Below are 144,179 nucleotides of genomic sequence, written 5' to 3'. Positions count from 1 at the left end.
TGGACCCACAGGAAGAGGCTTGGGCGAGGATTCTATTTATTATCTGGCCCTCCTGTACCCTCACTGTAATAGGGAGTGTTATGGACTGAATGTTTCCCCAAAAAACTTGTAATGTTGAAGCTTTAACCCCAGTATGGCTATATTTGGAGATGGGTCCTGGAGGAAATAATTAAGGTTAAATGAGGTCATCCTGGTCTTGTAGTCTTTAACATGTCTGAATAGTCCCCTTTCCTAAATGAACAGTCACCTGACTAAATGGCCCTATGTCCCTTAGGGCAAGGACTGAGGCTATTATCAGAGGATATACTTGCTGTGGTGTTTCACGGTCTTTTCTCTTGCAATCTGACCACTTTTTCAGTCAGTAGATCCTTGACCCAAAAACTGACTCGTCTGGACAAGAGATCATCTCTTTTTTTTTTATTTAAATAAAATTCAAGTAGCATAAATTGTTTAAACCACTTCAGAATGTACAATTAAGTGATTTTTAAGCATATTCACGATGTTGTACAACTATCACCACTAATTCCAAAACATTTTAAAACCTCTAAAAAGAAAACCTATACCCATTAAGCAGTAGTGACCATTCTTCACCCCTACCCCCGACTCTACTAGGTCTGACAGCCACTAATCTAATTTCTATCTCTATGGATCTGCCTATTGTAGACATTTTATATAAATGGAATCATATAATATGTCACCTTTGATCATTATTTTTTTAATGGGAATAACTCAGCCTCCTGCTCATTCATTGCCATTCTCTTTTGATTGCACGTATTAAACAACATCCTCATTGTGTGCTCATATATTTTGTCCCAAGGGATACCACACTCTATTAACCATCTCCTCATAGTAGCTCAAGCCTGCTACTATGAATTTAATGTGTCCCCCTAAAAGCTATATATTGAAAGCCTTAAAACCCAAAGTGATGGTATTTGGTAGTTTTTGAGAGGTAACTAAGTTTAGATGAAGTCATAAGACAAAGCCTTATGAGGGATTAGTGTCCCTGTAAGAAGAAGAGGAGACCAGAGCTTCCTCTCTCTACCACATGAGGATACAGCAAGAAAAAGACTGTCCGCAAACCAGAAAAAAGGCCCTCACCAGAAACCACCACCCATACTGACACCCTGATTGCTGAATTCTAGCCCAGAACTGTGAGAAATAAATTTCTGTTATTTAAGCCAGCCAGTGTATGGTATTTGTTATAATAACCCAAACTGAATGAGAGAGCTGCCATTCCAACCTCTCTGGACATTACAATAATTGGAACTCTATAGCTTTAAGTCTCCATTGTCCCCATTGCTACCATGAGCCAAGCTATGTGACAACCTCTCCTACCATTAATCATAGACTGTAAAGGAGAACCACCACTGACCTAATTAGTGATGTGCCTCTCACTTATGCATTCATGACAACCTTGGTAAATAGTGTGTCTTCTGGGTCTTGGACCATAATCCCCTGGTGGGTTTTTCTGGCAGCATGTAATATGAACATTTTGGCACACCTCGTCTCTAAGCCTTTTACTTTTACCATTAGCCACGGTAATTCAGGCATTTCAATTTCATCAGAATGGGCCCTTGTCTTCTTCAGAAGAGTGGTCCCAAGTCAATACCTCTCCCCTATCCAGTCTTAAATTTTAGCCATTTTTATCAAGAACTTTTCCTTGGTCCTGCTAGCACATGCTAATTTTTGCAACTCCTTTGTGGTGTGGTCTTTCTTCCCCCTTTTAGTCAAGTCTAGTATGTCACTAAACACACTATACGTGTTTTAATCTTAGTTATTGGCCTGAAAGTCAAGAGAGTAAGAAAGGGCAGATCTTGAGGGAGCCTCTGCTGCTTTGCATGGGAGAGGCCATGAGAATAGGTGATGGGAACGCTAGCTTTTAATAGGGAGGGTGACCTGTGCTGGCTCTGAGAGTTCAGAGGAATCTGGGGATTCAAAATCTATGGGGTTAAAAAAAACAAAACACAAAATCTATGGGGTTACCCACAAAAATGGCCCCATCCCATGTGTCAGGGATCCAAGGTTCCCAATCATAGCCACGACCTTAACATAGTAGTCTGCCTTAGCTGAGTAGTCAAGTGTCTTTGTAGCTTGGTGACCCTAACTGTTAAGTCCCCAGTATGATTTTCAGCAATCTCTGCTCTCTAAGTTCAGGAAATAAATGACTTTAGGAATCAGTAGAAGGGGAGGGGGGCAGGGGGTGGGGGTGAATGGGTGACGGGCACTGAGGGGGGCACTTGACGGGATGAGCACTGGGTGTTGTTCTGTATGTTGGTAAATTGAACACCAATAAAAATTAATTTATTTTAAAAAAATAAAGAAGAAATCATACCTATTCTACTAAAGCTGTTTGGAAAGATAGAAAGATGGGTGGTTTTATGCCGTCAGAATTTATCCCTGTAAGTCATATTTGGTCAAGCTATTTTGTATCTCCATAATAATAAGACTCATGCTTAAAGATGCATCCATGAGAGAGACATATACTGCTCACCAAATATACATGTGCTCCTCCACATTTCCTGATATACTTGCAGTTAGTTAAGTCTGTGTGACTAGTTTTGGGCTGGGATCAAGGGAGAAATAGCCATTGTATTGCTAAGCCCCTAAGATTTGAGTTTATTTGCTACCACACATAATCTTACATCTGAGTATATTCTACATTTTTTTTTTTATTAACTGCTGCTTCTTACTGCTGCTGACTCACTACTATGATTGGAGTAATGCTAACTCTTTTGTTCTGCTAAGAGGGAGTCTTTAAGGAAAATGCCACTTTCTCACAAGCTTGATCACTTTCATTACTTTCTTTGAGTATGAACAGTTTACATATTCATAGGTTTTAAGCATAATCATCAAAATTTTCATTTGCCACCACCAGTGGGTGGCCCTAATTGAAAATACAGTTTTAGATATTACATCTTTAGAAAGACAAAGAGGCGTTACAGTCATTTTAAAGCATATATATTTTTTAAGATTTTATTTATTTATTCATGAGAGACACAGAGAGAGAGGGGGGCAGAGACACAGGCAGAGGGAGAAGCAGGCTCCATGCGGGAAGCCTGATGCGAGACTTGATCCCGGGCAAGACTTGATCCCGGGTCCCCAGTATCACGTCCTGGGCTGAAGGCGGTGCTAAACCACTGAGCCCCCTGGGCTGCCCTTTAAAGCAGAATTTCAGATATATTTGTATTCCAAGGAAATTCACTGCCATGGGAAGTAACATTAAGTGGAATTTTATATTTATAAACCAAAGACTTGATTATGGGAAATTGTGTTAGGAAGTTGAGCTGATTTGTGAGAAAACTATTTTCTGTAACTAAAATCATAAATAAATGCACAAATACATGTAGGCATATGAAAAAAGGCCACCTTTTCTTCAAAATACTTAATGCATGGGAACCCTGGATGTTTCAGTCTGTTAAGCATCCAACTCTTGATTTTGGCTCAGGTAATGATCTCAGGGTGATGGGACTGAGCCCTGCATCAGTCTCCAGGTTTGGCATGGAGTCTGCTTCTCCCTCTCCCTCTGCTCCTCCATGTGCTCTGCTCTCTCTCTCTCTCTCTCAAATAAATAAATAAGATATTTTTTAAAAAACTTAACGTGGAAAGCTGACATGGTCCAATCCTAACCACTGTTTTGGAGGCAAGTCAGAGGGTGGATAACAGGGAGGAGGTGGGTTTACAGCCATAATGCACCCAACTAGAAGAAGGGGAGGACCAAATTAACCAGACTTCTTCAATGACACAAAAGTCCAAAATTTCAGTAATTCCTGTTATATAAAAATATTAAAATGTACAAAAATTGAACACATGCAAAACAAAATTGGTAAAACACACACACGTAAAAACATAAAACAAGACAACTGCTGATTTTTCTTATAGATTTATGAGCCAAAATGTTTTAATAAAAAACATTTACAGGGATCCCTGGGTGGCGCAGCAGTTTGGCGCCTGCCTTTGGCCCAGGGCGCGATCCTGGAGACCCGGGATTGAGTCCCACGTCGGGCTCCCGGTGCATGGAGCCTGCTTCTCCCTCTGCCTGTGTCTCTGCCTCTCTCTCTCTCTCTCTGTGACTATCATAAATAAATAAAAAAATTTTAAATAAAATAAAATAAAATAAAAAACATTTACAATTTCTCTCTATAAAACTTATGTAAATTTAATGCTTATGCTTCAGAAAGACAGAACATATTATTTGGTTTCAAGTAACTCCAACACACTGATATATATAATTTTAAGGATAAATTACCCCAGTCTGAGAAGCATCACTCCAGTTTCCCTAAAGATTATCTTTGTTATTATGCACTTGAAAACTTTGAGTCTTGACTGATTGTATAGATTTCTCATAACGATACTTTCACTTAGTGATATTTTGTTTTTATGCCATTAATTTACACTAAGGGCTGTCTTAGTTCTGGCTGTTTTAACAGAATACCATAGATTGGGTGACTTAAACAACAGAAATTGATTTCTCAGTTCTAGAGGCTGAGAAATCCAAGATTCAGGTTCCAGCAAACTCAGTGTGTAGTGAGAATCCTTTTCCCAGTTGGCAGATAGCCATCTTCTTGCTGTATCCTCACTTGGCTGATAGAGTTCTCTGGTCTCTTCTTATGAGGGCACAATTCACGTTGTGAGGAGCCTACCCCTATGATCTCATCTCAATTACCTCCACAAAGCCTCACCTCCTAATATCATCAACATATGAATTTGGGGAGGATACAACCATTCATTTTATGTTACAAGAGGTAACATAAAAACCTTAATATGTAACTTTTATGTATGAGTTACATATGAGCTCTTTTAGATTGAGGCCATCTTTTATAATTTCATATAATGTCCCCTTTATGTAGTTCCATGAAATAATTTTTTTTATATCTCAGCTGGGAGGTGCACGTAACAGCTTTTCCCCACAAACCTGCTTTGTTTCTTAAATTAATAACATTGAAGCTTTTAATTTGATCATTGGGGAGCCATCTGCCAAGATAACCCAAATGATCTCCATCTCCTAATACATTCTTATGTAGTTGCATCCCACAATGCACTAGGATTTGTCTGTGTTACCAAAAGAATACCATAGAAGTAATAGTATGTCATTTCCAAGACTAAATCATTAAAGGCAATATGGTTCCTGCCTTCTTTCTTAAATCACCCACTCTGGAAAATCCAGTGCCACGTTGTAAGGGCACCTAGGCAGCCCTACAGAGAGAGATGTGGTGAAGAATTAATGGCTTCTGCCAACAGCCATTAAGGAGCTAAGGCCATCAGTCTCAGCCAACACCCAAGTGATGACCTATCTTGGAAATAGATCTTGTAACCGCAGTCAAGCCTTCAAACAATTGCAGCCCAATCTGTCATCTCAACTTCAACCTCATGAAAAATCCTGAGTCAGACCCTCCAACTATACTACTCCTGAATTTCTGACCCGCAGAGATAACAAAATTCTTTTTAAGGAGATAAGTTTTGGGGCACCTGGGTGGCTCAGTGGTTGAGCATCTGTCTTCAGCACAGGGTCCTGGGATCAAGTCCCACATCAGGCTCCCTGCAGGCAACCTGCTTCTCCCTCTGCCTGTGTCTCTGCCTCTCTCTGTGTGTCTCTCATGAATAAATAACATCCTTTTTTTTTTTTTAAAGCAGGTAAGGGTTGAGGTAATGTGTTATACAATAATAGTTTATCAATCTGCTTCTCTTTTTATTTTGACTCTTAGGAAAATATGAGGCTCACGTCTAAAATTTCTACAGGACTCTCAACATATATTTTTTCATTCTAATATTATTTCCTTATTTTCATTTTTCACTTATTTCAATTTCTTCTCCTATTTATTTAATTGTAATACAATGTATGCTATAAGCCACTTTACATAAGTTTTTTAGGAATTAGCCAGAGTATTTTTATTTTATTTATTTATTTATTTTTAAATATTTTATTTACTTATTCATGAGAGACACAAAGAAAGTGGCAGAGACATAGACAGAGGGAGAAGCAGATTCCCTGCGGGGAGTCTTATGTGGGACTTGATCCCAGGACCTCAGGATCATGACCTGAGCCAAAGGCAGATGCTCAACCAGTCAGCCACCCAGGCGCCCCAGGGCAGACTATTTTAAATGACAAAATGAAGAATTATAACCAGAGGAAGGTAACAGAATAAGGCAAAAAAGTAAATAAAATAAAATAAAATAAAATAACATAAACATTGTAGCTAGACCCAAGCTTGAAGCTTTTTCAACATGGAAGCAACAACGTTATTATCTGAGTCTTCCTTAAAGGATTTGAACATAAGTTCTAGGAAAAAAAAATAAAAATATTTAACAAAATTATGTTATTTGAAATTAAGATTATACTTTTATCCTCTTTATAATGATTCTAAATAACTAGTCTATAATACCTTTATAGGTATTTATTATAGGTATTTTCACCAGTCTGCTAAAAAAAAAAAGAAAGAAAAATGAGAGCAATGCAGCCAATTTTCCATTAAATTAAATTTATTTAATTTAAATTTGCTTATGTTGATGACAAGACATACAAAGGGCTAACAGGCACATAAAAAGATGCTCAACATCACTCATCATCAGTTAAAGACAAATCAAAACTACAGCGAGATATTACCTTACACATATCAGAATGGCTAAAATTAACAACACATGAAACAGGTGTTGATGAGGATTCAGAGAAAGAGGAACCCTCTTACACTGTTGGTAGGAATGCAAACTGACACAGCCACTCTGGGAAACAGTGTGGAGGTTCTTCAAAAAGTTAAAAATGGAACTACTCTACAATCCAGCAATTGCATTGCTAGGTATTTACCCAAAGAATACAAAAATCCTATTCAAAGGGGGACATGCACTCCAATGTTTATAGCAGCACCACCAACAATAACCAAATTACGGAAAGAGCCCAAATGTCTATCGACTGATGAGTGATAAAGAAGAAGGGGTTTGTACATATATACAATGCAACAGTACTTGGCTATAAACACACAATGAAATCTTGCCATTTACAGTCGTGGATAGAGCTAGAGAGTATTATGCTAAGCGAAATAAGTCAGCTAGAGAAAGAAAAATACCATATGATTTCACTCATATGTGGAATTTAAGAAACAAAATAGTAAACATAGGGAAAAAGAGAGAGAGCGCAAACCAGAAAACAGACTCTTAACTGATGGTTACTAGAGGGTAGGTGGGTAGGAGGATGGGTTAAATGGGTGATTGGGATTAAGGAAGGCACTTGTGATGATTACTGAGTGTTGCATGTAAATGATAAATCACTAAGTTTTGTGTGTGTGTGTGTGTGTGTGTGTGTGTGTGTGTGTGTGTGTTTTGGAATTTATTTATTTATTCATGAGAGATGCAGGGAGAGAGAGGCAGAGATGCAGGCAGAGGGAGCGGCATGCTCCCTGCAGGGAGCCGGCTGCGTGACTCTGATCCCAGGTCTCCAACATCAGGCCCCAGGCAGAAGGCAGCGCTAAACCGCTGAGCCACCCAGGCTGCCCAATAAATCACTAAGTTCTACACACGAAACTAGTATTACACTGTTGGTTAACGAAGCGGAATTTATGTAAAAACTTTGGGGAAAATAAATAAATGTGCTTATGTTGAGATTATGTTCTTTCTAATCTTGATGCATCTTCTTGTAAAATATAATAATGATAGCGTATTGTGGTGTGGGTTTTTTTTTAAGGTTCTTAATTGTACAATTTTCTTATTTCTCTTAGCATTTATATGTTTTTGTTTGGTTTTGTCGTATTAAATGTTCCCAGTGCATGAAACCACTCTGCTGGAGCCTGGGTTCCTAGAGAAGTGTTGAGGACTGGTGAGGGAGTAGGCAAAGCAGTGTAGAAATCTCAAGGCTGGGCAGCCCTGGTGGCCCACTGGTTTGGCACCGCCTTCAGCCCAGGGTGTGATCCTGGAGACCGAGGATCGAGTCCCACGTCGGGCTCCCTGCATGGAGCCTGCTTCTCCCTCTGCCTCTCTCTCTGTGTGCCTCTCTGAATAAATAAAATAAAATCTTACAAAAAGAAAGGAAATCTCAAGGCTGGGGAATGTCTGAGGGGGAAGAACATACCTACTTTCAATACATCCTTCGTATTCATAATACTAACAACAGAAGCCAAAGCTCAACCAACTTGCATCTCAGGGCTTCTCCTCCCCAACCTGGTTGAGTTTTAGCGTTCCAAAGCAGTAGACAGGTTCCTATCTTTGGACCCTGGAGACAATAGAAGAGATTATCCAATCCTTTTGCTCACTTAACATGATCTATAGTCTGAAGAGGATCTCCAGATAATATATATACTATGTTTTAAATGTGTAGAGTTATAATAGATGGAGAGAGGCATAATTAATCAAATTTCATTAAAAGTGGCAGGTTTTACTTATTGCGTCATCTTTTAATTACTAGATACAAAAATATCATTACTATGAGAGGAACATCTCATAACTGTTTTAATGTTTTTAAAAAGGGGCCCTTGAAATACTTGGAAACCACTGGTGCTAAATAAATGGTTTTGGATAGATTATAGGAGGCATCAAGAAGAAAATAGAAAAGAGAGAGTGAAGGGTTTGAATCTTCATTCCCATAATATAAGCTCCTGGGAAAGGTTCTTAATGGTGATAGACTCTCAATCTGACACATAATTCTTTATTTTCTTTATAAGGTCAAGTGGTTCCATGCTGCTATCTCTAAATGAAGTAAAATTGCCTCACTTAAAGGTGAAATTCTTTCTGTTCTCAGATAATCTGAAGAATGTGTTCATTAAGTCTAATATCCTATTTATGAGCTGATAATAAGACCAATTTTCATAAACCACTCCAGAAAATCAGTAATTACTTCATAAAAAAGAGCTCCAGTTTCCACAAGTAATGCAAGTAGATGGGTACAGTCTGCAACTTTTTGGTGAGGAGTCAGGATAGTCTGCATCTCCTGGGGTGTTTTGAATGTTTCAACATGCCTCCAGGACTGTCCTGTGCCTTCCATCTCATTTCATCTCACTGGGGCATTAGTCTCTCTGTGACAAACTGCAAGTGTGAACTCACATCTTTCCCAATACTGCATATTGTACCCCTTTACTAACAGAAACACATGTTCAAACTTAATCCAACCAGCTTGTTAAATCATGAGAGGATGTCTGAAACTCTTCTGCTACCTTTTAGTGGATGGACCTAAGAGGGGAATGGCAACCAGTTAATGTTCCTTATTTCCCCAAGAGCTCTTCCACTTTAAGAATTGTTTTCTAATCAAGGTTTGCACTCATTTTGAATCTGGAAAATAAATAAAGCTCAGTAAATTGTAGGAAAAATCACTCCATCTTAAAGATGGAAAGGACCAAAAAAAAAAAAAAAGTCTAAACTAATTGCTTGAATTTCTAAAAGAGAAATGTGGGGCCCAGAGTAGCCGATGTATCTTAACTAATGTCATACTACCACTCACAACACTTAAAATTCCAGATCTCCTGGCCCCAACTTAAGAGTTTCTCCTGTGTAGGAATCAATGATGTTAATGGTACAACTGAAGAGAGAATTGGGAAAAAGAAGGAAGATGAAATATTCTAATAAAGCATTGCCATTCAAATTTGGTAGCTCTCAGAGGAAATTCTGAAAGGCCCTAAGCCTGGAAGGGCAGGAAGTCCTCCTTCTGGAGTCTCTTCCATCACAGCAAGTGCTGGATTCAAAAACAACTTAATTTTACACTTGCCTTGAAAGTCTAGTAATGATGTCACAGCAGACCTACCCAGCCAACATTTCCTTCAGTGCCACAAGTTTTCTAAAAGTGAAATAGAAACCAAAACAGTGTTTTCCTTTGCACAGAATGAAACAAGAAAGGAGAAGGGATGGAGAGAGAAATAGAAAACGACAGTCCAAGACTGAAGAAAGAGAAATTAAGGAGTCAATCCCATTTACAATTGCACCCAAAAGCGTAAGATACCTAGGAATAAACCTAACCAAAGAGGTAAAAGATCTATACCCTAAAAACTATAGAACACTTCTGAAAGAAATTGAGGAAGACACAAAGAGATGGAAAAATATTCCATGCTCATGGATTGGCAGAATTAATATTGTAAAAATGTCAATGTTACCCAGGGCAATTTACACGTTTAATGCAATCCCTATCAAAATACCATGGACTTTCTTCAGAGAGCTAGAACAAATTATTTTAAGATTTGTGTGGAATCAGAAAAGACCCCGAATAGCCAGGGGAATTTTAAAAAGGAAAACCATATCTGGGGGCATCACAATGCCAGATTTCAGGTTGTACTACTAAGCTGTGGTCATCAAGACAGTGTGGTACTGGCACAAAAACAGACACATAGATCAATGGAACAGAATAGAGAACCCAGAAGTGGACCCTGAACTTTATGGTCAACTAATATTCGATAAAGGAGGAGAGACTATCCATTGGAAGAAAGACAGTCTCTTCAATAAATGGTGCTGGGAAAATTGGACATCCACATGCAGAAGAATGAAACTGGACCACTCTCTTTCACCATACACAAAGATAAACTCAAAATGGATGAGAGATCTAAATGTGAGACAAGAGTCCATCAAAATCATAGAAGAGAACACAGGCAACACCCTTTTTGAGCTCGGCCACAGTAACTTCTTGCAAGATACATCCACAAAGGCAAAAGAAACAAAAGCAAAAATGAACTATTGGGACTTCATCAAGATAAGAAGCTTTTGCACAGCAAAGGATACAGTCAACAAAACTAAAAGACAACCTACTGAATGGGAGAAGATATTTGCAAATGACATATCAGATAAAGGGCTAGTTTCCAAAATCTATAAAGAACTTATTAAACTCAACACCAAAGAAGCAAACAATCCAATCATGAAATGGGCAAAAGACATGAAGAGAAATCTCACAGAGGAAGACATAGACATGGCCAACATGCACATGAGAAAATGCACCACATCACTTGCCATCAGGGAAATACAAATCAAAACCACAATGAGATACCACCTCACACCAGTGAGAATGGGGAAAATTAACAAGGCAGGAAACAACAAATGTTGGAGAGGATGTGGAGAAAAGGGAACCCTCTTGCACTGTTGGTGGGAATGTGAACTGGTGCAGCCACTCTGGAAAACCGTGTGGAGGTTCCTCAAAGAGTTAAAAATAGACCTGCCCTACGACCCAGCAATTGCACTGTTGGGGATTTACCCCAAAGATTCAGATGCAATGAAACGCCGGGACACCTGCACCCCGATGTTTCTAGCAGCAATGTCCACAATAGCCAAACTGTGGAAGGAGCCTCGGTGTCCATCGAAAGATGAATGGATAAAGAAGATGTGGTTTATGTATACAATGGAATATTACTCAGCAATTAGAAACGACAAATACCCACCATTTGCTTCGACGTGGATGGAACTGGAGGGTATTATGCTGAGTGAAATAAGTCAATCGGAGAAGGACAAACAGTGTATGTTCTCATTCATTTGGGGAATATAAATAATAGTGAAAGGGAATATAAAGGAAGGGAAAAGAAATGTTGGGAAATATCAGGAAGGGAGACAGAACATAAAGACTCCTAACTCAGGGAAACGAACTAAGGGTGGTGGAAGGGGAGGAGGGCGGGTGTTGGAGGGGAATGGGTGACGGGCTCTGAGGTGGACACTTGACGGTATGAGCACTGGGTGTTTTTCTGTATGTTGGTAAATTGAACACCAATAAAAATTAATTAAAAAAAAAAAAGAAAGAAAACGACAGTCCCATAGGTGTATGACAACTAAAGTCAGGGAATAAATTAAATGGTATTTTCTGATCTTAATTTACTTAAGATTTTTTTAAATTACCAAAAAATTATATGATGTACCCAATTTTTAAACAATTAGAATGATCAGGGCACATAGGTGGCTCAGTCAGTTCAGCATCAGACTCTCAATATCTGCTCAGGTTATGATCTCACGGTTGTGAGATTGAGCCCTGCTTGGGCTCTGCACTGAGCATGGACCCTACCTGGGATTATCTCTCCTCCCTCTGCCCCTTCCAGCTCATTCTTTCTCTCTCTCTTTCTCTCCAAACAAGCAAAAACATTAAAAATGATCATTAGGAAAACATTAACAAACTTTGAGCAAAGTACAGGAACCCAGGGGACAGCAACACAGGACAACAGACAGTTACTCCATATTGCATCAAATTCCATTATATTACTTTAGAATGTTCTTAATTTTTAAAACTATATTAGTTTTTTCCATACCTACCTTGAATTTTATATTGAGTTCTTTCACTGACTTAGCTTTATTTTTTTTTAAGATTTTATTTATTTAATCATGAGGGACAGAGAGAGAGAGAGAGAGAGAGGCAGAGACACAGGCAGAGGGAGAACCAGGCTCCATACAGGGAGCCCAATGTGGGACTCCGGGATCATGCCCTGCAGCAAAGGCAGACATTTAACCGCTGAGCCACCCAAGCATCCTCTGACTTAGCTTTAATACATAGACTCTCATCTGAAAAATCTTCATCACACACTATTAAATAACACTATCACTTATGACACTTTCCTACTTTTAGGAAATTTTATTTATGGCTTAAATTTTTAAATGAATGAAATAACACTATCACTTATGACACTTTCCTACTTTTAGGAAATTTTAATTATGGCTTAAATTTTTAAATGAATTATGAAGGGCGATACTTCTCAAAAACCAACAGGGAATCATTGATTAAAAATAACATTACAAACAAGATATACAAAGGCCAACATGAAAAGATGTTCAACATCACTAGTCTTTAGAGAAATGCAAATTAAAACCACAATGAGATATCACCTCACATCTGTTAGAATGACCATCATCAAAAAGACAAGAAACAACAAGTGTTGGTGTGGATATGGAGAAAAGGGAACCCTTGTGCACTCTTGGTGGGATTGTAATTGGTGCAGCCACAATGGAAAACAGTATAGAGGATATTAAAAAAAATTAAAAGTAGACTACCATATAAGCCAGCTGTTCCACTTCTGGGAATATATCCACAGAAAACAGAAACACTAACTCAAAGAGATAGCTGCACCCTCATGTTCATAGCAATATCATTTACAATAGCCAAGACTGGAAATAACCTAAGTGTTCACTGATGGATTAGTGAAAAGTTGTACACACACACACACACACACACACACAGTGGAATACTATTCAGCCATAAAAAAATAATGAGGAAATCCTACTATTGGGGACATGGATGGAACTTGAAGGCATCATTCTAAGTGAAATAGATTAGAGAAAGATAAATACTATATAATCTCAATTATTTGTGGAATCTTAAAAAAAAAAGAAATAAAAAAAAATCAGTCTTATGATTCCCAGAGGCAGAGTAGGGGATGGGGAATGAAATACAGTGTTCAAAAGGTACACACTTGCGGTTATATGATAAGTAAATACCAGGGATATAACATACAACACAATGAGTATAGCTAATGCTAATGTACAATATGTAGAAGTTGTTAGAAGAGTAATCCTAATAGTTCTCACCAAAAGGAAAATATTTCTCCTTTTTTTCTTTTGCTTTTATTGCATCTATATGGGAAGATGGATGTTAGCTGAACCAACGGTAATAATTCCACAATATATGTAAATCAAACCATCTTGTTGTATGCCTTAAACTTATACAATGATATATGTCAATTATTTTTCAACAAAACTAGAAAAAATTACATCAATTTTATTACACTAGGTGGCAGCAAATAATTAGCAGGTCCAAACAAAACATTTGAGTATCACATAAATATTGAAGCACTGAAGTAAATAAATGGTAATATTTGAGAAAGAAAAATAAAACTTCTACCTGACTCCTGAACAATCTTTAAGATTTACCATTTATTCCTTTACTCAATGAATATTTTGGGGCAGCCCGGATGGCTCAGCGGTTTAGCGCCGTCTTCAGCACAGGGTGGGATCCTGGAGACCAGGGATCGAGTCCTGGGTTGGGCTCCCTGCATGGAGTCTGCTTCCCCCTCTGCCTGTGTCTCTGCCTCTCTCTCTCTCTCTCTCTCTCTCTCTCTCTCTCTCTCTCTGTGTGTGTGTGTGTGTGTGTCTCATGAATAAATAAATAAAATCTTTAAAACACACACACACAAATATTTTGACTATTACAAAGATCAATAAGAATACTTTATGCTGATTTTATAATCTTCAAAAAGCACATGAGGACTTAATTTGTCACTCTTGTACAGGCAAAAACAATGTTTTGGTCTTTGAATACTCCCTATTTACTATATAACTGATATATAGTAGGTCCTCAGATCACACATTCAGTTACTTGTTAATTTGCAAGCACAACACAAGAGTTCGTACTTCTGTAGTTTGCATATGATGTTCTATATCTGGAATTATTTCTAACTCCCCACACACATACCCCTCTATCACTTCTTTCAAGTGCTTTCTCTTTGCCAAGTTTCCATGACCATCATAAGCAAAGCAGACCTCCGTCTTCTATGTTGTCACAGAATTCTGAGAATGCTTGTAATAGTGGAGACTTCTGTGTTATTTATATCTGACTGTCCCCTCCACTAGCATATGAACAATGCTTTTATATAGCCATGATCCAGCAGAGTTTCATTCATAGAGTACATCTTCTATAAAGTTTTGTTAAGAGATTTAGGTGTGTTAAAGGAAATCAAGCTTCTAGTAAGAGATTATAACTTACAAATGTAGGTACCAATATTTTATAATGTGATGTGGCAACATATGGATAAGACTTGTGAAATTGGCCAGTAAGCCAGAAGTACCTCCAAGACAGATTCAAGGTTCATAATAACAAATTGTTTTATGATATTATATCAAAGAGAAATATGAGGTTAAGGAGGAGAAGCAGAAATGGAGAAGAAGGATGAGAATAAGAGGAAAAGAAAGAAGAGAATAAGGGTAAGCAAAAGGAGAAGAAGAGGGAAACAGGCACAGAACACTGTGTCTGACACTATTCTAATGATCTAATTTGATTAAATCTTTGTAATACCCCTAAGATAGATAATATTAATATTCTCATTTTACAAAAGAGGCTCTTAAAATTTGGGAATCTTGATCAAACTCATTGATGGTAAGTGATGGGGTCTCCAATGATTCCACTGACCTTTAGCTTTGTCTGGAAACCACTGTTCTATTAATTCAACATGATCTACTATGCAAATAATAGGTAGGTTTTCTTAACACAACCATATAACTTCTTGGTTTTTCCATAATACAGCTTTAGGAAGAGGGGAATTGAAACAAAACTGTGTAATATTACCATTGAGTACTTCCAATTTACACTATAATAAAAATTTTTGCCAAAGATGGTGTGGATTATGGAATTTGAGTGCAGTGATAGTTGACAAAATCATGAGCAAAACAGACCAAAAAATTCTAGAATATATTCATATATCACTTTCTCTTATAGGATATTCAATCTTTTCCTCCAACTTTACTTTTCTTGATTCCTGTAGAAGATATTTGCCATTCTTTTGCTTCCTCTCCCCCTCACTTCACTCCCAGAGCCCATACCCTTTCCATTTCTTTAGCTTTTTGTTAATTATCCTGAATCCAAAAAAAAGAAAGAAAGAAAGAAAGAAAGAAAGAAAGAAAGAAAGAAAGAAACTCAAAGGAATTAGAGACAATGTAGTTTTCCAAACACCAAATAGAAAGCAGCAGAAAGAGAAATCAAGGAATTGATCCCCTTTACAATGGCACCAAAAAACATAAGATCCCTGGGAATAAACCTAGCCAAAGAGGTAAAAGATCTGTATTCTGAAAACTATAAAACACTAATGAAAGAAATTGAAGGGATCCCTGGGTGGCGCAGCGGTTTGGCGCCTGCCTTTGGCCCAGGGCGCTATCCTGGAGGCCCGGGATCGAATCCCACGTCGGGCTCCCGGTGCATGGAGCCTGCTTCTCCCTCTGCCTGTGTCTCTGCTTCTCTTTCTATCTCTCTGTGACTATCATAAATAAATAAAAATTAAAAAAAATTAAAATAAATTAAATTAAATTAAAAATAAAAATAAAAAGAAAGAAATTGAAGAGGACAGAAAGAAATAGAAAAGCATTCCGTGCTCATGGATTGGAAGAACAAATATTGTTCAAATGTCTATACTACCTGAAGCAATCTACACATTTAGTGCAATCCCTATCAAAATACCGCCAGCATTTTTTCACAGAGCTAGAACAAACGATCCTAAAATTTGTATGGAACCACAAAGGTCTGTGAATAGCCAAAGTAATCTTGAAAAAGAAAAGCAAAGCTGGGGGCATCACAATCACAGACTTTAAGCTATATTACAAAGCTGCAGTGACCAAGGCAGTATGATACTGCCACAAAAACAGACACATAGATCAATGGAATAGAGCAGAAAACCCAGAAATGGACTGATAGCTATATAGTCAACTAATCTTTACAAAGCAAGAAAGAATATCCAAGAGAAAAAAAGACAGTCTCTTCAACAAATGGTGTTGGGAAGGCTGGACAGCAACATGCAGAAGAATGAAACTGGACCACTTTCTTACACCGTACACAAAAATATATTCAAAATAGATTAAAGACCTCTATGTGAGACAGAAAACCATTAAAATCCTAGAGGAGAACACATACAAGTAAACTCTTTGATACCAGCTGTAGAAACTTCTTACTAGATAGATCTCCTGAGGCAAGGATAAACTATTGGTACTTCATCCAGATAAAATGCTTCCATTCAGCAAAGGAAAACAATCAACAAAACTAAAAGGCAATCTGTGGAAGGGGAGAAGACATACTTGCAAATGACATATCCAATAAAGGGTTAGGTATCCAAAATCCATAAAGAATTTATCAAACTCAACACCCAAAAACCAAATTATCCAATTCAAAAATGGGCAGAGACATGAATAGACATTTTTCCAAAGAAGACATCGAGATGGCCTACAGATACATGAAAAGATGCCCAACATCACTCATCATCAGGGAAATACAAATCAAGACTACAATGAGATATCACCTCACACTTGTAAGAATGGCTAAAATGAACAACACAGGAGGGCTGCCTGGGTGGATCAATAAGTTGAGCCCCAGACTCCTGATTTCAGCTCAGGTCCTGGGATTGAGCCCTGCCTAGCGGTCCATGGTCAGTGTGGAATCTGCTTGAGATTCTCTCTTTCCCCCTTCCTTTGTCCCACTCCCTTTCCCTCTCAAATGAATAAATAAAATATTCTAAATAAATAAATAAAATTAACAACACAGGAAACAACAGGTATTGGCAGGGATGCAGAGAAAGGGGGAACCCTGTTGCACTCTTCAGTGGGAATGCAAACTGGAGCAACCACTCTGAAAAACAGTATGGAGATTCCTCAAAAAGTTAAAAATAGTATTACCCTACAACCCAGCAATTGCACTGCTAGGTATTTACTCAAAGGGTACAAAAATACTAATTTGAACAGATACATGCACCTCAATATTTATAGCAGCATTATCAACATCAACAATAGCCAAATTATGGAAATAGTCCAAATGTCCATCAACCGATGAATAGCCACACACACACACACACACACACACACACACACACACACACACACAATGGAATATTACTCAGATATAAAAAAGAACAAAACCTTGGCATTTGTAATGACATGGATGGAGCTAGAGAGTATTATGCTAAGTGAAATAAGTCAGTCAGAGAAAACTGAGTACCATTTGTGTGGAATTTAAGAGACAAAACAAATGAGCAAAAGGAGAAAAAGAGAAAGAGAAAAACCAAGAAACAGACTCTTATTTATAGAGAACAAACTGATGGTTACCAGAGGGGAGGTGGGTAGGGGGGTGGGCTAAATGGGTGATCCACTTGCCATGATGAGCACTGGGTGATATATGTAAGTGTTGAATAGGTAAATTCTACACCTGAAACTAATATTACACTGCATGTTACTAGTTGGAATTTAAACAGAAACTTGGGGGACAGAAGAGACCCTGAAGTGAGGAAAAGAAATTTAAAATAAACAAATTAAAATTACTTATGTGTTGTGAAATTATAGAAGATAAGCATTCATGAAACAAGAACAAGATGCTATAAAAGAACATTTAGAGGCAAGATATGTTACTTACTATTGCTAAATGACAAATTACTCCAAAACTTAGTAACTTGCAACAAACATTTACTATCTCACACAATTTCTGTGGGTCAAAAATCTGGGAGCAATTTAGCTGGATGGTTCTGGTTCAGGGTCTCTCATGAGATTGCAGTCAAGCTGTCAGCTGGGACTGCAATTCTCTGAGAACTTGACAGGGATAAGAGGATCCTCCTTAAGATGGTTCACTATACTACTGCTATTGGTAGGAGACCTCAGTTCCTCACTACATGGAACTTTCCATAACATCATGTGTGCTCTTACAACGTGGCAACTGGATTCTCCCAGAGCAAGGAATCCAGAGAAAGAACAATAAGAAAGCTATAGTGTCCTTATGACCTGGTATCCAAAAGTCACACAGTATAACTTGCACTTTTTTTCTATTCATTAAAAGGAAGCCACCAAGTCCAGCCATACTCACAGGTAGTGTTATTTGGTTCTACTTTCTAATGGAAGCATCAAGAATTTGTGGACATACTTTAAATCACCACAAAAGAATAGCTGAAGAATAGCTCCAGGATATTAAATAAGTATGACCATCAAAATAAAAGTTCCATAGAAGCACTAAAAAGTAAAGTTGAGAAAAGTTGACAAAAATCAGAGATGATTATTATATGAAAAATGGTAAGAAAAATAGACCTTTAATCCAGAAGCTCAAATTCCCAAGTAGGTGGAATTTTAGAAAGAGAAAACAAAAGGGAAAATAATTAAAGACAAATTTTTCTCAGGCTCAAAGGATACAAATCTCCAACTTTGTAAAAGAAACTCCCTACTGCCTAGTGCAAAGTATAAAAAATGGCCCAAACCAAAACATGACAATACTAGAAATAAAGAGGAGTTCCTAAAAGCTTCTAGAGCAGGTATTTTTTTTAATTACATGTTTCCAAGCACCACCCATCTGGTACTCAAATTCAATATGATTGCAGTGGAGAGTAAAAAATCTTTATTAAGTTTCCCAGGAATTTTTAAAGATTACCGAAGCTTAGAAATCATTGGTTTAAAGAGTTCTGAGGAGAATGAGATAAACATCTTCGTATTTAAGTATTTCCTTTCTCTAAAATTGTTGGACACATTTTTCTATATTCTGCTATAAATGAATCCACTTTTTAAAATGTGTAGCAAATTTTTTCCTAATTTTATAGAATCATGGTGGAGGGAGGAGAAAATAATTTTTAAAGCACACCTTAAACTAAATTTTAGTTCCACGTAACATTCTTCTGAGATTTATATACAAGAAATGGTAACCTGTTCTCTAAAAGCACTAAAGGAAGAATAAAAGGAAATGACTTAAACTACAGCAAAATAGCCTTAGGGTAAGGAAGCTTCCTGACATTGAAGTTTGTTAAACACTAACGTAGGGTCTAGGGATGTTATAAAATTTTCACCTTGGAGAGTTTTTAGAAAACATTCCCCATCTGTCTGAGTTTAGAGAATAAGCCTGAGGGAAAGATAGTTAGAAAGACTGAATATACTCATTCATACAATAAGTTCTTATTGAGCTATTGCTAAGTGCCTGGCACTGTGCTAGATGTTGAGTATTTCAAGACAGCATTTTTCAAACTTGATTCTACAGTATTTCTCAAATGAAGGTGTGTGGATATATCTCCATCAAGAGAAACTTCCAACATATAATGCTTATTTTCATAAAAAGGAAATAGAAAAAAAGTTTCACAGATTAATTGCTCCAAGAAAACACAGAAATAATATTTATTAACAAAATTTATCAAGCTTAATATAGTAGCTCTCACCTCAAATTTGTTATAAAACAAAATACACATTTACAAATTAGGCTTATACATATTTAAATAAAACAACTATATTTTTTAGAACTTGTAGTAGTTTGTCAAGGTGATCAGATAAAAATAAATATACAAATCTTTTCTATAATCAATTAAAAAATGTAATGGGAGGTTTCAGTAGGAGTCTATCCCCTAGAGCAATAAAAAAAGATGAAATATCTATCAATAAGAATACAAGAAATATACAAGTGCTACATGAAGAACCTGGTGGTAATTTACTGAAATATATCAACATTAAAATAAATAAATAATTCCAGAACAGAAGACTCAGTATTATAAAGATATCAGTTCCTCTCATATTAATCTATAGATTTAATGCAATTCTAAATAAATTCCCATGTGTGTGAATGGGAAAGTGAATTAGAGTAACATAGAAAACTGATGATAAATTCCTATCAAGTAACAGAATATATTGAAATAGAAGCAGATGTTGCAGTGATTATAGAAGTTTAATTCCTCTCCCTCCAAATTCTCGAAAAGTACATTAAATGGGAGTACCTGGATGGTTCATTTGGTTAAGTGGCTGCCTTTGGCTCGAGTCATGATCCTGGAATGGAGCCCCTGCCATACTGTTGGGCACCCTGCTCAGCGGGGAGCCTGCTTCTCTCTCTGCCCCTCCCCCTGCTCATGCTCTCTCCACCTCATTCCCTCTCTCTCATATAAATAAATAAAATCTTTTTTTAAAACGGTTTAAAAACTTAAAATGGCATTCAATGGATTCTTGAAAAATATAAATAAACTCCTTCTCTTGAAAGACTCACCTAATCAGGTAGACTCAACCAGGATAATCTCTTTGATTAACTCAAAGTGAACTGATTAGAACTTATTCGTGGAATAATATCCCATTATGTGTACTAGTATTACCCACAATCAATAGAAGGGTACTATGTGAGTCATGTACATCACGGAGAAAAAGTCGTGAGGGTCATCTCAGAATCCTGTCTACCACATCCAACCAAGTTTTCAAGTGTGAAGCAATCTGCTTTTTAACTCTGGTATCACAGTGGACTCTTCTGGGAAACTATTAAATGCTAATATCAGACTCTTCATTTAGTTGGTCTGAGGCAGAGCCTGAGAAGGTGTTTTTGTTTTTGTTTTTAAGGCTCTACCTTGTAATTCCAATATTCCACCAGGATTAAAAACCACTGCAATTGAGTAAAAAACTTTTTAGATATCCAAGATCTTGAAGAATTTACTTCTCATTTATCCTTTCTCAAAAAGCTACTAAAGAAATACTCCTCTGAAACGAGGAAGTAGAGAGAAAGAGGAAAACACAGGATTCAGGAAACAAGAACAGTAAAATAGGAAATAGCAAAGGGCAGTCCCAGATGACAGCAGGAGCTTAGAAAGTAACTAGTCCATATTGGAGCAGGAGGAGGAAGGGCTCCAGGAAGAAGTCTCAGAAAAAACAAGTGGAATTAATGGATTATCTGATATATCTGAGCAATGAGGAAGAGAACTAATATTAGATATATGGCATAATTGTGTAAATGGGGAAAAAAGTAAGAATCACTATACAGAAAGTTATATATACTATAAATGATGCAGTTATGTCCTTCAAGAAAATTAAAAGCTTATCACAACAGAAAAACATGTACTACTTAGCTATGAAGTTAATAATAATATAATCATAGTATAAATATTAATTCTTAACTGAAAATTATCATTATACTGAGAGTAGAGGATAAAGGGAAGAGTATATTTGTGTCTATTTAAAGGAACTGAAACAAGAAGCTGCAAAATAGTTCTATAGTACAAATTTCTGGAATAACAGAAGAGTTTGATGTGTGTCTTCAAAAATAAAATAGAAGGTATGGGGAACTACTTTTTTATATAATCTTTTTAGTACTGCATCAAGTACTGCATCAAAAGTGATTTTTTTTTAAGACAAGGAAAACTCAACAGCAATAATGTTAAAAGAAAACAAATTGGTGATGAGATGTCAGTTTTTACTTGATAATTAACAAAAGCTTAAAACTCTAACATTATCCACAGTTAGGAAGGAAAGATAAAAGGAAATTCACAACTGATAGAATAGTAAATTTATGTAATGACTGTGGAAAGCAATTTAGCAATCTAGCAAAATTGAAAATGTGCACACATTGCTACCTAGAAATTTACATTCATACATGAGACATAGGATAGCTAAGACAGCATTGCTTGTAATATGGAAATTGAAAATAATTTGTCTATTGATTGGCATATCACTAAAATTCATTTGTTCATTCAACAAATATTTATGGAATGGCTGCTATGAATCAAGCACTGTTCTGGAAACTGGAAACATAGCAGTTAATGATACAAACAAAAATCCTTGTAGTTGGGGTGAGGAGATAAGTGTACCATACTTTTAAAATAGGTAAACTAGATCAACATATATCAATATGGATAAATGTGAAAAAGATAATGTTGAATAAAAAAGGCTGTAACAGTAAACATACCACATGACACTATTTAAAAAAGTAATTTAAAAATAATAATACTATTTCTTGTTCATAAATATAGGTAGGTAAAAGTATGAAAAACACAGGCAAAACTACGAAAGAAAAAATACCAAGTTAAAAAGTGTTTGGTTCTGTGGAAGAGAAATTGGAATGGAACTTGGTTAAGGGGTTAAATGGTACTTCAACTTTATTGCAATGTTTTATTTCTTTGATGTAAAATAAGCATAACAGACTATTAAATAATTGTTAATTCTGGGTAGCAGGAAAATGAATGTTATATTATTTTTTGTACTTTCCTAAACTTAAAATTTCTCAAACAGCTTAGCCAATACATTTTTGAAGAGAATAGTGAGAAGAATCGACCTATCAGATATCAAAATGAATAATAAAGCTACCATACCTCAAATACTGCCATGCTAGCATAGACAGAGATTAATGGAACAAAGTAAAGCCCAGAAACAGATTCAGATGCATATAGGAATTTGTTACATGAAAAATATGGTACTTCAAATAAAAATATGAAAAATAGTAAAGAGGCACAATAAATCATTTGCAAAAGATGAATCTCTGGAGATTCATCCAAGTTTTGCATGTATCAGTAGTTTGTTCCTTTTTATTGCTGATTACTATTTCATGGCATGGATGTTCCAGTTTGTTTAACTATTCACTTATTGAAGATCATCTAAGTTTGTTGTAATTTTTGGTTACTTACTTTGTAAAACAATTTTTGTGTATATACATTGGGGAAAAAAGACTAGGAAGATGTACATCAAAGTAAAATTAACCATCTTTTATCTTTTAGGAAGACTTTCTTTTTTCCCTTTAAACATTTCTTTATGGTTTTGCATTACTTTTAAAGGAAAAAAAATAACACTTGAGTGAGGAAGTTCTTATAAAATTACATTTGTCAAAACCCAAAATTTTATTTATTTTTTTTAAATTTTTTTTATTTATTTATGATAGTCACACACAGAGAGAGAGGCAGAGACACAGGCAGAGGGAGAAGCAGGCTCCATGCACTGGGAGCCCGACGTGGGATTCGATCCCGGGTCTCAGGATCGCACCCTGGGCCAAAGGCAGGCGCCAAACCGCTGCGCCACCCAGGGATCCCAAAACCCAACATTTTAATAACAGAAATTTCTGCCTTATTATCATGTAACAACCACTAACTGCCAGGGATGATGTTTGGTGAAATGGACACTCTTACTCACTGCAAACTGAAGTCTATTTCCACAGTTTGGTTTTGTTGTCACATAATATAAAAATTTTGTTTTACATGAGAATGTTTCACCAAAGGGAAGAAGAAAATAAACTGCTGGTTTTTCAATATTCATGAGTTAGGGAACACCAAAAATAAATTAAAGTGGTTAAATTAAAAGATTTGTTTGAACTGATATTGAGATAACCCTTCCATCAGAATCTTATGAACCTACCTTCTCAGGAAACTGGTTTGACTAACTACAAGGGTAGCACAAATACAGTAATCTTGTTTCCTAGGTAGAAATATTTTAACAGAGTAGTGTGCAAATCCTTAGACTATACAACAGCATTGCAGATATCTTTAGCATCTACAGAATTAATTTTAACCATAGCTATTAAGAAAATTGTTCTCTGTTGTGGTCAAGGTGCAAAATTTGTTTTCTCAGCAAAGCTAGATTTTTTTTTTGAGGCAATAAAATTGGCTGTTTTTCCCTTAAGAACTGTTTCTCCCACTGAAATTCATAAAAATATCTGCAAAGCGTATTACTAACTGTGCTCCCTGAGGTAAGGACAAACAGATTTGAAATGAATGGGAAAATACAGTTTCTTAGCAGAGATACAGAAACCATTTTTAAAAAGCCAGTTAGAAAATTAAGAATGAAAAATACAATATCAGAAATTTTTAAATTTCCTTGGGGGCTCAATAGCAGAAATGGATATAAAAGAGACAAAAGTAAGTTAACTAGAAGACAGACCAATAGAAATTATCCAATATGAGAGAGAAATAATATAGAAAACAATGGGCAGAGCCTTAAATACAGGTAGGACAATATCAAAATGTCTGACATTGTCACTGGATTCCCAGAAGAGGAGAAAGAAATTGGGGCAGGAAAATATTTGAAGAAATAATTCCTGAAAACGTCCCAAATTTAGCAAATTTATAAATTTTCAAATTCAAGAGCTCAGCAAACCCAGGTGGAACAAACTCAAAGAAAAAAAACACCTAAACACATCATAAGTCATTGAAAGAAAAAATGTTAAATATGAAGTAATCTAGAGAAAATGAAAAATTACATATGGGGAAATTATTTTAATGACTACAGGTGGAGCCTAAAGTGAGTAGAAAAGCATCTCTAAAATCATAACTCTGTTAGCCCAAATTTCTATAACCAGCTAACATATCCCTTAGGAACAAAAACAAAATAAAAATATCCTCAATGAAGGGAAGCTAAGAGAATTTGTCATGAGACAGAAAACAAATAATAAAATGGTAGGCCAAAATGTAACTATATCAACAATTACATTAAATGTAAATCATCTAAACATAGAAATTGAAAAAAGGGATTGTCAGATTGGAATAAATTTTAAGAAGGAAAAAAATTCCCCAATTATGTGTTGCCTACAAGTAACCCATTTTAAATATAACAACATAGATGAATAAAAAGAGAGACAAACATATATCATAGGAAAGTAATCAAAGGAAAGCTGGAATGACTATATTAATATCAGAAAAAATAGACTTCATAACAAGGCTATTATGAGTGACACAGAAATATAGTACATGTTAAAAAGAATCAATCCATCAAAAACACATTAATTCTGTGTGTGCACCTAACAGCAAAGCTTCAAAATATACAATTTATGCAGAAATACATAGAAGTGAAAGGAGAAATAGACAAATCCACAATTATGGCTGGAGACATCAATGTTCCTCTCCCAGAAATTGATAGAACTTGTAGAGAAAGCCAGTAAGGATATAGAAGACCTAACAGCATTATAAACCAATCTGATATAATTGACATTTATAGAACATTCCACCCAACAATGAACATAAAATGATGTTTTATAAGTGCAAGTGGCATATTCCGTAAGATATTCTGGGGCAAAATAAACTTGACAAATTGAAAAGAACTGAAATTTTATGTCTTCTGACTATAACTGAATCAAAAAGTGCTATACAGTACCACTTGTTATCCCTTGGTGTGTTTTCACTGTTGAACTTGGCAATTTTATACCTCCAGAGTACACCACTACATAACTAAACTGATTTTTGTTTTCAACGATTTCAAAGCTCAGCAATGACTTACATGCTGTTAGAGAATGTTTTGGTGGACAATGCACATCTGAGTATCAGTTATCTTTATTTTGGGTAGAAAGAAATCCAAAAGGCAAATAGCTGTTATCATATTTTCAATGTGTTAGAATAGAATAATAGTTTCATCTCAGACGGTTCACCTTCTAACTTTGAAAAACTTAGAATGCAATTCTTAAATTCTGAAGTATTACATTTTTTTGTCTCACTGACAGTCTGAGAACTGCTATTTCAACTTTTCCTTTAAAATATTCTTCCTACATGGGACGCCCGGGTGGCTCAACTGTTCAGAGTCTGCCTTTGGCTCAGAGTGTGATCCCAGAGTCCTGGATCCAGTCCCAGATGAGTCCCGCATCAGGCTCCCCATGGGAGCCTGTGTCTGTGTCTCCCTGTGTCTGCCTGTGTCTCCCAGACTCTCTCTCTCTCTCATGAATATATGAATAAAAATCTTAAAATTTTATATATTCTTCCTACAGGGGCATGTGGGTGCCTCAGGGGTTGAGCATCTGCTTTTGGCTCAGGTCTTGATCCCTGGGGCCTGGGATATAATCCCACCTCAGGCTCCGTGCAGGGAGCCTGCTTCTCCCTCTGCCTGTGTCTCTGCATCTCTCTTTGTCTCTTATGAATAAGTACATAAAATCTTTTAAAAAATAAAATATTCTTCCTACAGCCACAGGACACTTGAGAAGTTTTGTCATATAGATATCTAACATACTGTATACACTGAATAATAAAACACCTTTGAAAAAAGCACGATAAAACACAGGACAAATGCTCACCAAATAAACCAAATGCACCAACTGAAAATTGGGCAATAAATGCTACTCCTGCACAGTGAATAATCATGCATTCGATTACCAGGTATGGCATTTTCTGCTACGATACATGTTTTCTTAAATGTCTATCATCACGTAACAAAAAATATACAATGTAATTAGCTTTTTCTTATTTAAAAATAAATTTTAGAAGGAAAAATACACCTAGCAAAGACGACCTACTAATACTTCACAAAACTCTGTGCCTGGAAACATCGTTTTGGAAATGCTGCCTTAGGGTTTACTTTGACTCGTGATTCAATGTTATTTGCTCCCTTTCACCCCCCCACCAAATCCCCTGCTCTGAAGTAAGTTAAGTTACATAAGTGTTCTGAGACTGCTGGGGCGGGGGGGTTGGACGGGACAAAACAAAACCTGGTTTAAGAAAAATATTTAGAAACATAGACCCCTGGAATGTGAGATGAAAACCAGAGCTTAAGAAAGAAAACAAGAAATATGGTCAAATGAAACTATGACAACATAAAGGAAGGAATCTCATTTACAATTGCGTACGGCCCCTTGGTATTCAAGAAAAAAAAATTGGTTATTGGTCGGGTTTTTGCTCTTGGATGACAAATAAGACTGCAGCATTCTAGGGTGGGTCACTCCCAAGTCTCCCTAAAAATTCGAGAGCGGATGTTTGAGGACTTGCGTTGCAGACTTGAATCACGGTCCCGCGCGGTACACGGTATTCATTCAATACAATGAAAGACCACCAGGGGGAGAAACAGGGGAACTCGGGACCCTTACAAGCAGCGACCTCAGAAGGCAACAGATTCCACTACTCTCAAAGGGGTGGGAAGCGGGCTTCTCTGGCTCGCAGCAGCAAGGCTGGACTCCTAAGTCGATAGATAAGATGGCTTTCCTGAAGTCTCCGTGGGCACTGCGCGAAAGGAGCTCTTCTGCTCCAGTCGGAATTGGATCCTACAAGCTGATTCACTCTGAATTAAAAGAGCATTGCAGAAGGTCCCCCCGGAGTGAGTGGAAGGATTGCGGAGGGCACTGGCAGTGTATTCCTCTTCCGATCTGGCTATAACTTAACTTTACGTTGGCAGAAGGACGCGCAGCAACGCTTCCTAAAACGCCTTCTTTGTAGCCACTTGGGGCTAGCCACGGGGCCCCCTTCTCTCGCCTCCAGGAAATGAGATTTCCTCTACGAGCGTAAAAGCAAAGGAACTCACTCGATCCCAATACGCGCCTATGTCTACCCTGGCCTGCTTAGTGCCCGCCGAAGCAGACACCTAAACACACAGGCAGTCCTAGGATGACACAACAGTCTCACTGCTGCAAAAGCAGGAGCACAAACACACGCGATCCTCCACCGCCCGGACTTCGGGCGGAAAAGCGAGGCGCAGGCGCACTGGCGCACTGTTACCCGAGTGCCCACTTGCCCCTCCCGCTCTCGGCAATTTCACTTCCTGTCCTCTGCGCGTCTGCTTCCGGGGTATTGTAGGCTCGGCCCCTCCTCAGCTCTTACCCTCCTCTGCCGGAGGAGGGGGGGAGTCGAGGGGGTGGGGAAGAGTTCGTTGTTTGTTTACACGATGTGAGCGGAAAAAGAGACCAATAAAGTTTATTCTGGAAACAAAAGGAAAAAAAAACAGGGTGACAGAGAAAGGAGACGGGGGCGGGGGCGTGTGGCGGGGGCTAGAAAGGAGAGGGAGCTAGAAGGAGAAAGCGGCAGTTCCGGTGCCGCCGCTGCGGCCGCGGAGGTCTTGGGCTGCTGCTGCCGCGGCCGCCGGGGCTGGGGCCGCCGGCGAGGCAGGGCTCGGGCCCGGCCGGGCAGCTCCGGAGCGGCGGGGGAGAGGGGCCGGGAGGCGGGGGCCGCGCCGCCCGCTCTCCTCTCCCTCGGCGCCGCCGCCGCCGCCGCCGCCGCCGCCGCCGCCGCCCGCGGGGCTGGGACCCGATGTGGTTAGAGCCGCGGAGCCTGGAGCAGCCCCGAGCGTGAGTAAAGCGCCGAGCGGCCCGGAGCGGGCGCGGCGGGGATGCGGACCGGGTGGGTGTGGGGGCCTCCCCGGCGCGCCCGCGGTGTTGGGCGGGGGCACCCTCGGGTCGTCTCCCGGCGTCGGCCCGCCGCGGAGTTCGCCTGCGATCGCCGCTCCCTCTCCCCCGCCTGCCGCTGGCCTCACCCAGATGCAGAGGCGAGGGCTCGCCGCTTACTCTCCTTTCCCCCCTGGCCGCCGCCACGCTTCGGGTTTCCTTCCTTTTCTCATTTTTTTGGGGATGGGGCGGTCTGGAATCCGAGGAAGTGCACCCAGGGCCGCCGCCCCGGTCGCGGTATCTCGGCCCCCCGCGCCCTTGCACGCCCCCCGGGCCGGCGGGGAGCAGGGCTGCGGCGGGCGGCGCGGCACGAGGGACCCCGGGGGAGCCGCGAGCTGCTCCGGAGGGGCTGTCATGCCCCGGGACTGGGCCCCGCCAGCCGGGCGACCCTACCCTGCCTTTGCCTCACGCTGAGTTTAAATCGCCCGGCTGGGGCAGGGAAGGAAAACCGCTCCCCCCACCCCGCGGTTCTCCTCCCACCCTTCCTCCTCTCGAGCTTGTTTTTTTTTTTTTTTTTTTTTGCTTTTAACCGAGACAATCGGACGTATTGGGTCTTTCATTCATAGACCTGAGACGTTGTCTGGTGATTTGTGTCTTTACTAAGTCTATTATGCGATGCCTTTTCCCTCGCTCCTAAGTGGTTCAGAAAGGTAGGGTACGCCCAGGGTCGGGCTGTGTAAACACCAGCCGTTCAGCCTGTGTTTTGACCGCGGCTTGAGGGGGTTTATTTTAGGATGCTAAAGGAAGAGCGGTGGTGGTGGCTAGTTCCCAGGCTCGGGAATCGAAAGCGGTTTTCTTAGATGTCGGTAACTGGGGGACTGTTTACGTAGTTCCACGGAGGGGTAAGGGAGCGCAACCAGAGGGGGCTTCGTAGAAGACAGCCCGTGTAGTCTTTGATGGATTAGAGTTGTGATTTCGTTTTGGAAAAGCTTCCTCATCCCAGTGCCTTTGTGCACGCGTGGGACAGGGGTTTGCGAGATGATATTTTGAATCCAGTTTGTGAGGTCTGGGATAACCCCTCGAAAACTTGGGTAGATAGACGAGTAAGCCAAGCCGGGTGATTTCAGTGGCCACATTTGAACCACTGCGGACAGTATTGGTCGCATGTTTTCCTCCTTAGAAAATAGATTCTCAAGGGTATTTGCTTGCAAATTTGCTTTTATACAGGCTTGTGTGATGGGGTTGAGAAAAGACCTGAAAAATACTTAAGATACCATGTTGCTAGTTTAGTTTGGATAAATCAGAATACTCTATGTCTCTATTAAGAGGCCCTCAAAGCAACTGCAGTGTAAGAGTTTGTTCCTATGTGTATTCAAGTTTTAGGATTTTTTTTTTTTACTAAAGTGTTGAATTCTGGTTGACAGCATAGATTTTTAGCTAAACATCACATATTATGGAAAATTTTGATTATCAGATGAACTGTTCTGCAGTGTCATCAACCAAAATTATCTGAAGAGGGCCCAGTGTGTGTGTGTGTGTGTGTGTGTGTGTGTGCGCGCTTGTTTTGTTTTTTAAGTTTTCTCATGTGGTGTTTTGGGATAAAATTAAATAAAATGTCATCCATAACTTTTTTTCAAAAGTTTCTTGTGCATTTTCCATCTCTGTAAAATAGAGTGCTTTTCTTTGCAAAATAAGTAATTGAAAGAAATGATAGCACATCATAATAGTAATGCCTCCATGGACAAAATAGAAAGTAAATGAATATTAATATTCTGTCGACTGTGAATATAAAGTTTGAAGGCATTTCTGTCAGTTTTAGTTGGAGAATTAAAAATGAGCCACATGTAAATGCAGAACAGTGTTTTTATATAATTAAAGTTTTTAAATTTTAAGTAAATTGGATTTAGTATGAAAGAGATGTCGCTCCATACAGCACTGTACTTGAACTGAAAGATTACTGCATCAATGTGTGTATTCTCATGGGGCTGGACATATGTAAAAGGGAGACTAAAAGAACAGTGACTCTGCCAGGCTCTGTGTATGGAACAGTCCTTCTGGAGGCAGAGCTTCCTTCCTCTCAGGATAAGATCCTCTCCATCTCAAATAAGTATTCCCTAAAAAACAACAACAACAAAAACCAACCACCTACATTTATAAATGAAATACTTGTATAAGATGGTAGATCATAATAATGTTTTTCCTAAAACAGTTTACTTTGTGTGTAGCTTTCTTGTTTGGAGGCCTTTACTGAACAGAGTTTTAACATTTGTTGTTACCATTAAAGGGCATTTGCTCTGTTGATCTGTTTATTTGAAAAGAGCTAACTTAATCCCAGTTGATCTCTTTAGCAACTGGAGTAGCATTAAAAGGATCAGTTCTCTATTTTATTATTTTAATATCTTGAATTCTAGGGTAGGTGTGATTCTTTAAGTAAAATGTGTTCCTTAAGCATCATAAAGATTTCATCTTTGATAAAAATATGTATGATCTTTAAAATTGCACAGTTTTAGCTGCATAAATCGTGGAATATTGTGGTTTATATTCATTAGCACAGTTATCAAGCTGTTTTCTTAAGTGCGGTCTTGAATTACAGCAATCCTGGAGCCAGGCAGTATTACTATCTCCGAGAAATGACATTTTAATCTGAGGTCATACAGGCATCAGGTGACAGACTCATTGACAAAACCAGTGTTTTCTGATTCCTTTCAGTATATCAAGCTACCTCTAACCTGCTTCATCCTGCTTTTTAATAGATAAAGAAACTAAGGCCCGGAGAAGTTAATTACTTAAGATCACCTTTTCCTTTATTTCCAGTAATAAGTATATGTTTTTAATTCCCTATATAGCTTGAACAGTAGTTTTCAATACAGGCTACGTATTAGAATCATCTAGTTATCTTTTCAAAAGTACCAGGACCAGGACACATGGGTGGTTCAGTGGTTGAGTGTCTGCCTTTGGCTCAGGTCATGATCCCGGGGTCCTGGAATCGAGTCTCGCCTCAGGTTCCCCACAGAGAGCCTGCTTCTCCCTCTGCCTATGTCTCTGCTTCTTTCTGTGTGTCTCTCATGAATAAATACATAAAAATCTTAAAAAAAAAAAAAAAGAAGTAGTAGTACCAGGACCAGGAGATTGTGATTTAATTGGTCTGAGAGATGGGGCCCAGACATCTGTGATTTCTTCATTTGTTTTAAAGTTCCTCAGGTAATAGTAATAGACAAGATTATAAAGCCCTTTCTTTTAAGGACATGCGTGGTTTGGTCCTTGCTTGTCTCTCTAGGTTCATTTCTCCTCCCACAGCTTCTTTGGCCTTTCCCTGATCTCTTGTGCAAATGCTCTTCCTGAAATATTTGCACTCTCTATACCTCTTCCTTAACTCACTGACTCCTACTCGTCTTTCACATCACCTCCTTCAAAAAGTCTAGTCTGGGTAGGTATCACTATTTCCTGTTCCCATAGCATCTTGTATTCCCACTGTTGTAGCATTGACTCACTGCATTATAATTGCCTATTTGTCTATATCCTCCACCAGGATATAAATTCCATGAGAAGGATAGGGAATCTTTCTATTTTATATATAGTTGTATTCTTCTTATTGGCAAGAACAGTTGCCAGTACATAATAGGCCTTATTAACTGAATAAATAAGTATATTGGCAAAAGATTTCTTTGCAACATGTAATAATTTACAAACACCAATCAAGTTTTTATTTCTGCCAAATACATTTAATATCTTTGGTCACTAAAAAATGTATATCCCTGAAGTTGCCACACATATAATTTCATTTGGAGACAGTCAAGACATTATAAATTATGTATAAATTATACCAAGCATGACTCAACCCCAGAGACACACACACAAGCAAAAATAAGGATTATTATGCACAGAACTGCACTGGAAATCAGGAGACTTGAATTCAAATATCAGTTTCACCACAAACATTGCATCCTTGGGCAAGTCTCAGTCTTTTCTGGGCCTCTGTTTCCTCATCTGTAACACAGAGAGATTGTACCAGGTGTTCTGCATGGTACCCATGTAGCCTTAAATCTTATGAGTAATAACAATACAGCTTTGGAGTCTGAAGCGCCTTGGTTGAGTACTTGGCTCTTGCAGTTACTGACAGGATTACTTTGGATTGATTTCCTAATCTGCATAATGGGAGTAATTACTATTCAATAGACTCTTGTTGAAATTTTGAATGAAATCTAGATCTAAGAGAGTTTTTGTCCCTGTATCAGGCACTTAATAAATGTTCATTTCCTTTCTCCCTAGGAGGTGTTAGATCTCATGAGTGGACTTAGATAACAAAAAGACATAGTTTATATAATCCTATTTTCCACTTTGCTAACTGCTAGCACTACAGATGTGACTAGGGACCAAAATCACTGTGACTTTTAGTTTCATTTTCTTAGAATCCCATTGCACTGTCAAACACCCAGGTGTTAGCCTGTTTGGGAAGTAATTGTGCCTAGGAGTTTCAACCATGACACGATATCGATATACCTATAATACATAATATGAAGGAGGAAAGAATCTGGTGACCTTACAGCATCTCCAAAGACAAGTGATATCAGACTTGACCATTCCAAAAGAAGAGGACAAATTAAAACTATAGGTGATTTATACAAGAAAACTCAAAATTTTGATAAAACCTCAGTTCACCAAAGCTTAAAATTCAGGGATCATTATTTAGTAATTTCTGGGAGATACAGAAAATATACCTCCGGTGAGGACCAAATTCATGTTCTTGATGTCAGATTAGCAATTTCAGATATCAACAGACTGAAATTGTTGATATTTTTCTTTATTTGGGAGCCATGTGTTTAAATATATAGTTAGCCTTTATTTGGTAGTAGAGAGTAACCTTATGTGTAGTGTAAATAGTACCTCTTGGCTAGAGTTCCTTGATACCAATCTTATTTTTATATAAACCAAATTGGTGTGCCTGAGTTTTCCTTTAAGTTTGTATTTAAAGTGAATTTTACTACCAGTCATTTTGGAAAAAAAAAAAATACTATAATAAAACTTAAAAACTGTGAGGAGGAGAAACTGAAATATTAGGGCATAAAAAAGAAATGTGAAGCAACACATAGTAAAATCTGAGAATTCAACTTGAAGGCTTGTGATTTCCATCACTGAAAAAGGTTATTAAATTTTAAATATATCAATAGTGTTTTATAGCTATATGTGTCTTATTCACATTTAATCCTTTATTCTGTGAACTGATTGATCTTGGTTAAGGAACTTTTAAGTGTTCTTTCTCCCTCTTCCCAAATACATAGTTTAGGGAGTTTAAAGTTAAAATCTTCCAATAAAGAGTTTACAAGTTTGTAATAAATGTGGTAACTTAGAGCTTTTTCAAGTTTAATATTAAGTTGAAGCTGTTTTTAAGTGTGGATTATAGAGCTCTGATCTAGAGGGCTAAGGGACTAAACTCCAGTCCCAAAATGTTACTTTGTATTTGTGTATGGGGAAGAAGACGAAGATTATATCAAATTTTTGCCTCTTTTCCTGCATTGATAGGAATTGTATTATGTTGCTTGCTAAGTAAATCATATAATGAGATAATTTAAGTGATCTCAAATTATATAAAATTATTAAGGAAGAATATACATACTAATCATTATTCTAAGTTTATATCTAATATAAGAATTTCATATTTAGCTCAATAACTAAGTACTCATTTCTTCTGTATTACTTAGTAGTTACCTTGATAATTTATCAAAATTGTTGTCATGTAGTAGAAATTAAGTTTTAATGACATTTGGCATATAATTGCAATTGTTATGGAGTCTTTGTATCAAAACCAGCATTAGGATTTAAAATAAAGGTGAGATTAAAAAATAGTAAGAATCCTTACAGATCATACCTATCTGGTATATTTCAGATTTTAAATATTTGTATAGTGGAAGCCAAAAAAGTCAATGTTGTGATTTGAAAAAAAGCTGCAACAGAATAGAACATCTATTCTGATCATAATTCTCTTGCCAACCTCAATACCTACTCAAGCGTTAGTAAGACAGAGTGGAGATATGCATCTTACAAAGTACTATAGAAAGTTAAAACAATATTATGAAGATAATTTTAAGCATAAAATTTTTAACAGGAAGAAATCATGTTCATTCTTGTTATCTTCAGCACTTAGCGTAGTGCCTAAAAGTAAGTGGCCAATAAGCATTGATATTTTTGCAGCAAAATCATAATTAAGAATCAAAATATTTTTCTTATCTTTTATCAGTTTGTAGCTATATACTTCAAACTATCTGAAGAGTAGGTAAGTTGCTCTGTGCCAGTCTTAGTTGATCATTTATTGAATATAAACTTGAAGTATAGCAGAAACACTTTTCTGTAAGTTGTTAACAAGTTGCATATTTCTCTTGCTTTGGGGGATATTTTTAAGAGAGGAGGTTAAGGAGAGACTGTGTGCTATGGTGAAAAGAACACTGAATTAGGAATCTAAAACCTGGGTTCTTTTTTTTTTTTTTTTTTTTAAGATTTTATTTATTTATTCATGAGAGACACACAGAGAGAAAGAGAGGTAGAGACACAGGCAGAGGGAGAAGCGCAGGCCCCATGCAGGGAGCCTGACATGGGACTCCATCCTGGGTCTCCAGGATCACGCCCTTGGCTGAAGGCGGCGCTAAACTGCTGAGCCACCCAGGCTGCCCTAAAATCTGGGTTCTACGTTGAACTATTAACCAACTGTTTAGTTTTAAATCTTAATCTTTTGCTGCTTGTTCCTTTTACCTACACAATTTCTTTTTTTTTTCCTACACAATTTCTAATGTTCTTTACAATTCCAAAATTCTGTGAGATTCCTAGTATTTTCAAGTCTATATCTGATTTCAAGAAAAAGTAAGCCACTCCCTAAAAAGGGAAGACAGTCTATGCCAGTTTGTTTTGTTTTCAGAAGCTAAAATCTTCTTATCTGCTTGTTTATAAATGTGCACATATTTGAAGGCCCTTGTATGAAAATCTGTGGCATAGACAAACTGGCATCAGAAAAGAATGGGCTGGAAAAGATTCTTTTCTTTCTGACCATCAGTGACTTTGGAAATCAAACTAACTTCAGGCATGGCCATTTTAGTTACTGGCACTCAGGCAGTTGAATGACAGGCATGGAGAGTAGGTCATCCATTGCACACCAGTTGCCAGGGTTATGAAGGCCAGCAAACCTGTCACAGCACCCTTAATAGCCACTGGTCACCATCCTTCCTTGTTAAAGACTTCTAGGAAAGTATGTTCCACAGTTTCCTTTGGTGACCCACCCCATGAGATGGTTTTCAGAAACTGTGTTCTAATTTTAGGAATATAATTCCAGAGACACAGTAAGCCTTTTTTTTTTTTTTTTTCCAGATACGTCTTTTTTGCGCAGATATAAGGAAAGATAACAAAAATCATCGTTCTTGATTAGAAAGCATTGGTATTTATGCCACTGATTTGTTGTTTCTATAAGTGTTCAAATTACTTACCTATGTGGTTTGAATATTTTTTAATCAGGAAACTGTCCAAAAATTTAGAGGTTTTTTTTTTTTTTTTGAGATTTTTTTTTATTTTTATTTGACAGAGAGAAAGAGAGAGAGCAGGAGCAGTGGGAGGAGGGGCAGAGGGAGAAGCAGACTATCGGCTGAGAAGGGAGTCGGACGTGGGGCTCGATCTTGGGACCTCAAGATCATGACCTGAGTCCAGGGCAGATGTTTAACCGACTGAGCCATCCAGGTGCCCCTATTTAGAGTTATTTTGAGTATATACTCCTTTTTAAACAAACTAAGCATATTTCTGTGGCTTATTTTTCTTTGGGAGGTCATTCTTTTGCAAGTACTTCTCTGATGGACTTATTGCAGGCCTAGACCTAAAAGTACTATTGCATTTAGAAACAATTGACTGCCTCTAGCATAAAAGTGAGTGGAGTGTGTGTGTGTGTTTTCCTTAGGAGATTAACTTTTTGGAAAGAGCAAAAATCTTGAAGTTTTTTTGTTAAATAAGCTACTATTCTATGAATATGAATTTATAGAGTACATCATCAAGTATAAAGCATCACTAATGGGAAAAATTGTGAGGGGGGAGTTTGAAATTAGGACTGCTAACGTCCAATCTGAAATCAAACCATACTTGACAGTAGGGAAAGGAAAAACTGTGTTTTATACTTCACTTTTTAAATTTATAAATATTAATAGTAATATCACTTTGAAGTTGTTGTCCATTTGAATTATTTCCTTAAAATCTAATGGCTATTATTATTTGCATTTGAGACTCCCATAGGCAGCATCTTAATGTATTTATGAAAGAGATATTCTTATTCTTTTTCTCTATATGGGAGTTGTAAAGGTTGAACATGACTTTTTCAAAGCAGCTTCTGTACTTGTCTTTATAATAATAAGTACTCAAAGTACTTTGGAATACTAGTAATTTTATAGTGTGGAGACTGTTTTCTCTTCACTAGAAATGGCCAACTTTCAATTCTCTTAGTGATATTATGGGGCTCCAGATTTCTTCAAAATCACTTTGAATAATTTTGACTAATTCTGTACAATAAAAAGCAACCTTTTTTATAGCCATGTTATATTCACGGCACTACTAATGTATAGCTAAATGTATCTGCTAATGTACAACTACTAAAGAGCATTGCTAAATATATCATGCTATGGTCTTTTTTGTTGAGTATAAATATCATGCATATAAATTAGTATATTTCTCCTACAAATATTTTTTTTAGCAACTAAAATGAAGGTAAGTTATTTGACAATAGGACAGAATATTTGAAGTTAGTACAGTCTTAAAATAAGCCAAGAAGTGTGCTTAGCTTGTTGAAAAATACAGTCAGTGTACTTAGGCTTCTTTAATTTTCTTTCTCCAAAATATACGTCATAATGGCTAAGAGCATGTGCTCTGGAGCCAGACTATTGAGATTAGTAGTTTTGTAGCTTAGGGCAAGTTATTTAACCTGTCTGGGTTAAACACTCTCCGGGTTAATAGACATTTCCTTGTTTGTAAAAGAAGGATGATAACAGTACCTACATCATAATATTGTAATGAGGATTAAATGCTTAATACATTAAAGCATTTAGAACAGTGCCTAGCATGTAGTAAGCACTCAACTCCAGGACACCTGGGTGGCTCAGTGGTTTGAGTGTCTACCTTCGACTCAGGGCGTGATCCCAGAGTCCCAGGATCCAGTTTGCATCAGGCTCCCCACAGGGAGCCTGCTTCTCCTTCTGCCTATGTTTCTGCCTCTCTCTGTGTGTCTTTCATGAATAAGTAAATGAAATCTTAAAAAAAAAAATTAGGCTCCTTGAGAGCACAAACTGCGTCATATTCATCAATTTATTTGGGGGCTTTAACATTATGTAGTGAATTGAATTTTGTCCATTCTGAGGATTTACTAATGGATCCAGTCTCTGGAGAGTGAACAGTAAGATTGCCTTCTAACAAGTTTCTTGATTACTGCTTGCTTTTTGTTCTGTTATAACTTTTAAAATTTCTTTCTAGCTCTAGGAACCTGAATTCTGTTTCATACCTTCTCCTAAGAGAGGTTAGCATATGGAGATTTAGCTTGATAGAAATGAGAGATTGATGGATGGAAGATACTAGGTAAATGGATGTACATTTTTCATGTCTAATCTGATCTTCCTTGGATCGATTTTTCTCTGTCAATTCCTGGAATCTCAAAATCCCTGGCAGATACCTTAATATCACTCGGCCATTGAAGCAATACTTGTTTCAAGCTACTAGGCGTTTCTTTTCCCTGTCCTCCATGTGCTAAAGACTATGGTTGTGTCATATTGTTGCATAATCCCTGTATTACATGGCTTCTATAGAATTCTCATGTCATGTTTTAAAGCGGCTTATATCTCACACATTATACTTGTTATGAAGCCTTTATTAAATACCATATTTACTCTTTTGTATATCATTTTGTTGCCCAATTTACACTCATTGGACGTTGTGTAAAACTTATAAGTCATTTATGTGAAAATAAGGAAAGCAACCGTGCATTCTGATTTTTCAATGAGTTGTCCCTAATTCTTTGCTTTTTTTTTTTTTTTTAAGATTTTATTTATTTATTCATGAGAGACAGAGAGAGGCAGAGATATAGGCAGAGAGAGTAGCAGGCTCCATGCAGGGAGCCCGATGTGGAACTCAATCCCTGGTCTCTAGGATGACACCCTGAGCCAAAGGCAGATGCCCAACCACTGAGCCTTTAATTACTAACTTACCTACATAGCATCATTGATACAAATGTTTGTGGTATCATCTTGTTGGCACCTTACATAAATGAGACTGTTAGTTCATATTTAAGTGTTCATATTAAGTGATCCCATCACCTGTATCTCTCATATACCAATTGATAGTAACAATAAAATCTATATACTTTTAAAAGCTATATCATTATTATTAATTTATATGGATATTTCTTTAGAAAGGATCTATAATTTTAGGACAGTTATGCAAAATTTTCATTATTACTTTTAAAGAATTGAGCATACTTCTAAACATTTTTTTTTATCCATGTGAAACTATATAGAATTTCATTTCTTTTGGGGGGTGGCATGTGCAGTGAAAAAAAACAAAAACTAAACAAAACATGACAATGGACTGTTCTATTACTGACCAAGAGTTTATTGCCTTAGTATCTGGTTGCGATTAATCTAGGCATTGAATTTAAGAATTAACTACTTATTTTAAAATGGCATCATGGAGAGTTATAGCTAACAACCTGTGTGAGAAAATTTCCTTGATTTTTCTAAATGTACACATAAGTATGTATCCTTTGAGTTACCTCAAACCCAAACTCTAATATCATGAATCTGGGAAAGAGGAATATTATGGACTTTGTAAATGTTATCTCCCTTAGTCCTCACAGTAGCAGTTCACACATTAGGAAACTAAAGTTCCACGTCTAATCAGTACAGTGGAGTCTCATCACAATTTACGTGAATTCAACTATATATACCCAGCCAAAAGTAAAATCATGACAAAAGTAATCATTTAAATACTGTGGTCACATCCCACTACTGAGCTTTTGTTTCAAAATAGACATGAGATTAAAGATGTGACTCTCTATCACCTCAATTGATCTCATTGTGTAGGCATGAACAACTCACAGTGTTGAGTGTGATTCTGTTAGTCAGTCATATGTAATGTTCATAAAGCATAGCTTCTAATGCCAAACCTGTAGTGCTTAACCGAAGAAACAACAATTTTTTCCAGTGCTGGAAGAGAACTGGTGTTTCAGACTAGCTGAGCAATTGTGTTGATTTTCAAAGTGGCCTGCAGATATGGCCACAAGAAACCACCGTCTCTACATGTGCATCCTCTCTGAAACATACATGTACATGCATAAACCCACACCCTTTTAAATATATATTTCATGTATTGCACATAAAATTTTATTGTGTGTTCTAGATTGCTGTAAGTGTATCTTTATGCAAAATGTTTCTATACAAGGTGTTATACAAAAAATGTGTACATTGTGTTGTTTATGGATGATCTAAGAGATTTTTCAAGGAAAATGTGTACACACCCACAGACTGTGTGTTGTTTGCCACTATATACCCAGGGTCTCGCACATTGCTAAGCACAAAGTTTATTGCATCACAGGGGAAAAAATGTTTAATACTTAACTACTTATTTTTAAAATATAAATATACATGCAGTGATCATATTTTCGCAGCTCAGATTTTGAAGCCTTTCAAAAATTTGCTTCATACCCCAGATGAATTAGTTTTAAGTCATTTTAGAACAGTATGGAAATAGAATATTGGAAATTACAGCTATCTCACAACATCTGGTCCTGATATAATTACTGGACTTAGCATTACTTATGTTTCTTTCCTTTGTCCCATCTCTTCTTTTATATGTATATGGATGGATTTGCTAAAGGGAACTCAACCATACTATGCAGAATTTATTTTATGAAAATTTGGATTAGATTCGCTAACTCTTCCAACTAGAGAAATGAAAAAACTAGGATAGGACATTTAAATAAGGTGACAGATCTACATATTACTCTTACCTCCCTATGTAATATTCATTCCCTTTGTACAAACACCCACTTTTTAAATATCCTATCTAATCTGTGCAGGGAGGTAGAACTTCCCCCTAGAGTTTCCCTGTGCCAGTCTTTCTAGCCTGCCAGAAGGTAAGACTACTGGGCCAAGAAGACATGATCTCTCTCACACTGGGAGAGAAGAAAGAATTGGCTCAGTGAAATGGGACATTTGGTTATAATTCCAGATCAGAATAAAAATATCTAACCTGCCTGCTAACCACGTGACACTGAAGAAGCCACTGAGGTTTTATGAGCCCGAAAAGATCACTAGATGGCTAGTAACTGAAAGAGATATTTCCAGGATGCTGTGTTCCAGAAATGAGCTTGTGCAAACTTTAAGAATGTAGAACTCAAATAGCAGCTATGAATAAAATAGAAATAAAAATAATTCAGTAGTACATTAAGTCTGCTTTATGATTATCAAGTATCTAAGAATGCAAAGATGGCTAAATATGAAATTTTATAATGCATAGGTCAATGCATCTGATAAGGAAAATAAACATATCAGCAAACATGGAAAAGAAATTAATAATTTCCTTTTATCAATTTAAAAGCCAGGAATGAAGAAAAATTTCCTTAACAAAGCATATCAAACTAAAAGCTAAAATAATAATTGATGGTGAAATGCTAGAGAAACAATGACTATTAGAAACTCAGAAACCCATTATCACTACATTATTATATAACATTCTTCAGGAAGTTCTGACCAATATAGTTAAGACATGAATTAGAACCAAGAGGAATAAATACGAAAAAAACTGCATAATCCCATTTTTGGTATGGTATGATTGCATTCCTGGGAAAACCAAGAATCAACTGAGAAGTTTATTAGAACTAGTAAGAATGTAGAGTAGGTAGATTTAAGACAAATACTTTAAATTCAGTAGTTTGGGGATGCCTGGGTGGCTCAGTGGTTGAGCGCCTGCTTTCAGCTCAGGGCATGATCCCGGGGTCCTGCAACAGGCTTCCTGCATGGAGCCTGCTTCTCCCTCTGTCTATGTCTCTGCCTCTCCCTCTGTATCTCCTACTAATAAATAAATCTTTAAAAATAAAATAAATTTAGTAGTTTGCCTTTATAACAGAAGTAGTTATTTAGAAAATATGATAGAAAAATCATAACAATGATGACGGAAAATAAAAAATTAGTTTAATAAGAAATGTGGGAGTCATTTCCATGTAAGGAAACCTGAAAACTGAAAAATTCTGGGATAAAGGCAGGGTGGGGTAGGGAGGGTGGTACAGGGGGAAGAATATCATGTGCCTGAGTGGAAAGTCCCAGCTATTACAAATATCCATTTTTCTCAAGTTAACTTACAGGTTTATCATAATTCTGATTTTTAAAAAATGTGTTTGAGGAATTAACAAGATAATTCTTAGTTTTGTCCAAGAGGCTAAACAGGTAAAGAGAAAAAAGTGAAAAACCAAGAAGAGTGACAAAGAGCTAACCACTATAGCCCTATTAGATATCAAAACATACTATAAAATCATAATAAATGAAAGAGTTGGATACTGGCATAGCATTGATAGTAAAATTGATAAAAGGGAATCGAGATCCCAAAAATAGATATTCTAAATATAATGAAGGAATCCTTGGAAACCAGTAGAAAAGGGAAGATAGTGCGTTTTTTTTTTTTTTTGAGAGTATTAAATAGTATTCAAAATAAATTTGAATCTTTATTTAATCTTATATACCAAAATAAATTCCAGGTAAACTGAGGAGTTAAATGAAATAGAGTAAATATCCTTATGCTAGTCTCATTTAAGAAAGATATTTATGTGGATGGGGAAATACCATCCAAACTTTAAAGAACTGGAAGGACTCATGAAGGACTCATACATTTGACTCAGAACATTGACATTTATTCTGTCCTTTTCTCCCACCCCCAATCTCCCCAGTTCTAATGAACAAATTAAAGATATGGAGAGCAGGATTAGAAATGTGCAAATATGTAACAGACAGATGTTTATCTCTATTTGGATCAAACCATTTTATTGGTGGGCTTCATGGAAGGGTTAAAGGGCTGGGAGTCCATTGAGATTCAACGCCCTTGGCCCAGCCAGGATCTCCCCAACTTCACAGTTACAGAAAGTCAAATGTTTATCTTTAAATTTTGAAGTATTTCTGCAAATGCTTTCAAAAGTACCAAATTCAATGAATGAGTAAAGAACTTGAGAAAACAGGTTTATTTTCTAAAGTGAAAATAAAAGCAAATGGGAAAATGTTTCTCCCTGACAGATCATCAAAAAAGTGAAACTTTAAGATGCAGTGATATATTTTTACTTTTTGAGTTAGCAAGAAATGGTTTTGCTGCTGATGAAAGTGCCATGAAATGGGCTGTTCATATATTTCTATTGGCAGTCTAAACTGATTGAACTGATTGCTGAATTAGGTCAGCAGTTTTTGTGCCTTTAAAATTAACATTTTGATGCCATAATTTCATTTGCTGTATTATATATGGAAATTTTAAAACAGCTTAAGTATTCTGTAAGTAAACCACTATATATATCTCCCATAGAAATAGGTGGTCATACAACAAACACTGTTGTTTATGAAGAATTTACAATAATTTGAGGAAATGTTTTTGAAGTGAAAAAGCAACATAAAAATCATTATACTGTATGAGCACAACTATATAAACCAAAGAAATAAACTAAAATATTCATAGAAAAAAAAAAAGCCGTAAGAGAGAACATCTCAAAAAATGGTAATAATGGTTATGTCAGATGCGTTTTTCACTGGTTTGTTTTCTTTATTCATCTGTACACCATTGCATTTTAAGTAGTTACAGAGCACAGTCTAATTAGATCTTAATAGACACTTCAGTCAATATTTAAGTGAATGAATTTCTACAGTAAGCATGAATTACTTTTACATTGAAAGAAATATGAATACAATCCACTTCTAAGTTAAGAAAAGGAGAAGTGTGGGAAGTGCCCTAGAAAGGAACGTGATTAATAATATCTTACACTTAGATTTCCAGTTTTCATAGTTCTATTTTATAAGATCCTTTTCTGTTAATAATATCATTACTTGCTAAGTTAGGAATTTCTGTAACCTTTACTATATCCTACTTGACCTACCAAATTCAACCAATCACTAAGTCTTGGGTATTTCTTTTTGGAAATGTCTTTTGATTTCATTTTCACCTTTTCTCATAGTCACTGCCTTATTTTAGTTCTTTCCTACCCTGACTAGTCTCTCCACTTTTCTCTCTTTTACTTTCCATGCTGCTGCCAACATTACCAGACATGTAAATAACTAGCAGAATTTCATGAATGTGCTATAATAAATAGATTCTGTGGAAGAGAACAGGGGAGAGATTGACACTGCTTCCACACTGTTGCCAAAATATCACTCATCCTAAAATACAAAATTGATCTGCTTAAAGCTCAGTAACTCTTTGTGGCCTACATTTTGCTTCTCAAGCTTTGAGTATGTAAGAATCATCAGGGGAAATTTGTTACAATGTAAATTATCCCCCCAAATGTAAATTACTCATACTCTAGAAAATCATATTCAGTGCATCTACAGGCCTGGGAACATGCATTTTTAACAAGGCTTCCTACTCTTGGTCCTGTACATATGATCCCAGGATGAGATTTTAAGGAACGGTAACCTTGGAATATCATTAATTTACTATCATTCTCATAATTTGGCACCAGCCTACTTTTCTGCATGGAGTTTCTGTACTTTCCCTCACTGAACACCTTGTAATCTAGCCATTGTGAACTCCCTCAAACTCACCTAGATCTTTCTGGACCTCTGTGCTCATCATGCGTGTTCTGTTTCTGCTGCTCCTACCCAATAACTTGACCTGGCACGCTATCTTGAGCTTCTGTATTAAGTATTCCTGGAGTCACTCTTCAAGACCAAAGTCAGTCCCTCCCTCCTCTGTTTTCTGTAGCCTCTGCTTATTACAGCACATACATACTGCGCTAATTTTGTTTACTTCTTTACACGTCTGTCTTCCTCATTAGGTTATAAGCCTTTTGAGGTCAGGGATGTGCTTTTATTTATCTTGTACCTCTAGCATAAGCCTGGCCCATAATAATTGCTTAACAAATGTGTGTCATATAATTAACAGTGCAATAAAGAAGACTGGAAATGAGTGATTAGTCCCATTTTTCAGTAAGGAAAAGAAGGTCTTAAGTTACGTATTTGCTTACAGTTACCCCACTTTTGAGTATAGACTTGAGATTCACACCCCAAGATTCACACACGTGGCTTCTTTTCTGGTTTTGGTCCTCACAGGTAGACTGTCACAGTAAAATTACACACAAACACACTTTTTTAAGCATCTCCGTCCTCTCACTTATCAGTTGATCATGTTTGCGGCGGAAGGTGTTTCAATAAACTTTCTCATCACATTCAGTCTTTGTAAAATAAAACCTATTCCTCCAGAGCAAGAACGGATTATTAGATATTAAACTGTTTGTCTCTCAGTTTCACATCCAACCTCCTGTGCTCTACTTTGTGATGCTTATTTGTATCCCTTACAGAAACGTGTTCTGCATATTATAAAAAAAACAAAAAACAAAACCATATTATAGTACCTAATGGGTTTCCACAAATGCTGGTTTAGTTAAATTCAGCTGACATTTACATATGTAACATTTTATCCTGCAACAACTAAGACAAAAGGCTATGTATGTATTAAATATTCAAGTAGGTTTCCATCATATTTTTTAAAGCTCCATTTTCATAGTTTAAATGTGTTTAGCCTGACTATAGACTTCAGTCTTAAGGTGTTGATGGAAATCAACCACCAGCTGCAAAGTTCAGATCCAGTATGCCATAGAATACATGTAGCTATGGCTTGAACCAAATGTTAGCAATGAAATATTTAGTAGCAACTGTTCTTTTAAAAGAAACATTTTAGATAATTAGAGTCATCTTGTAATACCCTTATACCCAGCTGTCAGCTTTTTACTTTTTCTGCCAATATTTCTGGAACTGAAATCAAGAAAATGGAAATTAGGGTACCATACTTTGAAATACATTAAACACTCGAAAAACTGTTATATCTTATAAAGATTTCCAAATAGAGTTCCTCAGTTAGTGTCGCAAAGATATTTATAAAAAGCAAATATCTATAATAACACCAATATTAAGCTGAAATATATGCATTGGTAAATAAGAGGAGCATTTGAGAATTTGAAGAATTTGCCTCTTTGAACAGCCAGTGAACTTGAAGACTATTAAAGTAAATTTGAGAATTTTAATTTCATTTTGAAATATTGTTTCTTAATTTTGTTACCATGTTTAATTAGCATCTCACTATCCTTCCATTCTCCCTTTTTAGCTTTTGTCATCTTTCTACTTTCAACATACTCAAATCTCCATTTTCTGTCACATCAACTTTCAGTAATAGTCCTGATTCCCCACGATGTTAGACAATGATAATATTACTCCTGTTTTCCTTTCAAGTCTTCTACCCTTTCACCATAAATTATGTGATTTTTACATTGTCAAGTAATGGTAATGCTGATATTTGATACTGTAACCATACTGAAACCTGCTTATGTTTTGACTATAGGTAGATTTTAATAGTTGAAACTGATACTATTTACATTAATATGATTATGTAAAATGTTTCATTCCACAACTAAATAGAACCATAGGATTAGATTTCTTTGTGTTCAACATCATGAACCATGCAAAGAATATTTTTAGCATTTCAGTCACATGGCTCCTCTTTTCATACACTGTAAAATTGCTCAAATTGTGCTGTTTCATATTTTGAGCATGATTTTTTTTGTATATTTTGAGGTTGTTGTTTTTTTTTTCCTAAAGTCCTCAATTCATTTTATCTGTTGCTCAGAGCCAGTTGTGTTCTTTGTCCTGAATATTTTTTACTTGGGCTGTACAGAGTTCATCTACTAGCTTGGGTTTATTACTTCTTACACTTGATAAAACTTTACTCTAGGATTGCTTTTTCTTGTTATTTATGTTGTTTGGCCACTGGGTCAGTTCCACCATGTCTAGTGTAGTAATCTTCCTCCTTCTTGACCTCCATCTTTGGTTGGGTAGAGTAATAAATCAGGTGCCTCAGATTTGGTTCATGGAAGTAAAACCCATGGAAATATCTTTATTTTTTCTTTACACATGATAACTTGCTGAGTATAGAAATCCTGGTCAAATTGTTTTACAACATATTTTAATTGCTGCATAATTTTTCACTACTAATTATTTTTTAGTTTAATTCCAGTGTAGTTAACATACAGTATTTTATAGTTTCAGGTATGCAACATTCACTACTGTTATTATTGAGGAGAAGACTGTTGCCAGTCAGTTAATTGTTCCTTTACATATTACTGATTCTTCCCCCTGTGAAAGCTTTTAGGCTTTTATCTTTTATTGTCTAGTATGGAGGGGTTTTTAAATATTTATTCTGCTCAGTTGTCTCTTTTAGTATAAACATGTAAGCCTCTCCAGCTCAGATGCTTTTTATTTCTTTAATTTCTTTCTCCATTTTCCTCTTATTTCTTCTGGATTAACAAATATTTGGTTGTTGGACCTCATTGATTCATCTTCTATATCTGTTTACCCCTTATTTTCAATATGCTACTTTTTACTCTGTGTTTTAGCAGGTTTTTTTTTTATTTTGAAAATCCAATAGGTGAAATATATCATTTACTTTGCTTTTTATTATAAATAAAGATGAGTATCATATGTTTTTTTGGTCACTTACATTTCTTTTTCTATGAACTCTGAGTTCACTTCTTTTTTTATCCATTTTTTACTGGGTCATCCTGTATATACCATAGGGATTTCTCCCATTTTCAGTTATATGAGGAGCAAGTAATTTTTACTAGTTTATCTTTTGAATTTGCCCAAGGTTTTCTCCTACATAAAGGAATTTTTTATTTTTCTGTATTTGGATTTATTAATCTATTTATGGCATCTTGATTTCGCTTAGAAAAGACTTCCTCACATATATGAGGAAAGATCATCTCGTGTTTTTTTATAGTACTGCTATGTTTCTTTTTTACATTGTGTTTGTTATTCTAAATAGAATTTATTTGAATGTAAGGTGTAAATAGGAACCCGCTGTTTTTTTTTTTTTTTCAAGCGTCCAGCCTGTTGTTCCAAATGGTCTTTTCCGTATTGATTGGAAATGACATCCTTTTTATATAATACATTGTGTCTATTTTAAATTTTCTGTTTTATTTATCTGACATCATGAGCTATATCTTACCATTGTAATTATTGTGCTTTTTTAATATATTTTAATATCTGGTAGGACTAGGCCCTTTCTCTCCCTTCTTTTCCCCCCTCTCCTAACTTCTCCTGGGATTTCTGCTTTTCTTTCTATTTTTCTTTTTGAACATAAGAAATATGTTCTTGAACATAAGAAATATGTGTGCATAAATTCTGCACACACAAATCATGCTAGTATTAATTTTTGTTATGTTAAATGTATAGATTATTTCAAGGAGAATTGACATCTTTATGAACTTGAGTCTTCCTATCCAAGAATATGATGTTTTTCTATTCCTTCAAGTCATTTATGTTACGCAATGACATTTTAAAATTAATCAGTAAAAATTAAACTTTTCTTCCCCTCCAAGTGGCTAGTCACTTCTACTAGGATTGTCTATTAAATAATACATATTATTACCTGACATAGAGATTCTGATTTTTTTTTTCCTATACAAACCTGCAGCAACTACTTGGTTTCATTTCTTTACCCAGTTCTGTTCCCTAGATCTGCATCTTTACCCAGTTCTGTTCCCTAGATCTGCATCAGCCAATACTATATATATAATTTTTTTAATTGAAGCTTTAATGTCGGTTAAGGCTTGTGTCCCCTCATTATTCTTTTTTCAAACATTCAATAAACTAAAAACTATTATAAAACTTCTTACACTGTATAAAAACTTTCTCTCACACAGACCTGCCTCACTTCAGGTGTTAGTTATCTTAAATAAAGTATTAGCTAAGGGCGCCAATAGTTTGTGAAAACATACACATGCACACTCCACAGTCACATGGCATTAATGCTAGACCATTGGTCATTTTAACTTTAGGATATCTGTAACACACATATATAAATTCAATCACTCACACAAAAACATACCACTTTAGTAAAATATGAATAGAAAGCTATTCCTTGACATATTTTTTAAAAGATTTTATTTATTTATTCATAGAGACACAGAGAGAGAGAGAGAGAGAGAGAGAGAGAAGGGGGGGGCAGAAGCACAGGCAGAGGGAGAAGCAGGCTCCATGCAGGGAGCCTGATGTGGGACTCAATCCAGGGTCCCCAGGATCAAACCCCGGGCTGCAGGCAGCGCTAAACCACTGCGCCACCGGGGCTGCCCACCTTGACATATTAAATAATAACCAGAAGCTTTAGTCAGGCTTAATAATGAAAGATTCATGCTCTATTCATGTTATGAATAATAAGGAACAATCAATAGCTTCTCATTTGTGTTGGTGTACAATACTAATACAGTTAGACAAGGGAAGGAAAATGAGTATAATACAGGAGGAGACAAAGTATTTTATTTGCAAATTTTGGTTTCCATTTTTATCTCCTAACTTCCCAATCATATCCTGCCCTTCAAAAGTGTAGCCAGTGTTATTAGCATGTGATTAATTCTAGAGGGAAAAATAGAAGAGGATAAAGGAATGTATATTTACATATATTTTTAATCCATATTTTTATTTTCTTAGTATAGAATTACAATCATTTTCAAGTCTATCATTATATTCCCCTTTTAAATTTATATTTAATATTCATCATTAAAATAATTGCATCTTCTAGTAATGACAGCATGATAAAGTTGGGTGATTTTCCTCCATAGAAAACAGGTACAAGAATGTTAGAGTAACTATAATAATATCAGTGAAGATATATTGTAAAATAAAGAGTGATACTAGAGACACAGAAAGACATTTAATAATTATAAAAGAATGAGTGCAGCAGGAAAGTATAAAATTCTAAGTATATATGGACGTAACAGAGATGCAAAATATATGAACAAAAGGTAGTAAAACTGGAAGGAGAAATAGTCTGTTCCACATTTAGAGTTGGAGATTTTAGTACCCTTCTCTCAACAGTTGATAGAATAAGTAGGCAGAAAACAAGATAAAGAAGACTTGAGTAAGGCAAGTTGACCTAATTGACATCTACAATAAACTACACTAAACAACACATTCAAAGTGGACTTAAAATATTTATCAAGATGAGCCATATATTGACCTATAAACTAAATATGAGAAAATTGAAATTATGCAGAAATTATTCTGCAACCACAAGAATTAAATATCAATGCCAAAAATATCAATACAGAAAGAAATAGGGCAGCTTGGGTGTCTTGGTGGTTTAGCACTGCCTTCAGCCCAGGGCGTGATCCTGGAGACCCAGGATCGAGTCCCATGTCAGGCTCCCTGCATGGGGCCTGCTTCTCCCTATGCCTGTGTCTCTGCCTCTCTCTCTCTCTCTGTCTCTGCCTCTCTGTCTCTCTCCGTGTCTCTCATGAATAAATAAATAAAATCTTAAAAAAATACAGAAAGAAATAAGGAAAATCCTCAAATAGTAGAAAATAATGTATTTCTAAAGTAAGCCATAGGTGAAAGAATCCACAGGAGAAATTAAAAAATACTTTAACTGAATGAAAAGAATACAACATATGAAAATGTTCAGCATATAGGTAAAGCAGTTTAAGGAAGAAATTTATAGCTTTAAAGACATACTAGAAAAGAAGAAAGGCCTAAAATCAATATATAAGCTGCTGGTTTAAGAAGCTAGAAAAGAAAAAGTAAATTAAACCCAAAGTATATAAAAGAAATAATAAAGATCAGAGTAGAAATCAAGGAAATCGAACATAGAAGGAAAATCAGTGAAATGAAAAGCTGGTTCTTGGGCAGCTCCGATGGCCCAGCAGTTTGGCGCTGCCTTTGGCCCCGGGGTGCAATCCTGGGGACCCAGGATTGAGTCTCGCGTCAGGCTCCCAGCATGAAGCCTGCTTCTCCCTCTGCCTGTGTCTCTGAGGCCTCTCTCTCTCTCTGTCTGTCTGTCGTGAATGAATAAATAAAATCTTTAAAAAAAAAGAAAGAAAACCTGGTTCCTTAAAAAAGTTCAATAAAATTGATAACCACTTTAAATAATGATCAAGGAAAAGGGAGATGCAAATTAATAAGAATGGAAAGTATCAAAGATACTATAGATACATAAAAATGTAATAAAGGAATGTCATGAACAACTTTAACCAATTTGACAACTTAGATGAAGTGGGGGAATTCCTTGAAAAATACAAATGACCAAAATGGACTCAAGAAGAACTAGAAAAGCTGGGGTGCCTGGGTGGCACAGTTGATTAAGCATACAGCTCTTGGTTTTGGCTCAGGTCGTGATTTGGGGGTTCTGGGATACAGCCCAGCATTGGACTCCTTGCTCAACATGGAGTCTGCTTGGGATTCTCTTCTATCTCTGTCCTTCCCCTTCATGCTCGTTAATGCTCTCTCTCTAAAATTAATAGGTCTTTTTAGAAAGGAAGAAAAAACAGAAAATCTAAACAGACTTATATAAAGAAATTCAATTATTAATTTAAAACCTTCCAAAAACAACAAAAATCCAGACTCCAAAAGCATAGCTGGTAATTCTGGCAGACAGTGAAGGAATTAAAAATATGAGTCTTACCCAGATTTTCAGAAAATACAGGAGTAGAAAATGTCACCGCTCATTTTATGAGGCTAGTATTACCCAGATATCACAGCCAAATAAGGACATTTCAAGACAAAAAAACTAGTAGCCGGGAATCCCTGGGTGGCTCAGCGGTTTGGCACCTGCCTTTGGCCCAGGGCGTGATCCTGGAGTCCCGGGATCGAGTCCCGCATCGGGCTCCCGGCATGGAGCCTGCTTCTCCCTCTGCCTGTGTCTCTGCCTCTCTCTCTGTGTGTGTCTATCATAAAATAAATGAATAAAATCTTTAAAAAAAAAAAAAAACCTAGTAGCCAATATTCCTCATGAAATAGATACCAAAAAAATCCTTAACAAAATATTAACATATTAAATCTAGCAATATGTAAAGAGGATGATACATCCAGCCACGTGGGATTTATCCTAGCAATGCAAGGCTGGTTTAACTTCCAAAGTCAATTCAATGTACTATACCGCACTACTAAGATAAAGTTGAAAAAGCATATGACCATCTAAAGTAGATGGGAGGAAAGTATTTGACAAAATTCAGTACAAACTCAAAAACTCTTGGGGAAATAGGAATGAAGGCAACTTCCTTAACCTGATAAAGGATGTTTATGAAAAAAAAAAAAAACAATATACTGGGGTGCTTGGGTGGCTCAGTCAGTTAAGTGTCTGACTGTTCATTTCATCCCACATCATGATCGTGGGGTTGTGAGATCAAGTCCCAAGTAGGACTCTGTGCCCAGTGGGCAGTCTGCTTGAGATTCTCTTTCCCCCTCTCTTTTTGCCCCTCCCTGACTCATGCATGTGCTCACTTGCTCTCTTTCCCTCTAAAATAAGTAAATTAAAAAAAAAAAAAATCTCCCCCTCTGCCTACCTCCCCACTGGCTCACACACTCTCTCTCTCTGTCTCTCTCTCTCTCTTTTTTCCCTCTCTCTCTTAAAATAAATAAATACTTCATGGTGAATGATTTTATGCATTTTAGCTTAAGCTCAAGACCAAGGCAAGGGTGTTTACTCTCACCACCACCAATTGATTTATTCACCATTACACTGGACGTCCTAGCTAGAGCTTTAAGATAAGAAAAAGAAATGAAAACAAAACTTACAGAATAGAAAGGATGAAGTAAAACTATTATTCGCAGATAGCATGTATATAGAAAGTTGTAAGGAATCTGAAAAAAAAAAAAAAAAACCCTAACAGAACTGAAGATGTGAATTTATTAGCAAGGCTGTAAATACAAGATAATAAATAAGAATTAATTGCATTTCTGTATACTATAGTGCAATGAACTATCCAGAAATGAAATTTATAAAAAGCACAATAGCATTGTATAATTACTTAGAAATGAATTCAACAAAAGATATGCAAAACCTGTACACTGATAACTATTGCTGACAGAAATTAAAGAAGACCTATATTAATTGAGCGATACACTATATTTTAGTCTACACATTGGAAGACTAAATGCTTTTGGGATGGCAGTTCTCATAAAATTTGATCTATAGAGCCAGTACAATCCCAATAAGAATTTTGTCAGTCTTTTTTTTTTTTTTAAGATTTTATTCATTTATTCAAGAAAGACACAGTGAGAGAGAGAGGGGCAGAGACACAGGCAGAGAGAGAAGCAGGCTCCATGCAGGGAGCCCGGCATGTGGGACTCGATCCCAGATCTCCAGGATCAGGCCCTGGGCTGAAGGCCACCCTAAACCGCTGAGCCACCCAGGCTGCCCGAATCTTGTCAGTCTTCATAGAAATGTTTATAGCAGCAATGTCCATAATAGCCAAACTGTGGAAGGAGCCTCGGTGTCCATCAAAAGATGAATGGATAAAGAAGATGTGGTATATGTATACAATGGAATATTACTCAGCCATTAGAAATGACAAATACCCACTATTTGCTTCGACATGAATGGACCTGGAGGGTGTTATGCTGAGTGAAATAAGTCAATCGGAAGAGGACAAACATTATATGGTCTTATTCATTTGGGGAATATAAAAATTAGTGAAAGGAAATAAAGACAAAGGAGAGAAAATGAGTGAAAATATCAGTGAGGGTGACAAAACATGAGAGACACCTAACTCTGGGAAATGAACAAGGGGTAGCGGAAGGGGAAGTTGGTGGGGGGTTGGGGTGACTGGGTGATGGGCACTTGAGAGGGGTACTTGGCGGAATGAGCACTGGGTGTTATGCAATATGTTGGCAAATTGAACTCCTAATAAAAAAAAATTTAAAAAAATGAATTGCAAAAAAAAAGAGAAATTGACAATATGATTCTAAAATGTATATGGAAATGCAGAGATATAAAGTAACAAAAATTTAACCACAAAAAAAATTTAACCACAAAATCTGAAGACTTACAATATCTGATTTTTAGACTTGCTATGAAGCTACAGTAGTCAAAATGGTTCCGTTATTAGCATAAGGATAAACATATAGATGAATGGAAGAAATTTGGAGTCTAGAAATAGAACCATACTTAATAGGATAATGATTTTTTATGAAGGTGCTAATGTAATTCAAGGGGGAAAGGAAAATCTTTTCAAAAAATGGTTCTAAAATAAACTAGATGTCTATTTGGAGGAACTTTTAAAAAGATCCTTAATATGGTCTTCACACCAAACCCCAAAATTGATTCAAAATGGATCCTAGACCTAAACGTAAATGCTAAAAATAGCAGGCTAAGTGAAAGAAGCTAGACACAAAAGATTAAGTACTGAATGATTTCAGTTATACGAAACTCCAGAATTAGAAAAACATAGAGTGACAGAAACCAGATTAATAAGTTACCTAAAATCTGGGGTAAGAGTAGAAATTGAGGACTGACTACAAAGGAAGAACATTTTAGGAGTAGGTAATTGGATTGTTTTGAACTTGATTATGGTGGTAATTTTCACAACTGTTACGCATTTACCAAGACACATTGACCTGAATTTTAAATTACCTCAGATAAACTGAAATAAAAATACAATCATGTGATTTTAAATTATTACTGAAAGATAAATTAAAAAGTTTACTACTCTGGGCAGCCTGGGTGGCTCAGCAGTTTAGCCCAGGGCCTGATCCTGAGGACGTGAGATCAAGTCCCAGGGCTCCCTGCATGGAGCCTGCTTCTCCCCCTGCCTGGGTCTCTGCCTCTCTCTATCTGTGTCTCTCTGAATAAATAAATTAAATCTTAAAAAAAAAAAAGTTTACTACTCTTCCTTCCTCCCATCCTCTCCCCTGAACTTGTCTTACCTTTATGTAATTTTTTAGGAAAGCTACTTTCAACTATTTCAGCTACCCATATTTTCCAGCTTACAATAATGGGGTATAGTGCTATCTCTTGGTCCACCAATATTTGACATCCATTTATTTCCTCTTATAACATGACTTTAACTCTTTTTATGCCTTACTTTGCCTTATAGCACATCCTAATATATTTATTACTGATTAAATATATACTTAGTGTTTTCATTATTATGACTGTATAAATATTGTTCAGTAATGGAGCAAATAGCGCATGTGGTTATATCTTTACTGGTAGAAAATTTTTATTGTTTTAATTAAATAATTACCTCATTTAAAACTTTTGCTTAGTTACCATTGTTATCTGAGTTTCCACACACTTTTCAATCCATCTTTGTAATATCTTTCACCTATGAGATAATTAGCTTTCCTAAGATATCTTTCCTAGAGCCTTCAGTTTTTCTGATTTAATCTTGACTGCTCCCTAGTTCTGTTTCACAGCTGTTGTCATAAGACCTCTCTTTGCTCTCATCCTGGAAATTCCCTACACCTGCTTCCTTTGTCGGTGCCTTGATTTCCTGTGCTCCATACCTTCATGGTTTATTCCCTCATTTACGGGAACATATCCTCTGTGGCTTCTTGAAAAGGGGTAACTGAGAGAGAGAGGTAAATTTTTTGAGATTTTACATGCCTGAATGTGTCATTTTCTACTCCTACAATTATGTGATATTTTAGGTGAGTGTAGAATTCTAGATTGAAAGTCATTTTTACTCAGAATTTTTGTAGCATTGCTCTACTGTCTTCTAGCTTCCAGCTGTGCTATATAGTGGCCCAGTCCCATTCTGGTTCCTGATCTTTTAGTTACTGATTTTTCTCTTTGGAAGGACCTTGTTGGCCCTTGCTTTCTGCAGACTTAACATCCTTCAATTCTTGGAAATTTTCTTGCCTTTTTAAATATTTTCTCACCTCTGTTTTCATTGTTCTTTCTGGAATTCCTGCAAATCAGGTATTAAACTTCCTGGATTTCTTTTTCTATTGTCTAATTATTCTTTTCTAATTGGTTCTTCATCTAGTTAATGATATACAGTATTTTCTCTTAGAATATTTTAATTAGTTTCCTTGATTTTTTTTTCTGTTCCATCATTCTGTTTCTTAGCACTCCCATAATGTTTTAGTCTCTGTCCTTAATATTGGAGACTTTCCTGAAATACATAAAAATCTTTCACTATCATTTATATTTAAATGTCCTTAAAAGCCGGTGGAAAGTGGAATTTTAGGGCAGAACTCTTGTGTGCTGGTTATTTTTTGAAATCAGAAGTCTGTTCCCTCCCTTTTTTTAAATGCACTGTTCTACGACTCTTCCTTGACCTTCTTACTGTATTTTGGTGATATTTTCATATCAGTACATACAGTTCTTTATCATTCATCTTAATAGCTGTGTAATATTTCATAAGATGCACTACTATAATTTAATAATCATTCCCCTGTTGATATGAGATTGTTTCTAGTTTTTGCTTTCATGAACATTGCCTCATAAATATTCTTTAACCTACTTTTTGGTGAATTTTTTCAAATATACCCATATAATGAATTACTAGTGGTGGGATTGCCTAGTCTAAGAATATGTACATATAAAATTTTGAATCATATTGTCCGAATTGTCTTCTACAAAGCTTATATTTCCACTACCTTTCTAAGAGTGCTGTCTTTGTTGTAATGGGTTTCATCAAGCTCAGATGTTTTTCTTTTCTTTTTTTTTTAATATTTTATTTATTTATTTGAGAGAATGAGAGAGAAAGAGAGCATGAGCAGGGCAGGAGGGGCTGAGGGGAAGGATAAAGCAGGCTCCTCACTGAGCAGAGAGCCTGATACAGGATTCCCTTCCAGGACCCTGGAATCATGATCTGAGCCAAAGGTGGACACTTAACCAAGCTACCCAGGCATCCCATGCTTAAATGTTTTCCTATTTGATAGGTAAAATATGGAAATATATCATTGTTTTATTTGCATTTTAAATTATTTTCTTAAGCTTATCCTGTAGAAGTTTCCTTTTCTGCAAACTGTGTTTGTAATGTACTCTTATTCATCTTTTTCTTACTGACTTGTCTGAGTTATTTGTAAATTACCAAAAAAAAAAAAAAAAGCCTCTTATATATTACAAATATATCCTTGCCAGTTTGCCAATGGTCTTTCCATTTGGCTTGTGGTACTTTTGCCAAACCAAATTTTTGACTTTTACTTAGTCATATTTATCTACCTTTTTCTGTATGTCTTCTTGGTATTGTAACATTAATATATAAATAAACCATAGTTTTCCTTTATATTAGCAATAAGAAATTATATAATGGAAGAGAAGAGCTCATTTATAAAATTAACAAAAAGTTCAGTTATCTAGAAATAAACTTAGTAAGCCATAGCAGAATTTACATGAAGAAATCTTTTAAGACTACTAAGAAGGCAAAGATTTCTTGGACAAGACACAAGAAATGCTGATCATAAAGGAAAATGAAATAAATAAGACCTTATCAAAATAAAAAATTTTTGCTCACCAAAAGACAACATTAAAATGAATAGGTATGCCACAGAATGGAAAGAAATAGTCTCAGTACTTATAAGTCACACAAAATACACTTAATTTCCCCAGTTAGAAGTTGAGACAACCTGTATGAAATGTAGACAACCAGGAAAGCTTATTAAATTCAGTACACAAATATTTTGAGGCTGATCCATCTGCCCAGCACATACCCAAATTCCAGAAAGTGCAGGTATTCAACATAATACATGTTGTTTTCATAAACAATTTAGGTACAGTGAACCACTTTTATCACTTAATGGAAACTCTTTCAAAATCCCTGATCCAAGTTCCCAAACACCAATCAAGGGTCAACTTTGCAAGCAGGCCTTCTTAAGGATAAGTCGTTGGTCTGCCTACCCTATAATCCAGCATTTTACTCCTAGGTACCAAGAGTACTCCTTCCTTACCAAAAGAAATAAAAGTATATGTCCACTAGAACAACGGAAAAAACGAAAAAATTAACATAAGGATGTTCATGGTCAAAGCCGAAACAGCCCATATATTCAACAACTGGAGAATGGCTAAACAAGTTGAAATATATTTTGGACTGCTACTTGGCAATTTAAAAGAATTAATTACTGATACATTAACAACATGGATAAATCTCAAATACAATATGTTAAGCAAAAGAAGCCAAACACAAAAGAGTAAATATACTGTATGATTTAATTTATATGAAGTCAAGAACCTGCAAAAGTAACCTATGATTATAGAAATCAAAATGTGATCATCTAGGGGCAGAGAGAGAAATGAATTAGAAAAGAGCGTGAGGTAATGTTTTAGGTTAATAGATGTTCTTTATCTTGTTTTGTATGGTGGTTACATGGATACAGAAATTGTTAAAAGTCATCAAACTTAACTCTTAAGATATGTGCAGTTCACTGTATGTTAATTATAGTACAATTAAAAAGTAACTGCTAAGGAACATTGAAAAACAGATAAGTGTGTAAGTACACCCTTGGATAGGAAGGATATCTTGTAAAAACATCAGTTCTCCCTAAATTATTATGAATCAAGGTTAATCAAAATACAAGTTTTGCTTTGATCTTTGTTTTTGAATTTCACAAAATGATTCTAAAGTTAATCTGGAATTATAAATCAAATTTAATGAGACTGTGAAGGGACAGAAGGGAAAGCATTAGGCTGAATGTCAAGGAAAAGCATGATTGAAATGGCAATGAACAAGGACAGAGGTAGAAGAAAGATCATGGACTCTTTTTACAAAAGCAAAGAAAACTGTAAAGGAAAAAAATTGATCTAGAAAGATTAGAGCTTGGAGTGTGGGGGAAAAAAGAACGAAGTTGCAGAGCATAGTTGTAATGATTTTGAGACTTTGAGTTTGAAGTGTATTCTGTAGATAACAGAATTTCACCACATTATTTTAATTGAGTAGCCATGTGATTAGATATGTGTTTTAGGTAGCCAGTTTTAGTGACACTGGATAACAAATTCCGGGGGGGGGGGGGGGGGATGGGAATTGAATACTGTGCTTTTGGGGCTTTTTGCCTTAGTTCATACTGAACACTTAACCTACTCCTCACTTGGTATCTATCAGAAATTCTACAATTCATTAAGCACCTTTCCCTTAAACAAGCACATATATACACTTTTTGCTATAATTACTAAATTCTGCCTTATAGATTGTAAGGTAATAAAGGTTAGAACTCTGTCCTTTTCACCTTCACTTATATACACATATGAATGATTTCCCCCCTTCACTTTAATTGCCAGTGTCCTGTAGATAGCAATGGCTTTATGAATGCTTGTTGAATTAGACACCTGTCACTGTTCCATATGAGAACTCTTTAGGGTTTAGTACTGATAGAGAATATGCTCTCCCAAAAAAGTGATGAATTTGTAGGTGATTTAATGAATGGAAGTGATATCATGCAAGAGGAGTTGAGAACTCCAAATGATCCAACCTTCGGGATTGAGAGAGTGGTGAGATCATGAATAAACACAGTAAGAGGTACCAACAAAAGGAATAATTAAAGGAGGCTAGAAAAATATCCTAGAAAGATTATGACTTGTTACTGGGAAAATTTGGGGGAAAACTTTTTAATCATTTAAAACATCATTAGTCTCTTATCTTTTTTGAATAAGACTTTATTTGAGAGACAGAAAGCGGGGGGAAGGGGCACAGAGAGAGGGAGAAGCAAACTCCCTCCTGAGCATGGCAGTCCAACTGGGGGCTCAATCCCAGGACGGAGGGATCATGACCTGAGCCACCCAGGCGCCCCAATAGTTCCTTATTTTTGTAACTTTTACCTTTTAATTATGAAGATGTTTTAAGATGAGATATAAAATATGAACCTAAGAACTGTCTAATATTTAACATTATGGAAATAAATATCCACTTTTTAGAATGTTCTCTACATATTTTACAGTGACTTTGTAATAGCTTACCCAAATAGGAAGAGGGGTGTGTGCATGTGTGCGTGTGTGTGTGTGTGTCTCTTTGTCTGTCTCTCTGTCTGTATTTTGTCCTGGGGAGATGACATTCTGACAGGACAGAACAAAAGAGCAGTACTGAAAATAGTTAGACTAAAGGTTGTTTTTCTGTCACCACACACCAGATATGTAGAGTAGTAAAAGCAGACAGATGGACAGTTCTGCTAGTTTTGGAGTGTTCGAATAGAGAAAAGAAACATTCTGTTCCATTTATTCAGAAAAGGAATTTCTAGGCTAAATTACTGGTTTCAGTAATAAGTTTCATATTCTGACCAAAGAAACATTATTTTTTTACCCTGGGGATAATGACTCATGCTCTTCTCAGAATTTTGCTTTTGTGTAAACTAAAGTGCAGTCATAAATACAGCACTGTTATTTGGATCTTAGTGCTAATGATACCATTGTGAGTAGACTAGTGATGGGTAAGAACACTAGTATTGTAAAGCCAATTGGAACAAAGGAACCAAGCACAGGTTTTAATTAGCTGATTCCTAGAGATGTGAAAGTAGATTTTTTTTAGACTAATAAACTAATTATTGTGGTTTTGTTAATTATGTTATAAAAATAGAACCCATACTTTTATCTTTGAAGAAAGCTTTATCATTTTGGGGGCTTTGTGACAAAAGGTGAATTTCTGACTTGCAGTATTGACAGTGAGACTACTTTAAAGAATTTTTTCTGTGCCTTTTTTTCTTATGCCCCACCAAATTGATGAGGCTATCAAACTGTGATCACTTAGACCATTAGGCAACTATCAAATAATGGAAATTATTAGTATTGACTAGATGAAGTTAAAAGTTTATGGTCTAGTTTTAGTTTAACCTTAATCTTCCAATTTAAGAAATAAACGTTTGAATGTGCTCTTTATGTACTGTACCATAATAGATGGCTTTCCAGATTTTCACATCAGCATTCTCCATCATGTATCCATCTCTGTAATAACCATTACTGAGCACAGACTCAAAGATCGCTGTTATCATCCCCTACAATATTTCTCTCCAACCCTGGAATGTTTTTTTCTCTCTTCACTTTAATCTTTGCATTCATTCCCTTTCTTGACTTGTTACTCCCTAGTGAAGGTTTATAATTTTAGTTCCTTTAAGTTCTCTGTTTCAAGCTTTCTTACAACTCACTCTGTGCCTTGATTTTAATTTCAGCAAGATTACCTAATAAATTGTAATGTGTGAAGCAGTTGTTGGGATAATAGACAATTTAATAACTTAGGTTAAATAACTGATTTACAAGTTCTTGTCAGTTGTTACATTTTCTAAGGAAGCACTTTAACTTAATTATTACAAGGTAATTTATGGTTTATAATAAATGTGGTCAACAGATGACATTGAACATCAATAAATAAAATAGAAATATTCTATCTATTGAACACTTATGTTACTATTTTTACACAATTACACCCATTTCAGTTTGTCATTCTCATTGCTCTCATTTTAAGGTCTAGTAACTATAGCATCCCAGATAAAGGCACATTATACCGTATTAAGTAAGTGAACAGTAAATGTTTAAAAAGGCAAAGTAAAGACCATCTACTAATATTTCTCTCTCATCATTAAGTGGATTCTGAAGTACCATGCCCATATTGTACTGGCTTTTAAAAAATTGATTTATAAATTATTTGTACTTACATGCCTCTACATTGTTGTTGCTATCACTCATAGAACTCTCCTGTTCACATCTTGGCTAGGTGATGCTAATGCTGAAATTAAGCTCCTCTCTCTCTGATTGCACTTCTGAGAGATGTGTGTTCCTTTGCTTTCCAAACAGCTATTGGACATTACTTCAAATTTCACTTTAATGAAATAGCCCTTTTATCAGAGATCAAATATTGAATGATGATAAATCACTATTAAAGTTGGTCATAATTACTTGCAGTGGAGTTTTTTCACCGTTACTATTGAATACTAAACTATTCTGTTATTGCCAGAAAATGGAGCAGATGGCAGATTTTGAATTTAGAATGTTGAGTTGGTCAAAAATGAAAATAATACTCCAAAGCAAGGAGACCTTCTATGAAATATGTCTGGATTCAATTAGGTGAATATACTGTGTCTGCTAGTACCTCCAGTCAAAGGTAGCTCTCCCTGTTGGACTGGACTAGACTGAACATTGACTATTTGATAAAATAGGGGATTTGGGGATTGTTTTTTCATTCTGGACACAAACTACCTGTTCTGTACAAGGAAGAGAGAACAATTGAATCTACTGAGAAATCTATAGCTAACTCTAGTTTCACTTTATAATGGCAGTATAAGACTCATCTTTTCATCATTGTCAAGAAAGACCACACGGTTAATCAGTGGAGTGCAAACAAGTTTTAATGCATCTAGAAACTAGAGAGCTACCAGCAGAAGGAATAGTACTTGATTAGAAGTTCCCATAGTAATTAAACTGTGTCTTCATCCCATTATATAAGGAAATAATGTAGCTGTTCATTCTTGCTGAATAGAATGGAATAGTATGAAACAGGTGTTATCCAGAAGTTCATCCACCCTCACCCATAGTGGCAGGCAGACTGGAAGGAGATTGTTAAGGTATTCAAAGACAAAGAAAGGCTTATAAAGGCATTACACTGTACCAGAAAAAAATCTTACCTTTCTCTAGATATTCTTATTTAAGATGTCTAATCTAGATATTCTTAAACTTTTCAATGAATTTATCTAGCTAGGACCTAGATGATCTACTCTTTTTTTTTTTTCTTCTTTCTCCATGAATCACTAGCAGCCAGAAAATAACAATTTTACAAATCAACCAAGTCCAGGATGGTTGATTTTTAGCTTCTTTAAGTCAAGAAAGAATGAAGTTATTTTTGGTGAAGCCCACCGGCTTTTGAAAGAAAAACAGGGGAAAGTTAGTTTTCATCCTGATTTTAAAATGAAAGTGGAACCCTTTTATACTTTGTTCCTTAACCTGTCAATCAAGAAAGAAACCGTGTGGTTGACAAGATCTATGCAATACCATATAATAAATTGCTTTTGTTCCTAAAGTATATGGGATGTGAGTCTCATTTGTAAAGGGAAATTACAAAGGACTATGAGCCCCATATTTTGGTTATCATCAGTAATAAGTTTGATTATAAACTTAAGTAAGCTTATAACCTTATTTGTAAAAGTTTAAGCTTTCAGCACCTCTTCTCTTTATGTTCCCTGGGAGCTAAAATGTTTGCTTAGGAGAAAATTGGAGTAACACTTCAAGAACTCCTCTGTATTTTGCATTTCCTTTCTTCCATGCTGAGTTTGCCTATCCCTTCATTGGTCTCATATTGGTTAAATTTTCATGGAAGCAACCAGGTGTATAACTGGGGTTCTGTTTTCCCTGTCTTGTTGAAGTATTTTCTTGGCCCTCCAAGATGTAGATACAGCTATAAAATTTAAAGACCTTAGGGTCATTTCTCTCTTTACATAAAAGATACTAGTTTGTAACAATTTACAAGGGAAGTTTTTTTTTTCTCATTAAAAAGTTACTCTCCATATTATACCAAATTTCCTTTCTTTAAGTATTGCTTCAGTGAACCAAATATTATATTACTTAATGTAGAAGATGAGCTGTGTTGTTGGTTTTTAGCCCAAAAAAGACCATTTCTTCTTATCTGCAATCAAACCAAATATTTAAAAACTTTTTTTTTTTAATGAAGAGAAAAATCAGTGGTATGGTCTATGTAATACCCTTTCACTTCTCTCTTTAACTAACTGATCATTATTTTTTTCAGTTCAAGGGCCAAAATATTTGTTACTATGACTTTGCATTTTTATTTCTTTCACTCATTGCATTTCCTTTTTCTTTAGATAAGAAAGCCAGTATAATCTTATGTATACATAAAAAGAAGTAGATTTTACAAATAATGAATAGCATAATTCTAGCATAAGAATTTTTGTACATATTTCTGCCATTTTCTTATGTCTTGTTGACTTATATTTGATTATTTTAATGTTTTATCATTATTGAAATATATCAGATGTCCATTTGATGCTTATGCTCTGTTGAGAATGTAAACTGAGTTAAACAGATACAGACCTCAGGGGCACTGGGGTGGCTCAGTCAGTTAAACATCTGACTTGGGCTCTGGTCATGGTCTCAGGGTCCTAGGATCAAGCCCCATAGGGCTCCACACTCAGCAGGCAGTCTGCTTCTCCTCTCCCTCTACCTCTCTCCCTGCTCATGTGCCTGCTCTCTTAAATAAATTAATAAAATCTTTAAAAAAAAAAAAAAACAGATACAGGCCTCATCCTTTAGGGATTTTGCAGTTCAGTAAGAATACAGAGACAAATCTAAAGATGAGGACAAAGACATTTATACAGATTTCAAATACATAAGTAAAGTATTCTGCATAAAAAAATTTTTTAATAATTATAAAATAAGCCTGATGGGATGCCTGGGTAGCTCAGTGGTTGAGTGTCTGCCTTCGACTCAGGGTGTGATCCTGGAGTTTCGGGATCGAGTCCCGTATCAGGCTCCCTGAATGGAGCCTAGTCTTCCCTCTGCCTGTGTCTCTGCCTCTCTCTCTGTGTCTCTCATGAATAAATAAATAAAATCTTTAAAATAAAATAAGCCTGCGGGATCCCTGGGTGGCGCAGCGGTTTGGCGCCTGCCTTTGGCCCAGGGTGCGATCCTGGAGACCCGGGATCGAATCCCACGTCAGGCTCCCGGTGCGTGGAGCCTGCTTCTCCCTCCGCCTGTGTCTCTGCCTCTCTCTCTCTCTCTGTGACTATCATTAAATAAATAAAAAATTAAAAAAATAAAATAAAATAAAATAAGCCTGAAACAATAAAGTTCTGGCTCCTTTCTGGACCCATGGATCTAGATAGCATGGGTCCCATAGATGAGAGGGAACCTTTATTGAATTTCCATGCTCCAGGCATTATGCTAGGATTTAACATGTATTATTTCATTTAACTCATCAATCACTGTGAGGTAGTAACTGTTTTTATTCACTTTGTGCAAATAACGTAACTCCTGGAGAAGTCTAAAGAATTGCAGAGTTCGGGGATCCCTGGGTGGCTCAGCGGTTAAGCGCCTGCCTTCGGCCCAGGGCGTGATTCTCGGGTCCCAGGATAGAGTCCCACGTCAGGCTCCCTGAGTGGAGCCTGTGTCTCCCTCTACCTGTGTCTCTGTCTCTGTCTCTGTCTCTCTCTCTCTCTCTGTGTCGCTCTTGAATAAATAAAATCTTTAAAAAGAAAAAAATAAAGAATTGCAGAGTTCTCTTGGGACACCTCAGTGGGTGCAGTTGGTTAGGCAATGGACTCTTGGTTTCGGCCTAGGACATGATTTCAGGGTTGTGAGATCGAGCCCTGTGTCAAGCTCCACACTCAGTGCAAAGTCTGCTTAGGACTCTTTCTCACTATCCCTCCCTCCACTCCTACCACCCCACTCTCTCTCAAATAAGTAAAATCTTTAAAAAAGAGAGAGAGAGAATTGCATTGTTCTCCATAGAGTTGGTAGAGCTGAGGATGATGGAGTAGTGATCTGAACCAAAGCAGAAACACTGGTTAGATCATTTCTGCTCTACCCATAGAACTAGATTGGGCTCATATGTTGTTTTCTTTGCTGCTAAACACTGAATAATACCATAGTTGAAAAAATGTCGAGGTTTCCAAAATGTTTTCAGGTCCATTGATTATTTGTTCCAGGTATTAAGATGTTAAAGCTCAAGTCACTCGTTAGATTCTCTTTATGGAATCATTAGCTTTGTCCCTTTTTTGGGACAGAAGAAGGTACCCTTAATTCTATCCACCTGTCTTATCAATATATGCCATCAGTCATAAGGTGGGCTGATTAATAAGGAGGAATCAAGGAAGTAGAGCAAAAGTATTCTACTGAATAAAGCAAAATATTAATGTATTTTTCATTTGAAGTACTAGTCGTTCTTTCAGTTCTATATTTTGAAATCATGACTTACCAAATACTGCCATCTTGATCTAAATGGAGTTTCTAGAATTGCCTAATTTACCATTGACTTTTGTTTGACTGCCTGCTCCTTATTTTATGTGAAGCTATGATACCCTGCCTTGACTCTCTCACAAAGAGAAAAGAAGTATTTCCTGGAAAACTCTACATTACTGTGGAGTCATTTGTCTTATTAAATTGTATGATATTGTGAAATATCTTTTGTTGTATTTTCTACCTTAACTACGTTTACTCTTCCTCATAATCCTCTCTAACCATCACCTCTATCTTAATATTTAGTCTCCTTTTGAGTTTAAATTTTAAGAAATTTTATCACACTAAAATTTGAATTTTTAAAGTTCAAATTGAGAAAATTAGTGACTGTGTATTTTGAGATTTGGTAATGTTTCTTTACCTATCTATATAAAATATTAAATTTAAATTCATTATTTAATAATCTAAGATCAAGTATATTTTAATCTATACTTCAGTAATGCATCTTATGCTTGTTTACCCTATTTGATTCTGCTAGTCACACTGGATTGTTTTAACCCACCTTATTAATAAAGTACTTGTTCACATTTATTGATAATCAAAAGTCTACCAGGGCACCTGGGTGGTTCAGTGAGTTAAGTAAGTGTCTGCCTTTGGCTCAGGTCATGATCTCAGAGTCCTGGGATGGAGCCCTGCATTGGACTCCCTACCCAGTGAGGAGTCTGGCTTGCTCCACCCCGCCCCCAGCTAATGCGAGCACGTGCGCATGCTCCCTCTCTCTCTCTCTCTCTTTCTCTCTCAGAATAAAGAAATAAAATATTTTCTAAAATAGTCTGCGCTGATGTAGATGTTACTAACTTAGACCTTAATTGTTTGTCATTTTAAAAAAAATCCATTAGGGGATCCCTGGGTGGCGCAGCGGTTTAGCACCTGCCTTTGGCCCAGGGCACGATCCTGGAGACCCTGGATCGAGTCCCACGTCGGGCTCCCGGTGCATGGAGCCTGCTTCTCCCTCTGCCTGTGTCTCTGTCTCTCTGTCTCTCTGTCTCTCTGTCTCTCTGTCTCTCTGTCTCTCTCTCTCTCTCTCTCTCTGTGACTATCATAAAATTAAAAAAAAAAATCCATTAGCACAGGCCCTTTCTAAGCCCATCAATGAATCTCATATTTGGGAACGTTTATTTTAAATAAATGATTAAATCTCTAAAATGTATTTTTAAATCTCTGAAGTGTATTTCACAGCACTATGAATTTAGTAGTGAAAACGAATTCTATCTCCTTCTAAAGGAATTTGAATTTTCTACATACCGGTCATGAGAACTCTATTTTTCCACCCTAAACTTGTTAAGGTCTCTCTCTGAATAACTAAGAGAATGAGTTAAATCTGTTTTTTCATGGTCGGCTTGTAAAGGTCAGTGAAGGACAGCATTTTGAAAGAAAGTGGATAAAATGCATCCTTCCAGCATTAGTGTATATTACAGCTGTCCCTTTGGACTCACTCCAACAACAGCTCAGTGACTCTTGGAAGAAGAGAATTTTAGAGGCCCAAACTGGGGCTCATGAAAAATTGTACAAAAAACGCTTGCCTTCCAATGCATTTCCACTGCAGTGGAATATTTTAAAATTATGCTTCTTATCCTTCAAATCCAGTTAGTCTCTCAGTGCTTTTGATTTCCATTTATAAAGTGTCTTCTTCCATCTCTTTCTTCTATTACTTGTTTCAGGCCCTGGGTTTTTCCCTGGGATAACTTCAACAATTTAGTTTTCCTACTTACTTCTTATGCTCTAGGACTGTAAGTGTGCCAAAGGAGACTCCATCCTGGAAAAGTTAGTAGTAAGTCAAACAAGGATAATAGATAATAGATAGTACATAATAGATATTAAGAATGTATTAAGGTACAATCATATATATGTAAGAGGCTAGTAACATTAAGAAAGGGAGTAATTAACTGGAAGGATTTAAAATAACTTTTAAGGAGAGTAATCAGATCATAGAATTATTTTTTTTAGAGATTTTATTTGTATTTATTCATGAGAGACACAGGGGGAGAGAGGCGGAGACATAGAGAAAAGGAGCAGGACCCCGGTATCACGCCCTGAGCCTAAGGCAGACACTCAACCATTGAGCCACCCAGGTGCCCCAGATCATAGAATTATTAATCAAGATTTTAATCATGTTATTTCTGTAGCAAGTACAGAGGCAAGTTTTTTATTTTGTTCTAAATCAGACTAAAGTAAGGATTCATTTGGTAATTTAAAAATAACCAGGAAAGCATATTTTCTAGTTAATGAGCAAACAGATACAACTGAGTTATCAACAAACTAAATGTTAATGTTTTCCAGTTGACCTCTCAGAGAAAGAGGGTGGAAAATATCTTGTCAACATATATCTAAATATACTCATTTGTAAATATGTCCATTAAATCAAATAACTTTGGTTAAATGTATCAGTTAAATAATAAATAAGCATTTGTAAGACTTTTGTTCATTCAGTAAATACTTATAAAAGCCTCTGTATTTGTGGTATATAGATATCTAAAAAACACAAGCTGCTTATTTTAACAAATTTTGGCTTATTAAGCCATGTGCACTTAGAAAATTCTCCAGTTGAGGTTGCCTGGGTGGCTCAATCATTAAGCATCAGACTCTTGGTTTCAGCTCAGATCGTGATCTTAGGGTCCTGAGATTGACCCCCATGTAGGGCTCTGTGCTCAGCAGAGAGTCTGCTTGAGATTCTCCCTTTCCCTCTCCCTCTGCCCCTCCTCCTGCTCACGCTCATGTATACTCTTTCCCAAATAAATCTTTAAAAAAAAAAGTAAGGGGATCCCTGGGTGGCTCAGCGGCTTAGTGCCTGCCTTTGGCCCAGGGCACAATCCTGGAATCCCGGGATCGAGTCCCACGTCGGGCTCCCAGCATGGAGCCTGCTTCTCCCTCCTCCTGTGTCTCTGCCTCTCTCTCTCTCTCTCTCTCTCTCTCTCTCTGTCTATCATGAATAAATAAATAAATAAATCTTAAAAAAAAAAAAAGAAAATTCGCAGGTTGATATATTGGGTAATTCTGATACCTTACCAAAAGCCAATAAACTTTTTCTGTAAAAGACCAGATATTAAATGTTCTAAGCCACATGGTGTCTCTAGCATCTGCTCAACTCTACTGTTGTAGTGAGAAAGCATCATTGACAATATGTGAACACAATTTATTGGCTGGGTTCCCATTTAAATATATTTACAAAAACAGGTGGTGAGCTGGATTTGGCATGTGGGCCATAGTTTGCCAATTTTTGCCCTAAATAGTGAAATCTGAAAATACTGTTCTATTATCATAAGCGGGGAAAGACTTTGAATTTAGGACTTAACAAATTATTAAAATGTCATCTTGAACTGAAAGAGTACACATTAGATGTTTAAGTTAAATTGTCCAGTGAATTAAGAAACCCTCAACTTGTAAAAGTCAAGTGACAATGAAGATTCTGAGACTATTTTTTTACTGTTCATTTCTGCTGCTTATTTTGCTTAAAGTTGTCTTTACTCCAGCTGACCAGTACTATTGCCCTCACTAGGACTGCTAATGCAGACCTACCCCTAAAGAGGAAATGAATGTGGGTTCAGGCCTTCTAAGAACCAAAGACTTTCAGTGCCTTCTGCCCAAACACAGTAATTTTTAACAGTCATGTTAACACCAGAACAAGGAAGTAAACAAAATCTGTGACCAGCAAGGTATCTGTTACATATGTTGTGCTCCTAAGTTTGTACAGCAGAGGCTTTGATATCATAATTTGGTCTGTTGTTCTCTAGTCTTGAGACTGTTATAAAATGGTAGTCGGTGTTGATGCTGACTAGAAATGAGTAACTGAAGAAAAGGAGGCCGACTGGCCACAGCAGAGAAGTGACCGTTGACTACTGGAAAACAAGGAGATAGGGACATTTTACTTTATTCTTTTTAAAGATTTTATTTATTTATTTATTTATTTATTTATTTATTTATTTATGAAATCAGCACAAGTTGGGGGAGGGGCAGAGGGAGAAGCAGACTCCCTGCTGAGCAAGGAGCCTGCTGCAGGACTCCATCCCAGAACCCTGGGATCTTGACCTGAGCCGAAGGCAGATGCTTAACTGATTGAGCCACCCAGGCACTCCCCAATGGGAACATTTTAAAAAGCACTATCTCTGTCCTGGGGTCATTGAGGATAGGGCCAAAAATACACTCAGACTCTTCAATAATACTGAAGTGCTTTGCTGTATTGTGTTTCAGAATAGCACAGTAATTGGTTTAATAATGAGGACTGTTAACTCATCAAGAAAAGGGTAAATTGTGAGTTATATATACTCTTTTAAGAAAGCAGGACCACCCCAGTTGAAATAGTTTATGTTTAGATATATAAAAAATTAGAATAAGCAAAACCAATTTATTTCCTAAGAGTCCTGCCTGAATAGTTGTAATTTTTCAGTATATGAATATTTCTGGCATTCTGAACTCCAAAGCCCAGGAGTGTCAAGTTTGGGACCTCATATGCAGCAGAGCCGCTCATCCCAGGAAATGGGGCATGGTCAGAAAGGGGGCTGCCCCTCACAGGTTACTCAGTACACATTTATGGGGAATCTAGTGCTAAACCATTGGTAGACGCTGCTTCTGAGTCAGGGTTTTCCATGTAGCAGAGCAGCTTCCTCGCTGCAATTTATGGAAAGTCAGCCCTCAACACAAGGGTTTGTAAAGAAAAGAAAAGAAAAAAAGCCAATAGAGTAGTACTTAATCCTAAAGTATTTTATTTTTAGTAAATACATTTTTGTGACTTCAAACTGTCAATGGCAGAGATTATTTTAAATATTAATCTTATAGATTAATATTTAAGGAGAGTAATCAGATCATAGAATTATTTTTTTAGAGATTTTATTTGTTTATTTTATTTAGAGATTTTAAGGATTTTATTAAGAGATTTTAATATTTAAGGAGAGTAATCAGATCATAGAATTATTTTTTTTAGAGATTTTATTTGTTGATTTTATTTAGAGATTTTATTTATTTATTTATTTTATTAATCTTATAGATTTATTCCCCTCTATTGCTTTTCAAATAAATTCCTTCTCTTTGTAAATAAATTATGCACTTACATTTGGATAATTCCACCTTCTTTATCAGCATTTAATTTCTTCTATCGTGTAAAGGTCCTTTTATTTAAAATGTTACATATGTATATTTGCTGACTTAGGGATTTTTTTTTTTCCAAATTAGGGGAATTGGGAAGATACCATTTTAACACCTTGGTTTAATGCTAACTTAACTATATCCTGTATTTGAAGAGAAATACTTTTTAAAAATCTGAAATTTAAAATCACGAAAAAAATGTTGTCATTCTTTTCCTCAAAATACTTCAGAAGATTCTCTTTCCTTACACATACTACGTAAAATTCATACTCCTTAACAAGGAATCCACCTATCTTTCTGGCCCCTACCTACTTCTCCCCTCTCCCTCCTTGCCACACACTTTACCTATTCCCATGCACTTCCTCAAGTAATGAAAAACAACTTCTATTGCTGGTAACAGGCTGTGTTCTTTCATGGTCTGTGACTTTGCACGTATACTCTTGTAGCAATCTAAGACGCTTTCCTCATCTAGTTCCCCCATGTCCAAGCTACCCCTAACCTTCCCCGCAAGATCCCTACTAATCTATAATATTCTACTTAAATATTCCCTCTCTGTGCCTTCCCTAACCTCAAGCAGTTGGAGATTTCCTGTGGCTTTTCAAAGTACATTCTGTCGTATAATGATTTTCCACTGTCAAAGTTCTTGTCTTTCATTCCCCCAATAAACTAGATTTTACCTCTTTACCTTAGTTTTCATAGCATTTTTAGCTTAGAGCCCAGCACAAGTAGATGTTTCTCCAAAAAAAGCAGAGGGGTTAGCAAAGGATTCCTTATGTAAGGTGTACACGGATGTACCATTTAGATAGGAATATTAGGAGTCCAGGGAACTAGACACAGCTGCAAAAGTACCAGCCTCTGAGCCACTCAGTCCAATATTCCAGACTTGGAAGTGAGCCTTGCATTTCCAGTACTACCTTCAAAGTTCAGTTCTTGAAACTAGCACAGCTTTATAAGGCTCCTTATTTACTTGCCTCCCTCTGTAAAAGAACTCAAACCTCTTTTTCCCATCCCTGTCTGGTACTAGCCCAGGATAATTTGTAATAACTTGAAAAGGTAGTGAGGGTCTACTAATAATATTTAACATTTATTGAATCCAAAAAAAAAAAAAAAAAAACATTTATTGAATCCTTACCGTATGCCAATCTCTTTGCTATGTACATGTTTTTCGTATATTATCTCATCTAATACAACAGTCTGAAGAATTTTCTGCCATTATCCCAACTTAACAAAACCGGTAGGGAGAATGAAGTTCAGTGAGATGAATTAAACTGCACAAGACAGCTGTTTACTAAGGCAGCAAGAATTTTAATCCAGTCTAACCTTAGAGCCCATTTCCTTATTCACCACCAGTGAGTATTACCTGGCCATAACTGAAGCCCAAATAGCCCCATGGTTATAGTATATTTATACTTTGAAATCATCTAGACCTGGATTCAAAATCTGTATCTAGCATTTACTGATGGCAAATAACTTCACTTCTCTGACCTTCAGTTTCTTCATATGTGAAATGATCATACCTACCCTGAAAGGATTATTGCCACCTGAGTGCATGATTTATACTGACTAGTAACATTAGCTCCATTCGCCTCTTCTATGCTTCTGTTCATGTGAGCTCTAACTAATGGTTTGTACAGAATAAAGCCTGACATAAGGAGATAAGTTAAAAAGTTAGCATCCTCTGTCTTCTATTTAGTACTACCACGGTGCCAACTGGTGCCTGCCTTCCAGGATCTCCAAATGTTTTATGGCTATGATCAGATTTATTATCTTAATAAATGAGAAGGGTGTGTCTCGAGTATTTAATACTTGTTTGTTAACCATAAATACACTATAGTAGGATGAAGATTAGAAGCTGTAATCTCTCTGCTGTACTATACTTCTCTTTTGCTAATTCTTAGGGAGCATATGAGACTCTGAGATGTTACTTATTATATAAAATAGTTGCCCCTATGGTTCCATAACATGGACCTGTTAGGGCCATTCAACAAAGAAAACTATAAACACAGCTGCTGTTTTGGTGTGCCTTGTGGTTTGGTTTTGTTTTTATTTGAACTTTTTTATGCAGTCAGATCATCATTTAAAAGTAGTCATTTGGCATTTCCCTTGCATTCTTCAAATTTTTTGGTATGTTTTTAAAAGCTTAGCTTAAGTCACTTCTATAATTATGCACACAGATTGATCCATCTGGTCCTTTTACTAACCAATGAATTTTCATTTAGAAGTGTTGGAAAAAGAATAATTATATTTTAAATCCTATAACTTCAGTGGGCCTCTTTTATAAATTTGAAGAAACATTTTCAACTATTAAAAATAGTTTTACATTCTCTATTGTCTTCCAACTGATTTCTGTACTTCTACAGATGGGGGAAGGCTTGAAATTTTTGCTATTTCTATTTTTCACCTCCTTCATATATTAAAACTCTGAAGCCTATTGTCAGTACTTGTTTGCAACTGAGACAGTAAAAATGTCTGCTCAAAGTAGACCCTATTGCCCTGTCTAGCTCACACTGACTGTAAGGTGAAAGATGGATTCTAGGGGGCAAACCTAGATCCACGGAGACCATGTAGGCTGTAGCACTGGTCCAGACACGAAATAATAGGGGCCTGGCTCAAGGTACTAAGAGTGGTAGTGAAGTATACAGATTCAAGACATAGAATTGATGGATTAGATGTTAATAGATTAGATGTTAATAGATATGACAAACAGGAGTCAGAGAAGATGGGTTTCTGGATTTAATTACCTGTGAATTTAATTATCCTGTACCAAACAAACCCATAATCTTCACACTCTTGACTTTGCCTTATAAGGGCAAGGGCCATGTCTGTCGTCTTCATTATCATATACCCAGGACCTAACATGGTCCTGAAGAACAGCCCCAGTGCATTTTTAGTTAATAAACAGTGCCATTTATGACCGTTGTCCACAATGCCTAATAAAATAATCGAATATAATAAGTTATCTGGGCCTTTTTGATTCATTTCTCTAGCTTAACTTTCATTTCTTATTTTTTCAGTGTCCCTCATTTTCCTTTTTTAATGCCTTTACAGTGTAGCTTGCTGAATAGAAGAAAATATAAACATAAGCAGCAAAAAATAAATTTGTGGCTCCATGGGTTTTGCAGTATCTTCTAAAGAATCCCCAAGATAATAAGTACTGGGTGTTCTACTATATGTTGGCAAATCAAACTTCAGTTTTTTTTTTTTAAGATTTTATTTATTTGTTCATGAGAGACACACACAGAAAGAGGCAGAGACACAGGCAGAGGGAGAAGCAGGCTCCATACAGGGAGCCCAACGTGGAACTCGATCCTGGGTCTCCAGGATCACACCCTGGGCTGAAGGCCAATGCTAAACTGCTGAGCCACCCAGGCTGCCCTCGAACTTCAATTAAAAAAAAAAAGAATCCCCAAGATTGTTGACATCTTTAAAAAATGAGGGGTTCAAATCATAATACTTTGTTTTATAAAAATATTACAAGTAACACTGTTGGAACATTGTACTAACATGTACTAACAGAGTCAGTGAGTCTCATTTGTGTAGATCAATTCATTTCAGTCAGAATAATTAGACCTGGGTTATTTGATAAACTAGTTGGATCATTTAAATTCATCATCATGGGATGCCTGGGTGGCTCAGTGGTTGAGTTGAATATATATATGTAAATTATACTTTAAAAGCAGAATGGTCTAAGATGCCACTTAGACAATAATCAGTAGGAAGAAGGAAATCACAAAGATTAATTTAAGAAAAAAGACAAAGCCATGCAATTTCTCATTACCACAGGGTAGAGGTAGGGAGTGAAAAGGAAGATTTGACTTCTCTCACCTTTATTCATCTTTAAAATGAGATAAATGGACCAATGATCTAAAAGATCTTTTCCAGTCCAAATTCTGTTGCTCCATAAAATAGAAGAGAATGATAGAGGTGATATGTGATGGGAATTTTAGCTTCAATTACAACTTAAACTGTCCATTCTTCCCTGTAGCCTTGGCTCTGTCTTGATAAGACCTGACTTTAAAAAATCTATTAAAATAAAATGTTTTTAATTAAATCATTTTATTAGACATAATTAAATACAAGTGTTTTTTCTAATTCCTGCTTTGGAATCAATTATTTCAGCCTAATTTGAAGCAGGAGTCTTCATCAAAATATTTAAGATAAATTATTAATACCCTAATCAATTCAAACTACAGGAAATGAACTTTTACATTTAGTAATGCCATAAATATATTCTTCTATAGTTTTTCTTTTAACATCTGTTTTTTTTTCCCTTTGGTTTAGATTTCTGCTTTGGGACAGCCACGCATATAATTCTTTAAAATAGTTTTATATGTAAAACTTGTAAAGGATCAGAACAATGCCTCCAAGACCATCATCAGGTGAACTGTGGGGCATCCACTTGATGCCCCCAAGAATCCTAGTAGAATGTTTACTACCAAATGGAATGATAGTGACGTTAGAATGCCTCCGTGAGGCTACATTAATAACTATAAAGCATGAATTATTTAAAGAAGCAAGAAAGTACCCTCTCCATCAACTTCTTCAAGATGAATCTTCTTACATTTTCGTAAGTGTTACCCAAGAAGCAGAAAGGGAAGAATTTTTTGATGAAACAAGACGACTTTGTGACCTTCGGCTTTTTCAACCCTTTTTAAAAGTAATTGAGCCAGTAGGCAACCGAGAAGAAAAGATCCTCAATCGAGAAATTGGTATGACACAGTTTTTTACTAAATGGCATTGTCCTTTTCTAAAAGCAAATAACTCTGAAACTTAACTATTTTCTCATTACTAAAATATTTCTGTCTGAATCAGTTAATTCCTTTGTAACCTTAAATAGATTTTGAGATTAAAAACCATTACAAATCGAAAGTACTTTTTGCCTACTTGGCTAAGGAACTATTTTTAACACGTTGGTAGTGTCCTATAAATTTTTCTTTAGGAAGTATCTTGTAAGGTCGACTTAGATTTGTTATATCCCAGTTTTGTTTTGTTACTCTTTTAAAAATATTACACGGATGCTTGCTGCCTTTGCTCCAAATTGCTGAATATATCATATATTATATATTAAAAATATTTGAGTTTTTGTCAATTCTTGCTTTACTATATGTATTCATCAAAATTTCCTTAAACCTAGAGAGACCTCTTTGTTGTGATCTTCCAAATCTATCAAGTTCCCCATTTGTAAGAAACATGTTTGTACTATATGTTTAATAGAATGTTATATTCTTTATATAATTTTTTTAAGGTTTTGCTATTGGCATGCCAGTGTGTGAATTTGATATGGTTAAAGATCCAGAAGTACAGGACTTCCGAAGAAATATTCTGAATGTTTGTAAAGAAGCTGTGGATCTTCGGGATCTTAATTCACCTCATAGTAGAGCAATGTATGTCTATCCTCCAAATGTAGAATCTTCACCAGAACTGCCAAAGCACATATATAATAAATTAGATAAAGGTAAGAAAATAGTCTACCGTGTTTACTACATAGTAAAAATTTCTATCTGTGGCTATATTTTTTGTACAGTCTTTTTATCCCAGCTAGATGATAAGCTTCTTGATGACAGGGAGTACTTACACTGACAAGATATAGCTGAGTGCCAAATGTATGTGTGTAATAAATATTTATTGATTGAATGAATTGTGCACATATGGTACTGATCCCTTGGTGAGCTGTGTATCTTAAAATAAAACTGAAGAAAATCGAGTTTGAAATTTATTATTAATACAGTTATAGTCAGTTATCTTTTTACAAATAAAAAGGTATAAGTAGAAATACTTCATGAAATTTTGGGAAAACTTTGCACCTTCTTGTTATTATTATCATAAATACAAAGAACAATAGATTTCTTAATGTTAAATGCAATAATTAAATCTGATCATGAGTGATAATATAGGTTGACTTTTGACACTTAACATATCAATTTCTAGAATTAAGTGAACATGGAAATTTATACACGTTTGGGAAATGAAAATATTGTATCAGATAGATATCTATTTTTTAAAATAACAAGGTGAAGGTTTCATTTTGAAGTTATAGATAGAATAAGTTAGTTCTTACATATTATTAAATATAAAATTCTGTTGGTAGACAAGTTGAGACCTGTTATTGCTATTTCACTTATATTGTTTAAAGTAGTTTAATGCAGTATAACATAATATCTTCATTTGAAATTCTTTTCTACTCGAGCATACCTTTTAAAATGAAGGTCTCTTAATTTTCCCTCAACATTCTTTATAAAAATTATGCTACAGATAAGTTGAAAGAATTGTACTGTGAACACCTGGACCACTCTACCATAGTTTTAATCTTTTCATTTTCATCATCTTACCCCCTCCTCCCAGCTTAATTGATCTTAAAAGAAAAGCATTTAAAAATTCCTATTCTTTCCTTTCTTCCACCATCTTTTCTCTCCTTCTGATTCAGCATTTTCTTTAGGTCTCCATGATTCTTTCCCATAGTTACCAGAAACTCTTCTACTTTAGGTACTGTTGATCCTTTGATACGATCAAGAGTCATTCTTCACAGGGGTCATACTCATGAAGTATTCATGCAGTTTAGAATGAAAATTAGCTTGGCCTCAGGTACTTGTGACCCACTAGTAACAGTTTTGTGTGCTTGCCATAAAACATAAGATTTGGGCATGGCCTGGCAGCTGTATCATATTTGAAGATTTGTGATTTCTACCTGATACCTGTATTTAATTAGTTTGTTTATAAGTCATTTCTGATTATAGTTAGAAAAAAATGGTATAGTATATGCTTTTTGAAATTTGTCTCTTGAAAAATGAAATATATATGGTGATTGCATCTAATAATGTTTTCCTGTTATAGGGCAAATAATAGTGGTGATTTGGGTAATAGTTTCTCCAAATAATGACAAGCAGAAGTATACTCTGAAAATCAACCATGACTGTGTTCCAGAACAAGTAATTGCTGAAGCAATCAGAAAAAAAACTAGAAGTATGTTGCTATCATCTGAACAACTAAAACTCTGTGTTTTAGAATATCAGGGCAAGTATATTTTAAAAGTATGTGGATGTGATGAATACTTCCTTGAAAAATATCCTCTAAGTCAGTATAAGGTGAGTAACAAGCTTCAAAAATATTAATATGAAATTTAAAACTTGAGACAAGTATCTATTTTTAGGACATACTCTTTGAAAGTTCAGTGGTTAATATTGGTGAATAGCGTTCATAAGTTTATTTTTAATACTACCAATTTTTAATCTGAGAAATTGATGGATTGAACTAGAGCGAACAGATTTTTTTTTCCTTTAGATTTATATATTTAATATTTGGGGTCTGATTCTAGATATGGATAAGCTGGTTAACATTGTTGTTCAGATATAAACAGTGTTTTCATGATGAGTATCCTCTAATCGTTGTTTTTAATTCCTTTTTTCTTTTTTTTTTTTTTTGCTTATGTGTTGCTTTTAAAATAAAACACCTTATAAGAAATGGCTTTTCCCCTCCCTTCTTAATCTTTTACAGTACATAAGAAGCTGTATAATGCTTGGAAGGATGCCCAATTTGATGTTGATGGCTAAAGAAAGCCTTTACTCCCAATTGCCAATGGACTGTTTCACAATGCCATCTTATTCCAGACGCATCTCCACAGCTACACCATATATGAATGGAGAAACATCTACAAAATCTCTCTGGGTTATAAATAGCGCACTCAGAATAAAAATCCTTTGTGCAACCTATGTAAATGTAAATATTCGAGACATTGACAAGGTAAAGTCAAGTATTGATGCTTACTATTTTATATAAACTTTTTAATTGAACTATGTATAATAATCTGTTGACCTGCACTGTTTTCAGATATCTAGAAAGCCACTTCTCCCTCAGCTGTTGCATAGTTTACAGTTCTTTGTCTATAATGCTAATATCCATAATTCTAATAATTCTAACTTCCATAAATCTAAGTTCTTAAAACCATGCGTTTTACAGAATTCATTCAGCAGCAAAACCTGACCTAACTGAAGCAAGACTTTTTATAGTCTTTATATATCCCATTTAGTGTAAATATTCATGTGTTTTGTTGCAGAAATATTAATGTCTTTATGGAGTGTTGTTCGAACTGCTAAGAATATGAAGTAATATTTAATATATATACCAATTTATCTTTCTAAAATATGAAAAAGTCGGAATTACATACCTGGCCTAAAGGGATTGTGAGTCTATGTTGATTTTTTTTATGGTCTGATGTCACCTTAGAGGCAACAACACATTTTGTTTGGTGAAGAATCTGCATCAGTATTAACTTAGTATATATGTGAAGAAAGGGAGAAGAGAAAAGCAACATTTTAATAGAAACTCTTAATAGATTTTCTCTCATTCATATCAGTTACAATATTTTAATATCATTTAACATTGGTTCTGTAGTCTGTGTGCCTTTGTGTATTGTTTGTGTATATTTATATGCACATACTTTTTTTTCTCTTTTTAAGATTTATGTTCGAACAGGTATCTATCATGGAGGAGAACCCTTATGTGATAATGTTAACACTCAAAGAGTACCTTGTTCTAATCCCAGGTAAGGAAGTGTATGGATTTATTTTCTAAAAGCCATGTTAATATTTAGCAATATAATCAATAAAAGTAGTAAATTTTTTTGGCATCTTTAGTTTTATACAAGTCATATAAATTCACCAGGCATTTACATATAGAACATAAGGACTTTCAGTCAAATGAGTATCAATCACAGGATCATTTTGTCGACTCTCTGTAAAATTTTATCCAGAGGGTTTTTCTGATTCTCTCTTTCCATTATATCAGGTAGAGAGCAGAATATGGTTACATTTTGTGCTGATGATCCCCCACATTAGATCCATAAACCTAGTGTTTTATTCTTACCTCCATTTCCATTTCCATTAAAAAGAAATGAGAGTTGGTGAACAACCTCAGAGCCAGACTACTCTGAGGCACTCACATGACTCACAAGAGTAGATATTTATACATTCAAATAAAGAGTCTTGGGAACAAATCAGATTCATAGATGGAGGGAGAATTTGGGGGAGCATTTTAAATGATTACTGCCTAGAAATAAATTGAAGAAATAAAAGGTAGTATAATCCAACAGTTTGTCTTCCTGCTATTTCTTTGGCTCTTTATAGAATCATTTGGGAATTAGGAGTCTACCCTGAATATAATAGAAATATTTTAAGAGCACTCAGATTGTTATTGAAGATTAAAGATGGATTTTGTAGACTAGCAATAGAGAAAACTAGTAAAACCTCCAGAAGTAAATTTTGTAATGAATTTAGACTGCATTCTAGGAGAGTCAAGAAAAAGTTCTGGTCTTATAATTAAGTTGCTAGATGTGGCCACCATTCTAGAGCCTAAATTCAAAAAGGTGATAGCCTTCTCTACCAGAAGGAAGTGAAATAGTTCCTCACTCTACCTGAACTATTGTCAGTCAGAAGGTACATATTTAAATTAGAAGTTACCCTGTGAATGAAACAACAACTACAGGATCTTTTTAAATTTTTGTTGTACAGCAAAAGTTTATTTCCTGCCCATACTACATGTCTGTCACAGGTTGGGTGGAGTGGTTGTGTGAGGAATAGAGAAACAATATTTGAGGAAATACTGGCCAAAAAGTTTTCCAAATTTATTGAAAACTATAAACATTCTAGAAAGTTCAACAAGCCCCAATCGAATACCCTAAAATAATATTGGGTAGATATATCATGTACCTAAAGTAAACTAGTTTTATAAAAGTAAAAGGTAAATTTGTTTAATAATAAAACATTAAAAGCTCAAATTTTTAGTAAATGAGCTATCTAGTTAGAACTTACATTTGATTTCTTTTCTTCAAGAATTCTCTAGAACTACAGGCCAGTGTCTCTGATGAACATGGATGCAAAAGTCCCCAACAAAATATTGGCAAACCAAATCTAACAATACATTAAAAAAATCATTCAGCACAATCAAAATTTATTCTTGAGATGCATGAGTGGTTCAATAATTGCACATTAATCAACATGGTACCTCACATCAGTAAGAGAAAGGATAAAAACCATATGATCATTTCAATAGATGCAGAAAAATCATTTGACAAAGTACAACATCCATTCATGCTAAAAACTCTCAACAAAGTAGGTTTTTAGAGGGAATGTACCTCAACATAATAAAGGCTGTCTATGAAAAACCCACAGCTAATATCATAGTCGATGGTAAAAAATTAAGGTCTTTCCCCCTTAAGATCAGGAACAAGACAAGTATGTCTACTCTCACCACTTTTATTCAACGTGGTACTGCAAGTCCTAGCCACAGAAGTCAAGAAAAAGGAATAAAAGGCATCTAGATTGGTAAGGAAGAAGTAAAACTTCCACTGTTTGCAGATGACATGTTACTCTATATAGAAAATCCTAAAGATTCAATGTTGAAAAAGAAAACCAAAGCTGGAGGCATCACAATCCAGATCTTAGGCTGTATTACAAAGCTGTAATCATCAAAACAGTATGATAATGGTACAAAAACAAACACATAGATCAGTGGAACAGAATAGAGAACCCAGAAATGGACCCTTAACACTATGGTCAAATAATTTTTGACAAAGCAGGAAAAAATAGCCAGTGGAAAAAAATCTCCTCAACAAATGAAACTGGACCACTTTCTTACACCATACACAAAAATAAATTCAAAATGGATGGAAGACCTAAATAGGAGATAAGAGTCCATCAAAATCCTAGAAAAGAACACAAGCAGCAACCTCTTTGACCTCAACTGTAGCATCTTGCTAGTCACATCTTCAAAGGCAAGGGAAACTAAAGCAAATATGAACTATTGGGACTTCATCAAGATAAAAAGCTTTTACACAACAAAGGAAACAGTCAACAAAACTAAAAGATAGCCTATGGAATAGAAGATATTTGCAAATGTTTTATCAGATAAAGAACTAGTATCCAAAATCTATAAAAAAATTATCAAACTCAATACCCAAAAAACAAAAAATACAGTCAAGAAATGGGCAGAAGACATAAACGGACATTTCTCCAAAGAAGACATACAAATGGCCATCAGACACATGAAAAACTGCACATCACTCGACATTGGAGAAATACAAATCAAAACCACAGTGAGATACCACCTTACACCAGTCAGAATGGCTAAAATTAACAAGCCAGGAAACAACAGATGTTGGCAAGGATGCAGAAAAAGAGAACCCTTGTACACTCTTTGTAGGAATGCAAGGGTGCGGCCATTCTGGAAAATAGTATGGAGGTTCCTCAAAAAGCTAAAAGTAGAGCTACCCTACAACCCAACAATTATACTGATTCAAAGGGACATATGTACCCCTATGTTTGTAGCAGCAATGTCCATAATAGCCAAATTATGGAAAGAGCCCAGATACCCATCGACAGGTGAATGAATAAAGAAGAGTGCGTATGTGTGTGTGTGTGTGTGTGTGTGTGTGTGTGTACAGTGGAGTATTACTCAGCCATCAAAAAGAATGAAACCTTGCCATTTGCAATGACATGGGTGGAACTAGAGGGTATTATGCTAAGCGAAATAAGTCAGTCAGAAAAAGACAAATACCATCTGATTTCACTCATATGGAATTTAAGAAATAGATGAACAGGGGAAGGGAAAGAAAAGTAAAATAAGACAAAAAGAGGGAGACAAACCATAAGAGACTCTTAACTCTAGGAAACAATTGAGAATTGCTGAGGGGAAGTGGGTGGGGGAATGGGATAACTGGGTGATAGGCATTAAGAAGGGCACTTGATGTAAATGAGCATTGGGTGTTATATGCAACTGATGAATCACTAAATTCTACCTCTGAGATTAATAATACACTATATGTTAATTACATTGAAATTAAATAAATTTTTAAAAAGAAAAGCCTAAAGACTCTTTATCAAAAAACTGCTAAAACTGATAAACAGTAAGGTCACAAAACACAAAACCAACTTAAAAAATCTGTTGTATTTCTGTTTTGCTGTGGGGTTTTTTTATTTATTTATTTTTTTAAGATCTTATTTATTTATTCATGAGAGACAGAGAGAGACAGAGACACAGGCAGAGGGAGAAGCAGGCTCCATGCAGGGAGCCTGATGTGGGACTCGATCCCGGGACTCCAGGATCACACCCTGGGCCGAAGGCAGGGGCTAAACTGCTGAGCCACCCGGGGATCCCCCAAAAAATCTGTTGTATTTCTGTACACCAATAATGAAACAACAGAAAGGGAAAAAAAAATCCGATTTACAGTTGCACAAAATAATAAAATACTGAAGAATAAACTTAACCAAAGAGGTGAAAGACCTGTACTCTGAAAACTACAAAGCATTATTGAAAGAAATTGAAGATGATACAAACAAATGGAAAGATATTCCATATGCTCTTGGATTAGAAGACAAGTATTATTAAAATCTGATACTAGCCAAAGCAACCTACAGATTTAATGCAATCCTTGTCAAATGCCAACAGCATTCTTCTCACAGAATTAGAACAAATAATCCTGAAATCTGTATGGAACCACAAAAGACCCTGAATAGTCCAAACAAACTTGAAAAACACAAAGCGGGGGGCGGGGGGGTGTATCATAATTTCAGACTTTTAAGTTATGTTACAAAGCTGCAGTCATCCACCTAACTCTGGGAAATGAACAGGGGTAGTGGAAAGGGAGGTGGGGGGGTGGGTTGGGATGACTGGGTGATGGGCACTGGGTGTTATGCTATATGTTGGCAAATTGAACTCCAATAAAAAAATTAAAAAATTTTAAAAATTAAACAAAGCTGCAGTTATCAAAACAGTATGGTACTGGCACAAAAATAGACACATAAATCAATGGAAGAAGATAGAAAACCCAGAAACCCACAATTATATGGTTAATTAATTTTCAACAAGAAGCAAAAATATGTAATGGGGAAAAAAACAATCTCTTCAACAAATGATGTTGAGAAAACTGGACAGCTACATGCAAAAGAATGAAACTGGACCACTTTTTTACAGAATACACAAAAATAAACTTAAAATGGGTTAAAGTCCTGAATGAGAGACCTGAAATTAAAGAAATCCTGGAAGAGAGCACAGGCAGTAATTTCTCTGATGTCAGCTGTAGCAACATTTTTCTAGGTATGTTTCCTGATGTAAGGTAAACAAATGCAAAAATAAGCCATTGGGACTACATCAAAATAAAAAACTTCTATACAGAAAGGAAATAATCAACAAAACTAAAAGACAACCTACTGAATGAGAGAAGATATTTGCAAATGACATATCCGATAAAGGGTTAGTATCCAAAATATATAAAGAACTCATAAAACTCAACACCCCAAAATCAAATAACCCATTTAAAGCATGGGCAGAAAACATAAACAGACATCTCCAAAGAAGACAGACATATAGATTGCCAACAAACTCATGAAAATATGCTCAGCATCACTCATCAGGGAAGTGCAAATCAAAACTACAAAAAACAAGTGTTGGTGAAGATATGGAGAAAAAGGAACCCTCGTGCATTGTTGCTGGGAATGTAAACTGGTGCAGCCACTCTGGAAAACAGTAAGGAGTTTCCTCAAAAAGTTATAAAGAGAACTACCCTATGATCCGGCAATCCCACTACTAGGTATTTATCCAAAGAATATGAAAACACTAATTTGAAAAGATATATTATGCACTCCTAGGTTTATAGCAGCATTATTTACAGTAGCCAAATTATGGAAGCAGCCCAAGTGTCCATTGATAGATGAATGGCTAAAGAAGAGGGGATTTATTTATATATATGTATGTAATTATATGTAATGGACTATTATTATTCCATTATATGTAATGGAATATTATTCAGTCATAAAAATAATCTTGCCATTTGTAGCAACATGGATGGAGCTAGAGAGTATAGTTAAGTGAAATGACTCAGAGAAACACAAATACCATGTGATTTCAGTCATGTGGAATTTAAGAAACAAATGAACAAAGGGGGAAAAGAAGAGACCAACCAAGAAACGGACTCTTAACTACAGAGAACAGAGAATTACCAGAGGGGAGGTTATGGGGGGATGGGAAAAATAAGTGATGGGGATTAAGAGTACACTTAACCATGATGAGTTCTGTATAGAATTGTTGAATCACTATGTTGTGCACCTGAAACTAATATAACAATATATATTTAACTATATTGAAATTAAAATTAAAATCCTTAATAATAAAGAATTCTCTAGTTAAAGGGTAAAATCCTTATGATGGTAGTATGAGGATTTAAGTAGATCTTTTAACTTTTCTGTATTCACAAAGTTAAAATCAAGAATAAAAGAATATGAAATTATTAAATAGAAAAGAAGTTTTTAAAAAACTTACTGAGATTAAGTGATCATTCCAAATTTGGGCTTCCCATATGCTAAATAAAATAGATACTTAATGATTTCTTCATAGACGTTACCAGTTCTCTCCCAAAATCAAAATCAAAATTAATTTGGAATATATATATATATTCCAAAATATTCCAAAATTTTGGAATATATCTTCATATATATATATATATATATATATATATATATATACCCTAAAAATAAAGAACTTGGGCACCTGGGTGGCTCACTTGGTTAAGCATCTGCCTTCAGGTCAGGTCATGACCTCAGGGTCCTGGGATTACCCGCATTGGGCTCCCTGCTCAGTGGGGAGCCTGCTTCTCCCTCTCCCTCTGCTACTCCTCCTGCTTGTGTGCGTATGCTCTCTCTCTCTCTCTGTCAAATAAATAAATGAAATCTTTTTAAAAACATTAAAAAAAATGAAGAACTTAATTGGTGTGTGTGCACTCACGTGTCTGTATGAACTTTAGAGGAAGAGAGAAACATGTTTTAGTCAATTAACATGGTATTGAACAACTACATTCATAGGACATAGCTCTCAGAAAGTGTGTAGAGTATTTTTCATTAATTATGAGCAATTCTAAAGATTCAGAAGTAATAAAAACTCCTAGGTACATTTAAGTACATGTATCTTTAATTTTCTTAAATTACTGTGGACTTACCAAATCCCTACTACCTGCATTTCTTCTATCTGTATTTATTGTTTCTTTTCCCTTTAGAATTCCTTTTACTAAGTTCTCCCATTTAACTGTAAGCCTTCTCTGCATCAGAGAACCATATTTTTTTAAATCTTTGTCCATAAAACTTTAGTAATAAAGTTTATATCTTAGTTTGGCTAATTAAAAATAGAATTTTTATACCATTTTATTGTTAAGTCTTATTTTATTTATAATAAAAAATAGAATTAGGAAAAACCCTTTTGAAAAATTTTCTAGATTAATGTCTAGCACTTGAGCTTTTATCGTGGACCAGTTACTATTCCAATCACTTTACTTGTGTTATCTGACCGTTCCAGACAGAAACTCCTTTACTAGTGTTAACTCACAACAACCTTATGGAGTAAGTACTATTCTTAGTCCTTCACAAATGAGAAACAGGCAAAAGCAAGGGTCACACATTTAATAAAATGTTGGAATAGGATTCTACTCTCCGTAGTCTGACTTCTGAGTTTATACTGGTAACTGTTGCTATAATATTTGAAAGCAAAACAAAACAGTGTGCTGTTACTTGGCTATTTACAAAATGTCCACCCATTATAGACATAATTTCACATGTAAAATCCAGTAAATTGAAGTGAATTTATCATTAATATTTGAAGAATTTTTGTCATCACTTTCTATAGCCACTTTTTATTATTTTCTTATTATGAATGTTAACTGTTGCTTCTTGTGAAGTAGTTATACTCATCCTCAAATATGTTACTGCTTACATATCCTTCATTTTATTTATGTACTGACTTATTTAATGAGTTTTTCTGAATAAAACTACACCATATGTAAAAGTAAATATATTGTAATTTTAATAGGAAATTTCACTCTTCTTTGAGTTTCCCTCTTCCATGTGCTTTTTATATAAGCTATTTTGTTTTTAATTATTTTTTTTACTGAAGTATAGTAAAAGTGCATAAAAGTATACAAATCATAAAGTTCAATGAATTATCACACTCAATACCCATATAACCACTATACTGGCCAAGAAATAGAACAATAGCAGTGTATGAGATTTCCTGTTACTGCTACACTCCTAATTCTGGGAAACGAACTAGGGGTGGTGGAAGGGGAGGAGGGCGGGGGCTGGGGGTGACTGGGTGGGGGGCACTGAGGTGGGCACTTGACAGGATGAGCACTGGGTGTTATTCTGTATGTTGGCAATTGAACACCAATAAAAAATAAATTTATTATTAAAGAATAAATAAATAAAAACCCTAAAAAAAAAAGAGAGAGAGATTTCCTGTTACTGCACATCCTTACCCTCCCTTGGTATCATCGGTATCATCAGCCTTTATAGTTTTAGCCAATCTCTTGTATACTGGTATCTCCATGAGATTTATTTTGTGTTTTCTGGATGACAAATAATATTCACTATTTTCTTATGTTTATTGGCCATTTGGGTATGATCTTGTGAAGTATGTTCATTCCACTTGATCTTTGGCCTATTTTTCACTTGATTTCTTGTTTTCTTGATGATTTGTAGTTGTTTATATACTATGGATGAAGCCCTTTTTTGGTAAATTATTTTTTTCTTTAAAACTTTACATAGGTGGAATGAATGGCTAAATTACGATATATACATTCCTGATCTTCCTCGTGCTGCTCGACTTTGCCTTTCCATTTGTTCTGTTAAAGGCCGAAAGGGTGCTAAAGAGGTAAAGTACTTCAAAAGGAATAATATTTACCTCTAAAAAACTCCTAGTTATACTACTGATTTGAATTTTTATCAAGAAACTGATTTTTTTTTTCAGGATTCCTATGTGGCTCAATGGTTGAGCATCTGCTTTGGCTCAGGTCATGATCCCAGGGTCATGGGATCGAGTTCCACATCAGGCTCACCACAGGGAGCCTGCTTCTCCCTCTGCCTATGTCTCTGCCTGCCTCTCTCTGTCTCATGAATAAATAAATGAAATCTTAAAAAAAAAAAAAAAAGGATTTTTTTTCTTTATCTAAAAAAATTAGATATTTGTAAAATTTTAATAAATGTGTCATAGAAGACAACCTTAGGAGAGCTTCCTGAGTTTATTTATGATGAATATGTCCTGAATTCACCTTGATACAATTTTTTAAGCATGCAACTGTCTGTTAGGTGACTAGATGTCAGTCTCTGCCTGTCTTACAGAGATAGGTTCATATCTCCTATTTATAATTAAAGAAAAATTTATGTAATTTCAAATAGGAAAACAGAAAGCACTTGTATTTTTAAAAAATTGATGTGGCTTATTATAGATATCATTGTAGCAATAGTTATTGAATTCTTTCTGGGGAAGAAAAGTGTTTGAAATGTATTTTGTAATTTAATCCACGGAGTAGTGAATATTTTTGTTTGTTTTTGAAGGAACACTGTCCATTGGCCTGGGGAAATATAAACTTGTTTGATTACACAGATACTCTAGTATCTGGAAAAATGGCTCTGAATCTTTGGCCAGTACCTCATGGATTAGAAGATTTGCTGAACCCTATTGGTGTTACTGGGTCAAATCCAAATAAAGTAAGCTTTTTATTATCAAATTAGAATTTTTTCTTTTTTTTTTTTTATACAGTCAAGCACAACTTGATATATTATAACCTTTATTCCATCTCTTAGGAAACTCCATGCTTAGAGTTGGAGTTTGACTGGTTCAGCAGTGTGGTAAAGTTCCCAGATATGTCAGTGATTGAAGAGCATGCCAACTGGTCAGTGTCTCGGGAAGCAGGATTTAGTTATTCCCATGCAGGACTGGTAAGAAAGATCACTGAGTTTTCTTAAATATCAGTCATAATCAGTGGATTTGGGTTTATCCTCTTTGTGTAGAGAAGGATTCGTGTGTTTTAATTACACTGGCATAGCTCCTCTGAGCTCTTGGACAGTATAATGATATAATTACATTCTCCATATGCTAATATCGTTACTGCAGCTCTGCCTCTTCTTTATTCAGAGCCCTAGCCTGCCTTCAGTTAACAAATAGATATTGAATGCTAACTGTATGTTTAAATTTATTGTATGAGAGGTACTGGGTAATAAAGTTGTGACCTAAAGAGATCTCCATTGCAGATACAGTCTAATGGTGAAAATAGACATTAAGGTGGTAAAAAATAAAATAAAATAACGTTATTAATCATGGTAAGTGCTATGATGGAATAACCAGTAGTGTGCCAAAAATGACTACAGAGGGCTGGGTTGAAAAGCTAATATATATTGGGTTCAAGAAAGAACTTTTTACTACTCTAAGATGGTAACATTAAAGTTAAAATGAAAATGTATGTTGTTAGTTGAGCTTGGAAGCAGAGGAGGGCTTTTCATCGTCCACTGGGCTTCAGGCTCACAGGTCTTCCTGTTCCTCCTTCACATCAAACTCATTCTCTCCTTCGGTCACTGTCACTGTTTCCTCCATCTACAGTGGTCTTTTCCCTGATCTTAGTGTGGGTGGTTTTTTCTTGTCATTTGGAACACAAATTAAATACTCCCTTCTCAGAGGCTGTATCCAAACACCCAGTGTAAAGTAGCCACTTGGTCATTCTCCATTATGTCACCCAAAGTATTTATTTATATTACCTTTTCATTTTTTTATTCATTTAATTTTTGACTATAATGAGGACCCTGTTAGTGCAGGTTCTTTTCCTATTTAAGATCCCCAGCAGTAAGAAAAAAAAACAAGGCACAGGGCGTCTTAGTAAGTATTTGTTGATGGCCATGTGCCAGTAATATTCCTTTATGCTATTGGATAAATTAATAATATTTAAATGTTAATAAAATGTTAATATAAATCAAGTGGCATGGATACCTGCTTTCATTTTTAGCCATTGGGAATATGTGTAACCCATTCCAAGGGATGTATACTTGTTTTCATAGTATATTAAGATACATTCATAATTACTCATTGTGCAGTCAATATATATCTGTATTTCAAGGGAATAAATACATTACTTGCAATCTTGGAATTTTACCAAAAGTTATAGTATTTTCACTTTAGTTTCCAATCATTTAATGTCCAGTGTTTTAAAGAGGGTGTTTCTTTTCCTTTTTTCTCTTATTTATTTTTACTTTTTAAATTTGAAAGCCTTGCAGTGATTATTCAGATATATTCGGGCAAAGATTATGAAAGAATTTACATTTTTATTTTATTATTTTACTATTTCTTATTATTCCAGAAACATGAACAGATTAGTTAATAGAATTCTAGGAAGGATCCTCATCAGGAAGAGAAGTAAATTATTCGCTTCTACCCCCTAATATCTCAGTCTGAGATACTTTGGTCCCTGACTCACTTTGGTCGAGACCGTTCTGAGGCTCGTGGTAATGTTAACTAAGATTACTAGATTTGTTCCACAAATACTACCTTAAGTTGATTCTCCTCTATCCCTGAAAATAAAGGCTTGTGATGAGAAGAAACTTTCACAACAGTTAATATGCAACATAAAGTTATTCGCCATTTTCTCTTCTTGTAGATCACTCGTGAATCCAGGGAAAAATGTGGCAAAGGAGATCATATAAGATATTCCTTTATTTTACAGAGTAACAGACTGGCTAGAGACAACGAATTAAGAGAAAATGATAAAGAACAGCTCCGAGCAATTTGTACCCGAGATCCTCTCTCTGAAATCACTGAGCAAGAGAAAGATTTTCTGTGGAGCCACAGGTAAATGTTAAGATGGAGATTCCCTGTTTCTTCTGTTACATATGAAAGTACTGATTTTGACTTATCTTGCAGGTTTTACCATACCTGTTAAAGTGTATAAAGCATAATTTACATGACTTTTTAATTGTAAACATTGTTCTTTTTCAGACTGTGATAAAGATCAGTATTTCTAGAAAGTCATGCTGCATTGGTACTAACCTTCCACCTTCAAGTGCTGAAGGCTTTTTTAAAATTCTAAATCCCTGTTACGACTTTCTTTAGGATTTGATTTTGGGGGATTCTTTTAAATGAAATTCAAGATATAAATAATTAAATAACCCTGTAGATTTAGATCAATTTAGTTATAGTTGGTCTAGATATTTCAATTTTTAGATGTTCTTTCCATTTTCCTTCTTACACTTCCTCAAAGTAATAGTGCAGTACTTTATTTTTCACTTATGAAGAAACTATCCCACCACTTGGGAAGTATACGCTGGTTTATTTAAATAAAGCAGTTATAGTGCATTTCTGCAGAAAGTCCACTGAACCATAAATTTTGTACAGTGACTACAGTAGAAGTGATGACTCTTCTCATGGTTTCCATTGCATAAGTAGGTTAATAAAAGGAGCTGTATAGTGTTATGAAATAAATTCATAACTTTTTTGAAATATCTGTCTTCCATTTGGATTTTTCTTATGTCTTCCTTGCCATTATAACTGTGTCTAAGTATATATATATATATACACACACACATATATATATATACACACACATATATATATATGTAACTATAGTGTTAAACGCTGATTTCTTTTGATTTTAGAAAAGGCTAGTAATAGTAAGTTTTAAAAGTGTTTGGAAAGATTACATAGTTAAAAATTTAGATATCTAGGCCTTTTGAATAACATGCAAGAATGTTTTTTGTTTTGTTTTCTCTTTTCCACACAGACAATATTGTGTAACTATCCCTGAAATTCTACCCAAACTGCTTCTGTCCGTTAAATGGAATTCTAGAGATGAAGTAGCTCAGGTAAATGCATGTTTGAGATTACAGAATAACTGTCATATAAAATTGGTGTGTCACTCAAATTGTTTTCTCTCAGAAACAATAGTATTAAATATTATATGTTTTATGTTAATAGAGAAAAATACTATTCACACCACTTCCACTGATGAAGTTAATTAGAATTGAACATTTTAAGCACCGAGTTCATAAGGAGGGCTCTTATCTAATTTTAAAATAAGAAAGTAAGAAAATGTCTTAGAGGGTCCTTACAACTATCTTTGCTTTTTAAATACATTTATTGTCTTTCTCATAACAGATGTACTGCTTAGTAAAAGATTGGCCTCCAATCAAACCTGAACAGGCTATGGAGCTTCTGGACTGTAATTACCCAGATCCTATGGTTCGAGGTTTTGCTGTTCGGTGCTTGGAAAAATACTTAACAGATGACAAGCTTTCTCAGTACCTAATTCAGCTAGTACAGGTAAAATATTGTAAAACAAAAATATAATGTTTTATTCTAATCTGTGCAACTTTATCCAAACTGTGGATCTTTATCTATACTGGTTTTACACTTTTTAAAAAATCAGTTCTAAGGGTTCCTGGTGGCTCAATCAGTTAAGCATCTGCCTTAGGCTTAGGTCATGATCCCAGGGTCCTGGGATTGAGCCCCGCATTGCACTCCTTGCTCAGTAGGGAGCCTGCTTCTCTTTCTCCCTCTTCCTCTCCCTCTGCTTGCTGCTCCCCCTGCTTGTCTCCTGTGCTCTCTCTCTCTCTCTCTCTCTCTCTCTCTGTCAAATAAGTAAATAAAATATTTTAAAACATAAAATAATAAAAATAAATAAAAGTCAGTTTTATTACCAGTATTACCTACTTTCTTAAAATGTTTCTTTAAATCCAACCCTGCAAAAACTGACCCTGATCAATACAACGTTTTTTTTGTTTGTGTTTAATCACATAGGTCCTAAAATACGAACAATATTTGGATAACCTGCTTGTGAGATTTTTACTCAAGAAAGCATTGACTAATCAAAGGATTGGGCATTTTTTCTTTTGGCACTTAAAGTAAGTCATGTTATTTTCCCATTAAATTCTTTAGATATATATTACTTGCTTTCTTAATAGATCTATAAATATTACGTACATACTGTTTTTGTTTGTCTGAGTTTTCCATAATGAAAGTTAGTTGTACCAGTGGTAAGCTTTCCTTCAACTTTTTCTCTTTAATATTAAATTCAGTTTTGAATTTTATATAGAAATGAGAGCTGAAATGTTTTTAAAGACTTTGATATTACTTTAAGCAAAGAAAAATTTGCTAGATTAATATTGGTTAATATTGCAGTTGATTTTACTGTATGCGTGGGTTAAAATACCCAAAATAAAGAAAAATAATCCTAACTTGGAATTCAGAACAATAGTGACAGAAATCCCAAGTTTTTTAACTAGGAAACAAGCTAATTAAGAATAAAAAATATTTTGTAGAATAATATGATCTATCTTATACTCAAGGTGAGATCATAAGCCATATACTGTTTTCTAAATTTAGAAAGATTTATCATTAACTTGATTTTTTTTATAATTAACTTGGTCTTTTAAATGTTAAAAATGAATCAAAATGGAATCTTGAAGCTAGGTTTAAAATAACTTAAATTCAAAGACAGTATGAAAAAGGGACATGTATGCCACAGGGTCAAATAGTACTCACTGAGCTTGTCACTCCCTGCCTGTCCATTTTATTACTTTTGTGCTGATTTGTTTCATGTTTATGTATCTTTATTTTTAAGCTCTTATTTAAATTCCAGTTAACATGCAGTGTAATGTTATTAGTATTACAATATGTACAATATGGTGATTAAACACTTCTATACAACTCACTTCTGGTGCTCATCATTAAAGCAAGTGCACTCCTTAATCCCCATCACCTATTTCACCCAGCCACCAACCACCTCCCCTCTGGTAACCATCAGTTTGTTTTATGTGGTTAATATATCTTGTGCTAAGACTAGTAAATGAAAAGTAGTTGAAATAGGCCTAAAAACTAGTTTATTAAATTTACAGTTCCAAGAGCTATCTTAAATTCTTGATTATTTTGTCTCCAAATGATAAATTTTAAATCATTTTATTGTTAGTATGTTAATAAATGTTATAACATTTATTAGATTTTGAAAATGGGTTTCATTATTTTCTTAAGATTATATACATATATACATATACTTATTTTAGGCCATATATATAGTGAGTGTTGGGGGGTCTTCTTTTTTTTTACTTATCTTATACTGCTCTTTTAGATCTGAGATGCACAATAAAACGGTTAGTCAGAGGTTTGGCCTGCTTTTGGAGTCCTATTGCCGTGCTTGTGGGATGTATTTGAAGCACCTAAATAGGCAAGTTGAGGCTATGGAAAAGCTCATTAACTTAACTGACATTCTCAAACAAGAGAAGAAGGATGAAACACAAAAGGTATGTAACTCTTTGTTTTTGGGACTCTTCATTGCAGTGGGGCAGGGTAATCTGAGAGCCTGAGGTAGATGCAGATAGTAGGCATTAGAATCAAGCATATCAGGATTTGGATCCAGGTGCCACCGCCTCTCAGCTGTGTAATGTTAGACACATTATTTAGTCTTTGAGACCCATTTTCCTCATTTATAAATGGTAATGATACTTTCTACATAGTATAGTTGTGAGAATTAAATTACAGGAGATGCGCTGAAGCACATATTACAGTCCCCAGAATGCAAACAGTGCCCAGTAAGTGTTAGTTCTTTCTTCTTTCACTTCCTTGTCTTTTCACAGTCCTAACTTTTAAAATAAGTTTTTCTGGGACACCTGGGTGGCTCAGCACTTGAGCACCTGCCTTTGGCCCAGGGCATGATCCTGGAGTCCCGGGATGGAGTCCCACATCGGGCTCCCTGCATGAAGCCTGTGTCTCTCTCTGCCTGTGTCTCTGCCTCTCTGTGCCTCTCTCTCTGTGTCTCTTGTGAATAAATAAATAAAATCTTAAATAAAGAGCCCCCAAGCATGAAGAATGTAAATTAGCAGTACTGATGAATTTCCTAACATCTTCATTAATACTGCATGAAAAAAAATTTTAAAGAAAGTTACTATATTAATATAAATGTCATAGTGTGACTTAGTTGATTTTATTAAACTTGTGGAATATAAGTTCAAATAAATGTTACTAGAAAATAATTGTGGGGTAGCCCAGTCAGTTAAGCATCTGACTCTTGATTTCAGCTCAGCTCATGTTCTCAGGGTAATGAAATCAAGCCTTGAGTCAGACTCCACAATAGGCATGGAGCCTGCTTAAGATTCTCTCTCTTCCTCTGCCCCTCTCCACCTTGCTCATGCTCTGTCTCTAAAAAAAAAAAAATAATAATAATAATAATAATAATAATAAAATAAAATAAATAAAATAAAATAAAATAAAATAAAATAAAACAAAATAAAATAAAATAAAATAAATAAATAAATAATAAAATAAAATAAAAATAGTGCTGTTTCTGATGCTAGAATCATGAGCTAGAGGGGACTAAACTGCTTTGAAGGAATAAATTTTATTATATTTATATTGTAACATGTAAGAAAAAGGAAACTAAATATTAGTTAAATTTGCAAATATAGGCATTTCTTTAAGCTGGAATTTTCATATCAAAGGTTGGCTCTGATACAGTGGACTAATCAGAAATGTCAAAGTCATTACATTAGTATTGGCTTAAATGGGATTGTGATGAACAAAAGCAGTTTCTTTGAGTGGTTCCGTGCTTTATCCTAAAAATGATAAACCATAGGAAGCAGTGTGCTAACATTACGATTGATAGGGATAGAAAAAGAAATGCCTTTATGTGAGCAAGAGCTGCCCTAGTCAGTGAAAACTAGATTTTATAGCTACTCACTTATCCATATGATAAAGAAAAAAAAAGTTATTACTAAAATTATAGCATGAAAATTAATTTATTATGAATTCCTAGCTCTTAACCTCTTTTGCCCCCCACTCACCTTTTATATTTATGATAGATGAAGATTTCCTAAAATAATGGCAGTTGGGGTTCCTGGATGGCTCAGTTGGTAAAGCATCTGCCTTTGGCTCAGGTCATGATCCTAAAGTCTCAGGATCAAGCCCTATATTAGGCTTCCCGCTCAGTGAAAAGTCAGCCTCTCCCTCTGTCCTCCCCCTGCTCCCTCTCTCTCTCACTCACTCTCTCTCTCTCACACACAAACAAAGTCTTTTTTAAAAAATTTTTTAAAAAACATGAAATGGCAGTTGTTGCATAATATAACTCAGCAGTCTGGGCTCTGATTTCAGTTGATTAAAAAGAGATGTTTCTGCATACATACTGGAACCTGAGTATAGTGTGAGACTCAGTTTAACAAATGTTTTTATAAGTCCTTTTCCAGTTTCCTTTAGCCTCACTAGACCTTTTTTACTCAAGAGAGAAAATGAATATGTTTTCTGCAACACATAAAAATAAAGTTACTAAGCTAACACAATATTTCCGTAGTTTTTCCTCTAGAACAAAGATCAGCAAACTTTTTCTGGAAAGGCCAGATAGTAAATATTTTAGACTTTGCAGGCCATGCAATCTCTGCTGTAACTACTCAACTCTGCTCTTCCTATGTGAAAGCCACCAATATCTAAATGAATGGGCATGGCTCTATATCCAGTGCAATCTGATTTACAAAAACTGGCATAGTTGACCAAGTCCTGCTCTAGAGCCAAAACATGGGCTGTGTCAGCAGGGCTCTTACGGGAGACTAGGCCATGCTGTCCTTCCTGCCTCTCCCTGAGTTGTGTTGCTCTGTGTGATAGAAACCTTTCTAATCTGAATACAGGATATTAATTCATAGTCTATACAATACTGAGGTTCCAACATATAAAAGAGATTAGCAATTAGTTTTACTTTTCAGGAAATCAGTTTCTAAACATGAGTGTGCCCATTTATCAGGTACAGATGAAGTTTTTAGTTGAGCAAATGCGGCGACCAGATTTCATGGATGCTCTACAAGGTTTTCTATCTCCTCTAAATCCTGCTCATCAACTAGGAAATCTCAGGTAATGTACCTTATTGGAAGTTTTATTGATATATTTAAACAAGTACCCTTCCTGGAGAAAATCTTGAGAAAAAATAAGTCCATTTTAATCAGAATATTCAATTATATGCTTCCCTCTCCCATTATCCTACCCTGCAAAATAAGAGTTGTTCAGGTTTCTTAAGTTCAGAACTGCATTTAGTCAGAATGAGTTTTTATTACTTTAATAATAGAGTTTAAAACTTTCTCTGGCCAGAATTTCTGGTTTCATAGGATAAAAAAATGAAATGTAGTACCTGTAAAATGAATGGCATATCCCTATATTTGTTGAAAATTCATATGCTATTATATAAGAAAGTTTTAAGCTTAATATTTATTTTTTTCCTTACACTCCCTTAGAATTGAATTCATAAATGAAATTGAGGAGAAGGTTTTAAATTTTTATAACACTTCAAGAAACTGTACTGTCTGTATTTTAAAAGAAATTTGAGGGTAGAAAAAATTTAAAAAGTAAGGTGCCTAGTAAAGTTTTTAACTATTTTAAAGGCTTGAAGAGTGTCGAATTATGTCCTCTGCAAAAAGGCCACTGTGGTTGAATTGGGAGAACCCAGACATCATGTCAGAGTTACTCTTTCAGAACAATGAGATCATCTTTAAAAATGGGGATGGTAAGAAAGAGTATTAATGAACTTATGATGCATGAATTTAGCTATCTTTTTATACACAGGATATTTATGAACCATGAAAACTACTGAAAGCCATTTAAGGAATATGCATGTGGTAAAATATATAACATTATAATATTAAACAGATGTCTTAACCTTTAGACTATGTTAATCCTTTAAAAAGAAGTACTAAATTTAGAATTGAAAGGCCTGAAATAAGTTTCTAACTATTATTTACTTAGCTGTGTGTGTATCCATTCATTCCATAAATATTTGATGTGCTGGGCCATCAAATTGTAAGAATAAACAAAACAGAATCCCTGCCCTCTTAAAGTTTACAGTCCAGCAGAGAGAAGAGAGACATTAAACAAATAATTACAAAAATAAAATTACAATATGGTACAAAAGAAAAGTATAGTCTACTAAGAAATCAAAAAAAAGAAGGTCCTAATGTACTTGGAAACATGCTGTGGCAGGAAGCAGTAGGCATATCATTGATGGGTTTCTATTGATTAATGACTTTTCGGCCCTGAATTCTGTTAACCCCAATATTTATAAACAGGTTCAAATTTAAGGATTAAAAACATAGGTACTTTAAATATTTTAATTTAAAATTTTTGTGAAATACATGCTAGCTTATCCTACATATATAGATGGATTTGTGCAGATACTTTAGAAATGGTTTAAAAGGGGATCCCTAAAAAAAAAAAAAAAGGGGGGGGATCCCTGGGTGACTCAGCGGTTTGGCGCCTGCCTTTGGCCCAGAGCGTGATCCTGGAGTCCCAGGATCGAGTCCCACATCAGGCTCCCAGCATGGAGCCTGCTTCTCCCTCTACCTGTGTCTCTGCCTCTCTCTCTCTCTCTCTCTCTCTGTGTCTGTCATAAATAAATAAATAAATCTTTTTAAAAAATGGTTTAAAGAATCAAAATATTGCTTCCTTATAGATTAATTTGAAAAGTAAATTCAGCTATCTTTATGTTCTGTTTGAAAGCAACATGATGACATGACACCAGATTTGCATCTATGGCATTAAGTGGTGATACATATTATTTGAATTGCAGATTTACGACAAGATATGCTAACACTTCAAATAATTCGCATTATGGAAAATATCTGGCAAAATCAAGGTCTTGATCTTCGGTAGGTAACCAGTAAGGCAACATATATGTTGAAAGTTATCCTGAAAAAGTGAACTATTAGTAAATATCAGTTATAAAGCATAAAGGAGCATGTATTTGTGAAGAAATGTAGGGAGTAGTAATTAATATTAGTTGATTACAACTGCTTTCATTTGTCTTCCTCTTTCTTGGCATAGAATAGCTAAGAGATTCAGCTAGGCAAGAAGAACTATCTCTAATAAATTGGCAAAGACTCTGCAGCTGTGTCTGGGATGTGACTGTTTAGGACAGGACATAGGAGACACAAATGCCCCCTATTTTCTTTCAGGAGAAACAAAGTTTCTTTCATAATATACATTTTCTAATTTTAAAACATTATAAGGCCTCTAATCTTAAATCAGTTTGACAAGGAAAATTTACGAAAAGAACTCCTCTTAAAGTTTTCCCATTCTGTTGGTTTCTGCCCAACCTTCTACAATTATATCTAAGTTTTCTGTCATGCTTCATCTTGTCCTTATTATTTGTTTCTCACGGTGTTTCCTTCTCTTTCTCATCTCTTTGCAAATGTAGAGTCATTCCAGCAAAGGCAGCTCTCTCCAAAAGCATTTTTGTCCATAAGTGGACATAGGAGTCAACTCTAGCTGTAGCAGCAGAGCAGGTTAGGGTTTATTTGTATGCCTCTTAAAGATTGAGGATAACTAGTATATAAAAATACATCAGTGACACATAGTAGAACCCTCTTGTTGCAAAGAAGAAAAATGGACGTGTCAAATAACTTGCTAAAGCACAAAGTTAAGTCATCAACTTCAAATTTTTAACTCATGATTCTTTGCTTAATCCCTTCGGCTTTCCAAAAAACAATGTTGAATGAATCAAGTTTCCTCTTTTGGTATAATTTTCTGTGTCTGAGAGATACACATGTCATTACTACCACTGCCCCCAAAGAAGTACAAAACAAAAGAGAATGCAGAACTGGACAGAGTAAAGGATTTAACTATATAACTCTGGTAATTACTGTATTAATTGTAAATAAGTGACTGTGCTAAAAAGCATTTAAAGTTAAGCTAGATCATTGGAATGTAAGTTAGATCTTCAAAATATTTTTAAATCTTAGGATATTTTCTAAATTCTTTTAACAGAAATAACTTAAAATTTTTTATTTGAAGTTTGATTTTAAATAAAAAATTTATTTAAAAAATGTCAGAGCATTTTTATCTAAAACTTGGATTCTCTGTTTTGTTGTTGTTTTTTATATAACAACCCTTATAGGACTGTGTGACTCTTTAAACTATGAGCATGCTCAACAGTAATAAAATTGAAAAGTAAAGTAAAAGTAAAGTAAGAGAGAATGAGCAGGATTCCAACCTTTAGAAATTCCTGTATTTACCAGGGCAGATAGAAGGAAAGATTCCATAAAAGAAACAGTCAAAGGGATAGCTAGATCAGAATAAGTATTTCACAGAACCCAAAAGAGTGGAGAGATTCACAAACAGTTTACAGTGATCGGGTGCTTCAGGGGATGTAAGAGCCTAAGGACTATGAAAAAGCCCTTAGATTGGATGATTCATGGTTAACGTAAGAAAAGTTGAGTCAATAGAATGGTAGGCATAGAAGTTATGTTACATGGAATTGAGAAAATGAAAATAAGTGTAGACTATTCGTTTTAGGAACTTAAGTAAAAGAAAGAAAGCATGGACACTAGTAGCTTATGAGAACAACAGAGTTCTTTCGTACTTATGTGCCAATTGGGATGTTTTTTTCATATTCTCTTTAAATGCTCATATCTCCCTTGACTACATGTCCTTTTTAATACCCTGTGATGAATGGGAGGTACCCATATAGCAGTTCTGCCGCAGACCAAAATATGATTTTATCAAGAAAAGGCATTTGTGGGTGATTACAGTTGCAAGCCAAACTAGGTGCTTTTTCCATGGGACGCTATTTTTACTTAAATAACTAATAGGCAAGCTTTGGTTATTGAGACGTGGGTATTTGGCTGACATTTTCTAGAAAATGAATGAATGATAGGATGTCTTTGAGCTTTCAAGCAAAAATTAAAATTTGGAAAAACTTGTATGCACCACCAGAAGCATAAGAGCTTCCCCAAAGTAAAGATTTTTCTGATGAGATCAGAGGCAATATTAACAATTGTGATTTTTTTTTAGTTGGTATAATGAAAGTATCACCATCTGAAAGGTGATAACTCAGTGAACTAATATCTTCCAAATGACCAATGTAGGATATGATGAAGTCACATGTGAAGCCGTGCTTAAAAAAATTAGAAAATATGGGAAAGTGTCACTCTTATTACTAAGAGTTTTTTATATAATATTTTTGTTTCATAAAAGATATTATTTATATGATCAATAATATTTTTTATTTTTAAATGAATTGATGCTTAATTTTTAAATTTTCTCTATTTTGATTGCTAATATCAGTAAATATAATCCACATAAATAAAAGTTCCTTGGGATCTCAGTAATTTTTAAGAGTATAAAGTGAGTCTTGAGACCAAAAATTTGAGAACTACTGCCCTGAAGTATTATTTAGATGTCAGTTAAACTGAAATTCACCCATATTTTTAAAGTTAAAAATGTTTATAAAATTTTAATTGCCACAGTAATCCTCTTAAATGCTTTTCTCTTATACAATTAAATGCTTTCTTACTTGAAGATTATAACAAATGATGGCAGATAATTTTGAGAATTTTTCTAGTATTTTTCTAATTTTAAAAGAAAACTAAAGGAGTAAAGGTCGTGTGTGAAAATTTGCAAAAAGAATATTCCTGTATTAGCCTACTGGATATTTGCTATTTTAAAATTCCATCATTTAATTGCAAATGTTTTGATCTTTTTTCAGAATGTTACCTTATGGTTGTCTGTCAATCGGTGACTGTGTGGGACTTATTGAGGTGGTGCGAAATTCTCACACTATTATGCAGATTCAGTGCAAAGGTGGCCTGAAAGGTGCACTGCAGTTCAACAGCCACACACTACACCAGTGGCTCAAAGACAAGAACAAAGGAGAAATGTGAGTTTATTATTCTTTTCTTCCTATGTCAATCTAAGGTTTGGTTAGACAAGTCTTTTAACAATTCTGTACATTTCTTTGAGACCAGAGAAAACATTTGTACTTACTTTGAAAAGAAATATGCTTACCTTTTGAAATATTTGAGATTTTATGTTTGAATGATCAGAATTACTTATGATTGTGGGGAAACCCTATATACCCAACTTTATACATTCAATTTTAGGTATCTAAAATGGGTTTTTCTTTATTGCTTATTCTTTTTTTAAAGATCAACATTGAACATTTCAAAATTTACCTTCTAGTTCATTGTTAAAATGGTTAGAAAAAAAATTTTTTCATGACACATTCAGTATTTTTTCACCATAAGAAGAATTATGTTTTAGTCAGAGGATATCTAGAAATATCCTTTCTATCTCAAATCTTTGGACATAATTACTTCCTCTTCTTAATTAATGATTGTTTTCATTCTTCAATACAGATTTGACCATCTTTTCTCAATTTGGACTGGATTACTCTATATTTCCACACTACTCTCATCAGGTGTTTATTTCTTCTTTGTAGATATGATGCAGCCATTGACCTGTTCACACGTTCATGTGCTGGATATTGTGTTGCTACCTTCATTTTGGGAATTGGAGATCGTCACAATAGTAACATCATGGTTAAAGATGATGGACAAGTAATAGCTTTCTCTTTTTAGAATGTTTTAGCATTCATTCTTAAATTTATTAATTCAGGATATTGTACTTCTGCATTTGTCAAGCTATAATGTAATTCTTTATTTTTGAAAGCTGTTTCATATAGATTTTGGACACTTTTTGGACCATAAGAAGAAAAAATTTGGTTATAAACGGGAACGTGTGCCATTTGTTTTGACACAAGATTTCTTAATAGTGATTAGTAAAGGAGCCCAGGAATGCACAAAAACAAGAGAATTTGAGAGGTAAGTTCAAGAAATCAAAAATACAAAATACAGAATTTTTGCTGCTCTATCAAAAATCATTGATATTTTTCAATATAAAATGTTTTATTAACATTTTAGCATAACTGAGTATCTTAATGTATTTATTTATTGTGCAATTCTATGAAGAAAAATGGAAAGAAAAAATCAATGTATTAAGTTAATCAAGGCCTGACATGATTTACTTAGTTAATTAAGACCTAAGAAAGTGATTCTCAAACTTCTAACTATAATAAAGGTTTTTATTTACTGCTGTATAAGTAATTGGACTATGTCTTCTCTATACTGTTAAATAATGTATAGTGCTTAAGACAGCATTTCTTCGTCCTATGATTTAAGGAAATCAATCAACTATAATTATCACGTTTATTCTTAATTTTTCTAACTGCCTTCTGGTAGATCATCAGTCTATCTTAAACCTTAAAGGACTTTCTAAAACTTTCTATAAAATTCCATTTTATCTATAATTCTGTCCTGGCCCTAGCCTAAATCCTAAAGCCTTCAGTATGGACCAATTCTTACATTTAATAAACCCCTAGTAAACTACTGAGGTGCCATGCTAGGTGCTGGTGATAAAGCAGTAAACAGAATCCTTATGGACTCTCAAAGTTTACATTCTAGTGTGGGGTAAAGAGGACAGAAAGTGTTGATAAGGGGAGTCGGGAGAGGAGTGGTATTTTTTATAGGTTTGCCCCAGAAGGCCTCTCTAATGGATGTGACATTTGAGCAGAGACCTGAAGGTATTAATCCCATTTGCTCCATACTGATCAAACTGTTCTTATTACTTATAGGTTTCAGGAGATGTGTTACAAGGCTTATCTAGCTATTCGGCAGCATGCCAATCTCTTCATAAATCTTTTCTCAATGATGCTTGGCTCTGGAATGCCAGAACTACAATCTTTTGATGATATTGCATACATTCGAAAGACCCTAGCTTTAGATAAAACTGAACAAGAGGCTTTGGAATATTTCATGAAACAGATGAATGATGCACATCATGGTGGCTGGACAACAAAAATGGATTGGATCTTCCACACCATTAAGCAGCATGCTTTGAACTGAAATGATAACTGAGAAACCGAAAGCTCATTATCTGGATTCTATACTGCACTGTTAATAACTGTCAACAGGCAAAGACTGATTGCATAGGAATTGCACAATCCATGAACAGCATTAGAATTTACACAAGAACAGAAATAAAATACTATATAATTTAAATAATGTAAACGCAAACAGGGTTTGAGAGCACTAAACTAGTTCATTTCAAAATTAAGCTTTAGAATAATGCGCAATTTCATGTTATGCCTTAAAGTCCAAAAAGGTAAACTTTGAAGATTGTTTGTATCTTTTTTTAAAAAAGAAAACAAAACAAAAAAACCCCAAAATATATAGAAATTATGGAGAAGGAAAAAGAATGATGTTCTTTTTTTGTCTTGCAAATGTTCTATGTTTTGAAATTGTGGACACAGCGAAATCTATTATTGCATTAGGTCCAAGGAAACTAAAGTTTGGTGTTAAATTACATTGAGATTAGAAAAATAATGAAGATTTCTTATTTTTCCATTGCTGTTCAATTTATAGTTTGAAGTGGGTTTTTTTGACTCCTTGTTTAATGAAGAAAAATGCTTGGGGTGGAAGGGACTCTTGAGATTTCACCAGAGACTTCCTTTTTAATAAATCAAACCTTTTAATGATTTGAGGTCTTATCTGCAAAGTTTTGGAAGCAGTCACAAATGAGACCTGTTATAAGGTGGTGTTTTTGGGTTGTTTTTTTTTTTCTGGACAGTATTTACAAGAATCTGATTCTTACTTCCCAGGGAAATTCTGGGCTCCCACAAAGTAAAATAATCATTATAGAGAAAGAATGAGCAGGACTAGTTCTTGCTCCAGAATTGTACAGTATTCACCTTAGGTTGATTTTTTTTCTCCTTTTGCAATTGAATTGAATACATTTTTCATGCATGTTTCCAGAAAATAGAAGTGAGTATTAATGTTATTAAAAAGATTATTTTTTTTATTAAAGGCTATTTATATTATAGAAACTATCATTAATATATATTCTTTATTTACATGATCTGTCCCGTAGTCATGCATTGTTTTGCACCCCAAATTTTTTATTGTTCGTAGCAGCATGGTCAGCTTTCCTCTTGGTTTGTGGGTGAGGCTCAGGCACTATCCCATTTATACCAATGACTAGTGTATAATTGCATAAGGAAAACAGATTAAAGTTCATCCTCTTTCTTTTTATTTCTTTGTTTTCATGTAACTCCCCCATTTTCCATCTCTTATAGTTGATAATGCCTCAGTCATGAAACTAGTTACCAAAATTAACACAATATAGAGTATCTTCCTGATTGCTTCAACCCCTCTGCTGAGGTATGCTCATGAATAATACTTTATAATATGGGGGAATAGAAACCACAAACTTTTTACCTTTTTAGGCTATTTATGCAATATCTGGATAATAAAAGTAGGATTTTAAACCATTTTAAGGTCATGTCCCATTTCCAAGCAATTAGGGCTCACTGTCCAACTTTATTAAATTGCATTTGAGTACAGGATACATTCTTAAACACTTTGGAAAACATTGACCCAAGGTGTAGGGGCTAATGCTAGTCATCACTCTAGACTCTGATATTTTACTCAGTATTTGAAATGAATGATTAATGCCCTAGGAAATAGCTTTAGCAAATGTCCGGGTGCCACACCAGAAAAAGTGCAATAATTTACTGACAGTTTTCTAGATTAGGCATATTATTGGAATACAACTTTATAAAAAGTGCACATTATATACTCTAGTAAAATAGCATCACTAAAACGATATTCATTTATGAAATCAGTTACCTATAATAGAAGTCTTGAATAGTGAATAAGGGACTCTAATTCAAATACTCTTAATATTTGGCTATTTTAGAGCCCTTAAAGGGCCTAATTATTGGAGACTTAGGTACTTCACTAAAGCATGTATATAATATTGCCAACAAGAAAAATAAATTTGAAGATTAGGGGAACTTCTTTCTGTAAACTGCCTTGGAATAGTTAAGAAGAATTTAAACTCCCATTTTAAGCAGGAAGCCAAATAGATTCTTTTGCAGATATAGATTTCATAACTTCTTAAAACTTCTTTAACATTTTGTGCCTTTTAGATATATTCAGTTAATACATACTAACATCCCAGTCTTTTCTATATCAGGGATTAATTACAGGAAAACTCAATGAAATGGTACAAATCTGGAACTCTGATGGTGGAGACTGAAGACTTAACAGAGAACAGCGTTTTTACCTGAGTGCCAAAAAAGCTTTGAGCTTCCTTGCACAAAATTTATATGATCTTTGCATGTCTCACATCAGTCCAGCTAGTCCCCTTCCCCTGAGACCTCTCTACCATTTAAACACAAGCCACATAGCTTATTTCATCATTTACATTTATTTTCAATAGTTATTACAACCAAGTCTATTCTGTTGGAAGAAGTGTAGACAAATTTTACAAAGAATGATTAAACAATCTCGCTGAAAACAAAGTAAATTTTAAACAAATCCAAGCAGAGTTTAAGCAAACAACATTAAAAATAAGAAAAAAGGGTCAAGTCATGCTCAGAAGGCAAAGCCAAAAATTGAACTGAATGCTACATGGGGTGACTAGGATGTCAAGTCAGGGGTAAGCTGTTTCCAGGTACTTCAGTGTCAGACCACTTTCATGGATTGGTCCGTTCCTGTGGCCAACCATCCTTGTCATTGAATGTGGTATAACTGATTATTGACTCTACGGTTTCATGTAGTCACTTGAGAAATAGTTCCTTCAAGGTATTTTGTAGGGGGGAAAAACCAAGCAGGTTTAAGGAAAATAAAACCTAATTTTAAACACACTCTAGTAAGATAGACTCTGAAAATCATGTTTTAACTTTTTAATCATATTCTCAGCTATACAGAATCATTTATTTTGAAGATTTTTAGACTGCTGTTAATTTGAAATCTGTTAATCATATTGTAGAATTTGGTTTTTAAAAAAAAAAGATGTTTCTAATTGGATTTTTTAAAGAAGAATGGAATTTGGTCGCTATTTTATGATAGAACCTAAGCTTTTTGTGGTTCTCAGTGTCCTCTGTAAAATTCAGTGTCAAAGTAATCTACTTTGAGGTTTTCCCTTTTAATCTGCTTTATATTACAAGCCCTTTAGGAAATGGGAACGTGGTGAATATACAATGAATTGTAAAATATTTTAATGTGTAATTTTTTCAACTGTGAAACTATGAATATTGGTTTTTTGATGAAAACAGCTGCTGATAAAGTATTTTGTGTAAAGTGTAGTTCTTATTAATCAGGAAAATAATCAATGACTTGATTAGAATGTATATACCCTTTTGGATTTTATTTTAAATGGATTGGTGATTTTCACATAGGTAAAACACAGTCCATCTGTATTCTTTTTCCATCAAAAATTGAGTGATTTAGCATTATAAAAAAAATTGTGAGCAGCCTATCTACTTTAAAGGAACCATGGAAATTTCACAGCACATAAACTTGGATTTGTTTCTTAATGATTTTGTAAATTCACCTAATTCATATTCTGACCAATAGCCCATGCTTGCCAACTCTTTGAAAAAAATTGATTTCCGGCATTATTTTAAGGCCAGCAGGTTAACTTTTTTCTGAATGTTTTAACTTTCTTTTGTTTCTATGTCTGCACAAACTGCAGACCTGGGCTGGACCCAAACACTCAGAATCCACCTTAAAAATAAATTTTGATGTCCAAGACATCACTAAAATATTTCAGTTTAAAGACCATATGTGGTGTTAATGGACTGTGGTGCTTCTACTATTTAAAAACAACTTTCATACTTCAAATGTTTTTGAGAAGAGGGGAATGTAGAGGAGGAGGCTGAACAGGGAGGAGTTGTTTGAGTTACAGTCTTCATGTCTGTTCTGTTCAGAGGGGGCACTTCCAAGGGGAGCCTTAGATGGAGCCTTCTAAGAGAAGGCAGGAAGTTGTGAGTATATTGTGCATATCATGAGGGAATGAACTCTTCATCAAGATAGGATTGTGAAGGCTGAACTATAAAACTCAGCAATGATAGGATCCTCAGATAACAATTCTTGGTGACAGAGTAATACAGCTGGGCTGTTTTTTAAAAATATAAACACAAACCATTTTTATTTTTTGATTATTACATTAAAAGTATAAGTGTATCTTATGTGCCACGGCCTGGGAAGCCTTTTTTCTTTTCTTTCAAAGGTCATGGGGTTTAGTTCAAGTTAACTATGGTCCTAATAAAATTGGATTGGTAACTCTACCTCAGAAGGTTAATAAGGAAAAAAAAGTCACAATTTAGTACTTTAGGCTCTGATGTTACAGAAATTTCCAGAGCACCATAGTTTAGATTTATAAAAAGTCAGAGTTGGCATGCCTTGTTTTTAATGGCATTGGAGACTTGAGAATAATTTTTGGTTAAAATTTAATCATGAATAAATTAAAAAATAAAAAAAATTTTAATCATTGCTCCAGCCATGGAAAAGGCTCTAGCGCCAGGAGGCTTATGGTACTAGGTTCTTAAATTCGACATTCGAAATCAGTTTGTTCTCTTTTCTTTATTATTAGTGAAATTAGTGTGTGTGTATTTGCACACATTTTTATTTGTGTACACACTGCTTGCTACCCCTAGTCAAGAGGCATCTTTTATAAAAGATGTAAACATCAGGCTCTAAAGCTCAGAAGTGTTTAGAATTTATTAGGAGTTTCCCAAGTTGGGATGTTAGTTTTTAAATAAGCTTATTTCATCCGAGTATCCCACTTGATGAAGGTTTCACACTTCCTTTTTATCCATAAAGCGCCATTCCTTCTCCTTAGTTTTAGACATGTTAATATTACAACCATGCTAGTTAGCATAAAGTGACAGTTATGAGCCACAAGGAAATTTTCTGACTTAAGTTTTACACAACTACATATGAGTTTTAGTGGGGGGTGGGGGGGTGTTTGGGGGTGGGGTGGGAATCAGTCCGTTGTACGTTTAGTGTAGTTTAGGTAACTGATTTTCACTACCAACAGTAAGTAGACTCCATTCTTCATGTTGGTAAGTATGGAAAGGTTTTTTTTAAAAGCATTTTGTAAGCCAGTTAAGTCTGCACATCGATCTGAAACCTTATTTAATCTGTCACTACAATAATTTTGTGGTTATGCTAAGAGCCATGTATATTTTTAGGTGATTCTTACTTTTGTTATCTCCTTCTAGGTAAGCAAGGAGGCAGAAAACTTTCATTGTTTTATATTTTCTCAAAATATCTTTAATAAGACTAAACTTCTTAATTCTAGTATGAATTTCCAAATGTAGTCATGACCTCTTGGTTTCATAAGAACAAGCCCCGTATCAGTTTTAATTTTTGTTCCAAAGAGTGGTTGGAGAGCTTGGACTTCATGTGGTTTCTAGAAATGTTTTTTTGGCTATGGAACCTAAGTTTCAAATACAATTAATAGTTTCAGTGTGACTTAGTCTTCTGGCTTGATGGGGTTAAATAAAACCTAAAAGAATCTATCCTTTTGGAACATAACACTTTAATATCTTGGGGAATGTGGCACTACCAAAAGAAAACTACTAGCACATCAAATGTTGACTTTGGAAGCTTCAAGAAGAACCCCCGCCACCCTTTTTGGCCCCTTTTATTGTAGCAAATCTATTTCTCTATATTTTGTCATTCAATGAATTGAAGTCCTGTGGTATAATGCATTCATTAGGAGAAAAATGTTTTTAAATGTTCTTTTAATGATGGCCCAAAAAGGATTTGACACAGCAAAATGCATGTGTTTTTGTACTGAGAATATAGAATAATACAGTGTCACTAAATTTAAGACCTCTTCCCAGTCTTGCTGTTCCTAGCAAGAAGTTTGGCCTGTGACTGCACTTACTGTTTGTGCTCATCAAAAACTGTCAATGTCTGCTTTTCTTTTAACTTTGCAGTCTGTAACATCACGCTGTTTATTAAAAAAAAGAAAAACTGACTTGTGTCCAAACGGTCCTTAGTGTACTATGTATCTTAAAAAAAAAAAAAAAAAACTGTGATAATTATATTTTGCTTTTTTTGAACACTTAAAAGCCAACCAATGTTGCCAATAATCAAAATTTAGCTAAACTTGAGTTCTTACCAATAATGACTAAGAATAGTTGATTGAAACTATTCTGAAACTATTATGCCTTAAAAGCCAATTTTTTGGCCCCAGTAAAATGATGACTATTAAAGAAATATCTGTTTGAACATTAACTTCCTTTAAGCATGAAGAATTACCTGTTTGTATTTCAAGCAGAAATACATGTGTACACATACATGTATGAATGTGTTTGTATATGTAGACAAGAGTTTTTTTCAAGTCTGTTAAAGACCAGAACCCAAAAGTGAGGTTAGGCTAGAAGCAAACTGGTTTCACTATCAGTTACTGTAAACCTTGCAAAAGGTGAGTCTGGGCTTTTCTCAAACCAATAATACATGTGGGCATTGATACTTTGTACTTCTAAGCAGTTAACAGCAAATAATTGCTTAAACTTTGTTTCTTTGCCAAATGGTTTGCTGTGACTTTGAATTAACATTGTTCTCAATTGACTTTGTTCTCCAAGCATAATGTCTCCCTTTTCCTGAGATGAGATTATGAGAGGAACCAAGTAGCTACACTCTAGGTGAGTGGAAAACTAGTAATTGAAACACTTCAGGTTATATACTTCAAAAACTTTTTAGGTTTTGAATCAGTGGTTTTGAATGTATTAGAAAAATTCCACGAACTGAATGTTGTTAGATGCGTGTGAAACTAAGAAATGGATTAGAGATATGTTCTTAAGAAATCTATAGGATCTCAATTTACAAAATGATTGAAAATTGTGCATACATCGTTTTATTTTGGGAAAGTCTTTGGTATACAAAATAATTTACCACAACCTCTTAAACAGCATGTCCTGGACCTTAAATGCATATTATATTTAGCTAAGAGGAAGTGGAAAGGAATCCTCCCCTACAGCTCCATATACTAGCCCTTCTAACCAACTGTCCAATGAAAGGTACCAAGGCTGACTGAATTTTATCTTATTTTTTAATAAGAATTTATGTATTTAAGGTATAGTATGATTTGATATTGATATATAGCGAATGCTTATAGTCAAGCTAATCAGTGTATTGTCTCCTCACATAGTTACCTTTTGTGTATGGGTGTCTGTGTGATGAGAACACCTAAAATCTACTTTCTTAGCAAATTTCCAGTATTCGATATAGTATTGTTGCCATCATGCTGTATGAGAGATCTCTGGACTTACTACTCATAACAAGGATTGTACACTCTAATTAACATCTCCCCATTTCTCCCACCTGACTACCCCCAAAAATCACCATCCTACTCTACGTATCCTACTCTGCTTCTATATGTTTGACATTTTTGGATTCCGCATACAAGTGAAATGCAATTTTTTTCCTTTCTGTGTCTGGCTTATTTTACTTATTAGCATAAAGACCTGGGTTTATCCATGTCGTTGCAAATGGCAGGATCTCCTTTTTTAAGTCTGAATAATATTCCATTGTGTGTATGTGTGAGATCACAGTTCATTCATCTGTTGATGGACGCAGGTTGTTTCCATATCTTGGCTATTATCAGTAATGCTCCAACGAACTGGGGAATGCAGATATCTCTTGGAGGTACTGATTTCATTTCCTTTGGGCATACACTCAAAGGAAGGATAAGGCTGACCGAATATTGAAACTTAGCAAAAGGGACACCTGGGTTGCTCAGTGGTTGAGCATCTGCCTTTGGCTCAGGGCATGATTGAGTCCCATATCGGGCTCCCTGTGAGGAACCTGCTTCTCCCTCTGCCTCTCTGTGTCTCTCATTAATAAATAAAATCTTTAAAAAATTAAAAATTAAAAAAATTAAATACTCTCTTTAAAAGAAGAAGAAGAAGAAGAAGAAGAAGAAGAAGAAGAAGAAGAAGAAGAAGAAGAAGAAGAAGAAGAAAGAAACTTAGTAAAAAAACTTTTGTCTACTAACATTTTTAAGCACTTTAACTAGGTGCCAGAAACTGAGCAAGGTGTTTTACATACTCTACCTTGTTTATCCCTTAACCCCATGAGGAAGAGATTATCCTCATTTTATAAATGAGAAGAGAGAGGTTAGAACTTTCATTTCAGTTCAGCTGAATTGCCCAAGGATACATATCTGAAAAGTTGTAATTATGGCCTAGGAATTCAAATAAATCCGCTGAGACACATGTTTTCTCTACTACTACACACTAGAAAGAGGAGAAAGCACCAAAATTGTTCATTCCTTGTCAAGTCAATATTGCTCTAATTATCCAGTCTACTTAGTCATTTGTGACTTGAAATTTACTGCTAAAAGGCATAATATTAACTTAGAAACAAAATTCCTGTTTTGGTTACATCTGCATATAAAAGTTGCTTCAAAAGTCTCATCTTTCTATTATCTATGATATAAGACTTTTTAGTAAAATTTTAAAGACTTTAAGGCATATTGGTTTTCACAGCAAACCCTGTCTTTAACTCGTAATTCAGCTTACTCTGGAAAGCCCTTATTGGGAGAGCCTTTTGACATTCATTAGTTAATAACCATGGTTGAGTCATTAATTAAGTTACGGACATTTGCTGACTATCCACGTGGGACTTCTCTACAATGTGAATCATCTGACATGAATCTTAAATTCCATTCAGTACAGCTTCTCCCTGCTTCACATTTCTGGCCATCTCTCCCACTCCCACCAGAATGTGCACAAAGAATAAGATTAGCTATGGAAAGCATAATTAACTAGAAAAATGTTGCTGAAAGCAAAATTACATAGTACATGGCAAGGTTAAGTATGAATAGCTCTAAACTTAGTGAATTTGCTAGGCAGGGGCTTTCCTCCTTTATCATGAATGGTGAGGTCCACCATTCCAAAAAATGGTAGGTCCACATTTTTTGAAATTACCAGATTACAATCTTCCTAACAGTGAATGACTTGCTCGTTACTATTTTTTTTTGAAAAATGTTTTGATGTAAACTCTGCTGCAGAGAACTAGGCTGCTTGTTCAGTACTCAATAGGTAGATACCCTCATCATTTATCCCACACCAGTGAGTTCCAATAAAGCCAAAATAAGATAAAGCATAGCTACCTGGAGCTCATGTTGCCATGTAGGAACAAAAAGTGCTGCCTTGATGCACGTGGAAAGAAATTTAGGCTAGAAGAAAAGAGGGTGAGTTTGTATGTATTTATAGAAAAACTAGAATACATAATGAGACTTTTTAAATGTTTGAATTGCCTCTACATGGTTAGTCTGCAAGTGGCATCATTAGGTCCTCAGAGGCAAAAAGCACCAAGCATCCATAGGCCAAGACTTTAATCTGGCCACCATCTTAAGATCTCTCTGCTCCTTGCTTTGCTCCTCCCCACACTCCACAGTTTGAATTGATGCTGTTCCACATAAGGTACTTTGCCACCCACCTCATCTCTGTGTGCAGCACTATATTTTTCACACAGTAGGGACAGGTACTGTGTTAATCTCACCATGCCAACAATCAGGGCACCACCTAGCAGAGTCAGCGTAGGCCAAAATAAACAGTGGAAGAGAACCATTTGGTCATACTTTTTTATGAGAATGACATCTTCAGATTGGTTGTCTGGGCTGTAGAAGCATGTAAAGGGGGTCCCGTTTTTGTGATCGAAGAACTCCTTTATGTCCAGAGCACTGGTGAGCAAATCATTCCTGTCTCGGTGGCACTTGGGTGTGTAAAAGCACTAGGAATATGGAAGAGGAAGTAAGATGAGGACACTGAAAGACCACACATTTAAACAACAGCTTTAATTCAGAAAGACCTTAAAACTGAAGCTATTACTGGAGAGTTTCAATGATGAAACCTGTTGCAGAGCTCATGAAGAGTGGGCAGGAGGGCACAGAATGAAAGGGCCATTTCCAGGCATAAAGCAGAAATGTGGGGAAAAATTCTTAGAATACAGACATTGCAGAAGATGCAATGACCAGCCTCATAAGGACCACGCTCCCTCCACATACAGGCACTCAGTCTCTATCCATTCAACAAATGTCTATTGAGATCACTATATGCTTTCAACACCTATTAATGCCTCTAGCATATTTATCTTGATTTCCCATAGTAAAATCTTCCCCTAAAAGATAGCATGTTGAGGCTTTACCCTAGGCACAGAGAGGGATCCTACATAGGCTTTGGTTCCTGGCAGACAGAACCAGTGAAGAAGGGATCTGTCAGCTGGTGATTTTTTTTTTAAAGCATATCCACTAGGCACTGAAAGCACTGTGCTTAGGTCCTACAGAAACGTTTGAGACCTTAAAAATTATTGCATCCAAAACAAAACAAATCATAAGACTGATTAGTGCCTAAGTAAAGACAACAAAGTATAGCATGTCAACTAATCTAGTGCAACCTAACTTTCATAGTCAGGTGTAAATGTACACTATACATCATATGAACCAATCAAGTAACCTATTAAACTCAGAATTATAATAATCCTTTAATTTCTTTGATAAGAAGAATTGTTTACTTGATTTAAGATGGATTATAAGTATATTTTAACATTTTTGATATGATAGGGAGTGGGACCTCTAAAAGTAAGACTGCCCACAAATGACTGTTCACTGGCTCAGCCTATAAATGTCAGACACTAGTTTGTGAAATTGGAATCATTCCATTCTATGTACCCTGCTTTTACCTCCAAGAATGTTTTTAGCTTTATTTATCCTTAGACCACTATAGAGGCATTCACCGGAGGGAAACAGATTTATTCCCAGAGATGGTCCCAGGTATTGCACTCTGCTGGAGACAGTCTGGCATGGAAAGGGGGCTATAATTAGAACTCTTTAACTACATGAACTTTACATTACCTTGGAATTTATCTGGACAGCCTCTTCATTATAGTGTAGGAGAGCTTTCTGACCTGAATGGGTGAGGTTCACAAATACCTGAAGACATGGGTACTTGCCCTCGCCCCGGCAGTCCACACCACAGGTAAAAGCACAGTCCATCCAGTCATCCATGATATGAGTGCGGATGACGGTACAGTTTGATTCTTCTCTCTGAGTGCTTCAATTGGAAAAAAATAATGATCTTCACTCTCTACAAATTTAGTTTTAATATTTCTTTCTTTTTCTAAGAGAGAGAGAAGGGCAGAGGGAAAGGGAGAGAGAATCTCAAGCCGACTCCCTGCCCAGTGTGGAACCTGATACAGGGTTCGATCTCACAACCCCAAGATCATGACCTGAACCATGATCAAATGAAAGAATCAAATGCTCAGTTGACTGAGCCACACAGGTGCCCATAGTTTTATATTTCTAATGTGTTAACCTAAGGCATTTGTTTATTTCAAGGTAATGTAGAACCATTACAGAAGGTACATAATGATTAGGGAACATGGAGAACATTGAGAAAGGGGATAAATAGCAAATTGCTAAGTTTCATTTCAATTATTATCCTCCGCGCATATTTCTCGCCACACCAACCCTTAGATCAATGGTTTTCAAACTTCAGAATCACTCGCCCAAGTTTGTTAGAGTGAAGAATTTGTGAATTCTATGGCTTAACTCCCAGAGATTTGGGCTCAGTTGATCTGAGTTCAAGCCCAAGAATCTATATTTAGCAGTATTTAAGATGCAGGTATTTGTAAACCATGTTTTGACAAATATTACTGTAACCACATACTCAGGAATCTCATCCTCTTTCATGCCTCGTGATCTCAAGATGTACCCGTTGGCCTGTCCTGACAAAAATGTTCCTTTGGAAGAGGTCCAACCACAGTCAATGTGGCCCTTAGTCAATATAGCCTCCATAATTCTAGTAACAAGGTACAGTTCCATTTACTCAGTCTACTTCCAAAGAGCCAAATACAAATCAAAGAAGGAATTCTCATTAGAAAACTTACTGTTTTTGCTATCAAGTTCCTTAAAGTCAGGAGCTACATTCATCTTTATGTTCCTCAAAGCATGAAGCACCATGCCTCCCACATAGTAGAGGCTCAATAAGTGTTACACTGAATTAAGTTTTACTTGGAAAGCATTTCTTAAGAATTTGCACATGTACTACATACACAGAATGTTCTAGGTGCTATGAGAAGTGGTAGACAAAATTCCTGCCCAAGAAGATTTTTGTGGTAGTGTTGAAAAAAACAAATATATAGCAAAGTATTAGAGGACAAGTCTAAGATAAAGTAAATGAAGGTGAGAGGAAATGCTTGATTGAACGTACAGCCAGCTCCTCAGGTACCCTCACACACCTAGGTGGATCCTTGTATTGATCTCCTGGTGACTTAAACACAAATGAGATCAGCAAATTCTAAAGTCAATGTTTGAAAAGCCTCATTGAAACTAGGTTCACATTGCACTCCCATTAGGATCATTGGCCATAGGTAAGCATTTTTCTTTATTAACATAATAAACTTGGGACACAGTGCAGTTTAAAATAATCTCAAGGCCAGAGCTTTAAAAAAAATCACTGGATGCAGCCTAAATATGATAAAATGTTGGACAAGTGAAAATACAAACATGGAAAATAAGGTTCCTTCCACAGGTTTAACACTAGCCTGCTTTTTCACAAAATTAAATTCTGTACTTATTTACACTAAGCATCTTAAAATGAAACTTTAGAGTTGCTTGTTTACCTGTGTTAAAACTTAAGCTCTCAGAATCCTAACTGAGGGCTGAACTGAGTATGGTTGAACTTTCCTTGAAGATTTCAGAAAGTTCCAATATGGAGAACAGAACGTTTTTTCCTATGCACAAGGACCAGGCCAGGCCTCTCAAGTAGAACCAGGGATGCATTTAGAGCTGAAAACATTAGCATGTTCTTGTGTGTCTATTTGTCTACAAATAGGCAAAATACCTTATTTGATGAGAATCTAAGGGAGTGGGGACAGGTATGAGCTATTCAGGCCACCTTCAATGGAGCAAAACCACTCCCTGAAGTGGCACAAGATCACAAGGCAAGAGACAGATGAGAATGCACCACTCTTCAGCATTCACTTAATTACTTTAAGCAAACAATTTGCAGAAATGCTTAGGAAATGCTTAGGAAAGTGAAATTTAAATACAAGCAACAGTTTCATGTCAGGTTGCAGAATGTATCTTCAAACCACTTCCCAAATTATCACATTTAAAAAATAATCTGACCTGGACCTGCACACATGTGCACACACACATGCACACACACACAATTTATTCAGCTTACATAGATATGTGTAATGCAGCTAACTAGCTAGGTAGATAGATATAAATACAGAAATCTATATATATATAAATATGTATATTATATATTATATATATTATTTATATAAAATGGAGTAGTTATATATATTTATAGTAATTATATATAGTAATTATATATATAATGGAGCAATTATATATATAGTAAATATATATATATAAGGACAAGTCTAAGTCTATATATATCTATATCTATATATAGATAGATAGATATATAATGGAGTAATAAGAAAACGTAGGTAGAGAGCTAGAAGTCAAGAGTGAGGTACAATCATGTAACCTGAAGACCATAAGATCCCTTACATTGTGAGAACTGGGCCACAAATTTGGCTCTGAGCTTCCTAGTAGCCAAAGCAATTGGTTGTAAGGAAATACAATCACATGTAGGATTTTTGGTGTCCAAGAATAAAAGGCTGGATGTATACAATGGAATATTACTCAGCCATTTGCTTCGACATGGATGGAACTGGAGGGTATTATGCTGAGTGAAATAAGTCAGAGAAGGACAAACATTATATGGTCTCATTCATTTGGGGAATATAAAAAATAGTGAAAGGGAATAAAGGGGAAAGGAGAAAAAATGAGTGGTAAATATCAGAAAGGGAGACAGAACCTGAAAGACTCCTAACTCTGGGAAATGAACTAGGGGTGGTGGAAGAGGAGATGGGTGGGGGGTGGGGGTGACTGTGTGATGGGCACTGAGGTGGGCACTTGACAAGATGAGCACTGGGTGTTATTCTACATGTTGGCAAATTGAACACCAATAAAAAATAAATTTATAAAAAAAAAAAGAATAAAAGACTGGTTGATCAGAAGCAGAACATATTCTCCTGGGACTAATACGTAGGGGGACAGTTCTCCTGGGCCCTTCTAATAGTGGCACTGTGTGCTGTAGCAATGGTGACCGCCACATTATTGCCCTAATAATGGTAACTTAGGAATGGCAAGAGAAGAATCCAATAAATAACAAAACAGGTCACCTACTGCCCATCCTATGACCCTTTCTCTTCACTGTACTCCTAGGCCTCCCTCTGCCCAGTCCCCTGGCCATCTATTACTTTTGTGTCCCTTGCTTTTCCCCTACTCAGTACTGCCCTCCCTCAAAGTAACCCATATTATATAAGCCACCTCCAAAATTAAACAGCTCTTCCCCTGCCCTAATGAGATCTCTCATTCCTGCCCCCCTCAAATGCTAAATTCATTTAAGTATTAGGAGGCAAGGAGTCTTCTATCAAAATGATAGGCAGGTTCTTTACTGCTAAGTGACCTTGGGCAAGTTACTTGGCCTTTCTGAGTCACAGCTTTCTCATTTATAAAAGGAAAATTTAAATGATAAAATAATGCTACCATCAGTTTTGCTGTAGACTTAAATAGGACAAAACATAGTCTATTTTGGCATATAGTATATGTTTAATAAATGATAATGGTTATTAGATGTATTTAATAAGGAAACCAATGAAAACAGAAGGAGGAAACTAATATTTATTGAGCAACTACTATGTGCTAGATGGACATTGTCAAACTCAAAAAACTCAGACTTAAATAACTTTTATTGTGCTCATGCAAAAGACTTAAATTAACCATACCCTGTGGTATCTGCTTGTTAAAGGAAGAATTTCTTACCTAAAAGCATATCTAATTTATGGATTAGTTGTTAAAAGTATTTTTCAGAATGAAGAGGGGTAGTGGCAAAGAAATATCTCCTATTATCTTACCACCCCGTCCTCCACACCCAACAGCCTCCCAGCACTGAGAGACAAACAGATGATTCATCTTCCTTTAGACAATGATCAGGAGAGCTGAAGAAGCCAAAGCCAGTCTCCCCTTCTCTACCATTGTGCTTGATCTGAATTGAAAATTCTGGGTCTCCTTTTTCTGTTTCTTACCTGAGCAAGAAAGGCTTTAGGATAGTTATTCCAAGCAAAAAGAACATGAGGACTGAGAAGCCCATCATTGCAAACCCTAGCAGCATGGCTCGGTCCTCTCCAGCACTGGGCGGCAGCTTTTTGTGCACATCTGGTAGGTCTCCATCATGGTGGTCTATATTCCTATTCTTCCCTGAGGCAGTGAAGGCTGTCCTTTGGAGGAAGTAGGAAGAAGATATTTCAATAAGCTAATAAAGAAATGGAAATATTTACCAACCCATGGTGGGTGGAGGGATGATCCCATTTGCCATCCACCTGAGGATAGTGAACAGGTTCAGAGCAACACAATGAAATCCCATGTTCAGGGCTTGGTAAAAAGTCCACCTAAACAAGCTAAAATTATGTGTTATTAAATATTATTAACATAATATTTTTTACATATAACAAACAATAGGAAGTCTTTAGAGATCTGTTTGATGACTAGAAAAGAATTACCTATAAGTAGTGTTCATTTGTTATGTAAATAGGTGTTATGAACTTGCTTATCTGTCAGAGATACTACATATTCCCCCTAAAAATAATTTTTATATATATTTTTTAAATTTTATCTATTTATTCATGAGAGACACAGGAAGAGGGAGAAGCAGGCTCCATGCAGGGAGCCTGACATGGGACCCGATCCCGGGTCTCCAGGATCACACCCTGGGCCGAAGGCAGCGCTAAACCACTGAGCCACCTGGGCTGCCCAATTTTTACATTCTTTAATGAGTTCCATATGTAAAGAATGACTCAGAAAGTTCAGATTCAGAATTAACAGCATCCAATTATAGCCCAATATCCCTGATGAACACAGATGTAAAGATTCTCACCAAGATCTAGTCAATAGAAGCCAACAGTACATTAAGAAGATTATTCACCATGACCAAGTGGAATTTATCCCCGGGATGCAAGGGTGGTTCAACACTTGTAAAGCAGAATTAACGGCATCCGGAAATAGGATTTGATTTGTTCTTTATATTATTCTTTGCATGGAAAGGCAGCATATTTACCATGGGACTTGGTGCCCCATAGCCAATCCATTCAGAATAATGAAGACTTCACTGCTGTCTTCTCTTCTCTCACCCCTCTTCTCTTCCTCTCTGTTCACTCACAGCTCTGTGTAAATCGCCCTACATTTTTTTTCTTCTCTCTGCTCTGTACCAGCAAAGGATATGATAACTTATCTCACAATGAGGGTCCAGTGAACAGTAAAGTCCAAAATAAAGATTGCTAACTGGTGACCCTTGGACAGCATCCAGCCCACAGACCTGTTTAATTTGACCTTCTCTGTGTTTTTTTAATGTGGGGTTAATTTCTAACATTTTAAAAATCATGAAGTTTCTCATTAAAATGCTGATTTCTGACTTTTGAAAAAATCATAAGGCCCACACTCCTGCATATGAACAGCTGGCCAAGCCAAGCAGAGGCTGCCCCTATGGACCAGCATGTATTCTCCAACTTGACATAGTCCCACCACTTCCTGTAGTCAATGTCATTGATTTGCTGTTCCTTGCTCAGTAGGCATTTGGGTCGCAGAGGAATTTCCACTTTAAGAGTCTTAAAATCTTAAGCCAAACAAATGCAGTTATAATTGTAGAAACTCAAACACCATCAAACTGCATAAAAGGCTTACTAAACCTTGTCAAGGGAATTGCTAGTTGTTTTCTTCCAAAAGTATATATTTTCTCAAAAGTATATATTATACTTTATCCCACATATCCCCTTCTCCTTTCTCTCCTTTTCTCCCTGGCAACATCTTCAGAATTCAAAGACAATGAGGGGAATGTCAAGGAATCTAGGATTTTCTAGGAACCCTACTGGGAAGCACTGGCCTCAGAGGATGGCAATATTCCCTCATTAGTACTACTTTATTAAACAAGGAATCAAGAACCTGGTTTGGAGATTTTTAATCTCATTTGATATTTCACTCACCTGCTATGATCCCACCCTCAGAGAATGGGCAGGGAGAAAACTTTTTTAATGAAATTTGAGGCAGTACATTTTATAATTTGTCAACAAATATGAGAGACTAAGATTTTAGCCATAAAGTAAGATTTGGATATTTTGTAAGTTTCCAATACCCAATACCCTGTCTTTTCCCTTATGTTCTGAAACTGGACTTTAGTTGCTTCATATTGTAAGTCATCCTGGAGGTCGAGTGTAAGATGTCCATGGAATCAGTGCATGAAGAAGCTTATTATGATGTCTCTCTGGCACTTTCAAAAGATTGATTTAATAGATCCAATTATACTTGTTGATATACAATGGGCACAATTTCAGTGTGCATGGACAGCATCCATACAGGAGACAACCTTTGATCACCTGACCCTGGTGACGAAGACACTGGTGTTCCTGAGTTCCACGGAATGTAACAATTAGAAAGACAGTTCTTAGCAGGCCACCACCTCCAGAGCAATGCACAGATAGCAGACTGAAACACACAATCTGCCTGTGAAAAAGGCCTATTTACTTAGCCTGGAGCTTCAGCCCGAAGTACAGGCTTCAGATTTGCCATACATCTAGAGGCTAAGGAGGCACTCCCAGAGAACATAAGCAGGGATACACAATCGTTACACACCCTCTTGGTCCTGCTTCAGCTCAATAAGACCTCCCAGAAGGAGCCTTACACTTGTCTGGAGCCCGTTTTTGCAATTCTCATCCAGAAAACACCTCTAGATCACCTGGTATAAAGGCCAGCTAGGCTTCCAATTGCAGCCCCAGAAGACTGTATATATTTGCATACTTTTACAGTTGTTGCCTGAAGATCTGGCTTCCAATCAACCTTAAACTAGGGACTAAATGAAATTCCTCCCCCTTGGAATACTGACAGGTCTTGACATACCCTCAGCAGCTGGGACACATACAGAAAAAGTCAAGCGGTTTAGACAACTATAAAGCTTTGAGTGACAACCAAGAGCTAGGAAAAAGGGTGAATTAGAAGATTCCTTACCTACCCAAGGTCATTCCTTCAAGACTGAGAGAAGGAGCTATTTTGCCCAATACATAGAAAAAGAGTCAAGCAAAATGAGGGAAAAAAGAAATATGTTCCAAATGAAAAAACAGGACAAAACCTCAGAAAAATAGATAAGTAATCTACCTAATAAAGAATTCAAAATAGTGGTTATAAAGATGCTCATCAAACTCGGGAGAAGGATGAATGAAAATGGTGAGAACTTCAACAAAGAGAGAGAAATTACAAGGAAGCACTAAGCAGATATCACAGAACTGAAGAACATAATAACTGAACTGCAGAATACACAGTAAGGAGTTCAATAGCAAACTGAATAAAACAGAAGACATCAGCAAACTGGAAGACAAAACAATAAAACTCACTCTGACAGAGGAGCAAAATGGGAAAAGGAATTTTATTTTAATTTTTAAAAGATTTTATTTATTTATTCATAAGAGGCACAGAAAGAGGCAGAGACACAGGCAGAGGGAGAAGCAGGCTCCATGCAGGGAGCCGGATGTGGGACCAGATCAGAACTCCAGGATCACGACCTGGGCCAAAGGCAGGCACTAAACTGCTGAGCCACCCAGGCATCCCCAGAAAAAGGAATTTTTAAAAATGAAGACAGCTTAAGGGACCAACATCAAGTAAAATAGCATTCACATTATAGGGGGTCCCAAAATGAGAAGAGAAAATGTGGCAGAAAAGTTATCTGAAGAAATAATTTCTGAAAACCTCCCTAACCTAGGGACAGAAACAGACATCCAACTCTAGGAAGCCCAGAGAGTTCCATAAAAGATAAATCCAAAGAGATCCACAATAAGACACATTATAATTAAAATGTCAGAAAGTCAAAGTAAAGAGTGAATCTTAAAGCAGCAAGAGAAAAACAAATTGTTATGTACAGAGGAAACCCCATAAGGCTAACAGTAGATTTCTCAGCAGAAACTTTGCAGGCCAGAAGAGAGTGGCCTGACAGTCAAAATGTTGAAAGAAAAAAAAAAACCCCACAAATACACTATCCGGCAAGGTTATCATTCAGAACTGAAGGAGAGATAAAAAGTTTGCCACATAATCAAAAGCTAAAGAAGTACATCACTCCTAAACTGACCTTACAAGAAATGTTAAAGAGATTTCTTTCAGCTGAAAAGAAATGGCACTAATTGATAAGAAAACATAGAAAATAAAAACTCTCACTAGAACAGGTAAATATATAGTAAAGGTAGTGAATTAGCCACTTATAAAGTAGTAAAGTTAACTAAATCTATAATAATTAGTTAAGAGATACATAAAATAAAACATGGAAAATGTGACATGGAAAACATAAAATAGCTCCATAGAAGGGAATAAAAAATGTAGTTTTAGAATGTGTTCAAATTTAAGTTGCTTAAAATCAACTGTTATATACATAAGATGATATATGTGAACCTCATAGTAACCACAAAGCAAAAACAGATGGTAAATACACACACATACAAATGAGAAAGGAATCTAAACACAACACTAAAGAAAGTCATCAAAATACAAGGGACGAGAAAAAGAGAAGAACTACAAAAATGGCCAGGAAACAATTAACAACATGGCAATAGGGAGGGAGGGAGGGGCAAGATGGCAGAAGAGTAGGGTCCTCAACTCCTCTGGCCCCACACACTTACCTAGATAACTTTCAGAACATCCTGAACACCTATGAATTTGACCTGAGATTTAAAGAGAGACCAGCTGGAATGCTACAGAGAGAAAAGTTTTGGCTTCTAACAAGGTAGGGAGGTGGGAAAAAAATAAAAAAGAATAAAGTGGGGGAGGGGCACTGCAAGGAGCTGGGCTAAAGCCAAGCTACGAGAGGAAAGGCCCACCCTGGAGAAGCAGGAACTTTAAAAAACTGCAAAGGAGTGTTCCGGGATGGAAAACAGCTCAGCAGGGAAATCGGGCAGAACCGCAGGAGGGGCAGTGAAGCCTCAAGAATCCCAGAGTCACTATAACAGGAAGGGCGCTCAAGGGAAAGCTCACCACAAACCACAGGTCGATCTCGGTAAAGGGTTGGAACACGGCAGTCCCCTGGGGGCAATTGGGAGAAGCCAGTCAGTCAGACAGCAGCTCCTGATGGAGGTAGCTGTGCTCAGTTCCCTTCCAGAGTCATGGCCCCTGGGAGCATGGGTCCAGTGGGACAGGGCCCTGGATACCAGGGCACCAATCAGACACAGCTGGCAATCCTGCGTTCCCCCCAGGACAAAAGGAAGTGGCGGGGGGAATAGGACAGTGGTAACTCTCCTGCCATTGGGGCACCCCCAAGCTGTGCAGAGCAGCACCCCTGGGAGCAGTGCCAGCTGCTGGGAGCATCTAGACCAGTGCGGACTGGGGCCTGTGGGTAGTCACACTCAGGAAGCTGACTCCAGAGCTGGAAATCTGGCTGCCACCATTGTTGTCATTCCACCTTGTTTCACCTCATGCCTGGGAGGGTGGGGCCACCAGGGAACACAGGCCTCACGGGGTAAACAGTTCACACTGAGCCCAGCACCCAGCAAGGGGCGGGGCATCTCCACCCAGGCACACACCTGAGAATCAGCACAGCACCGCCTCCCCCCAGAAGACCAGCTGGAAGAGCAGAGGAAGAGCAAGTTTTTGACCAAGCAGCACTGGAAAGCTCCAGGACTGAGGGAAAATAGTATAAAAGAACTAGAGGGGGGGATCCCTGGGTGGTGCAGCGGTTTAGCGCCTGCCTTTGGCCCAGGGCGCGATCCTGGAGACCTGGGATCAAATCCCACGTCAGGCTCCCGGTGCATGGAGCCTGCTTCTCCCTCTGCCTGTGTCTCTGCCTCTCTCTCTCTGTGACTATCATAAATAAATAAAAATTTAAAAAAATTAAAAAAAAAAGAACTAGAGGGTTCTTTCTTTCTTTCTCTCTTTCTTTCTTTCTTTCTCTTTCTTTCCTTCTTTCTTTTTCTTTCTTTCTTTCTTTCTTTCTTTCTTTCTTTCTTTCTTCTTCTTTCTTTCTTTCTTTTTCCATTATGGCTCATTTTTATATAGACTAAAAATTTCCAATATTTTTTCTCTTTTCCCACCTTAACTACAATATTTTACCAACCCTTCATTTTGAAGTTTTTTCCTTTTTGACTTTCATACTTCTACAATTACATGTCTTAGATTTATTTTTTTACTTCTGGATTCCCTTCAACGTATTCAATTTAATTTTGGTAGATATACGAGATACAGGTATTTGTTTTTTGTTTCTTCTGTCTCATTTTCTTTTACAATGGTGGAGCTGGTACCATCTAAAACATGACCAACATACGATCAGAACCAAGTGGAATACCCTACCAGTTCATTTTGTGAGATTATATTCTCTCTTCCTTGCCATTCCACCCCCATCTTTTTTGTGGTCAATGTTGGGGCTTTATATAAGTATTGCTGGTTTGTATAAATTTGGGATTGAGCATCTTCTAACATACAGGACAAAATACACTCAGAACCAAGAGGATCACCCTCTAGAACCCCTCAGGTAGACTATATTCTTTCTCCACTACCACTTCCTCACCACCACCATCTCCCCCTTATTTTTCTTTCTCTTTTCTTTACTTTCTTTTCTTTTTTCTTCTTCTTTGTTTTTGGTTTTTGGCTTTTTCTTTTTACTATTTTGTTTTAAAATTTGTTTTTCACTTTACTGGTCCTTTTATTTTCTTCTGTTTCTCTTTTTCTTTTATTTTCTGGTCTCTGACCTCTTCAGAATCCTCTAGGGTGTATTTTACTTAGGTCATGGTTGATATTTTTGACTCAGCCCACTCATACAGCTACTCTGCACTGGAAAAAATGGCTAGGAGGAAGAATTTGCCACAAAAGAAAGAACCAGAAGCAATACTCTCTGCCACAGAGTTACAGAATTTGGATTTAAATACAATGTCAGAAATTCAATTCAGAAGGACATTTACACAGCTACTGGTGGCTCTGGGAAAAAAAGTGTAAATGATGCCAGAGACATTATTACTGCAGAATTGAGATCTAATCAGGCCAAAACTAAAAATATATTAAATGAGATGCAATCCAAACTGGGTGTCCTAACTGCTAGGGTTAATGAGGTGGAGGAGAGAGTGGGTGACATAGAAGACAAGTTGATGGTAGGAAGGAAGCTGAGGAAAAAGAGGAAAACAATTAAGAGCCCATGAGGAAAGGCCTAGGGAAATAAATGATAGCCTGAGAAGGAAGAATATACATCTAATTGGGATTCCAGAAAAGGCTGGAAAGTATATTTGAACAAATCATAGCTGATAACTTCCCAAATCTGGAGAAGGAAACAGGCATTCAAACCAAGAGATAGACAGGACCACCCCCCACAAATCAATAAAAACTGTTTCATACCTCGACATTTAATAGTGAAACTAGCAAATTTCAAAGATAAAGAGAAAATTCTTAAAGTAGCATGAGACAAGTGATTCTTAACTTATATGGGGAGAAATCTCAGATTAACAGCAGACCTCTCCACAGAGACCTGGCAGGCCAGAAAGGGCTGGCATGATATATACAGGGTTGTAAATGAGAATAACATGTAGCCAAGAATATTTTATCCAGCAAGGCTGTCATTCAAAATAGAAGGAGAGATAAAGACCTTCCAGGATAGGCAGAAACGGAAAGAATATGTGACCACCAAACTGGCTCTACAAGAAATATTAAGGGGGACCCTGTAAAAGAAAAAGGGAGCCCAAGAAACAATCCACAAAACCAGAGACTGACTAGGTAATACGATGACACTAAATTTATATCTTTCAACAGTTACTCTGAATGTGAATGGGCTAAATGATCCCATCAAAAGATACAGGGTATCAGACTGGGTAAAAAAGCAAGACCCATCCATTTGCTGTCTACAAGACTCATTTTAGACCTAAGGACACCTCCAGCCTGAAAATGAAGGGGTCGAGACTCATTTACCATTCAAATGGTCCTCAAAATAAAGCTGGGGTAGCAATCATCATATCATGTAAGTTAAAGTTTATACCAAAGACTAGTAAGAAATGAAGAGGGGCAGTATATCATACTTAAAGGGTCTATCCAACAAGAAGGCCTAACACTCATGAATATTGATGTCCATAATGTGGGAGCTACCAAGTATATCAATCAATTAATAACCAAAGTAAAGACATACTTAGATAATAATACACTAATAGCAGGAGACTTCAACACGGCACTTTCAGCAAATGACAGATTTTCTAAGCAGAACATCACCAAAGAAACAAGGGCCTTAAATTATACACTGGGCCAAATAAATTTCACAGATATATACACAATTTTCCATCTGAATGCAACTGAATACATATTCTTCTTAAGTGCACATGGAACTTACTCCAGAATAGACCACATATGGGTCACAAATCAGGTCTCAACTGATCCCAAAAGATTGGGATTGTCCCCTGCATATTTTCAGACTACAATGGTTTGAAACTAGAACTCAATCACAAGAAAACATTTGGAAGAAACTCAAACACATGGCAGTTAAAGAGCATCCTACTAAAAGATGAATGGGTCAAACAGGAAATTAGAGAAAAATTAAAAAGATTCATGGAAACTAATGAAAATGAAGATACAACCATTCAAAATCTTTGGGATACAGCAAAAGGGGTCCTACGAGGGAAATACATCACAATACAAGTCTCCCTCAAAAAATTGGAAAAACTTAAATACACAAGCTAAGCTCACACCTAAAGGAATTGGAGAAATAACAGCAAGTAAAGCCTAAACAAAGCAGAAGAAGAGAGATACCAGACTCGAGCAGAACTTAATGATATAGATAGAGATCAGGAGAACTGTAGAACAGATCAACAAAACCAGGAGTTGCTTCTTTGAAAAAACTAATAAGATAGATAAACCCCTAGTCAGCCTTATTAAAAAGAAAAAAGACTCAAGTTAATAAAATCATGAATGAAAGAGGAGAGATCACAACCAATACCAAGGAAATACAAACCATTTAATAAACATATTATGAGCAGCTATATGCCAATAAATTAGGCAATCTAGAAGAAATAGATGCATTTCTGGAAAACCACAAATTACCAAAACTGGAACAGGAAGAAATAGAAAACCTGAACAGGCCAATAACCAGCAAGGAAATTGAGGCAGTCATCCAACACCTCCCAAGACACAAAAGTCCAGGGCCAGATGGCTTCCTAGAGGAACTCTATCAAATGTTTAAAGAAGAAACAATTTGTGCAGCCCAGTTGGCTCAGCAGTTTAGCGTCGCCTTCAGCCCAGGGCATGATCCTGGAGACCCGGGATCAAGTCCCACATTGGGCTCCCTGCATGGAGCCTACTTCTCCCGCTGCCTTTGTCTCTGCCTCTCTCTCTCTCTCTCTCTCTCTCTGTGTGTGTGTGTGTGTGTGTGTGTCTCATGAATAAATAAATAAATAAAATCTTTAAAAAAAAAAGAGAAGAAACAATTCCTATTCTACTAAAGCTGTTCCGAAGGATAGAAATGGACAGAATACTTCCAAACTCATTTTATGAGGCCAGCATTAACTTGATCCCAAAACCAGACATAGACCCCACCAAAAAGGAAAATCATAGACCAATATCCCTGATGAACACAAATGCAAAAATTCTCACCAAGATCTAGCCAATAGGATCCAACAATACATTAAGAAGATTATTCACCATGACCAAGTGGGATTTATCCCCAGGATGCAAGGGTGGTTCAACACTCATAAAACAATCAACATGATAGATCATATCAACAAGAGAAAAAACAAGAACCCTATGATCTTCTCAATAAATACAGAGAAAGCATTTGATAATATACCGCATCCATTCCGATCAAAACTCTTCGGAGTTAGGAATAGAGGGAACATTCCTCAGCATCTTTAAAGCCATTTATTAAAAGCCCACAGCAAATATCATTCTCAATGGGGAAAAACTGAGAGCCCTTCCCCTAAGATCAGGAACAGGACAGGGATGTCCACTCTCACCACTGCTATTCAACATAGTACTAGAAGTCCTAGCCTCAGCAATCAGACAACAAAAGGGAACAAAACGCATTCAAATTGGCAAAGAATAAGTCAAACTCTCCCTCTTCACAGATGACATGATACTATATATAGAAAACCCAAAAGACTCCACCCCAAGATTGCTAGAACTCATACAGCAATTCAGCAATGTGGCAGGATACAAAATCAATGCACAGAAATCAGTGGCATTTCTTTTTTTTTTTTTAATTTTTATTTATTTATGATAGTCACACACAGAGAGAGGCAGAGACATAGGCAGAGGGAGAAGCAGGCTCCATGCACCGGGAGCCCGACGTGGGATTCGATGCCGGGTCTTCAGGATCGCGCCCCGGGGCCAAAGGCAGACGCTAAACCGCTGCGCCACCCAGGGATCCCTCAGTGGCATTTCTATACACTAACAATGAGACTGAAGAAAGACAAAATTTTTTTTTGAAGAAAGAGAAATTAAGAAATCAATCCCATTTACAGTTGCACCCAAAACCTTAATATACCTATGAATAAACCTAACCAAAGAGGAAAGAATCTATACCCTAAAAATTACAGAACACTTCTGAAAGAAATTGAGGAAGACTTAACGAGATGGAAAAACATTCCATCCTCATGGATTGGAAGAATTAATATTGCGAAAATGTCTGTTAACCAGGACAATTTACACATTCAGTGCAATCCCTATCAAAATATGATGGACTTTCTTCACAGAATTGTTACAAAGAATCTTAAGATTTGTGTGGAATCAGAAAAGACCTCGAATAGCCAGAGAAATATTGAAAAAGAAAACCAATGCCGGGGGCATCACAATGCCAGATTTCAAGCTGTACTACAAAGCTGTGATCATCAAGACAGTGTCGTTCTGGCACAAAAACAGAAACATAGATCAAGGGAACAGAATAGAGAACCCAGAAATGGCCCCTCAATGAACCACTCTTGCATCTCTGTCAACTAATATTCAACAAAGCAGGAAAGAATATCCACTGGGCAAAGGACAGTCTCTTCAATCATTGGTGTTGGGAAAATTAGACAGCCACGTGCAGAAGAATAAAACTAGGCCATTACCTTACACCAGACTCTTAAACTCAAAATGGTCGAAAGATCTAAATGTGAGACAATAATCCTTCAAAATCCTAGAGAATAACACAAGCAACAACCTTTTTGAACTTGGCCACAGTAACTTCTTGCAAGAAATATCTATGAAGGCAAAGGAAACAAAAGCAAAAATGAACTATTAGGACTTAATCAGGATAAAAAGCTTCTTCACAGCAAAAGAAACAGTCAACAAAACTAAAAGACAGCCTGCAGAATGGGAGAAGATATTTGCAAATGACATATCAGATAAAGGGCTAGTATCCAAGATCTATAAAGAACTTATCAAGCTCAACACCCAAGAAACAAACAATCCAATCATGAAATGGGCAAAGAACATGAACACAAAATTTCCAAAGAAGACCCACACATGGCCAACAAGCACGTGACAAAATGCTCCACATCATTTGCCATCAGGGACATACAAATCGAAACCATAATGAGATCCCACCTCCCACCAGTGAGAATGTTGAAAATTAGCAAGACAGGAAACAACAAATGTTGGCGAGGATGTAGAGACGGGGTAACCCTATTGCACTGTTGATAGGAATGCAAACTGGTGCAGCCACTCTGGAAAACTGTGTGGAGGTTCCTCAAAGAGCTAAAAAAGAAAAAATAAAAATAAAAAAAATTAAAAATAAAAGAGCTAAAAAAGAGAGCTACCATATGACCCAGCAATTGCACTACTGGGTATTTACCCCAAAGATACAGATGTAGTGAAAGGGATTTTAAGGGAAAGGATGGGAACTGAGTGGGAAAAATTAGAGAGGGAGACAAACCATGGGAGACTCCTAACTCTGGGAAATGAACAAAGGGTTGTGGAAGGGGAGGTGGGCGGGGGGCTGGGGTAACTAGGTGACAGGCACAGAGGAGGCTGTCCACTTGATGGAATGAGCACTGGGTGTTATTTGTTGGCAAATCGAACTTCAATAAAAACAAATGTAAAAAAAGGATTTAAGTAATGCTAGTACACTGGCATTTTTACATATTTGTTTTATATTTTCTATTTAAAAAAATAAGACATTGTAGATAAAGTTCAAGCCCTTATTTTACTTCCTCCTGGTCCTGAACCCTAAGTCTCTTCCCACTCAGACACCACCAACCTCACACTGATTTGGGCTTTTCCTAGCCATACTTTCATGTCTTCAGTATGTAACATCAATATACAGGAGGAACACCTGTGTGGTTCAGTCAGTTAATTGTCTGACTCTTGATTTCAGCTCAGGTCATAATCTTGGGTCACGAGACTAATTGCCACAGTCAGCTCTGCACTAAATGTGAAGCCTGCTTATGATTCTCTCTCTCCCTGTCCTCTTCCCTCCTTACTCTTTCTCTCAAAAAAAAAAAAATATATATATATTTTAGTGTATATATATATATAATATATATAGTATATATAGTATATATTTCAATATATATATATATATATAATAAGTGTATTTTCCAACTATGCTAAAAGTTCCAGACAGAATATATTATTCTCCAAATTTAAACGTCTCAATCAAGATTGTTTCAAGATGGAAGGCGATCTGTAAAATGTAATTATTAATCTAGTTCATTTATTAAAATGGCAACATTGCATTTCATCAAATGAGCTTGCTCTGCGAAGATGGTATAATAGGGATTGGATTTGCCTTTCTATCTGAAACAACCAAAAAGTACACCATGTGTGGAATGATGTGGTGGATGTTTGTGGAATGATGTGGAATGATGATTTTTCAAGACACTGGACATCAGTCAGTGAGAGGACAGTGATCCTGTGAGATAGTAAATTAGTACCTGCCCATCTTCTTCCCTTGAGAGAGTTTCCAGGCTATGGTATGGGGTGGTGAGGGGCAACCCAGCAGAACCTAGTGACTCCCTGAGTTGAGAAGACAGACCTGAGAGTCCAGGAAAATCACGATGGCTGGAGCTCATAGGACAGAATATCCGATGGGAGAGTTTTGCAGAGAGAAAACCCTGCAGATGTGCCCCATATCGCTCCCAAGGATTCAGTATATGCACGTGTGAAACCTCCCCAGTTTGGGGAAGGAACCCCTAGAGGATGAGAGGTAACATTGTCCACATGAGAATTTTTCCTGGATTTGCACTAATGGGGGAATTGTTGAATCATATGACCATGGGTGAGTGTTTCTTCCATTTTACTTGTATCACTAAGGTGCCCACGAAGTGCTCAGAGAATGAATCATCATATTTAAAAATAAAACAAAACAAAATAAAGCATGGCAATAAGTACACACTTATCAATAATTAATTTAAGTGTAAACATACTAAATTCTCTAATCAATACAGAGTGCCTGTTTGGGGAAGGAAAAAAAAAGCAAGATCCATCTATATACTGCCTCCAAGAGACTCACTTCAAAAGTAAGGACACACATACTGAAAGTAGGGAGCAGAAAAAGACATTCCATGCAAATAGGAATAAAAAGAAAGCTGTTGTAGCTATACTCATATCAGACAAAGTAAACTTTAAAACAAAGATTGTAATGACAGACAAAAAGGAGCACTACATAATGATAAAGGGGTCAATGCAGTAAGAAGATAGAACATTTATAAATACATATATGCATCCAACATAGGAGCACTAAAATAAGGTGAATATTAATAGACCTAAAAAGGAAAAAAAATTGGCCGCAATAAAATAGTAGTAGAAGACTTTAACACCCCACTTGCATCAATGGCTAGATCATTCAGACAGAAAATCAGTAGGGGAACATTGGCCTTAAACAACACATTAGACCAAATGGACTTAATAGATATATTTAGAACATACATCCAAAAGCAGTAGAATACACATTCTTCTCAAGTGCACATGGAACATTCTCCAGGATGAATCATACATTAGGCCACAAAACAAGTGTCAATAAATTCAAAAAGATTGAAATCATATCAAGTATCTTTTCTGACCACAATAGTAAGAAATTAGAGTTGCCTATGTGCTGAGAGAAATCACATGAAACATGCAGATGTAAAAGGCTGAAGTTTGTCAGGAAAGTCTAATGAAAAGCAAGCTGATATGCACCTTCAGATCAAAAAGTCTTTTAGAAATAAAGAAGGTGCTAATATTGATTAAAGAGTCATCTAGAAGAGCTAGCAATATACATACCTAATAGCATTGCCTCACTGACAGAACTATAGGAAGAAATAGACAAAATCCACCAACAACTGAGGAGATATTTTTGCATCCTCCCTCAGTAACTGATTAGCTCAACCAGATCAATCAGTGGGGAAATAGATTTGAGCACAGTAACAGGCTTTTTATCTAAATGATAATGTAGAATATTGTCCCCTACAGAGTGTATATTCTTCTCAAACATATAAGGAACAGTTGTGAGACCTACCCACAAACCAAGCCATAAAGAAGGCCTCAACAAATGTCCAAGGGATTAGTTAAAGTAATGTACTTTTTTTATGCTCAGATTATGAAACTCAAAAAATGTGGAAAAGTCTACAGAAGAGAACAAAAATCACCCACAATTCTAACAGAGATCATTTCTGTTCACTTGCTGAGTTATTCCCCTCCTCTGTATTATTTTAAATAGGATGAGCTCATTCTGGATATAGAGGGTTTTGGGGGTTTTTTTAAATCTTCTTTTCACCTAACATAATAAGCCCTTTCTTATATCGTGAGCAATTCTTATGTCATGAGTAACCCTTCTTTTGGCCACATAATATTCCATCCATTGGATATGCCATAAAATCCTTACCTATTTCCTTATTGTTGAATATTGGTTTTTTTCCAGTTTTCTGAGACCATAAACATCCCTGTAATTAACTTTGCGGTATTTATAAGCGCCTTTCATCCAGGGACCTCAAAGCATTTCCGAATGATCTAATTTTGCTCTCTAGCCAGTGAGATGAGTGAACAGCATTTTTATTCCTTTTTGCCAGCAATATATTTTCACTTCCGACCAGTGTGTTACCTGGAGATGTTTTATTCATAGTGGAGGCAGTACCCACCCCCTTCTGTTGCTTCCCTGCAGATAGAATTGACTTTCCCACCAGCCTTTTCGCACACATTGCTACAGACGCCTTCTGGCTTAGCCTCAGGCAAACTTGATTTCAAAGAGCTTGAACAAGCTCATCTGGCTGTGATCCCTGCAGATGCCGGCAGCCTCTCCCGCCAACACTGCAACTTGTCAAGAAGCGCTCTAGAAAGATGCTGCTATTCATCAGAGCTTGGCGATTCACCTGACACTCGTTTCACTGGCATGTTGAATTAGTATTTCCCTGTAATTTGTTTGTGTTACAGAGGGAGATTTGGGTAATTATTTTCAGCCTTCTACTTTTTAATTACAAAATTATTTAACAACTTCTTTTGAAACAGCAAATGAGGTTGAGTAAAGTCAGCATGGTTCATCGAGTTCAGCAAGAGGCAAGAGCAATAATCCAACTGTGCGTCTCAGCAATGAAAATGGGAGACTGCGTGGCTTTGGGGAGAACAACTGCTCTCGTATCCAGTTAATTATGCCGTGAGCAGGGCATTAAAACGTGTTCCCTCGCATGTTCGTCATTTGACCTTCTGCCAGAGAGTAATTCTGCTTTAATTGCCTTTTCACAAAAGCATCAGTGCATTTCTAGGAGAGAAGTGTTTTTGCCTCTCTTCCCCCTCGGTCTGCGTCTTCCTCCTCTGACCCTCACCCCCCCCCCCGAACCCCTCTGTCTCACATTCCTTCCTTCTCTCTCAGGTGCCAGGTGTGTCGGTACAGGGTGATGGAGGTGGATAACGCGGTGACCACGGCGGTCTTTCCTGCTTTCACTTAGCTCCCAACTCCACGGAAGCCACTAACAAACCACCCACATTTCCAGATAGAGCGTGTGAACTTGGCTGAGAAATGCACCCCTGGCCAGCTTTTAATATTCTATTCCTCAAACACCCTTAGGCATTTCTCTTTTCTCCATTTTGCTGCCCAGTTCTGAGCACCCCGCCAGCCCAAACCCAGAAGCAGACAGAAGGACTGGGGCTTCACTGAAGGCTCTCAGCCCCACTGTGTTTCATTCCTCTGGAGGGAAAAAAGGGTCCTTGAGGGAGCCTGTCTCGCCTAACTCTACAAGGGGTAGTGGAAGGGGAGGCGGGCGGGGGTGACTGGGTGATGGGCACTGAGGGGGGCACTTGGCGGGATGAGCACTGGGTGTTATGTGATATGTTGGCAAATTGAACTCTAATAAAAAGAAATTTTAAAAAAAGATAGCCTGTCTCCCTTGCTCCCTTAAGGAGTACAGTGGATGGTTAATAACAATGGTTAAAATGGAGCGGGGGGGGGGGGGGGGGCAATGGCACAGCATGGACAGTAGTACGTAGAAAGTCCGCTAAGGCACATAGATACCGTTCCTATTCCCTCTTTATGGACAAAGGGAGGAGGCAGGGGATCCCTGGGTGGCTCAGCAGGTTGGCGCCTGCCTTTGGCCCAGGGCGTGGTCCTGGAGACCCAGGATCGAGTCCCGCGTCGGGCTCCCTGCATGGAGCCTGCTGCTCCCTCTGCCTGTGTCTCTGCCTCTCTCTCTCTCTCTCTCTCTCTCTCTCTGTCTATGATGAATAAATAAAATCTTTAAAAAAGGGGGGGGGAGGCAGATAGGTTATCTGACTTGCCCAGAGTCATGCAGCTAGTTACGGGGTGGAACTGAGACTCGAACCCAGGCCTGTGACTCCAAGGCCCAAGCGTGCTTCACCGGGGGGGCGGGGGGTGTCACATGCCAGTGGTCATTTCCTCGACCCTTCGTTCAACCAAGAGAGAGCGACTGAGCACCGAACACGTTCTGGGCCGTGTTCTAGTGCCTGGAACCACCGGTGAGTCTTAAAAAAAAAAAGAGGTTCCTGCTTTCGAGAATTTGCAAGCCAAATGGAGGAGGCTCCAACCCCCCACGTCCGCGCCCCCGGGGAGGCCGCGCGGGGTCCCCCGGGGCGCGGCAGGTGGCACCCTCCGAGGCCGCTCCTCCAGCCACTGCCTGCGCACGGCAGATGTGCCGGGGACTTACCTCCCCTGGCGCCGCCGGCCACCCTGGAGTGTAATCTGAACGGGGACGCTGAACGGCTGCATGAGACCAGGGGGCTGGACAAACGGGCTCCTTTCACCTGAGTCCTCGCCTCTGAGGGCGCGAGAGGGGAGGCTGACGCAGCAGCGGAAGCGGGGCCCCAGAGGAGCCCCAGTCCCGGCGCAGCACCCGGGCGCCGGGGCAGCCTCGGGAGGTGCAGGGCCGGACCTGGGACCCGGGACAGGCGGGAAGGCGAGGCCGGCAGGCCCCGCAGGCCGTGGGTCCCGGACGCTCAAGAAGAGCCTGCGGGGCCTTCTCGCCTCGGTGTCCTCGCACCTGCGTCCGCCTTCGCCTCGTCACCTGTGTTCCGCTTCAGCAGCCAGGGCATTGCCATAGAGACCTCACCGCTGGTGCAACGCGGAGGCCCAGGGGACCCTATGTAATTGGTGAGGGACATTCTCAGTTCAACGTTTCTAAAAAGAGGAAATGTTTTGCCCTGACCATGTTTCCTTTTTTTTGCAAATCGTCTGTTGCAGTGCAAGTTTAAGAGAATGGATTTTCCAGTTAATTGCATGTTCCGATCAAGAGAATTCGTTTTTATACCATATGGGATTTCCCAAAATTTCAAGGGCCATTAAATAACTCACCATTAAAACTAGATCACAGTTTTAAAGGACTGTATCAAGTATCATTTTATCTTTTTTTGATAACCCAAAAGACATTTGGAGATCTTTCAGTACTCTCAAAACACGAATATCAGTTTCTATCATAATGTGGATTAGAGAATGTCAGAGACCACTTTTGCCATATGTTCTTAGTGAAGGTAATATTATCTTACCCTTTTCCAAAAGATCAGTGTGAGAAAGATTGCAAGCATGTCTGTAATATAGCCAGGTTAACTGCTACTTGTAACTATTTTAATATTACTTGAAGAAAGATATATATATCTACATGGATATACTCCTGACTTGTATTATTTTTCTATTAGAGTTATAGACTAAGCCTTTTATAAACTATTTGTTTCTAATGAACTGATATGATTTGGAATAAAAACTAAAGCAACTAAACTTTTTTTTTCTCTTCTGCCTATTTGCAACTTAGCCTTGTAAATATATAACCTTTCTGTTTCAGATTTAGATGTGCTAATAAATTCCCCTACAATTTCGTGTGTAGCTCTCTTTGAAGAGGTAAGTAATTTGCTACTATTTTTACACATTTGATTCAGTCTCAGAAATATAATACTGTTTGAGCCTGTGAGATTCCTACTTGGCTCCTAGGACTTGCATCTGCCTTTCCTGGGGCTTTCTGGTCATCCTCCCTTTCTGATTCTTATTCCACTTATGTGAAACTACTCATTCCTGAACTTTAAACACTCATATTGAGAGGGGAAGGAGAGAGAGAGAGAAGGTAAGTTATTTCAAATTACTCTTGGCCTCCATTCAACAGTTCTGATAGACCCAGATATTTATTTTGGGTCCTGGACAAGTCAGGACCTGAATATGTCATAATTGGCCATGTGAGATTGATCTCAGACTTAGTCTGTGCTTTGTTTTCTCTTCCTTTTTAAAGAGGGCCAAGATGACAAGTGAGAGGGAGTAACATAACCTGTTGCCCTTTGATTTCCCTCCTACAGCTGCTTCCCTTGGTAAGTGACTCACCTCTGCCCACCAATACCAGACCACTCCCCTCTGGCACACACATGCTTCACTCACAGTCTCAAAAATCTAGACTAGTCAGTATGAATTGCAATCCCAATGTGTCTATTCAGGAACATGGCAAGTGAGGCAGAAGGGGTGAGATGGTAAGAGACACCAGTTACAGGTGCCTTCGCTGAACATCAGGATCTCTGGTCCCCACTCTTGATCCTCTAGGCCCTCCCTGAGCCCCTGGCTTACTCCTTCCTCTCAGAGTTGCTGGAGATCACTTCCTGCTCCCCAAAAAATCAACTATGAGTCAACTGTCAAACCCACCACATGGGTCCCCTTCCTCTCTGGGTCAAAAGCTTTGGGTACTGGATTCAAATCCCAGCTTTGTAACTTTTAAAAACCCTTTAAGCATTTGGTGCCCTGGTTTTCCTCAGTAAAAAGGAAGTAAAGAAAACTCAGTGTGAATTGTATGAGTATGGTGAGACTTAATTAGTGTCCATAAACTGTTGTGAGATCTGTAGATGAAAGGGGATGTTATTGCAAAATGCTGGCATCATGGATTCCTGGCTCAAAAGTCCATAGTAATTTTCTTTTGCATTTAATGAATGCTTTGCTCAAGGGAAAAAGAACCACCTTCCCCTTTCATCATGCTGGAGAAACTACTTCCTCATTCTTTTTCACATTCTCTCAATTACACACTACCTATTTCAGCTAAGAATTCTTTTGTGGCTGAAATTCTCCATGTTCATGAACACTGTATCTCTCTTTACAAATTCAGATATGGCACAAATAATTTACAGCAACCTAAAAAGTATTCACAATAACCTATGTACTTGTATGTTCTTATGTATTTGTGAGTAGGAGAATAAATAAATCCCCAACTGAACTATCATTCCAAAATGAGTAGTTTCTGCTGATGCAAAGAACAATTTAAACTGTAAAGTAAAACCATATCTGATCTTACATTCTCTTCACAGGTAAAAACAACAAAAACAAGGGAGTACGATCTGTGCCATGCACTTAGGGAGTCTTAATGGTATGTTCCATTTCCTTTATCTTAATGACTGTCTCCAACCATCTTTGCTATCAAATGGACACTGATCCTAAGATTTAAGTTCATGTCTAAGAAACCAGCATCACCTCTCTGCAGATGCTCTTGCTGCTCTAATGAGAGATAATACTAATGACTAACATTTTTTTGAACACTTAGTATGAGCTCAGTTCTGTTCTAAAGTTTTACATGTATTCATTCATTTCTTGGTCTTTTGCAAGAGCAGAGAGCCACACTGACTTATGCAATTTCACAAGAGCCACAGGACTGAGCTTATCCTGGCATAGAGACAACTCATTGGATAATTGAAGCAGAAATTAACAGAAACAGTAGCCAAAACTGTCAAATAGTTCAATAGCCCTGGATGTATGGTCCTATTTCAGATCCACCATGACCAAGTCTTCAGGTGGTACTGGGTTTGGGCATACTTTATAATATTGTCAATCAAGGTACTGATCATTACATGAGTGGTACTTGATTTCAAGTGTGGCCTGCTGTGAAATGCAGATTCCCAGGCCCAATCTCTAGAGATTCTGATAAAACAGTTTAGGTGTAGGACCCAGGAACCTGCATTTAAAAAAGCTCCTTGTAAGATTCTAATACAGATGGTCCTACTTTCATGCTTTGGAAAACCCCAGGTCAAATGATGGGTTAAATAGGTCTTGGAGGCCTACCTTAGAAAATTAAACACTGTTTCTAGTCCCAAATCACGCTTATTCTTCAATACAGGATTGGAGCAGATGATTCAATGTACTTTCCATTTTTGAGATCCAATAAAATCTATGAAACCGTAACTTTGTTTGCAAGAAAATGTGATCTCCTCTCCTGGAGTTACAATAAGGTAAGAATACTCCACATGAGCTGCTGAGTGGCCCCACTCACCTAGAAAGAAGAGAACCAACCACCCACCCTCACCCCCACATATCCTGGAAATAATGATAACAGGCCCCTGAGTAACCCTGCACTAGGCATTGTGCTCAGGACTTTGGAAACATCATTTGCTCAGTCACATGACCTGAAGAGCACCTTCACATATCCCTGCAGGTGAGGCCATAGGCCTAGAGAGGCCACGTAACTTGCCCCAAATCACAAAACCACAGCAATAAGGGAAAAGGTCCCCACTTAGTGGCTAGGGATATGTGTCTTATTTCTAATGTTTGCCCAGGAATGTTGGTAGCCAGATATTCACACAGATAGGATGTTCATTCCTTTTGCTAGGTATTGGGAGTGTCCTAATGACTTTCAGTTAAATTCTCGTTCCTGACTTGACCAAGTCTCCATTTCTTGGCAAGCGATATCTCTTCATTAATTCTAATACAACCTTACAAATCATAGAATAACTGTTCACAAGAACTCAATTAGAATTATCAATTAACTAGAAGTTGTTTGTTTTGTTTTTTTTGCTATTTTTATTTCTGAGGAGAAAAAGACAAATGATAGGAGAATGAACCAATATCAGAAACTGATTTTTTAAAAATAAAACTCCAGGACAGTTCCTGGTTTAGTGGTGATTCAGGAAACTCTTCTGTTTCAGGTAAGACACATTTGTGCCTAGTGGGTTCCTGATCTCGTAGCAGACACCTTTAATGTCAGTTCCTCCTGAGCTCGAAATGTTAGCTCCATGAGGGCCCAAATCTGTGTCTGTTTTATTTATTATTGTATCTCCAGCTACTCAAACAGTGCCTGGCATAGACGCTCAGTAAATAGTGCTGGAATTATTGAATAAGCTGAACACCACCCCCAAAATTATTCTGTATATGATATTAAGGGCAACTACTTTCAACCAATTGGGATAGGCTTGAAAGATGAGAACATTTGGCTATCCCTGTATAGATCTTCCATTTATTTTTTTTTTTTTATTTATTTATTTATTTATTTATTTATTTATTTATTTATTTATTTATTTTTAGATCTTCCATTTATATCTATAGCCCTCCACAGCGTGAATTAGAGTTTGAAATGATGGTTGTGAAGATCTGCAAGGTTCATTCTATTCAACAAGCACTTAGTGAGCTTCTCCGAGTGCAGAGTTCAATTAAGGTCACGTACGCTACAGCAGCAGTTCACAAAGGAGATAGTGCCACTGCCTGGTGGGCATTTTGGAAGTCTGTGGAGGGTTTCTTGGTTGTCCTCATGATTGGAGTGGACAGCCAGATGTGGCAGATGTTCTGTAGTCTGCAGGACAGTCCCACACAACAAGGAATTGCCCTGAGTGCCATAGAACTTTCCATGTTCCACTGGACATTCATGTAGATGAAAAGCCTGGTCTGAGCTAAAACATATTTTGTTTTACATATAAGCACAAAATATCTGTGTTTGAGTATATTTTGCTTTTTTTCAATACCCACTGAATTTTCCAACAAAGCATCTTTTGTAAAAATTAAGAGAAATATGTACTTGCTTTGTTCAGAATTTCATTAAAAGTTCTTCACATCTTAGGGGTGCCTGAGTGGCTCAGTTGGTTGAGTGTCCAACTCTTGATTTCAGGTCAGGTCAGGTCATGATCTCAGGGTCTTGATCTCAGGGTTGTCAGATTGAGCCCCACGCCAGGCTCTGGAATCAGCAGGGAGTCTGCTCAAGATTCTCTCTCTACCTCTCCCTCTGCCCCTCCCCCTGCTCACATACTCTCTCTTTCTCTGTAAAATAAATAAATAAATAAATCTTTTTAAAAAAATGTTCTTCACATTTTAGAAAATCGTATCACCATTAGCAAAGCTGTCTAAGTTGGTGTTTGAGTTACCAAGGCAATAAGACACCTAAACTGGCCTCTATTTTCAGCTGCGACATCCACGGTGATTGTCCATGTAGATTGTCACTATCTGTGTCCTTCATTGTACTAGTGATGTAACCATGCTCAAGTATTTGCATGGAGAATTACATACTTAATGGTAACTTATTTAACTTTAATTTTCCTATATAACAAATTTTGGACATTATGTTATTTTTAAAATGTATTGGTAGGTTATGCCATCTGTGAATCTCATCTCAGAATAGCAAAGTTATCTGCTATGAAGGAGGCATTGGGTCTGAAGGGACTGAACCCTACTGTTGTTCTTCTTAAGAAGGTGGACAATTATGTTGCAGAAATTTTCATTTAAGTTTGACTCAACATATTCTTTTCCATGCTTTTCAATACAGTGTGCCAGCATCTTTCTTGGGCCATAGAACATGGAATATATCTACTCAAGTGGATTCATATGCCATATCAATCGGCTCGTTTTGGGGAAATAAGTTAGTTTCAGTGTGCTATACAAAGAGAAACCCACACAATTCCTGCACTGAAAACATGCAGCCTTCTCTGAGTTTCTAGCTCACACACCATACATAAGAAGAGCTAAGCTGCGCTTTTCTTTCCCACCCCTCCTCACCCCTAACCCCCCCTCGCCCCCCCGGCACCATTCTCAGTGTGTTGACTTCCCTGGTCTTCTAGGACCTGCTATGCAGTAGGCTCAAAATAAAAGGTTTGCATTAATGGCCTCTGGAAGGTATTTGTACCAGAGGTAATGCATTGAAAAAGAAGAAGCAAAATTTAATTAATTAATTAAAATAAGCAGCAGGGAGGTGACACAGTACAGAGGCTGCCTATATTTTCATTAGCTACTCACAATGGCACCAATTTATTTTAAACAAAAAACCTGGCTTTTGTGCATCAAATATTATATTTGAAAGATTTTATGGAATTTCCACCTTGCCTCTTTCTTTGCAGAGATGAAAAATAAGATGTTTTTTTATCTCATCTCTTTCATCTTCCCTCCTCCCTCCTTGAAATGTCTGTTGTCACCTCTTTCCCTGCCCACCCTCTCCTTCCTTTTTCTCCCAGAGGAAAAGGGTTCTACCCGTTTCTAAGAAACCCTCCCAGTCTGTGCTCTTGTTCGCCCCCCATCCCTTTTTCCACCCCCTGCAGGATCTGGATCTGTCTCCACTTTTATAACTTCCATCTTCTGCTCTCTCTACAAAAATGTCCAGGTCTACCCTATCTTCTCACTTTGCACTAGGCACTGTGCTAAGTGGTGTGTGTGTGTGTGTGTGTGTGTGTGTGTGTGTGTGTAAAAACCTTCGCTCATCGTTTCCTTGATTTTCCAAGCAGCCTCTAAGGTGGCTAATATTATTCCTATGTTACAGTGAGGAATGAGGGGGAGAGGGACTGAGAAACACCCCCAAGTCCCATGGCTCTCCAGTTAGTGAGTAGAGGGGTAAGGATTCCAACAGCCCACCTGTTGCTGCCCACCAGAGAATTTTAGATTTTGGCCTCTCCCCACACTTTTTCTGTCTCTTTAACCTCTCATGGTCTGACTTCCCTTCCCCATTTCTAGAAAGTTGCTTTCTTGTATCATTAACGATTAATGATCAAATCTATCTAGTACATCTTACTTGTAATAGGAAATTTTAATCACTTGTTTCACATTATTTTGTTTTTAACTCACTAATTAATTCCACCCACCAGTGGTTGGTTCTCCATCCCGTCTACATCTAGATCACCCATAAAGATTGTTTTAATGCACACATGTATTCTTTAATAGGTAATATGTAACCGTGGCTCACTACTTTACAATAAAGAGTCTTCTCCTGTCCTTGCCATCCAGCCACCCAGGACCTTTCCCCAGAAGCAAGCAATGTTACCAGTTCCCTGTGTACTCAGGAGCTTTTACAAAATACAGATTGCTATAGGAAACTCAGATTTAATAGGTCAGTAATTTGAAAAGTGGAGGTAATTCTATTTTACAGGTTGATAATTCCTAAACTTTTTCTAAAATTTCTGGCCACTTCTAAGTCACCAAGACCACAAAGTACAGGTTTTCTACCATTTGAAAAATTAAACCTGACCATCTCTCTCCCTGGTTGAGAACCCCTCAGTGGCTCCCTATGCCAAAACTGCCATACAATTGAATGGCTGTTCTAGGAAAAAAAAAAAAATCCCATGGTCAACTCCACTTGGGAAATGCCTATTAACTACATCTAGCATTAGGAACCGCAAAAAGCATATTAGCGTATTGTCCCAATTGGCTTTGTTTAAACATATTAATGCTTGTAAGCCCTTAACCCAATGTCTGGTTCATGGTGTGGGCTAAAAGAATGTCAGGGCACCTGGGTAGCTCAGCGGTTGAGTCTGCCTTCGGCTCAGGGTGTGATCCCAGGGTCCTGGGATTGAGTCCCGCATTCAGGCTCACCACAGGGAGCCTACTTCTCCCTCTGCCTATGTCTCTGCCTCTCTCTCTGTCTCTCATGAATGAATAAATAAAATCTTTGAAAAAGTCACTTCTTGTTCTTATTAACCACTTTCTCCTATATTCTATAACACAGTCCCCTTTTTGGGACTTCCATCACATGTAAATACTTAACACATCATTTGTAGCTATTTGTTTAATATCTACTTTCCTTGTTGGCCTGCAAGCCCCATGAGCATGGGACCGTGTGTATTGTTCCCTGCTGTGTCCCTCTCTGCCTATCACAGGATGATTGCACAGCACTCAGGAAAAACAGCTCCTCATAAAACCCTTTTACCATGCAAAAGCAATTATTATCACACAAAACAAGTATCTTTAAAATGTATTTTGGAAAATTTTGATTAAAATTTAAGAGCCTTACCTGGCCTAGAGACTGCTCTGCTTTGGTCTCATGCCACTCCCCATCCATGCTTTCCTGGTTTTCGTTTTTGCTGTTGTCTCCCTGCCCCTATCCTTTGACCAGTTTGTGTTCATCCCCCAAGACTTCACCCTACCATGACCCTCACTGATCAGACTGAAAGCATCTGCCCTCTAGTTCTGAATTGCCTTTTAGCCTGGCAGCTCCTCATAGATAAGGACTTGATCTTACCCATCCTTGTCCTCAGCCCCTTGCACAAGGCCTGCCATGTAATCCACAAATTGTAAATGATTAGTGAATAAGGAACTAATTTTCTCTCACAATGAAAATTCCATCTCAGGATGGCATTACATAAAATTACCAACTGAATTATGGTTTTGGATCTCAAATCTGGAATAACACGGTAGACCAAAGGGTGAATGAACCAAAAGTGAATAGAATGAGCCTGAGCTAACCCTCAAGTTATGTGTCATTAAATCTCCATGTGGGCAGGATGAGGTAGGCATCCTCCCCTGCACAGAAACCACTATGATTAATGAGGCTGGTCTCACAAAAGCTAGTGACTGTAACTCAGGTTAGATGAAAATAGAGTCATTGAAGAGCTAAGAACGTCAGAACCATGACTCTGGAGTTATCCCAGGAGGGCCACTTCTATCCCAGGCATGTGAATAGGAGCATGTGAATAGGATGTGAATGAGAGGATGGCTCAGATAACTTACACAATAATGATGACATGAGCTCTTTTGCAACTGACTGGCCCAAGTTTCAAAGTCTTTTATCTTTAGCAACATGGTTTTTGGATAAATGGCTGTTAGTTAATTTAATTATTGCATCACTAGCCCTGACTTTATCTCCTAACCTGACTTATCTCCTGCCTATCAGATTCGCACAACCAGTTTACTAATGCACTTATCAACTCATATATTCCACACAAATTATTGTGGGATTGAATTGTACGTCTGTGTAAG

At 36.5% G+C, this 144,179-nt stretch overlaps 2 protein-coding genes across 3 annotated transcripts; one reads left to right on the top strand and one right to left on the bottom strand.

Annotated features, from left to right (window-relative positions):
- The first annotated feature begins 28,200 nt into the window (after positions 1 to 28,200).
- PIK3CA (phosphatidylinositol-4,5-bisphosphate 3-kinase catalytic subunit alpha) lies at positions 28,201 to 108,787 on the top strand. Of its 2 annotated transcripts, none has more exons than XM_026007196.2 (21): positions 28,201 to 28,342; positions 74,645 to 75,072; positions 75,609 to 75,818; positions 77,195 to 77,445; positions 77,855 to 78,100; positions 78,817 to 78,902; positions 86,941 to 87,046; positions 87,730 to 87,882; positions 87,979 to 88,113; positions 89,886 to 90,010; positions 90,939 to 91,020; positions 91,313 to 91,477; positions 91,955 to 92,058; positions 93,282 to 93,453; positions 95,937 to 96,043; positions 96,568 to 96,689; positions 97,749 to 97,827; positions 100,665 to 100,835; positions 101,397 to 101,514; positions 101,627 to 101,778; positions 102,588 to 108,787. In XM_026007196.2, the coding sequence occupies exons 2-21, from the start codon at positions 74,721 to 74,723 to the stop codon at positions 102,856 to 102,858; spliced, it is 3,207 nt and encodes a 1,068-aa protein (XP_025862981.1). In that variant the 5' UTR covers positions 28,201 to 28,342; positions 74,645 to 74,720; the 3' UTR covers positions 102,859 to 108,787. The 2 variants fall into 2 exon arrangements, with proteins under 2 accessions (XP_025862981.1, XP_072608744.1); XM_072752643.1 differs by lacking the exon at positions 28,201 to 28,342 and adding an exon at positions 28,960 to 29,088.
- Positions 108,707 to 134,996, bottom strand: KCNMB3 (potassium calcium-activated channel subfamily M regulatory beta subunit 3). The gene is made up of 4 exons (XM_026007198.2): positions 134,935 to 134,996; positions 117,928 to 118,119; positions 113,672 to 113,870; positions 108,707 to 108,760 (listed from the first exon to the last, which is right to left on the bottom strand). Exons 1-4 carry the CDS (start codon positions 134,994 to 134,996, stop codon positions 108,707 to 108,709), a joined length of 507 nt encoding a protein of 168 aa, XP_025862983.1.
- Between the last annotated feature and the right edge of the window lie 9,183 nt (positions 134,997 to 144,179).

Source organism: Vulpes vulpes, chromosome 3, assembly GCF_048418805.1.
Source record: "Vulpes vulpes isolate BD-2025 chromosome 3, VulVul3, whole genome shotgun sequence".
Taxonomy (NCBI): Eukaryota; Metazoa; Chordata; class Mammalia; order Carnivora; family Canidae; genus Vulpes; species Vulpes vulpes.
This window is presented reverse-complemented; position numbering and strand designations above follow the sequence as displayed.

Excerpts from the sequence above, each read along its gene's own strand:
- PIK3CA (XM_026007196.2), top strand. The coding sequence starts at position 74,721 with ATGCCTCCAAGACCATCATCAGGTGAACTGTGGGGCATCCACTTGATG. Across the intron at positions 75,819-77,194 it reads ATATAATAAATTAGATAAAG|GGCAAATAATAGTGGTGATT; the intron begins GTAAGAAAATAG and ends TTCCTGTTATAG. Across the intron at positions 88,114-89,885 it reads GTTATTCCCATGCAGGACTG|AGTAACAGACTGGCTAGAGA; the intron begins GTAAGAAAGATC and ends TTTATTTTACAG.
- KCNMB3 (XM_026007198.2), bottom strand. The coding sequence starts at position 134,996 with ATGCAGCCGTTCAGCGTCCCCGTTCAGATTACACTCCAGGGTGGCCGG. Across the intron at positions 113,871-117,927 it reads CTAAAGCCTTTCTTGCTCAG|CACTCAGAGAGAAGAATCAA; the intron begins GTAAGAAACAGA and ends TTCCAATTGAAG. Across the intron at positions 108,761-113,671 it reads CTGTCCAGATAAATTCCAAG|CGTGATGTTACAGACTGCAA; the intron begins GTAATGTAAAGT and ends TTTAATAAACAG.